Source organism: Salvelinus alpinus, chromosome 19, assembly GCF_045679555.1.
Source record: "Salvelinus alpinus chromosome 19, SLU_Salpinus.1, whole genome shotgun sequence".
Lineage (NCBI taxonomy): Eukaryota > Metazoa > Chordata > Actinopteri > Salmoniformes > Salmonidae > Salvelinus > Salvelinus alpinus.
The window spans coordinates 14,001,433-14,145,611 of NC_092104.1; the positions used below are offsets into that span (position 1 = coordinate 14,001,433).

The following is a 144,179-nucleotide window of genomic DNA, read 5'->3' on the forward strand; positions in this document are numbered from 1 at the left end:
CTGTTTCCATTGATCATCCTTGAGATGTTTCTACAACTTAATTGGAGTCCAATTCAATTGATTGGACATGACTTGGAAAGGCACACACCTGTCTACATGAGGTCCCACAGTTGACAGTGCATGTCAGAGCAAAAACCAAGTTGTGAGGTCGAAGGAATTGTCCATAGGGCTCAGAGACAGGATTGTGTTGTGGAAAAGATCTGGTGAAGGGCACCAAAACATTTCTTCAGCATTGATGGTCCCCAAGAACACAGTGACCTCCATCATTCTTAAATGGAAGAAGTTTGGAACAACCAAGACTCTTCCTAGAGCTGGCCGCCTGGCCAAACTGAGCAATCGGGGGAGAAGGGCCTTGGTCAGGCAGGTGACCAAGAACCCGATGGCCACTGACAGAGCTCCAGAGTTCCTCTGTGGAGATGGGAGAACCATCTCTGCAGCACCACCAATCAGGCCATTATGGTAGAGTGGCCAGACAGAAGCCACTCCTCAGTAAAAGGTACATGACAGCCCGCTTGAAGTTTGCCAAAAAGGCGCCTAAAGGACTCAGACCCTGAGAAACAAGATTCTCTGGTCTGATGAAATCAAGATTGAACTATTTGGCCTGAATGCCAAGTGTCACATCTGGAGGAAACTTTGCATCATCCCTTCGGTGAAGCATGGTGGTGGCAGAATCAAGCTGTGGGGATGTTTTTCAGTGGCAGGGACTGGGAGACTAGTCAGAACTGTGAAAAGAACTGTGCAGCGACGCTCCCCATCCAACCGGACAGAGCTTGAGATGATCTGCAGAGACGAATGGGAGGATTGTGTGTAGATTGATGATCAGAAATAATAATTTGATCAATTTTACAATAAGGCTGTAACCTAGTAAAATTAGTAAAAAGTCAAATGTGTGAATACAGGTTTTTAGAAATGTATTATGAATAAAAACATATCACATTTACATAAGTATTCAGACCCTTTACTTTTTTGTTTTGGTACCCTTACCCAGATCTGTGCCTCGACACAATCTTGTCTCTGAGCTCTGCCGACAATTCCTTTGACCTCATGGCTTGGTTTTTGCTCTGACATGCACAGTCAACTCTAAGAACTTATATAGACAGGTGTGTGCCTTTCCAAATCATGTCCAATCAATTGTATTTACCACAGGTGAACTCCAATCAAGTTGGAGAAACATCTCAAGGATGATCAATGGAAACAGGATGCACCTGAGCTAAATTTCAAGTCTCATCGCAAAGGGTCTGAATACTTCTGTAAATAGAAATAGGTAGAATACTCACTATTCACGATGATCTACCTCAGAATGTAGCCTTGCATGACAGACTCCTATGTCCTTCTAGAACATGTAGTATTTACACAGAACTGAGGAGTAATTCTACCACAGATGTGGACAGAAAGCTGAGCGTTTGACAATATGTGCTGTTCTGTGAATATATGACACTCAGAGAGCCACTTCAAGAGAATGAACTGCCCGTTGCCATGGTATGTGTATGCATGACTGCAACAGTTTACCATGGTTATGAGTGCTGCATGCCATTGAGGCATGGCTGGGAGATCACCATTGTTCCAGTTGAATGGTGGAGGGAGAGACAGTTCACACTAGGGAGGCCTGGAGGATAGCAGCACATCCACCAACTCCCTAATAGTGACGCGATCTGGGTTGAAATTCATTATATTTAGTCTTTTTGGCCCAGCCCCGGTGGAACAAGTTTGGAACACCTAAATGATTTAAGTGAAACATGCCTTCAATAATCCCTAGGTAACTGGTGTGGGGTGAAAACAAGGCATGCAAAACTATACTTTGAATATGCTAGTGTCTCTGAATAGACGAGAACATACACATGTACAGTACCAGTCAAAAGTTTGGACACATCTACTCATTCAAGGGGTTTTCTTTAGAATATTAGTGAAGACATCAAAACTATGAAATAACAAATATGGAAACATGTAGTAACCAAAGACATGTTAAACAAATCAAAATATATTTTATATTCTTCAAGTAGCCACCCTTTGCACACTCTTGGCATTCTCTCAACCAGCTTCATGAGGAATTATTTTCCAACAGTCTTGAAGAATTTCCCACATATGGTGAGCACTTGCTGGCTGCTTTTCCTTCACTCTGCAGTCCAACTCATCCCAAACCATCTCAATTGGGTTTAGGTCAGGTGATTGTGGAGGCCATGTCATCTAATGCAGCACTCAATCACTCTCCTTCTTGGTCAAATAGCCCTTACACAGCCTGGAGGTGTGTTTTGGGTTATTGTCCTGTTGAAAAACAAATGATAGTCCCACTAAGCGTAAACCAGATGGGATGGTGTATCGCTGCAGAATGCTGTGGTAGCCATGCTGGTTAAGTGTGCCTTGAATTCTAAAGAAATCAATGAGTGTTACCAGCAAAGCACCCCCACGCTTCACTGTGGGAACCACAAATGCAGAGATCATCCACTTACCTACTCTGCGTCTCAGAAAGACATGGCGGTTGGAACCAAAAATCTCAAATTTGGACTCAGACCAAAGGACAGATTTTCACCGGTCTAATGTCCATTGCCTGTGTTTTTTGGCCAAAGCAAGTCTCTTCTTATTGGTGTCCTTCTTGGTTTCTTTGCAGCAAATCAAGCATGAAGGCCTGATTCACCCAGTCTCCTCTGAACAGTTGATGTTGAGAGGTGTCTGTTTTTTTTACCTTTATTTAACTAGGCAAGTGTTAAGAACAAATTCTTGTTACTTGAACTCTGTAAAGCATTTATTTGGGCTGCAATCTAAGGTGCAGTTAACTCTAATGAACTTGTCCTCTGCAGCAAAGGTAAAACTGGGTCTTCCTTTCCTGTGGCAGTCCTCATGAGACAGTTTCATCATAGCGCTTTTTAATTTTTTTAAATTGACTGCACTTGAAGAAACTTTCAAAGTTCTTGAAATTTTCCGCATTGACTGACCTTCATGCCTTGGTCTTTTACCAAATAGGGTCATCTTCTGTATACCACCCCTACCTTGTCACAACTCAACTGATTGTCTCAAACGCATTAAGGAAAGAAATTCCACAAATTAACAAGGCACACCTGTTAACTGAAATGCATTCCAGGTGACTACCTCATGAAGCTGGTTGAGAGAATGCAAAGTGTGTGCAAAGTTGTCAAGACAAAAGGGTGGCTACTTTGAACATTCTCAAATATATTTTGATTTGTTTAACACTTTTTGATTACATGCTTCCATGTGTTATTTCATAGTTTTGATAACTTCACTATTATTCTACAATGTAGAAAATAGTAAAAATAAAGAAAAACCCTGGAATGAGTAGGGGCATCCAAACTTTTCACTGGTGCGGAACTAACAAACTGTTGGTGATGTAGGCTGAAACGTGTACAGAAAGTAAAATGTGAAAAGACAAATGAGAACAAAAGATTGAAATGTGTTTTAATAACTTTAAAAATTTATTCAGTTTCAGTGCTTCCATTTAAAAATAAATAGATGGTATGATCTCAAAGAAATAGTCAAATGAACAGGGATGGGAAGTACACACACAAATAGTGATTAATGACAATATAATATATTAGTAGACAAAAACACTAACATACAAAAGATCTATAAAAAATAAATCAAATGCAGAAAATTTTAATCAAGTACTCTATATATTTTTGGAGACGGCAGTATTAGTGAAAGGAGGTTATTTTAGTTGACTGTCACCCATTCTTAAATGTTAGTGTTTGGTTTCAGTTCAGGAAAGGTTTCTCAGTTTGGAGTGCACAGGAGTTCAGTTATGAAAAATATATCATCTTCCTTCTGCAATACATTTTGAATGCCCTTTTAAAGTTGAATTCCACTTTCTGTAATCAGTGAGTAAAGTGCACATGCAACACTTAGTTGTTCTTGAGGCCAACATACGGTATCTAATAATAAGCACTTGGACAGAGAGAAAAAAATAAAATGGTGGCAGTGTTTGTTGACACCTTTCAGGAATGTTCTTTAATGTCGGTAGGTAAATAACTAGACCACAGTCCCACAGAGTGACCCATTATGAATATATTAAATACTGTCATTCAAACCGGTTACAGCAGAACACACACACACTCTTCAGAACAAGAGCATGCAGCTCTCTGGGGGAGGGGAGAAAAGCTGGCTTAGCAGGGTTAGGGTCAATTTCGTCAATTCAGGAAGTAAACAAAAATACACATTTAAATTTTACTTCCTGAACTGATTGAATTGAAATGGAATGAATTTACCCCACCCATGGTGGGTAGCCGATCACTCATGTGGTAGAAGGGAGGGGGTACATTGCATGATAAAAGCCTTTGAAACATGATGAGTGGAGTGCACCTTTATACAGGAAGTAGTGCCTAGTGGAGAGAAATGACTAGCTCTAGCTATACGCCATACCAATTCATGTAATGTTAAGATGAAAAACACATCAGCGCCGATTACTGTATAACCAACCAGTTTTCCATTAAAAAAATAACAAAAACGTACAAAATAAGCATCATGACATCTTCGAAGAGTACCAAAGCCTATTGTTCCCTGCACGTCTTTACCCCCTCGTTTTAAAGGCCTAAAGGAGACTAGATGAGTAGTTTAAAAACAATCGTCACCATTCTACATCCCAGATAGACAGTGCTACGACGGGCTGCACTGCACAAGTTTAGAAGAGTTTGAATAAATAGACAGTTGATAGTAGCAGTATGATGCTTGTAGAAGGCCAGCGGATGGTCTGGGAGCCCAGTAACAAACAGGAGACAGTTCAGAGCAGCACATTGGACAGAGTGAACGGGAGAGGCAAAGTTGGCGATGCTTGTCTGGTAGCTAGTTATACTGGAGATTGATTTGTTGCAGAATACTGGTCCTAGAAGTCCTAAAAGAACGTAAACTGGTCATCTCAGGTCAGATTTTGAAGTGGAGAGATTGAGAACCACCTACCCCCTCCAACAAGAGAGGAGGATGGGGGGTTGAATGGGTCATAGTGTGAGAGAACCCCCCCACCCACTCAAATGGACTCAAACAAGAGAGGGAAGCCGTAGCGTATTTTGCTGTAGCGGAGCTCAACCATTTCAGTGCCAAACCAATAAATACTTCAAGTAAAAAGACATCCACCACATGAAAAAATGACACATGCTTCTCTTAGTCTTTAGAAAAACAGAACCGAATGAATCCATCAACGAACAACCTGAACAGAACACATGGAGATCCCGACAGATGACAATGTCACTGGCAGGCCACCAGTACATGTATCCATTGATACATGCCCCCACAGTGTCAACTGAAGGATCCACGTGTCTGGCCATCCTTGATAGAGGGGGAGTTTAATTGACTGTGGACGTCAATGCAGTCTATCCAGCAGAGCATGGTGGAATGGACCCTAGGAGGGGTTCCCCAGGGTGAGTTCCAGGGGCCTCCCCAGATTATTTGCCGCACTTCTTTGGCACAGTGGTTCTTTTGGCCTGCCACAGGTGGTTGTGGATGGTGATGGCGTCTATGCTAACCGACACTGTCTTGGCGGGGATGACAGTGAACTGCTTGCGGTCCGAGCTGTACTTGTAAAGCTTGTCGATCATCTTCTTGCTAATGCTCTTGGGGCCCGTGCCGGTCAGCTTGAGGATCTCCTCCGTGTCTGGGAAGTAGGAGTAGACCCCCCGGAACTGGCAGCCCCCATCCCTGAACAGGATCATCAGGTGGTGTGCATCTACTCTCTCCAGCTCCTGGGATCAGACAGAGGAAGGAGGAGGAGGAGGAGGAGGAGGAGGAGGAGGAGGAGGAGGAGGAGGAGGAGGAGGGGTGTTAGCACTGGTTCTGGAGTGCTTGGTAATAGCATTTAACAGCACAACTTGTGGAATAGACACCAGCTGGAATGAGATTTTAACCAATCAGCATTCAGGATTAGAACCGCCTGTTTTATAATAGTAAGATGATAATTCACCTCTAGAAGGGTGTTCTTCTGGGGTTCGTTGACTTTGCCAGCGAGGCAGCAATGGGAGATGGCATTGAAGATGATTGGCTTGTTGGACTTGGAACTGGGCTCCCTGAACAGCTTGGGACCTGAGGACAGTGGAAAGACAGGTCTTAACATTAGATGTTAACATACACGGAGACACGAGGAGAAAGTGAGCAGCACAATGGCTTAATGGGAACATTATAGGGGCGTGTAATAGCTTGATATGCTAAAGGTGGTGACTTGTACTGACCAGTGTATTCTGCCATGGAGGTGATGGAAGACGCAGTGGAGCCGTTGTCCCAGTCTCTCTCAGTGTTCCGACTGGCGTTCCGACTCAGGCCTGGGAACGACTCCACAGACTCACCCCTGGCAACGGACAGCAGAGAAAACAAGAGGTTTTAAAATGTCAAACAGAACACACAAAAACTCACAACCACCCACACATTTGGGTTACTTACCGTTGGGAGCCTGGCCCTCCAGAGTTGACGCTGTCTGCCTCGGTGGTGGCAGCGGAGGCCAGGGACAGACTAGAGCCTGACTGGACACTGCTCAGGTTGTCAGCTACAGAGAACCAAAACAGAGACGCTATCTTAGTGTAGCTAACTCTTCCCATTACGCTACTATCGACACACACAGAAATGCATGACCGCAATATCGGCAATATTGTCTCAATGATAATTGAGATGAATAAAATGTGGCCTAGATGAAGGAGAACCAGTGTCAGCAGGGTTTTTCCTCCAGCCCAGCTGGATCAGATATGTTAGTACAGCAGTGGTGTAAAAGTCCCTCTGGGACACCAGTTAGAGACCCCTGGACTAGAAAGTTGTTTCTTACGTGTGGAAGAAGAGCCCTTGGAGGAGAAGGTGTCGCTAGAGATCTCCTCTCTGCTGAACGCAGACTTGGGTCTGTGAGTCTGGTGACTGGGTTTCTTGGGCTTGGTCTTGGCAGTCTTGGGCTTGGCGGGGCTGCCCAGGCCCTGTTCCTCCATCAGCTCCTGCTGCTTCCTCCTCAGATATTGCTCCTTGATGAGCTCCCTACGGGCCTTCTCCTCCTCCTTCCTCATCCTGTCCTCCTCCGCCTTCCGCCTAGGGGGAGACAAACCACAGGCTCAACAACTGCTGCATTTGAATAGACGGAGTCACAATGTATTTAAAATGCATCTCAAGTGTCAACACACTTTAGAAGGTCCTGTGTTAGAATTTTCTCTAACGCAGGGCAGAAGAGGAATGCCGTTGCTCTTGTCTGCGTTTTCAATGAGTCAATATTCAAGGTAAATAAAACAGATAGACTAATGTTCCAAACATGTGACTATTGTGGGAGGGTTGTGGTGTTGCTGTTACGGTAGTGCTTGGACATGGTCTTATCCTACCTGAACAGTAGGTCTTGTCTAACAGACAGTTTTGATTTGGTTGTAGAGGCAATGTTCGTTACCTGGCCTCCTCCCGTTTTTGTTCCGTCTCAGCCTCCAGCTGCATTTTTCGTAGCCGGGCCTCCTCAGTCTTCTTCTGCTGCCTTATTAGAAAAGCTGCTCTCTTCTTAGCCAGTTCATCCTCTGCCTTCTGTTCATCCTGCAGCACAAAAAGTAACGCTTGATCAATACTGGTATCAATTTCCTCAATTCAATACAACTTAATTTATGCCAAACGATTGCCTGCTGTGTATCCTCCCCTCGTCTCCTGCCCTTTTTCTACATTAGTGGCTAGTAAGAGGTACTTTCCATTTTTTCAGTAATGGAGAATTTCATACTATTCCTTTCAAGACAATTTTGTACAACTATAAAAACAATGTAATTTCTTGCCCTGTCCTGTTTGCGGTCATTGAATTTGGTGCTTTTCATGTTATAATCAATAGACCTTCACCCAGACATAAAATGACTGTGAAGCAGAACACATCTTGTCTATATATACACACACAGAATGTAAAAAGACTACATTTCAAATGTACCTTGAAGAAGAATCCCAGGCCAGACTTCTGTTCCCCTTCCTCCCCATCCATGGTGCTGTCCTGCCCCCCGTCGCCCTCCATCTCTTCTGGGTCCTTCAGGTCTGACAGGTCCACCTCGATCAGGGGGGCTTTGCTCCTCGACACCTCCTCCGAGGGGATGTTCTCCTTCCCCGAGCCGTCGGAGGAGTTCAGCTCCCCCTCCCTCAGGGTACTGGACAGGCACGGCTCAAAGGACACTTCTGGGGTGACGACCACTGGGTCGATACGGGCCGCTGTGCGCAGGTTAGCCTCATCGTGGAGCCTGAAGGTGGCACTACGTCCAGGCTTGTCCTGCCCACTGATTGTCTCTCCACCTGCGGAGGGGGTTCTGGAGCTGATGTCGGGGTGGTCTGCCCTGGGAGACCTGCCCCCAGGAAACTGCCTCAGGTGAGGCAGGGTCTCCAGGCTGTGGGAGGGGGTGATAGCCCTGCTTGATGCCAGGCCCGGCCTGCCGTGCTCTTTGGCCAGCTTCAGCTCTGAGGGCTTGGTCCTGGGGCCACGGGCCGAACTCAGCTTGGGGGGTTTCCTGGATGGAGCGGTGCCGGTGGTTGGTGCGCCGCTGCCCAAATCCACAAAGTGGACGGCAGGTCGGGTCTTGGGTTCAGATCCGCTGGTCTTCTCGTTGACTGAGCAGGGAGACGGGACCCTGGGAGGGGACTGGACGTTCTGTTTCATCAGCAGCTCCTGCTGGAGGGAAAGCTGCATCATCTGCTGCTGGATGCTGCCGATGGCGTCATTCAGCATCTCAATGGAGTGGTTACACTCATCCAGGTCCAGCTCTTCATCCAGCAGCAGACCCGGACTACAGCTGCCCTTCTTGTCCACTGTCTCTAAGGCATCTGGGACCGGCGAGGTGGCAGACTCAGTCTCTTTGGCCCCTCTCAGAACGTCCACGCAAGAGTCGTCTTTTGAGCCTCCCCCTTTGTCCCCATTGAGTTCTTCTTTGCAGTAGTCTGTTTTGAGCGGGTGGGGCAGGGTGTCGCTCTTACCCTTCTTGACGATGTGCAGAAAGGCAGCCTTACCAAGCTTCTGTCTCTGCCTGGCTGACAGCATCTCCATCTTCTTCTTCTGGTGCTCGATGGCCTTCCTCTTCTCCTCTAGCTGCATGTGGAGCTGAACCAGCTCAGAAGCCAGCATGTTGGTCCCCCCGTCTCCCCGCCCCCCCTGGGGCATGGAGGGGCTCTGGTCCATCTTCAGCCTCCGGGAGGTGGGCAGGGGCCCGCTGCACTCAGAGCCATCCGGGGTGGTCCTTTGGGAGCTGGAGGCACTGGTTCGCAGGTCCTGGTTGCTGCCAAAGCGCTGCTGGGCCTTGCGCTCAGCGAAGCTGGTCATGCGTACGCTGCCGCTAGCTAGGCTGCTGGCCTGGGAGTGGGTGCTGAGACAGGGGCTCGAGCGACCGCTACTACAATCATCCCCTTTGTCCTTGTCCCTCTTTTCTTTCACCTTCAGATCCTCCATAAGCTTGGCTGACTCCTCCTCCTCATCAAATGTCTTCCTGGGCCTGGTTGGGTCCTTGGTGGTGAGGGCTTCATCAAGGTCTTCATCATGAGCCTCATCCAGGTCTGGCTCCTGCCAAGGCTTCTGGTCTTCGCTGTCAGAGTGGAGGTAGAAGCCACCTGCTGGAACTCTGGAGTCGGGGTCCACACTGCTTGTGACCATGGGATTGAAGGCCCCCTGTCCCTGGAGTGGCCCAGCCAGTGAGGTCTCAGTAGACAAGTCAAACTCCCCACTAGATGCAGGAGTGTAGGTCCGGTTTAGGCTGGTGGGAGTTTTCCTCCTGGCCGACGCCACAAGTTCAGGTCCCCCTTCTACTCTCCGGATAGAACCCCCTCCCCGCGATCGACCCACCTCCCCGCTCTCCTCCTCCTTGTTCAGGTATACAGACTTCTCTTTCGCCGATTTCAACACAGCAGGCATCAGAGGTTCTAAATAAGAACAATCCTTGGGCTCGGCCCCAGCAGTTTGCTGCGTCTCCTCTCCCTGACTGGGAAGAGATGCTGACGCGTCTGTCCTCATCACGGCCACAAGCGCCTCCTCCATATTGACGTTTCCCAGAAGGCCGTGACCGTTGACTCGGCGGGGGGTGGGGCTGACTGGGGCACGGCCTACCTGGGCGTGGCCCTGGGGGGTGAGAACCTGGTGTTTGGGGGTGAGGTTGGCTACGTTAGAGGCCAGACTGTCTTTACTGATGGAGCGGGCCAGACTCACACTGTCACCAGAGACAATGTCAGCATCGCTGTCAGTGGCTGAGATGCCAAATGTGTACGGGTTGAGCGTAGACGTCGGCCTAGAGAAAGAGGGGAAGAAGTGAGATGCACAACATTGGACATCAAGAAGAAAAGGGTTTGTTTTAATTACAAAATGTCCAAATCTCTGAAACATGCATTGATTGTAAAACATTTCAGAGCAAGAAGGGAAGTCAGTGTTATTGTCATAGTACACCTCTGTCTCCTGTCAGACCAAGCCTGCACTGAGCCTCGTGGATGTTTGTTCTCCAAGGAGTTGGAGCGGTTTCTGAGGCCTAGATACACAGACAACATAGATCACACAGCTACCTACAATGCAGAACAGAAAAGCCAGCTCTTGAAATATGAGCTGTAATAATATTCCACTATAATAAAAACTACACAGCCATCAGAAAGGGCTAAATGTAACTTGTATAAAACTATGGATAGTTTTTAGTAGTCTTCTATAGTAACTGATAACTGTGGTGTTGTGTGGTGCCCTCACCTGATCCGTCCTCTGCCTGCTGCTGTCTCTGCCTTAGGGGGAGGAGTGGGTGGGAGAGGCTGAAGGCTTCCCCAGGACCTCCCTTGTTACTGAAAATAATTAAAACGGCACAAGCCACTTAGATTACCTACCAAGTCCACAATAATCTTTTAGCAGTACCGTAGCAGTCAACATTCACGATCCATCTTTGCAGGATATCTCTAAGCAGCAGATCAAATTCCAATTCCATCTTTGCAGGATATATTTTATCCAGGCTGTGTGAATGCATTCAATAGGTCTTAATATATTATTTCTTGGCAAATGTTAATTCATTCAGAAGGTCTTAAGTACCAACACAGTTTTAGGGATTAGCCCCTCTTACACCTTTAGTAAAGCAGATTGACCCCACATTCTCTACAACATTATCGGTCTCGTATTCTCACAGGGAATCAATGGAGATTTTATTGCTTGCATTTTTAAGAATCATAAGAAGTGCGAACTAAGCAACAAACATCTAGTCTTTTCTCCATAACCACAGACCTTACAGGCAAACAACCAGTCAGTTGACATTATGACCTTTGCCCATCTGACCTACTGTCCCTTTAATCCAATCAGCTACTCTTTGACCATCCCTCTGAACAACCAGCACATGATAAGCAATGGTCTCTGAAATGGTGGTGGTATTACAAAGCTATCAATGTATTTGTTTTCAACAAGGCTGGATGTACTGTGAAACATCAATTCATTAACATTGATAAACACAGTGTAGGACAAAGCAAAGGTAGAAAGTGGTGGGCTGGAAGCCAAGAGGTGAGAGAACTGAGTATCAACACTAGCATATAAAAAAAGATCTCTTCATCCCTGTCTAGCTAACTAGGAGAGAAATAAACAGGTTGATGAAATGAGAAGGGTGGGTGGACAGAGAGGAAGGAGAAACTTACAGAGGGTCAGAGCCTTCAGCAGCGTACAGGGAGTACCTGCCATCAGGGCTGCTCTGGGCAGAAACAGACAGCGAGGCCTCTGGGATGCCAGGGGTAACCTGAAAGCTGCGCTTGGTGGCGTTGGAGATGGGCACTGAGGGGCGGGCACTCTTCGGCTGAGCCATGGCTCGGGCTGTTGTGAGATAAGTGGATAGGTGTCAATCAAAACAGAGGTGGGTAACAGGTGGAGAATTTGATAATGTAATGTACTTAATGTATAATGTACTTAAACTGATCATCCTACCGATCCTCGACTTCGGCGATGTCGTTTACAAAATAGCTTCCAACACTTTACTCAACAAATTGAATGCAGTCTATCACAGTGCCATCTGTTTTGTCACCAAAGCCCCATATACTACCCACCACTGCGACCTGTACACACTCGTTGGCTGGCCCTCGCTTCATACTCGTCGCCAAACCCACTGGCTCCAGGTCATCTACAAGTCTTTGATAGGTAAAGCCCCACCTTATCTCAGCTCACTGGTCACCATAGCAGCACCCACCCGTAGCACGCGCTCCAGCAGGTATATCTGGTCACCCCCAAAGCCAATTCCTCCTTTGGCCGCCTTTCCTTCCAGTTCTCTGCTGCCAATGACTGGAACGAACTGCAAAAATCACTGAAGCTGGAGACACATATCTCCCTCACTAGCTTTAAGCACCAGCTGTCAGAGCAGCTCACCGATCACTGCACCTGTACATAGCCCATCTGTAAATAGCCCATCCAACTACCTCATCCCCATACTGTATTAATTTATCTTGCCCCTTTGCACCCCAGTATCTCTACTTGCACATTCATCTTCTGCACATCTATCACTCCAGAGTTGAATTGGTATATTGTAATTACTTTGCCACCATGGCCTATTTATTGCCTTACCGCCCTTATCTTACCTCATTTGCAGACACTGTATATATACTTTTTCTACTGCATGTTTGTTTATTTCATGTGTAACTCTGTGTTGTTGTATGTGTCGAACTGCTTTGCTTTATCTTGGCCAGGTCGCAGTTGCAAATGAGAACTGCGTATTTTAACTTCTGGTCAAGTTCATCCAAAATCAATTATATTATGATCAGCTAAATCTAAACACTATATATTAGACTATTGACATTGCATGGGGCTCATTTACACATTTGCATTGAAATGTCATTGGAAGAAATGAAAATAAAGACACTCCAGTTGAACCACATGTTCTATAAGGAAGAAGTCCTAAAGTACTCCTTTTCCCTGTCCTGCAGGTTCAACAGATGTGTTGATCCATCCCATTCAGACCACAACACACCCATAGAGATGATCCTCACCATCTCTCAACTCCTCCGTCCTGGGTTGGACAAACTCTGGCTTGACGGTCTCAAACCACCAGAAGAGCTCAGCGATGAACACCATCACATTGTGCTGAGTAGTGAAAACAAGAACCACGTTGGAGAAACTCAACTACAATGACATACAACATGTTACCAAAACCATCAATGAATCAAGTGCTGCCTTAGAAACACAGAAAAACTAAATCCTCAAAGTTAGTGACAGGGGAAAAAAACACAGCTACAGTGACAGGGAAAAACACAGCTACAGTGACAGGGAAAAACACAGCTAGTGACAACACAGCTACAGTGACAGGGGGAAACACAGCTACAGTGACAGGGGGAAACACAGCTACAGTGACAGGGAAAAACACAGCTACAGTGACAGGGAAAAACACAGCTACAGTGACAGGGAAAAACACAGCTAGTGACAGGGAAAAACACAGCTAGTGACAACACAGCTACAGTGACAACACAGCTACAGTGACAGGGGGAAACACAGCTACAGTGACAGGGGGAAACACAGCTACAGTGACAGGGGGAAACACAGCTACAGTGACAGGGAAAAACACAGCTACAGTGACAGGGAAAAACACAGCTAGTGACAACACAGCTACAGTGACAGGGGGAAACACAGCTACAGTGACAGGGGGAAACACAGCTACAGTGACAGGGAAAAACACAGCTACAGTGACAGGGAAAAACACAGCTAGTGACAGGGAAAAACACAGCTAGTGACAGGGAAAAACACAGCTAGTGACAACACAGCTACAGTGACAGGGGGAAACACAGCTACAGTGACAGGGGGAAACACAGCTACAGTGACAGGGAAAAACACAGCTACAGTGACAGGGAAAAACACAGCTAGTGACAACACAGCTACAGTGACAGGGGGAAACACAGCTACAGTGACAGGGGGAAACACAGCTACAGTGACAGGGGGAAACACAGCTACAGTGACAGGGGGAAACACAGCTACAGTGACAGGGAAAAACACAGCTACAGTGACAGGGAAAAACACAGCTAGTGACAGGGAAAAACACAGCTAGTGACAGGGAAAAACACAGCTAGTGACAACACAGCTACAGTGACAGGGGGAAACACAGCTACAGTGACAGGGGGAAACACAGCTACAGTGACAGGGAAAAACACAGCTACAGTGACAGGGAAAAACACAGCTAGTGACAGGGAAAAACACAGCTAGTGACAGGGAAAAACAGTGAAAACCAGCTACAGTGACAAATACCAAAGGACTTATTTACCTTGAGAACCAGTGGAGAGTAAAGCATGTCTTCCATGGTTAGGTAGAAGCTCTTGTTGAGATATTCATTTGAGAACTGCTTGAGCAGCTGGATGTTGTATAGACTGTCAGCTATGGAGGTCACCTCCTTCAGACAGATATCTGATAGACAGAGGTCAAAAAGGTCAGGATGGAGCTCATTGACCTGATGTTTAGAAATGTCACATGCAACCCTCCTTGGCAGTCAGAGCACAACACAGATGTAATGTCTAATGTCCACAACATAGATCTGGAGTAGAGCTAAATAGGCCATTTCAATTACACAACAGATTAAAGACATGATTTTACTGATTGTTTGAGGTCAGACAAATTTGGGATTCCTGACCAATCAGGGAGATAATAGGATGGATTTAACATCTAATGAACCCCAGTTTGTTGAGGACAGATGTCGTCCCATGATGTACCGTGGAGCTTCATGTGGTCGGGGCAGTAATAGTGGACCACGGTGAGGAGGGCGGCGCCGTCACACACGTCCCTCATCAGATCCTCCAGCAGGGGGAAGAAGGGCAGCTGGCGGCCCAAGGCATGCTCCCTGCGGTACCTCACCTGACCACCAGGGGGAGGGAGAGAGTCAGAGGGGAATACAAAGAGATAAGGCTGGTTTATTAGGCTCCAATCCAGAGGAGAATGACTGCCCCCTCTCACTTAAGCTACTAAATTCAAGGCCGACCACAGTACTGCAGACATTGTTTGCAGAAAATGATCCCCTATTACAATGATGGAGAAAATGGCAATCTGTGGACAATCTTCATGTAAATAAATACACATTTTCGAAGACAATCATGGTACCAATAACTGCTTCTATTACACCAGATGTCCTTGAACAGATTATAAAAATCGCACACACAAGAAGTTAAGGATAATTGAGATGCTAATGGCAGCCTGCAGTACCCCGGTCAGACTTCAACTTGAAATATTCAATGAGGGGGCAGCACTGAGCTAGCCAGCAACGTCACTTCCTGGAGTAGCTCAAACCGCGAACACATGTTATGTCTACAAAAATCTCCAATATGATACGCCATCTTAACAGACTTCCTTGGCTTCAAATGCGCTATCGAGTCTTCACATATGTATGAATGGTGTCACGTGATCCATGGCTTTATTCAGTCATATACACAGTCATGGCCTACATCATATAGCCTAGTGCTTATTCAGTGGAAGGCCATGTTTAGAAGGATGAAAATGTCATGACTAGAGCAGACATGATGCCCTGGTGAAAAACACAGAATCATTTCTGTTCTAGATAATGAACTTCTATCTGAATTAATTCAGTGGCATTCCCTGAATAAGCCCATGTCTGTGTTTAGGTGGGTGGAGATGAGTGGGGTGGTCCTTTATAGCAGGGATTCACAAACGTTTTGGGGCCAGAGACCCCTTTTGTGATGGCAAGTTCATTAGGGACCCCCTCATAATCAGAACACAACTCGAGTGAGATAAAGATTGCATACAAGAGTTGTACTATGTCTCGGGCCCTGGGAAGGAACATTTTTAATCCCTTGGCATCAGAGAGAAACCTTTGCAGTTTTCAAGCTACATTAATATCCTGTAATTCTACCACGAGGAAGAGAGAACTTAGCCATTTTAAAACTTAAATTACAGTGCATTTATGAAAAAAAAGGGCTGGGGGGGGGGGGATACAAGTATTGAGTTGAAAAATGTACAATTGGTGAAGTTCTGTTGATACCAATATCCCTGTGAGCCTCCCAGGACCATGTTGTAAGGTTAAGAAAATTAATATTGTTCGTATACAATTTCATGTTTAACACCTGCTAAACTTATTCCACGGATTACTTGAACAAAAATGTGTTTCATCTGTTAGATTTTTTTGGGGATCTGGCCACGGACCCCCTGCAGACCCCACTTTGAGAACCCCTGCTTTATAGAGCGGTGATATGGAGCCATGGTTGGCCTGACACCCACCGACCCCTCTCTGGGAATGCTGTGTCACTGTCAGCATAGTCAAACCAGGCCACTGGCACAGAGGGAGGAACACATGGGAATCACTGGCCCACTTCTGCTGGCTAACGGTGTTGTGGAACACTCCCCGAGTTAGCCTATTGAGTTCATCACTGCTGTACTCTACTAGCCAGGCCAGTACGGTACTTATGGCTCCAACTGAACCATACTAAACATTTACTGCAACAATTAACCATGTTACTACACGCACTGTCTGCAATCTGACTACACATTTTTAGGGCAACTACGATAATATAACACACCTCGAATACTATTCTGACAACATTATGCTAATTCTACATGGGTAACTAACTACCATAATACAAAACACTTACAGTTGAAGTCAGAAGTTTACATACACTTAGGTTATAGTCATTAAAACTAATTTGTCAACCACTCCACAAATTTCTTGTTAACAAACTATAGTTTTGGCAAGTCGGTTAGGACATCTACTTTGTGCATGACACAATACATTTTTCCAACAATTGTTTACAGGCAGATTATTTCACTGTATCACAATTCCAGTGGGTCAGAAGTTTACATACACTAAGTTGACTGTGCCTTTAAACAGCTTGGAAAATTCCAGAAAATTATGTCATGGCTTTAGAAGCTTCTGATAGGCTAATTGACATAATTTGAGTCAATTGGAGGTGTACATGTGGATGTATTTCAAGGCCTACCTTCAAACTCAGTGCCTCTTTGCTTGACATCATGAGAAAATCAAAAGAAATCAGCCAAGGCCTTTAGAAAAAAACATTGTAGACCTCCACAAGTCTGGTTCATCCTTGGGAGCAATTTCCAAACACCTGAAGGTACCATGTTCATCTGTACATACAATAGTACGCATGTATAAACACCATGGGACCACGCAGCAATCATACCGCTCAGGAAGGAGACGCGTTCTGTCTCCTAGAGATGAACGTACTTTGGTGCGAGAAGTGCAAATCCATCCCAGAACAATAGCAAAGGACCTTGTGAAGATGCTGGAGGAAACGGGTACAAAAGTATCTATATCCACAGTAAAACGAGACCTATAAATCGACATTATCTGAAAGGCCGCTCAGCAAGGAAGATGCCACTGCTCCAAAACCGCCATAAAAAAGCCAGACTACAGTTTGCAACTGCATATGGGGACAAAGATCGTCATTTTTGGAGAAATGTCCTCTGGTCTGATGAAACAAAAATAGAACTGTATGGCCATAATGACCATCGTTATGTTTGGAGGAAAAAGGGGGAGGCTTGCAAGCCGAAGAATACCATCCCAACCGTGAAGCACGGGGGTGGCAGCATCATGTTGTGGGGGTGCTTTGCTGCAGGAGGGACTGGTGCACGTCACAAAATAGATGGCATCACGAGGAAGGACAATTATGTGGATATATTGAAGCAACATCTCAAGACATCAGTCAGGAAGTTAAAACTTGGTCACAAATGGGTCTTCCAAATGGACAATGACCCCAAACATACTTCCAAAGTTGTGGCAAAATGGTTTAAGGACAACAAAGTCAAGGTATTGGAGTGGCCATCACAAAGCCCTGACCTCAGTCCCAGATTGGTAGGCAGAACTGAAAAAGCATGTGCAAGGATCCTACAAACCTGACTCAGTTACACCAGCTCTGTCAGGAGGAATAGGCCAAAATTCACCCAATTAATTGTGGGAAGGTTGTGGAAGGCTACCCAAAACGTTTGACCCAAGTTAAACAATTTAAAGGCAATGCTACCAAATACTAATTGAGTTTATATAAACTTCTAACCCACTGGGAATGTGATGAAAGAAATAAAAGCTGAAAGAAATAAAAAGTGGTGATCCTAACTGACCTAAGACAGGGACTTTTTACTAGGATTAAATGTCAGGAATTGTGAAAAACTGAGTTTAAATGTATTTGGCTCAGGTGTATGTAAACTTCTGACTTCAACTGTATCTCAAATACTATTCTGACACCATTATGCTAATTATGTAAGGGTAACTGGAGAACAACTAGACAACCAGGACTAAAGGTTTCCCATCCACCCTACAGAAGGGAGAGAAGAAGTGAGAGGTCTACAGAGGATAAGGACTACTGGAACTGTACCACTATGGAGGGCTCCAGCTCCTCTGGCTCCAGCATGCATTGGGCCAAGGCGTGCATGAAATCAGACTGAGACACACACAGACAGCAGAGAGTAAGAATGAGACCTTGGGCAAGTAGAAAGACACCATGAGAGGCCAGGGAGAGACCACATGGGCATAGCAGACAGACAGCATAGGAGGGGTGGGCATGACAGAGTTTGCGGGCACAGGTGGCAATGGCGCCAACATCTCAGCACAAGGAAAGCAGGGGCTGAGAGATGTATTCACGGCTCTCTCGCTCTCACCCAGACATCTCTTCACACACTGTCACTCTCTCAGACAAACACACCATCTATCATGATTGCACATAGTCTGCAGGGGCTTGAAATGAAAGGTCCAAAATGTATTTCAGCAAATTACCAAAACCACTGGACAACAACATTGTGACATTCTTAACAAAGATACCAGCCTTCTCCCACTGGCTGGCTGACTCACTGGCTACAAGCAGCACAGAATGGGCTTGGATGAGCCACGATGGTGTGGTGTGCACATCGACACAGAACTATGCGTGCAAGAGGGAGGAGGGGGGATTACTAGCAGCCAACTTACAGGTACTAGTTTCCAATACCATTTGGAGGGAGACTATCCAAGTAGCAGGGAAGGGGGGCAGACAGGAAGAATAGGAGCAAAAAGGTAAATAGGTCAGAGGTCACAGACAGGATTGGATCTGCTTCCGGGTTAAGGGTTAGGAGAAAAAGTTCAATCAGGATTCAACCCCAACTGGCAGGAAATAAAGAGCTCTGTAGACTTGGACCACGTCTCTGTTGAAAAGGATGTCATCTCCATGAGACTAATCTGAATAAATACAAATAAATAGGCTTTTAAACTTCAATTATTCTTGCAATGTGTCCTGGAGGCATGGACTGCAGTCCAGAGACTTGATGCATCGAGAGAAGCAATCACCCGTAAGGATGCATCAAAATATCTCCATGGGGGCCATTTTGGCTCTAGCGCTTCAGTTTCCTTGTTCTCTCTCTATGGGAGTGCCATGAGATCTGTGGGGCTCCAGCCTTACCTTCTGGTGACTGGGAGACTCCAGCGGGTGCTGCTTGACCTTCAGCTCTCTCTCTGTGATCTCCCTCATCTTCAGGTTCACCTGGAACAAAAGCAACATTCACTCAGTTCTTTAGAGCTCTATTTTCTGAATGTCTCAGGCTCATGATCGATGTAGGCTGCTGACAGACAACTGTATGTTACGGAGTCCGCAAGAAAGAGTTTGTGTTCCCACCATACCTTGTTGATCCAGAAGACCATGGCGTCCTCCAGGTCAAAGGGCAGCTCCTTGGAGGCGCTAAAGGTGGAGAAGCGTTTGACGCAGGCCACCACCTTCTCTATGCTGATCATCTCCACAGTGTAGGCCATCATTAGGGCATCGATCATGGGCATGTGGGCACTCTGGAGGAAGGATGAGAGGGCACAGATTAGGTCAGAAAAACAAACGCTGTAAAGGTAGGTCATCGTGGGGGCATACAGTAGGTCTAGTTCAGTATAAAATACACCAGGGTATTGCTCAAGCATGGCTATGTTGTTACTGTGTGGTGGCAGGCCGAGCCAGAACAACAATCACGTTATGCCAAAAATCAGGGCATCGACTATGGGCACAGGACACTGTGAGAGGAGAGATGGGAAAGAACAGGTCACAAGACAAACACGATTTACAATTGAACATCAGGGCATCGATCATGGGCATGTGGGCATTGTGGATGGGTGGGTAGAGACAGAATTTAAAATAAAAAAATAAAATAGGGAACATGAGGACATGATGCCCACAGAACAGTATAATTAAGGGATGACTGGACAATCCTCAGGGTATAAAACAAGGACGCAGCTAGAAATAAACTGCCATGTCAGCTTTGTATCCTCGTCTCCTGACCGTCTGACCTCACTGATGTACTACAGATGATCCTTATCCAATAGAAAGACTCAGGGAGGAACACCCCCTCACCATGACATTAGAGATCACTTCAGTCTCTGTCTGTCTAATCAATCAGCCTTAATACCTCACACAGGGGGACAGAGGTGACCTAACACACATAATGATCTCAACCACGGTTTGGAAAAAAGACTGTTGCATCATTATCTGTGTAGTAGGTCACCTCTGTCCCCCTGTGTGAGGTATTAAGGCTGAATACAGGCGGTTGACATCAACAATCCTTATAGAACATTAAAAAAAGTAATGAAATAAAGAGATTCCGCAATCCAAAGAAAGGATAGGCGGGAGGCTAGACAGCCTGCCATGCCGCTTTGTGGACAATTACTCCCACTGTTAGGGCGGGGAGACAAGTATCTCGTCAGTATATCCATAGTTTTAGGCAGGAGTATAATTCCCTGAAATGTGACCTATGAATCTAGGTGTGCAGTTAACACACAGTACACCTTAGCCTAGCCAGTTAGAGCATGCCTGACCCGAAACACACTGCTGAGAACAACACACACACACACACACACACAGCTTCCAGCACTAATCCTACTGAGGGAAATGGAGGACAGATCCTGATTAGCTCACAATAGGAAAGGAGAACAGCTATTCAGAGCCCTCAGTGATAGGCCCCAACGATGTTACACAAGCATTACTTAACACACTCAGCCTCAGATCCCTACTAATGAGGCATAAGCAACACACACACCACTGCCTGAGATTATATATATATATTTTTTTAAACACGCACCCTTCCACCTAGCAACTAGCTAGATGTAGACTATTTCAAAAACAGGACGCTGTGTCTCTTAAGTCAAAGAAGAGGGACATAAAAAGATGAAGAAAACAGCCTGACTGATGTGCTTGAGTTACGACACAATGGATATGCCAGAAACACACACACCCTTTGTCTTCCCTTCACCAAACCTGAAAAGAGACAAACCCAGGAGAGTATGGGTGGACTGTTATATTACCCCAAGCCATCTCAAGTGTCCCAAGTCAAGTGCTGAGCAATTAACATACGATTAACATTCTTTTTCAGTTATTAAACAACTAATTGACTAAATTGATTCAGATTTTTCTGAGCACAGCACACGCAGTTTCACTAGAGAGAAATCACATCATTCACGAAAGTGGGACGCTGGGCTGAAGGGAGTTGTAGTTTTCATTAAGAAAATATTCAGCATAGTTCAGCGCAGAAACATGGTAATTAACTATAAAGACCATAATGCTTAGCGCCTTTCCCCCATCTCGGACAGAGATGGATACACTTTTATGCCTGCCATTTTAGGTTAGATTCAAACAGACTGCATGAAAGAGAAATGTACAGTCGCGGCCAAAAGTTTTGAGAATGAAAACGTATATTTGTGTCAGTCTGCTGCCACAGTTTGTATGATGGCAATTTGCATATACTCCAGAATGTTATGAAGAGTGATCAGATGAATTGCAATTAATTGCAAAGTGCCTCTTTGCCATGCAAATGAACTGAATCACTCCCAAATAAACATTTCCACTGCATTTCAGCCCTGCCACAAAAGGACCAGCTGACATCATGTCAGTGATTCTCTCGTTAACACAGGTGTGAGTGTTGACGAGGACAAGGCTGGAGATCACTCTGTCATGCTGATTGAGTTCGAAAAACAGACTGGAAGCTTCAAAAGGAGGGTGGTGCTTGGAATCATTGTTCTTCCTCCGTCAACCATAGTTACCTGCAAGGAAACACGTGCCATCATCATTGCTTTGCACAAAAATGGGCTTCACAGGCAAGGATATTGCTGCCAGTAAGATTGCACCTAAATCTACCATTTATCGGATCATCAAGAACTTCAAGGTGAGCAGTTCAATTGTTGTGAAGAAGGCTTCAGGGTGCTCAAGAAAGTCCAGCAAGCGCCAGGACCGTCTCCTAAAGTTGATTCAGCTGCGGGATCGGGGCACCACCAGTACAGAGTTTGCTCAGGAATGGCAGCAGGCAGGTGTGAGTATCTGCACGCACAGTGAGGCGAAGACTTTTGGAGGATGGCCTGGTGTCAAGAAGGGCAGCAAAGAAGCCACTTCTCTCCAGGAAAAACATCAGGGACAGACTGATAATTCTGCAAAAGGTACAGGGATTGGACTGCTGAGGACTGGGGTAAAGTCATTTTCTCTGATGAATCCCTTTTCCGATTGTTTGGGGCTTCCGGGAAAAAAGCTTGTCCGAAGAAGACAAGGTGAGCGCTACCATCAGTCCTGTGTCATGCCAACAGTAAAGCATCCTGAGACCATTCATGTGTGGGATTGCTTCTCAGCCAAGGGAATGGGCTCACTCACAATTTTGCCTAAGAACACAGCCATGAATAAAGAATGGTACCAACACATCCTCCGAGAGCAACTTCTCCCAACCATCCAGGAACAGTTTGGTGACGAACAATGCCCTTTCCAGCATGATGGAGCACCTTGCCATAAGGCAAAAGTGATAACTAAGTGGCTCGGGGAACAAAATTGATATTTTGGGTCCATGGCCAGGAAACTCCCCAGACCTTAATCCCATTGAGAACTTGTGGTCAATCCTCAAGAAGCAGGTGGACAAACAAAACCCCACAAATTCTGACCAACTCCAAGCATTGATTATGCAAGAATGGGCTGCCATCAGTCAGGATGTGGCCCAGAAGTTAATTGACAGCATACCAGGGCGGATTGCAGAGGTCTTGAAAAAGGGTCAACACTGCAAATATTGACTCTTTGCATCAACTTCATGTAATTGTCAATAAAAGCCTTTGACACTTATGACATGCTTGTAATTATACTTCAGTATTCCATAGTAACATCTGACAAAAATATCTAGACACTGAAGTAGCAAACTGTGGAAATGAATGTCATTCTCAAAACTTTTGGCCACGACTGTACACAAAAACAACGAGAGGGACAGACAGAGTTTGTGGAAGTATACCTTATCTACTTCGAAGAACTAATAAAATGATAGTCTGACAGCTCTGCTGCATGCTTAGGCAGGTCAGCCTAGCGAAATAGGATGATTATTTTTATTTAAAAGCTACAATATGTAACTCTATGAGCTAACCTGACCAAATTCAAAGAAATGCGAGTTCTAGATATTTCATCCCCTTTGAAGACAAGTCTAAGAGCTAGATCTGTTCTGTGTGCTATTTCTATGCTTCCCGTTCTGATATTTCATTTTCGCGTCTTTTACTTTCAAATTTGTACACCAGCTTCAAAACAGCTAAATATACAATATTTTTGGTTATGGAAAATATATTTCAGAGTGGTTTAGATGGTACAATAATTCTCTCCACAAATAACTGATAGTTTTTTCACAAACAAATCTGCCAAACATTAAAAAAAATTGCAACCAGTAAATGGCGGAGCAATTTCTGCATAGTGCATCTTTAACTAAGTAAATTAAGAACAAATTCGTATTTACAATGACGGCCTACCAAGAGACAAAAAGCCTCCTGCGGGGACGGGGGATATATCACGACAAGAGAGACCACTACATAAAAAAGAGACCTAAGCATGGCGGCAAAGCCCGTATAGAATGGGAAGAAGAGAGAACTTTGGTCTGGCTGTTTGGTTGCTACTGCCTGAGCAGAGATGAGATGGTGACTTAAGGAATTAAAAATAAGAAAGTAATCAAATAAGAACTAAGTAATATACACAACTGAAATACTGTATTATTTCATAGTGATTTCCTATTTTTCTTATATTGATGTCTACCCAATGTGGACCTGACAGATGCAATGGAATATTTTCTGTGTTTTGGACATTTGAATTTTCACTATTTTTGGCATTGTATTCCCATTAAAAAGCTCTAAAATCATTTTAATGTCATTTTTTAATAATGGATTTAATGTAAAAAAAGAAACCAAAATAAAGAACAAACCATTTTTTAAATAATCCAATTGAAACCACACCGACAAATTACTAATCACTCAGCACTAATCCGGTCTCTATAGTCTCTGTCCATCCCTCTAGTGTTCCCCTAGTCTAGAAATGCATTTCTTCCAACCTGTGTGAGTCGACTCAGGAGATGGTAGACTGCTGTTTTCTTACTCCCAGCTGATCCCTCCCCATCTGTGCCCTCTAAGCAGTACAAGTCAAACAGGAGGCAGAGAAGGTATCTCTTACACACACATGACGGGAGTGAGCCCAGGGGCTGCACATGGGGGGGGGGGGAGAACACAGGCATTGCCATGGAAACACCTCCTTGCAGACTCAGCAACACGGGGGGGGGGGGGGGGGGGTTCTCAACCCTCACACAGACCTAGTCTAGTCTGTCAAAGACAACCACTTCTCTCTACTCAGGATTTTAGACTAAGTATGTGTTTGTCTGGCTTCTTCCATAGAGCCTTGCCCGGATTATAAACAAGCCCGTCTGTCTGTCACTGGGCTAGATGTAGGCTAGTCACTGACTCGCTCTTGGCTGGTGACTCGACGGAAGCACGCCACCTTGGCGACAACGTGAGTCTCCATGGCATTGGCAGCGTATAATGTATTCTAGCCAACAAGCACCATGCAGTTATGCTACTGTAAGTGCTAACAGTGAAATTGTGAGAGGTTATTGGATCTCTTATGAAAGGAAACGCTTGTGCAATATATACAACTGAATGTGACATATAGGGAGGGAGTGGTTTTCATTCCCTGAGTGGAGATGTTGCTGTACTATTTTATTTCTTGATTACATTTTTTTATTTAACCTTTATTTAACTAGGCAAGTCAGTTGGGAACAAATTCTTATTTACAATGACGGCCTACCGTGGCCAAACCCTCCCCTAACCCGGACGACGCAGGGCCAATTGTGCACCGCTCTGTGGTACTCCCGATCACGGCCGGTTGTGATACAGCCTGGGATCAAACCAGGGTCTGTAGTGACGCCTCTAGCACTGAGATGCAGTGCCTTCGATCGCTGTGCCACTAGCATGTGACCAAGCAGTGCAAACTACCCTGAGAGTCTGGCTCAGTAGTCCAGCTATATCACCAGGGTGACACGGGTCAAAACGGCTCAGGAATTCATATAGACTGTGAGACCAATCACAAATACCAGACACATTTAAAGTCAATAGTCCTAAAAACTAGGCTGGTTGGTTGGATGAGAACTGGGTTACATGAGAGATGGTGAATCAATCATTACGCAACTGCTTCACTAGACTTTGCATATTGACCAGACAACATGGAAAATGTCACTGTTAGGGACAAGGGTACACTACAGGAGAGTGGAAAAAAGTAGTGGAGGAGGAACCCCACTGGGTCATTCAGCACATTTTAGGTCTAATTTCAGACTGTTCTCTCTCTCTGTGCACCCTTCCCTATCCCGCTGGTAGAAAATGATGGTCAAAGAAGTAACTGAATCAGTTTTCACATGATCCACAGAAACCAGACTGTGCCAAAAGCCGTGTTGTAAAGCCTACAGACGACACGCTCTCTGGACCAGTTCTATGCCTTTATATGGACATAAATCAGAGTCAAATTTGAATCTCCAAGGTAGCCAACGATAAGGAAATAGCTCAACGGTCTGGAGCCAAATTTAATAGGTCGGGAAAAACCACCCAAATGTAAATTGATTTGGAACACTGATGAGTAGCCATGGTTTCAACAAAGACTAGAACGTTTAAGTTACCTAGGGTTTAAAGGCTGTTTGACAAGGTCCAATAGACGACAGGTAGGTATTCTAGTGTTCGACAGGTAGGTATTCTAGCTCTCTATCACACTGACTACTTTCACTAGTTAAAGTAATAAGACTAGAGCAGGAACAGAGCTGCTGCTGCAGGCAGAGACAGCTCTCGCTCTCTATGTAGGCCTACACACAGAATAGCCAACCAGAAGGCTGAGCTTCTTGACTCTCTCTCATCAATGGCCAGCTAAAGGGCAACACAGCTTTTCAGACTTGATTTATGTCTGTTTTGCACTGGGACTAACTCATTTTCAAGACAGCTCTCGTCCACAAATCATGAGCAGCCTCTGCAATGACTCCCATAAAACACCACGTGCTTATCAAACTAGTTCCACCAGCACAAATAATGTCCCTCCCTACTTCCTAGTCCATGAAGAGGACATTGGGTGCATCTCATCTGTTTCATTTACATTTACATTTAAGTCATTTAGCAGACTCTCTTATCCAGAGCGACTTACAAATTGGTGCATTCACCTTATGACATCCAGTGGAACAGCCACTTTACAATAGTGCATCTAAATCTTTTAAGGGGGGGGGGGGGGGGGGGGGTGAGAAGGATTACTGTTTCATTTCCGTCATCTGTCCTCATGCGAGAGACCTAGCCGCCTGGCTCGTAGGCATCAGCCCTATTGCTTTGGTCTCTCCAGTGTTTTCACTGTAGATTAAGGAGACAAGGAGAGCCACTTGAGACAATTGAGATGCAGCTGAATTTCCTTCACTCTGCATAGCTTTTCATCACCCCATACACACACAGTCACACACACAGTCTTTCCCACTCACCATTTTGATGGGCACACAGGAGAGGTCAGCATCTCTGACAGGGGCGTCATCACTCTCCATGACGTAGATCCCTTTACGGCTGAGGGCCTGGATGACTGACATGTGTGACTGCAACGAGGCGGCCTGGTCTGTCTTCAGGATGAGGGCACACACTCGGCAGTACAGCTCACAGGACAGCAGCAGCTGGAGGACGGGAGGCTTGATGTGCTCCTGGTCATACTGGTCTGTGTAGAACGGATCCCTCAGGTCCTCTGGGATGTGGTCTGGAAGGAAGGGGGGGGGGGGGGGTGGTTAGTGATTGATATGATGCATGGTGTTGGTCCTAACTTATATTTAGACAGGACGGGTTCCACTCCCTACATCTAGCTGTGTTGCTACCCGCATGAAAATATTTGGTTGCTATTGGTTTCAATGGAATATTTTGGTGCTTGCAGCCCTGTGCCTACTTCAGGAAGAATCTAGGGGAAACGCTGCTGTGATGACTAATATTCATACACAGGGCTACAATAAGAGTTTGTCGTTTCGTGGATAGCCAAATGTGAAATACGTGCTTTACTTTAAAAAGGGAAGATCTAGCCTAATCTTTCAACAATGAAAGGGAATGTGGCAACAGCATCTGCTCGCAGGGTAAAAATATGTGTACTGCAAGGTTTCAGTTTACTCTGTAAATACAGGCTAGTCATGGCTTGGAACTGACAGTAACACTGGTGAGAGAAGAGCTAGGTTCTCAGGTTACTAGTCTGAAACAATGCCTTTCCAGTTTCCACCACAAAGGAGGAAAACAAACAATGACCTATGAAGGGTCTGTTTTGCATTTTTCACTGACTCATATCAAACCAGAAGTCACCATATTAGGCTAAATGGTGCTGGGAATCCGATCATGATAATTGATGTCTGTTGCTGTCATACTCCTAACAGGAAACACACCATCTGGAAACATTAAAGCAGAGGAATAGAATGGAGGATCCCCTAGCAGCCCATTGCATGTGACAAGCCCAGCCCACACACAGGTGCACGCTACCAGAAAGGTGTGATGATCTTCGGGACAGAAAAAGCCCAGCTAACCTCCATTATTCAGACATTGTTATTTCAGCTGTGGCTGTGAAGCTGAGCTAACAGAAATAGGGCTGTCCCAGACAAAAAACAAAACAAAAAAAACGGTCGACCAAGAGTCGGCTGTTCTTTCGACCAAACTATTGGCCGGCATTTTTTTTTTTACGTGTATTTTTCCACAGACACATCGTATGTGTTTTAATCAAATCAACTATATGCACTGAGCTTGTCTGATGCTTTAAGCACACAGTTTGATTAAATATTTAAATGACTCGAGGGAGTTCAGAAATTGATTTGAATGTGCCGGGCCGGGCTCAGCCGTACTGTGACTAGCACCCGTTGTCCCCCTCTCCTCCCTGCTGCAGCGACCACCAAAGAACATTAAAGTGTTTATCGCGCGGTCCGTGTTGCTGAAGCTGCAACAGTCATTTCTGACTGAAAAGTTCTGCTACCAAAATACCCTCATTTGTTTGTTTTGGAAAAACATTCCCTATTCGTTAAACCCTTGCTCTCTTTACGTGACACATTGATGCATTGCAAGCACGTGACCAAAGACCTAGTCACTTGGGACTAGTACTAGAGAACGTTGGTTATGTAATTATTACTCCAGATGTCAGTTATACCAGAGGATGATTCAGACGGGATTCGTTTTTTCCAAACTACCCACTGTAAAAAATAAATAAAATAAAAAAATTGACAGTTATGACAGAAGCCTGGAGGTTTTTATTCTAGGCGTGAAGATACAGAATTTAAACAGGTCCAGGTGATGGGGCCACTGATAATTCCAGCTTGGTTCTCAAGTTTCAAAACCATATTTCCTATAGTGTTCCCATTATTTTTGAATTGAGGAAGTGTGATCATAATCATTATATTTTAGCGATCCGCAGCACATCCTAAATGCACTTCCTAAAATAAGTAATTCATAGACCAAAACATTTTAACATCAAACAATGATTGGTTCAGATTTGGTCCGGACTAGACCAAAAACCAATGTCTGTGGATGTGGAAATCAAGGCCGGTCCGGAATTGCACCAAAAATTAAAAATTAAAAAGACGTTATTACTGAGGTGTAGCCTACAGTGTTGCCTGAAATTTTATTTTATAAATGCCCATCTATGTGGTAAGCTGACCGTTTGTAAAAACACCAAAAAACTACATCCGGACCAATAAAAGATAACCAAAAGCTTACAAGGGTTTAGCCTACCATGTCGGCCCGTAATGGAATTTTATGAAGGCCCATCCATGGCTTGTCGCTCACGGAATCAGTAGGCTATTAAAACAAACACTCAAACTGGAAACAAAAGCAGGATCTGTCTTATTTCTGTAGATGTATTGATGATTTATAAAGTCATTTAACAGTTAGACTATTGATTATAGACCTAATTAAGTTGGGGTTTCCTCTCTCCTGACTTTTCTTAGACAATAGGACAAGGGCTGTTTTCTCATCTCATTCTGCTGCTGCCTTCACAGCATTGTTTTCAATACCATATTATGGTTAACTTTGCTATTATGCACATATCAACATGGTCTAGGAAACGGCGCCAATTCAACAGAGCACTGATAAGTTCAGAACCGTGGACAGCGACCGCTATCCAACGCGCGAGGAAGCACATTTGTTATACATTTTTTATTAGTGTTGCACCATTGTTCTTATGTAATATAACCATATACAATTGAGCACGTCTTAGACTGATGGACTATGCCATCCCCACAACCTCCACAATGGATCAGTCCACTCAGTGTGAATCAGACCGGTGTCTTGTACACAATATATTTTTTGGTTCGTTTTTTTCCCCTTCTACTGCTCGACTAAAGAAGTCTCAGTCGACTAACAGCCTATCGACCAAACAGTCGACTAAATGGGGTCAGTCCTAAACAGAACAGACATCTCCATACCTCCACATCTGTGTGTTATGGAGCCCTCCTTCCCTGCCTCGCAGTCCTGACTATGGCATAAAGGGAACGGCTAGTCAGTCTTCTCCAATCCGACCACACTAACAGGAAAACACACAGGCTGACAGAGGCAGATCTCTCCATCAACCAATCAGCAACACAGCAGTTACACCAGGCAGATTTGGATTCTACGGTCATCCTTAGCACAGTCTGAATGTGACTCAATGTTCATAATAACAGTGTTATTAGCTGTAGGCCTAGGGAGGGATAATAAGGCTAGGATCGTATAACAATGGGTTATACCTGTGGCAGAACCTCTGTCTGTGCATTACAACAGAATAGACTGATTAGAGATAAAAAGCATCCACATATGCAATAAGCCTGATATACATTAACAGTATAAGAGTCAGTCCTTCTGAGCGAGAGAGACAGAGACACAGAGGTGTGCGTGTGGTACTGTGTATAATGCATTAAAACAGATGAGGTGGTTGTGTGAAAACAAAAGGCATGTGGCCTGGCTGGGACCAGGGTGGCTGGGACCAGGGTGGCTGGGACCAGGGTGGCTGGGACCAGGGTGGCTGGGACCAGGGTGGCTGGGACCAGGGTGGCTGGGACCAGGGTGGCTGGGACCAGGGTGGCTGGGACCAGGGTGGGTCTTCACGTATGAATTCCCCCTGGAGACCGCGATACTGTGTGGCAGCAGCTGCCCCCCTCCTGCCACAGTGGGTTGAAGTATCTAACTACTGGGACAGGGAGTGAGCCCAGCATGGTAAACACACTCTTTCTCTCCATTGCTAGGACCGGCTATAATGCATCCTCCAATTACCATCAGACTAGACAGGAGAGCACCAGCTTGCCCCAGCGGGTACCATGGTAGGCACTGTGATGTGAGGAGCGGGGCCAGCCAGATGTGTGTCTGCACTGGGGGGCAAATACTAACACACGGCGCAAGCATGCAGCGTGCACTCACACAGAAGACACAAAAACACGCTCAGAAACAGACACACAGGCATGCTCACACGTGACGCAGCCACCTGCATGCAGGTTCCCACTCGCATACACACACCTGCCCCACAATCTCTGAGGGGCGAGGATGTATCGTCTCAGCCTGCCCGCCCATCCCTAGTTCCTGCCATGTTATAGAGCCAGACCAGCATCTGTGAAGCCGCATTAGCAATACACTCCACTACTGCCGTAGGTAAAAAACACCACAATTCCCAAATGGAGGATGCCAATTAGTGTTGCACCTGAGCACAGGCAGTCCCCAAAATCCCCAAGGCTACTGTACAATCCACTCCCTCTATTATCAAACTGTGTTTCACCCCCAGTTAATCTTTGGGCAATGAGTTCTGTTCCCATGTCTTAAGCTAATATAGATTAGATGTTGCTGAGTGCTAGTGTACTCTGTCTGCCTGCATGGCTGTTAGCTACAACCCTTTGAGCTGCAGATGACAGACAGTGGGGAGATTCCTCCGGAGGGAGAGACAGGAGGGGCAGTGTTCGTTCGTCATCAGGACAAAAGCCTATTACTGTTTCTGAGCTCTCTGGGACCACAGCTCTCTGTTAGAGGAACACAGGGACTAGGCATGAGGAAAAAACAAGGAGAACAGAATGAAAACAGGAGCATGGCATTCCATCCATATGAATACCATTCAAATCTGGGATCATTTGTTTGCTGTGTGCAGGCGTGTGTCTGAGTGACATTATGAAATCACTGTAATGACAGCAGAAACCAAAATGCTAGGATGACAAAATGAAACCTAGGCTTAGAAAACACTGTAGATCAGCATTTCCCATACTCGGTCCTCGGGACCCCAAGGGGTGCTCAGCTGATTCAAACGATCAAATTAGTTTATTATTTGAAATCAGCGGTGTATTGCTAGGGCAAAAAATAAAATGTGCACCCATTGGGGTCACGAGGGCCAAGTTTGGGAAACCCTGATGTAGACAGACTGAAATGGTGCAGGTGCTTGTGTAACCAGTGTGAAATGCCTAAGCATTTGTTTCCCTTGCTCTGCAAGGCCCGAGGCTTTTGTGGGGCAAAAAGGTAACGATCCTTCGAGGGTGACTGTTGATGTGTGCAAAGGTTCTATGGTTCAAGCCCAGGTTGGGAAGAGAGGGACGGAAGCAACACGGTTACACTTTCAGTATAATGAATATCATACGGGGAGGTGATAGGCCAGTACAAAACTAAAAATGCCCTTCTTGAATCCAGAAATAACAATAGGAAAGGCAATCCAAAGAAGTCATGTTAGGAAAACAATGGATGGCACGTATGGTTAAAAATTGCAAGATGATGTTATAATAGTTGTATTGCATCAAATGAATGTTTTATGCAACAGAATAGAGGATTCTTATAACTATTGTGTGTTTTCTACTGAGGATGGGGCTCTGGGAGATAACACTGACAGGAGATTTACCATGTCTTTTGGGTGATAAAACTTAGAGCATTCCAGAGCATGAGTTAATGTTTCTGTTCTATATGGTACCAGGGAGACATGGCTCTAGTATGGAGTTGGGGGGCCAGACACTGGTCTCTACACAATGAAAACTGTTGACACAGCAGATTTTATTTATTTATTTATTTATTTATTTAACCTTTATTTAACCAGGTAGGCAAATTGAGAACACGTTCTCATTTACAATTGCGACCTGGCCAAGATAAAGCAAAGCAGTTCGACACATACAACAACACATAGTTACACATGGAGTAAAACAAACATATAGTCAATAATACAGTGAAAAAAAAATAAGTCTATATACAATGTGAGCAAGTGAGGTGAGATAAGGGAGGTGAAGGCAAACAAATATATGTATAAATAAATAAAATAAATAAAAATATAAAAGGCCATGGAGGTGAAGTGAATACAACACAGCAAGTAAAATAAAACTAAAAAAAAACCCTGGAATGGTTGGTTTGCAGCGGAAGAAAGTGCAAAGTAGAGACAGAAAATAATGGGGTGCAAAGGAGCAAAATAAATTAATAAAATAAATACAGTAGGTAAAGAGGTAGTTGTTTGGGCTAAATTGTAGATGGGTTATGTACAGGTGCAGTAATCTATGAGCTGCTCTGACAGCTGGTGCTTAAAGCTAGTGAGGGAGATAGGTGTTTCCAATTTCAGAGATTTTTGTAGTTCGTTCCAGTCATTGGCAGCAGAGAACTGGAAGGAGAGGCGTCCAAAGGAAGAATTGGTTTTGGGGGTGACTAGAGAGATATACCTGCTGGAGCGCGTGCTACAGATAGGTGCTGCTATGGTGACCAGCGAGCAGAGATAAGGGGGGACTTTACCTAGCAGGGTCTTGTAGATGACCTGGAACCAGTGGGTTTGGCGACGAGTATGAAGCGAGGGCCAGCCAACGAGAGTGTACAGGTCGCAGTGGTGGGTAGTATATGGGGCTTTGGTGACAAAACGGATGGCACTGTGATAGACTGCATCCAATTTATTGAGTAGGGTTTTGGAGGCTATTTTGTAAATGACATCACCGAAGTCGAGGATTGGTAGGATGGTCAGTTTTACAAGGGTATGTTTGGCAGCATGAGTAAAGGATGCTTTGTTGCGGAATAGGAAGCCAATTCTAGATTTGACTTTGGATTGGAGATGTTTGATGTGAGTCTGGAAGGAGAGTTTACAGTCTAACCAGACACCTAGGTATTTGTAGTTGTCCACATATTCTAAGTCAGAACCGTCCAAAGTAGTGATGTTGGACAGGCGGGCAGGGGCAGGCAGCGATCGGTTGAAGAGCATGCATTTGGTTTTACTTGTATTTAAGAGCAGTTGGAGGCCACGGAAGGAGAGTTGTATGGCATTGAAGCTCGCCTGGAGAGTTGTTAACACAGTGTCAAAAGAAGGGCCAGAGGTATACAGAATAGTGTCGTCTGCGTAGAGGTGGATCAGAGAATCACCAGCAGCAAGAGCGACATCATTGATGTATACAGAGAAGAGAGTCGGTCCAAGAATTGAACCCTGTGGCACCCCCATAGAGACTGCCAGAGGCCCGGACAACAGACCCTCCGATTTGACACACTGAACTCGATCAGAGAAGTAGTTGGTGAACCAGGCGAGGCAATCATTAGAGAAACCAAGGCTGTCGAGTCTGCCAATGAGGATGTGGTGATTGACAGAGTCAAAAGCCTTGGCCAGGTCAATGAATACGGCTGCACAGTATTGTTTCCTATCGATGGCGGTTACGATGTCGTTTATGACCTTGAGCGTGGCTGAGGTGCACCCATGACCAGCTCTGAAACCAGATTGCATAGCGGAGAAGGTGTGGTGGGATTCGAAATGGTCGGTAATCTGTTTGTTGACTTGGCTTTCGAAGACCTTAGAAAGGCAGGGTAGGATAGATATAGGTCTGTAGCAGTTAGGGTCAAGGGTGTCCCCCCCTTTGAAGAGGGGGATAACCGCAGCTGCTTTCCAATCTTTGGGGATCTCGGACGACACGAAAGAGAGGTTGAAGAGGCTAGTAATAGGGGTGGCAACAATTTCAGCAGATAGTTTTAGAAAGAAAGGGTCCAGATTATCTAGCCCGGCTGATTTGTAAGGGTCCAGATTTTGCAGCTCATTTAGGACATCAGCTGACTGTATTTGGGAGAAAGAGAAATGGGGGAAGCTTGGGCGAGTAGCAGAGGGGAGGGCAGTGCTGTTGTCCGGGGTAGGGGCAGCCAGATGGAAAGCATGGCCAGCCGTGGAAAAATGCTTATTGAAATTCTCAATTATAGTGGATTTGTCGGTGGTGACAGTGTTTCCTATCTTCAGAGCGGTTGGAAGCTGGGAGGAGGTGTTCTTATTCTCCATGGACTTTACGGTGTCCCAGAACTTTTTTGAATTTGTGTTGCAGGAAGCAAATTTCTGCTTGAAAAAGCTAGCCTTGGCTGTTCTAACTGCCTGTGTATATTGGTTTCTGGCTTCCCTGAAAAGTTGCATATCACGGGGGCTGTTCGATGCTAATGCAGAACGCCATAGGATGTTTTTCTGTTGGTTAAGGGCAGTCAGGTCAGGAGAGAACCAAGGGCTATATCTGTTCCTGGTTCTAAATTTCTTGAATGGGGCATGCTTATTCAAGATGGTGAGGAAGGCATTTTTAAAAAATGACCAGGCATCCTCTACTGACGGGATGAGATCGATATCCTTCCAGGATACCCCGGCCAGGTCGATTAGAAAGGCCTGCTCGCTGAAGTGTTTCAGGGAGCGTTTGACAGTGATGAGTGGAGGTCGTTTGACCGCTGACCCATTACGGATACAGGCAATGAGGCAGTGATCGCTGAGATCTTGGTTGAAAACAGCAGAGGTGTATTTGGAGGGCAAGTTTGTTAGGATGATATCTATGAGGGTACCCGAGTTTACGGAATTGGGGTGGTACCTGGTAGGTTCATTGATAATTTGTGTGAGATTGAGGGCATCAAGCTTAGATTGTAGGGTGGCTGGGGTTTTGAGCATGTTCAAATTTAGGTCGCCTAGCAGCACGAACTCTGAAGATAGATGGGGGGCAATCAGTTCACATATAGTGTCCAGAGCACAGCTGGGGGCAGAGGGTGGTCTATAGCAGGCGGCAACGGTGAGAGACTTGTTTTTAGAGAGGTGGATTTTTAAAAGTAGAAGTTCAAATTGTTTGGGAACAGACCTGGATAGTAAGACAGAACTCTGCAGGCAGTCTTTGCAGTAGATTGCAACACCGCCCCCTTTGGCCGTTCTATCTTGTCTGAAAATCTTGTAATTGGGGATGGAAATATCTGAGTTTTTGGTGGTCTTTCTAAGCCAGGATTCAGACACGGCTAAAACATCCGGGTTGGCAGAGTGTGCTAAAGCAGTGAACAAAACAAACTTAGGGAGGAGGCTTCTAATGTTAACATGCATGAAGCCAAGGCTATTACGGTTACAGAAGTCATCAAAAGAGAGCGCCTGGGGAATAGGAGTGGAGCCAGGTACTGCAGGGCCTGGATTCACCTCTACATCACCAGAGGAACAGAGGAGGAGTAGGATAAGGGTACGGCTAAAAGCTATGAGAATTGGTCGCCTAGAGCTACTGGAGCAGAGAGTAAGAGGAGGTTTCTGGGGGCGATAAAATAGTTTAAAGGAATAATGTACAGACAAAGGTATGGTAGGATGTGAATACAGTGGAGGTAGACCTAGGTATTGAGTGATGATGAGAGAGATATTGTCTCTAGAAACATCATTGAAACCAGGTGATGTCATCGCATATGTGGGTGGTGGAACTGAGAGGTTGGATATGGTATAGTGAACAGGGCTAGAATCTCTACAGTGAAATAAGCCAATAAACATTAACCAGAACAGCAATGGACAAGGCATATTTACATTAAGGAGAGGCATGCTTAATCGGGTGATCAATAAGGGTCCAGTGAGTAGAGGTTGGTTGGGGTCGTGGCGATCCAGACAGCTGGCCGGGTATGTGGCTCTCGGTAGCAGCATGGGATGGAGGTCTGTTTGTAGATACCTCGTGCGTTTCCGTCGGTAAGTTAGTGGGGTTCCGTGTAGTGGGGTTCCGTGTGGAAGAGGGGATCAATCCAAATTGGCAGAATAGATATAGTGACCCAAGGAGAAAAAATAAAAAATAAATAAAATAAATAAAAAATAAAAATAAAAATAAATAATAGTTGTCCGGTATGCTTATTCAGGTAGCAGCCGATAAGACAGCTAACGATTAGCGGGCCTCAGGTGAGCGTTCAGGTAACGTCGGGACGGAGGTGCCAGTTGGATAAATCCCTCGGGCAGATAACGTCGGCAGTCAGACGTGAAGGCCCGGTGGGGTTCCGTATCTGCAGCAGCAACAAAAGAAACGTGTCCGGATGGTGATGGAACTCCTCAGCTGGCTAGCTCCAGGATGATTTGAGTATGCTCCGGGGTCGACGTAAGCCAATCGTCACACGGTTTGCAGCTAGCTAGCTGCGAAGTCAAGGTGCAAGTGACCAGAGCCTGCGGCTGGAATCCGGGGAAACTGAGAGAGAAGAAAAGTCCCGGAACGCTCCGGTCCGAGTCGCGTTGCACAAAAGTGCCGGTAGATTATCGAGCTAGAGGAATAGCTGATGACCACAACACGAGGGCAGCTGAAAACCAACGCTAGCCAGCAAACCGGCTAATTTCGGGGCAGCTACAGATTAGCTTCTGGCTAGCTATCGGAGTAGCTACTGGTTAGCTTTCAGGCTAGCTTCTGAATTAGCCCCTGGCTGGCTTCCACGATGGATTTTCAGTTTGAGGTAAATATTACTTTTTAGTAATTGGTGAAGCGGGTTGCAGGAAAGCTTTTGCAGGAAAGCTTTTGTAGTTGAGTTCTTGGATAATAAAATAAATAAAAGATAAGTGAAGAGAGGTGTAAATATATATACAGGACACAAACAATACGGAACAGAAAAAGACGTCTGAACTGCTAAGCAACCTTGGGGGAAGATACTGTCTGCTGTGAATTATAGGTATCTTTCATACAAATCTTAACCTTGTGACCCATTCTATACATTGGTCGTTCAGCATGTAGGTTGAAAGGAGTGTATCTTGGCTATAAAATACCTTTGTACTTTTGTCTCGGGGCTTTCAACGAATCATCTGAGCGTGATTTGTCGACCAGCCATCATTATCGTAGAGCACTCAATCGATTCACTTCATAGGTGTTGTATTGACCTGCTCCCTTATTAATAAGTGATTCAAGATTTAGTTTAAGTATAACTGATTTGTGTGATAAGTTTGTCTCTCCTCATTTGAGAGTGAAGAAATTAACCACCGCACGCGGCACCATTATGTTCTTCCAGTGATAACACAGACAACACTCCATTGACATGACTGTTTAGAAATTAAAAATCCATAGCCAGAGCAAGTGCTCTGAGTGAAATTAGGTCACGCATCGCTCACATGACAGGTTTCCTCCACTAGTGACAGGCAACCCTAGCTGTAGGATATGTGGAATGAATTACACATCACACCACAGTGCCACAAGTATAGTCAGCTGGCTCCTCCACAACATCTTAACATGTCTTCTGCATGGAACCAAAGCCACAGGCCTTCAATAGCAAAGCTAGGCCCAATTGCTATTTTAAGGGTCGCTACCTGGCCTAACTTTGCTATTGAAGGCCTGTGGCTTTGGTTCCATGCAGAAGACATGCTAAGATGCTGTGGAGGAGCCAGCTGGCTATACTTGTGGCACTGTGGTGTGAGGTGTAATTCATTCCACATATCCTCCAGTTAATTATGCAGGTGGAGATAAGTGATTCGTTACAGTGTGACAGACATGGGAATCTTGCAATACAAAAATCAATAAACATCAAAATACCTTGACTGTTTTGCTCTGAAGAACCTTTACAAAGGTCCAGGTAATTGTTTGGTCGAATGATGTTGTTGACATCATTACAGATAAATAAAGGTGAAATAAAATAAAAAATAAAACAGCAAGTCAGCAACATTGTCACTCTTGATAAGAGTGACAAGGACTGATATCTTGCTCTGCATTTGCCATGACATGATGAGTCTGACAGAGTCAGTGGATTTATTCAGCAGTTTTCCTGTGAGTCCAGTCTCACTGTACTGCGAAAGGCCACTCCACAAAAACAATCAGATAATTTGCCAAGTCATACAGGGATACAGTCAGCTCTGCATACAAAGAATTTTGATGCATAATAACTGAAAAAATATAGACAATACATTCCATTCGGCTTGGTTCAGCCATCAAGGCCTGTTCCAAGAAGGGCTCATTAGGCCAAGCCCAACTGCAGACTGTTAGTCTGAGGTGTGGACGAACACAAAGACACATTTCCCGTCTAACAACATTTGGGCCCAACCCTGCCACTAGATGGGGCAACTGTGTCTTCCTTGAGAAGTGTTGTGTTTCTTTGTCATTAAAAACCTACATACATCTCCATAATGCTTTGGATCACAGCAGAGGGTAAAATCCTGAAGTGTCTGTGTGAGAACAGTATAGGGTTAATACTTGCACCAAGGCATTGGAGTTGTGTAGCTATGTGACAGGCGATTATTTTGGACCTTTTTAATACCTATGTCATTATCCCTGTGTGTGTGTGTGTGTGTGTGTGTGTGTGTGTGTGTGTGTGTGTGTGTGTGTGTGTGTGTGTGTGTGTGTGTGTGTGTGTGTGTGTGTGTGTGTGTGTGTGTGTGTGTGTGTGTGTGTGAGAGTGAGAGTGAACTTACCAATGCTGTATGCCTTGGCGAACAGCCATCGCAGGTTGGCGTCTATTTTTGCTCTGGCTGAGTCGTACATTTCCAAAGGAACAATCTCTATTGTCCCTTCACCAGCTGAATCCATGTTTCTTCGGGTGCCATCCCCACCACCACACAGATCCACATCCATCCTTACAAAGGGTACAGAGTCAATGTGCGGGGGCACCGGTTAGTCGAGAAAATAGGTACATGTAACTAGTTAAAGTGACTATACTAAATGACTATAGTCATTTCATTCGAGTATTACGTTAGTTACTAGCGAGCCACTGAGGAATTGTTAACTAACCAGCTAACTAACCCACAAGTGAAAATGGAAACACAACTTAGCTAGCTAGCTAGTCCGGTAGATGCTGGCATGTTAGCTAACTTAGCATTGGGCGCCCATTCATTAGACAGGTGGCTAACTTTAGCTAGCTAACTGACAATAAACTGGATTGTTTCGTTGAATCTGGGTTGTACAACATCTACAAAATAGCCTTACTGGCCAAGTTAGAAAGCACCTTGGCCAACAGACTTAAGTTAGCTGTTTTTATCCAGTTAGCTGGCTAGTCAGATAGCTAGTCAAGTGCAGCTTTATGCTAGGTTACAATAACTGGATGAATCGAACTGACATTCACTAACTTAATCAAACAGTATTTTTTTTAAATACATGAAAAAAAACACAATGTAACGTCAATCAACCCTTTAGATCGGTCAGTATAAAATATGTAACAAAAGGACTTTCTTATGCAATTGCCCGAGCAAAGCCCAAGCACCACATCGTAGCAGCAGCGAGATGAACGAACGGTCTCCTCCCCAGCAACAAAACCCAATTTGCGGCCTGTGTCTGACAACCGCGCCACGGGAAACCCAGGATAAACGTTTACTACCAATGCCAGACAGAAATGTACAGAGTTTACGAAAGACAGTAACGTACCTGATTATTCCCGGTTTATCTTTCAATATGATGACTCATTTTAGGTCGAAGATTTAACGTCTTAGTGAGAAGCACCTTTATGTACCTCCGTATCCGCGCTTTCCCATAAATCGAATTATCTGTCTGACCGTTAGCATAAGTAGCTAACCACTGCGCCTGCGCGGATGCTAATACTATCATGCAACCACATCATTGACCCCAACATACACACAACCCAGAGCAAGATTCAAAGTAACAATTCATTATAAAAGAAGGGCGTAAGAAGGTATATGAAACAATGTTAGATGTTTGTTTGCAAAAATTCATCAGAAATGAACCAGCCCATGTGCCCATACCATAACAACTTGCTCTCTTTTGAGAGGAGTCTCTAGAAATTAAATGAAACAGTTTAATTAAAAACTATGCATTTGTTAATAAGTACTTCATATGAGTCAATCAATCGTAGTGTATACTGAATTAGGTGGCCTGTTGAAAAAAAGAAAAGAAGCTAAAGTATAAGGGGATTGCCTCAGTGTGGAAAAATCTCCCTCTTGTGGTGGTGCTTTTAGTTTTGGGATTTCACAGCTGATTGAGTTTGAAACTACAAGGTGAAAGCTAGAATCCTTAATTGAAGCAATAACTAAGCGGTCTCCCAGCCTCTGTTTTGGTATAAAGCTACCGGATGGGCCTGGTTAAATGTAACCGCTCTCAAATTCATAGATAGAGCTATGGATGCAGGTATGGGGCTGGGCTGGAGCGGGTCGAGAGCTTCATGTTCCTAGGTGTCCACATCACAAAGGAATTAACATGGTCCACAGACACCCACACAGTTGTGAAAAGGGCACGACATCACCTCTCCCTCTCACGAGTCTGAAAATATTTGGCATGTGCACTCAGATCCTGAAAGTTCTACAGCTCCACAATTGAGAGCATCTTGACTGGCTGCATCACCACTTGGTACGGCAACTGCAATGCAACTGCAATGCATCCGACCGCAAGGTGTTACAGAGGGTAGTGAGTACAACCCAGTACATCACTGGGGCCAAGCTGCTTGCCATCCAGGACCTCTATACCAGGCGATGTCAGAGGAAGGGCCCAAAAATTGTCAAAGCCATAGACTGTTCTCTCTGCAACCGCACGGCAAGCAATACCGATGCACCAAGTCTGGAACCAACAGGACCTTGAACAGCTTCTACCCCCAAGCCATAAGACTGCTAAACAAGGCTGCTAAAGAGCTAACCAAGTGGCTACCCGGACTACCAGCATTGACCCTTTTTTTAACTAACTCTCTTGCACTGACACAATGCACACATACAGGACTCTACCCACACACTCACACTTACAGTGCTTAAACTGACATCTCCACACACACATCTCCACACACACACACACACACATACACACACACACACACACACACACACAAACAGTGGTGGAAAACGACCTAATTGTCATACTTGAGTAAATGTAAAGATACCTTAATAGAAAATACCTTAAAAGTCACCCAGTAAAATCCTACTTGAGTAAAAGTCTAAAAGTATTTGGTTTTAAATATACTTAAGTATTAAAAGTAAATGTAATTGCTTAAATATACTTAAGTACATAACAATTAAAATTCCTTATATTAAGCAAACCAGACTGCACCATTTTCTTGTTTTTTTAAATTCACGAATAACCAGTGGCACGCTCCAACACTCAGACATAATTTACAAACGAAGCATGTGTTTAGTGAGTCCGCCAGGTCAAAGGCAGTAGGGATGACCAGGAGTATTCTCTTGATAAATGTGTGAATTAGACCATTTTCCTGTCCTGCTAAGCATTCAAAATGTAATTTGTACTTTTGGGTTTCAGGGAAAAAGTATGGAGTAAAAAGTACATAATTTTCTTTTGGAATGTAGTGAAGTAAAAGTAAAAATTGTCAAAAATATAAATAGTAAAGTAAAGTACAGATACCTCAAAAAATGACTTAAGCAGTACTTTCAAGTATTGTTACTTAAGTACTTTACACCACTGAACACACACACACACACACACACACACACACACACACACACACACACACACACACACACACACACACACACACACACACACACACACACACACACACACACACTTTCACAACATAAGATGCTGCTTGTGCTACAGCTCAGTCTAATATCTATCCTGTTGCCTAGTCACTTTACCCCTACCTATATGTACATAGCTACCTCAATTGCCTTGTACCCCTCCACATTGACTCGGTCCTGGTACTTCCTGTATGAAGACGTTATTTTTTACTTGTTATTGTTATTCAATTTGTATTTATTCATTGAATCACTATTTCTATTTTATCTTTAACTCTGCATTGTTGGAAAAGGACCCGTCAGTAAGCATTTCACTGTTAGTCTACACCTGTTGTTTACAAAGCATTTGACAAATAACATTTGATTTGATTTGAAGGACTGACCATCCATGATATCCAAATGATAGTTTTAACCATGTTTTGAGGCAATAAAGTGTTTGTTTACATTTACATTGTTTAGAAAAACAAGAAAAACAAGCGTATATTTTAAAATTCAAACCCTCAAAGCAAATTGTATTTGTCAAATGCGCCGAATACAACAGGTGTAGACTTCACCGTGAAATGCTTACTTAAGAGCCCTTAAGAACATTGCAGAGTTAAAAAGTAATTGAGGTAATAAACTCAGCAAAAAAGAAACGTCCCTTTTTCAGGACCCTATCTTTCAAAGATAATTCGTAAAAATCCAAATAACTTCACAGATCATCATTGTAAAGGGTTTAATAAACATTGTTTCCCATGCTTGAACCATAAACAATTAATGAACATGCACCTGTGGAACGGTCGTTAAGACACTAACAGCTTACAGACGGTAGGCAATTAAGGTCACAGTTATGAAAACTTAGGACACTAAAGAGGCCTATCTACTGACTCTGAAAAAAACTAAAAGAAAGATGCCCATGGTCCCTGCTCATCTGCGTGAACGTGCCTTAGGCATGCTACAAGGAGGCATGAGGACTGCAGATGTGGCCAATAAATTGTAATGTCCGTACTGTGAGACGCCTAAGACAGCGCTACAGGGAGACAGAACGGACAGATGATCATCCTCGCAGTGGCAGACCACGTGTAACAACACCTGCACAGGATCGGTACATCCGAACATCACACCTGCGGGACAGGGACAGGATGGCAACAACAACTGCCCGAGTTACACCAGGAATGCACAATCACTCCATCAGTTCTCAGACTGTCCGCAATAGGCTGAGAGAGGCTGGACTGAGGGCTTGTAGGCCTGTTGTAAGGCAGGTCCTCACCAGACATAACCGGCAACAACGTCACATATGGGCACAAACCCACAGTCGCTGGACCAGACAGGACTGGCAAAAAAGTGCTCTTCACTGACGAGTCGCGGTTTTGTCTCACCAGGGGGGATGGTCGGATTTGCATTTATCGTCGAAGGAATGAGCGTTATACCGAGGCCTGTACTCTGGAGCGGGATCGATTTGGAGGTGGAGGGTCCGTCATGGTCTGGGGTGATGTGTCACAGCATCATCGGACTGAGCTTGTTGTCATTGCAGGCAATCTGAACGCTGTGCATTACAGGGAAGACATCCTCCTCCCTCATGTGGTACCCTTCCTGCAGGCTCATCCTGACATGACCCTCCAGCATGACAATGCCACCAGCCATACTGCTCGTTCTGTGTGTGATTTCCTGCAAGACAGGAATGTCAGTGTTCTGCCATGGCCAGCGAAGAGCCCGGATCTCAATCCCATAAGGCACGTTTGGGAACTGTTCGATTGGAGGGTTGGGGCTAGGGCCATTCCCCCCAGAAATGTCAGGGAACATGCAGGTGCCTTGGTGGAAGAGTGGGGTAACATCTCACAGCAAGAACTGGCAAATCTGGTGCAGTCCATGAAGAGGAGATGCACTGCAGTACTTAATGCAGCTGGTGGCCACACCAGATAATGACTGTTACTTTTGATTTTGACCCCCCGCCCCTTTGTTCAGGGACACATTACTCCATGTCTCTTAGTCACATGTCTGTGGAACAGTTTATGTCTCAGTTGTTGAATCTTGTTATGTTCATACAAATATTTACACATGTTAAGTTTGCTGAAAATAAATGCAGTTGACAGTGAGAGGACTTTCCTTTTTTTGCTGAGTTTATGTACATATGCCCAAGGAAGCGAAGGTAACCTCACGTCGGTAGCCATGAAGTGCTTTTAAAGTCTGGTCGTGGCTCACATCAACACCATCATCCCGGAAACCCTAGACCCACTCCAATTTGCATACTGCCCCAACAGATCCACAGATGACGCAATCTCAATCTCACTCCACACTGCCCTTTCCCACCTGGACAAAAGGAACACCTATGTGAGAATACTGTTCATTGACTACAGCTCAGCGTTCAACACCATAGTGCCCACAAAGCTCATCACTAAGCTAAGGACCATGGGACTCAACACCTACCTTTGCAACTGGATCCTGGACTTCCTGACAGGCCGACCCCAGGTGGTAAGAGTAGGCAACAACACATCTGCACGCTGAACCTCAAGACTGGGGCCCCTCAGGGGTGCATGCTTAGTCCCCCACTGTATTCCATCTTCACCCACGACTGCATGGCCAAACACGACTCCGACACCATCATTAAGTTTGCTGACGACACAACACTGGTAGGCCTGATCACCGACAACGATGAGACAGCCTATAGGGAGGAGGTCAGAGACCTGACAGTGTGGTGTCAGGACAACAACCTCTCCCTCAATGTGAGCCTGACAAAGGAGCTGATCGTGGACTACAGGAAAAGGCAGGGCGAACAGGCCCCCATTAAAATCGATGTGGCTGTAGTGGAGCGGGTTGAGAGTTTCAAGTTCCTTGGTGTCCACATCACCAACGAACTATCATGGTCCAAACATACCAAGACAGTCGTGAAGAGGGCACGACAACACATTTTCCCCTTAGGAGATTGAAAACATTTGGCATGGGTCCCCAGATCCTCAAAATGTTCTAAAGCTGCACCATCGAGAGCATCCAGACCGGTTGCATCACCGCCTGGTATGGCAACTGCTCGGCATCTGACCGTAAGGCGCTACAGAGGGTAGTGCGTATGGCCCAGTACATCACTGGGGCCAAGCTTCCTACCATCCAGGACCTATTTACTAGGTGGTGTCAGAGGAAGGCCCAAAAAATTGTCAAAGGCCCCAGTCACCCAAGTCATAGACTGTTCTCTCTGCTAACACACGGCAAGAGGTACCGGAGTGCCAAGTCTAGGACCAAAAGGCTCCTTAACAGCTTCTACCCCCAAGACTGCTGAACAATTAATAAAATGGCTACCCGGACTATTTAAATTGACCCCCACCTCCCTTTGTTTTTACACTGTTGCTACTCACTGTATATTATCTATGCATTGTCATTTTACCCCTACCTTCATGTACAAAATAACTTGACTAACCTGTACCCCCGCACATTGACTTATACCAGAACCCCCTGTATATAGCCTCGTTATTGTATATATTTACTAGTTTATTTAGTAAATGTTTTCTTAACTCTTTCTTGAACTGTATTGTTGGTTAAGGGCTTGTAAGTAAGCATGTCACGGTAAGGTCTACACATTTTCAGAGCAGGTGACAAATAAAATTTTATTTGATGCAGGTAGAGGTAAAAGTGACTAGGCAATCAGGATAGATAATAAACAGATGAGCAGAAGCCTATGTGAAGACTGTGAAAGTGTGTATTTGTGTGAGTGTGTATGTTTATGTGCATAGAGCCAGTGCAAGAGAGTCAGTGCAAATAAAAGGGGGTCAATGCAAATTGTCAGGGTAGCCATTGGATTTTTGGGATTTTCATTGCCGGGTTCAACAGTTGAACTAAGCTCATAAGGCATTTATAAGTTATATTCTTAAATAATCAATGGTTAGAAATGTATAAGTCCAAAAAAGGATATTGCAAAGAAGGATTTAAGATGTAACGTAACTACAACTCCCACTATGCACAGGGCCAACACTACGTTGCCTGGGTTCAGAGGTCAATCATTACCAACAAAATATGGTCTTCGGCGGAGTGCTCGACTCTTCAAGGAAAGTAAACAAATATTTTTAGCGAAATAACGTCAGTAGACTGCTATTTCGTTAAATTACGACCAGACTGTCTGAAAATGGTCTGAAAATCAAAAGTGCAGGCGTTTGCACTGTTGTCGCTGGTTTTCGAAGACGCCAGTTAGCGCGCTAACGTTAGCAAGCTAGCCGTAACAGCAAGCCAACATCACTGGACTGGTAGCTATCTAGCTACACACCAAGGCTACAGCTATGTTTGTGCAAGAAGAGAAGATATTCGCTGGAAAAATATTAAAAATCCATATTTGTACAATGGAGGGTACGGAGTGGTTGGAAGAAGTTACAGAGGATACCACTATTGAAAAACTCAAAGAGAAGTGCTTGAAACATGTATGTTTGTGTGTTTATTTTCCTGCTTGCTCATTGGTGTTTGCCCGTGGTGAAATTGTAGCTGTTTGCAGGCCCAGTTGAAATTGTCAGTGGTTCCGTATTTATAGTAACTGGGTAGACACTGCTATTTATAATTTAGCAAGTTGGCTCGCAAGCTGTCTAGCCTCTAAACCTGCAAACTAGGCACAATGCTCCTAGTGTAACGCAGAAATAATTGGTACCTTTCGAAATGAGTCTGGCTATTGATGTAGGTCTAGCTAGCCTATCTATACATGACCAATTACAAACTGCTTATGACACTGTAGCTAGTATTTTACCAGGGTAAAAGTACTGCTAATTGTTTCTGCCTGTGGGATAATGTTGGGGTTTGATTGTTTTTCAGTATGTACATGGAAGTCTTGAAGACCCCAAAACACTCACACACCACAAACTTGTCCATGCTGCCACAGAGAGGATCCTCATGGAAACAAAAACCGTTTCAGATGAAAATTTAAAAGATAAAGGTAATCGTATGGATGTCACAAAGTTGTCTCAATGTTTACATTTTCACCACAAACATTTAGTGATTGTTATTTGTTTATTTGGCTCCCTATTAGCTTTTGCAGAAGCAGCAGCTACTGTTCCAGGGGTCCACACAAAACATGACAAGCAACAAAACACTGATACACTGTTAGACAAGGACAGTCACACAAAGTTCAAATGCAACGGTATACAATCAATACAACAATAGCCATTATGCTCGGAAGTTACAGTGATTCCTTCGGTTTTAGATGTTCTTCTACTGATAAAGAAGAGACCACCGCCACCCCCTCCGAAAATGGCGGATATATCTGCAGAGGAGAAGGTAAAACTGATTTATTTACTCTTGTTTAATTGTATTGTTTTGTGGGTTATCTAATTCAGCGCTGAAACTAAATAGGCACTGATCATCAGACAAATGTTTAATGGATTGCTAATACGGATAGAACCATGGACAAGTAATTCAACAAACTTCTTACATCTAACTATTTGTACTGTCTGCGATTATTGTCTGTGTGGGATTCCTCCCTGTCTGTCAGAAGAAGCAAGATAACAAGGCTCCAGATAAGGAAGCTATCCTGAAGGCCACCGCTGGCCTGTCCACCCGCCACACTGACCGCACTGTCACCCAGCACAACATCAGAGACGTATGTACAGTAGGATTGTACACTATTGTAAATAACCTGGCCGAATGCATGGTTCAAAAGCACTGGAGGAGTGTTCCACTGACTATTGTACTGAAATTCAACTAGTCCTGAATTTCATGGGTCTGCACAATAATCAGAGGCAGGTTAAAATGAGTGAAGGTTATCATATTCTACATTTCTACATTTCTGATGCTAAGATTTTATGTTTATGTAACCCTTTATTTAATTAGGAAATCCCATTGAGGTCAGAAGACCTCATTCCCACGGGAGACCTGGCAAGTTGATAATGCTCTAAATGTTATGCCATGAACCTCAGTCCAAAAAATAGAGTATTAATTATTGTTTATATGTGCATGTGTGTACATTTTCCTTCAGTTTCAGACGGAGCTTAGGAAAATCCTTGTCTCTCTCATTGAAGTGGCCCAGAAGCTTCTCGCCTTGAATCCTGATGCTGTGGAGCTCTTCAAAAAGGCCAATGGTACAACATGCAGACGCTGTTACACTCCAAAAACATTTGCCTTTACAACTGCCTTGGCTGACTGGTTAGGGAATATATATATATATATATACAGTTGAAGTCAGAAGTTTACAAATACTTAGGTTTGAGTCATTAAAACTCGTTTTTCAACCAATCCAGAAATTTCTTGTTAACAAACTATAGTTTTGGCAAGTTGGTTAGGACATCTACTTTGTGCATGACTCAATACATTTTTCCAACAATTGTTTACAGACACCTTATTTCACTTATAATTTACTGTATCACAATTCCAGTGGGTCAGAAGTTTATATACACTAAGTTGACTGTGCCTTTAAACAGCTTGGAAAATTCCAGAAAATAATGTCATGCTTTAGAAGCTTCTGATAGGCTAATTGACATAATTTGAGTCAATTGGAGGTGTACATGTGGATGTATTTCAAGGCCTACCTTCAAACTCAGTGCCTCTTTGCTTGACATCATGGGAAAATCAAAAGAAATCAGCCAAGGCCTTTAGAAAAAACATTGTAGACCTCCACAAGTCTGGTTCATCCTTGGGAGCAATTTCCAAACACCTGAAGGTACCGCGTTCATCTGTACAAACAATAGTACGCCAGTATAAACACCATGGGACCACGCAGCCATCTTATCGCTCAGGAAGTTCTGTCTCCTAGAGATGAACGTACTTTGGTGCGAAAAGTGCAAATCAATCCCAGAACAACAGCATAGGACCTTGTGAAGATGCTGGAGGAAACGGGTACAAAAGTATCTATATCCACAGTAAAACGAGTCCTATATCGACATTACCTGAAAGGCCGCTCAGCAAGGAAGATGCCACTGCTCCAAAACCGCCATAAAAAAGCCAGACTATGGTTTGCAACAGCACATGGGGAAAGAGATCATGCTTTTTGGAGAAATGTCCTCTGGTCTGATGAAACAAAAATAGAACAGTTTGACCATAATGACAATTGTTATGTTTGGAGGAAAAAGGGGGAGGCTTGCAAGCCGAAGAACACCATCCCAACCGTGAAGCACGGGGTTGGCAGCATCATGTTGTGGGGTGCTTTGCTGCAGGAGGGACTGATGTACTTCACAAAATAGATGGCATCATGAGGAAGGACAATTATGTGGATATATTGAAGCAACATCTCAAGACATCAGTCAGGAAGTTAAAGTTTGGTTGCAAATGGGTCTTCCAAATGGACAATGACCCCAAGCATACTTCCAAAGTTGTGGCAAAATGGCTTAAGGACAACAAAGTCAAGGTATTGGAGTGGCCATCACAAAGCCCTGACCTCAATCCTATAGAAAATTGGTGGGCAGAACTGACAGTGTGTGCGAGCAAGGATGCCTACAAACCTGACTCAGTTACACCAGCTCTGTCAGGAGGAATGAGCCAAAATTTACCCAATTAATTGTGGGAAGCTTGTGGAAGCCTACCTAAAACGTTTGACCCAGTTAAACAATTTAAAGGCAATGCTACCAAATACTAATTGAGTGTTTGTAAACTTCTGACCCACTGGGAATGTGATGAAAGAAATAAAAGCTGAAATAAATAATTCTCTCTACTATTATTCTGACATTTCACATTCTTAAAATAAAGTGGTGATCCTAACTGACCTAAGACAGGGCATTTTTACTCTGATTAAATGTCAGGAATTGTGAAGAACTGAGTTTAAATGCATTTGGCTAAGGTGTATGTAAACTTCTGACTTCAACTGTGTGTGTGTATATATATGTATATATATACACACACACACACACACATACGCATGTATTACATAACCACAAGTATGTGGACACCTGCTCGTCGAACATCTCATTCCAAAATCATGGGCATTAATATGGAGTTGGTCCGCCCTTTGCTGCTATAACAATCTCCATGCTTCTGGCAAGGTTTTCCACTAGATGTTGCAACATTGCTGCTGGGACTTGCTTCCATTCAGCCACGAGCGTTCGTGAGGTTAGGCACTGATGTTGGGCGACTAGGCCTGGCTCGCATTCAGCGTTCCAATTCATCCCAAAGGTGTTCGATGGAGTTAAGGTCAGGGCTCTGTGCAGGACAGTGAAGTTCTTCCACACTGATCTCAACAAACCATTTCTGTATGGACCTCGCTTTGTGCACGGGGGCATTGTCATGCTTAAACAGGAAAGGGCCTTCCCCAAACTGTTGCCACAAAGTTGGAAGCACAGGATAGTCTAGGATGTCATTGTATGCTGTCGCGTTAAGATTTCCCTTCACTGTAACTAAGGGGCCTAGCCCAAACCACGAAAAACAGCTCCAGACCATTATTCCTCCTCCGCCAAACTTTACAGTTGGCACAATGCATCGGGGCAAGTAGCATTCTCCTGGCATTCGCCAAACCCAGATTTGTCCGTCGAACTGCCAGATGGTGAAACGTGATTCATCACTCCAGAGAACGTGTTTCCGCTGCTCCAGAGTACAATGGCGTACACCACTCCAGCCGGCGGTTGGCATTGTGCATTGTGATCTTAGGCTTGTGTGCGGCTGCTCGGCCATGGAAACACATTTCATGAAGCTTCCTATGAACAGTTATTGTGCTGACGTTGCTTCCAGAGGCAATTTGGAACTCTGTAGTGAGTGTTGCAACCGAGAACATGATTTTTACTCACTATGCGCTTCAGCACTCTGCGGTCCTGTTCTGTGAGCTAGTGTGGCCTACCGCTTCGCGGCTGAGCCGTTGCTGCTCATAGATGTTTCCACTTCACAATAACAGCGCTTACAGTTGACCGGGGCAGCTTTAGCAGGGCAGATATTTGAGGAACTGACTTGTTGGAAAGGTGGCATCCTATGACGGTGCCACGTTGAAAGTCACTGAGCTCTTCATTAAAGCCATTCTACTGCCAATGTTTGTCAATGGAGATTGCATGGCTGTGTGCCCGATGTTATACACCTGTCAGCAATGGGTATGGCTGAAATAGCCGAATCCACACATTTTGAAGGGGTGTTCACATACTTTTGTATATAAAGAGTATATATTGTTACTTTTGAATGACACTAACTAAGGCTGAAACATTTGTCTATCTACCTACCCCTAAATTAAATAATTACTAAAAAGAAACCTTGAATCTCCTTTTTGAGTGCGGACCAGCTACACAATTTTGGAATACTGACCGAGGCTATTCGTGACAACTGTATTATACTATTATTCAAGTTCACTAACAATGTGTGTCTGTGTGTGATTGTCAGCCATGCTGGATGAGGATGATGAGGACCGGGTGGATGAGACGGCCCTTCAGCAGCTGACTGAGATGGGTTTCCCTGAGAGCAGAGCCATCAAAGCTCTCAGACTCAATCAGTGAGTTACAATCAATTATACTTAGCAGCAGCAGGAGTCAGACTCTACATCGGAATCACTGACACAACGAGTGTAGTCTTACATCCATGCTACTGGTCAGTGGTCACATCAGTGAAGTGTATACAGAATCGCCAGTTGTTTGAATCACAACAAGAGAGCCATATCTGAACTGAAGAGTGTGAAATGACAGAAACAGAAAGGACAGTTTTAACCATGCCCCTCTTTCACTGCCTCCATCCTGCAGCATGTCGGTGACCCAGGCCATGGAGTGGCTGATTGAGCATGTAGATGACCCCACGGTGGACACCCCCCTGCCTGGCCAGGACACCCCAGGAACAGTAGGGGCCACAGCACCCCCCCTGGTCCATTCTATCTCGGCCTCCGCTTTCCGTCCCAGCCTCCTCCGCACCCTCTCACAGACCAGCACAGACGACGCTGCCACCGGAGCCAGGCAGGACGAGCTCACTGAGATCTTCAAGAGAATCCGAAGGAAAAGAGAGTTCAGGCCCGACTCACGGGTGAGTGTTACTGTGGGTACCAATGGCCTGGCCTGGGATGTACCAAGCTAACACTGATACATGTAGCTAGCTTACACAAAGTGTTTGTAATGTGATGCCGTTCAGTTATGGACTCGGTTGCTGAATGCCACCTGTGTTGTGATTATTGGACTCGTGGTGTGATAAAACTCTATTGATCATATTGTTACAAAAGCTTGATAGAATAATGACAAATGTCTTGTGGAATGAAAGTATTGACTATATAAACTGTTAACTCACACAGATGAATGAGTAGACTCTTTGCTGTCTAACTCTGCAGGCAGTCATTGCTTTAATGGAGATGGGTTTCGATGAGAAGGAGGTGGTCGATGCTCTGAGAGTCAACAACAACCAACAGGACGCTGCGGTAAGTTTAAAGGGATACTTTCCCATAGTCAGATGAACTCGTGGATACCATTTTTATGTCTGTCCAGTATTTTATTTATTTATTTCACCTTTATTTAACCAGGTAGGCAAGTTGAGAACAAGTTCTCATTTACAATTGCGACCTGGCCAAGATAAAGCAAAGCAGTTCGACGCATACAACAACACAGAGTGACACATGGAGTAAAAAAAACATAGTCAATAATACAGTAGAAAAATAAGTCTATATACAATGTGAGCAAATGAGGTGAGATAAGGGAGGTAAAGGCAAAAAAAGGCCATGGTGGCGAAGTAAATCCAATATAGCAAGTAAAACACTGGAATGGTAGATTTGCAGTGGAAGAATGTGCAAAGTCGAGATAGAAATAATGGGGTGCAAAGGAGCTAAATATATAAATAAATACAGTAGGGGGAGAGGTAGTTATTTGGGCTAAATTATAGATGGGCTATGTACAGGTGCACTAATCTGTGAGCTGCTCTGTGAGCTGCTCTGACAGCTGGTGCTTAAAGCTAGTGAGGGAGATAAGTGTTTCCAGTTTCAGAGATTTTTGTAGTTCGTTCCAGTCATTGGCAGCAGAGAACTGGAATGAAGGGAGTTTCGAGAGCCAATGCTAACTACCGTTAGCGCAATGACTGGAAGTCTATAGGTATCTGCTAGCATGAAGTATATGACACTTAGGTCTTTCAGGAGCACTCTATCTTCTATCTATATGATGCGCTCGTCTTGTATTCAATGAGACATTCTAGATGCAGAATAAATGAATTTATACAAGAGAGGAAGGAATGATTTAACTGTTTTTCACGCCCTTTGGCCATGTTGTCATTGGGATGGAGACCTGATTCTCTATTGACCATCCTAGTTTCAGAGAAGTTGACTAACTGATCTAAACATCTTGTTGTCCTTCTGTGTGAGTAAATGGTTGCTGATTGGTTAACGTGTTTGCAGAGTGAGTGGCTGCTGATTGCTTATCGTGTTGTCATCCTGCAGTGTGAGTGGCTGCTGGGGGACAGGAAGCCGTCTCCAGAGGACCTGGATAAGGGCATCGACACCAACAGTCCTCTGTTCCAGGCCATCCTGGAGAACCCCGTGGTCCAGCTGGGCCTCACCAACCCCAAAACACTGCTGGGTAGGAGCGACAGCTGTTACACACAAACACAAGGAGCTTTTTAATGTGTGTTAGCATTTGATTAGGTTTTCTGTTGTGTGTACTGTAGGGTCACACAGCAGGTTAGCCTCTAAAACCCTTGTCTTTATGCAGCGTTTGAGGACATGTTGGAGAACCCTCTGAACAGCACCCAGTGGATGAACGACCCTGAGACTGGGCCTGTCATGCTGCAGATCTCCAGAATCTTCCAGACACTCAACCGCACGTAGACACTGCACAAACGGTGTGTGTGTGTAGGCGTGTGCATTTGTATGTAGGCGCGCGTGTGTGTGTGTGTGTGCGCACGGCTGTGACAAGTATTGTTTTCGCCTTGAAAAGTCAAAGCCGGAGAAGATGTGTAAATGTAAGAGTTCAGAAGACGGAGATGTGACAGATATATCTATTTATACCACAGAAAAAAGAACAATGTTAACATGAACATGATTATAAAAATTGTTGTTTTTTACATTTTAATAAGAACAATTTATAGTTAAGACCTACATGATTTATTTAAAATAATTTATCCATGTACCTAAAAAAATGACCATCAGGCATCAAAACAATGTTTACACTTTAAAATCAGTTTTTGTATGTTTTGCGATATTTAAATATCAATTACAGTTTCATTTGTTTCCTTAAATTGCTACATTTCATCAAAGGCGAATGACTTCAGGGCAAGCAGTCAAGTCCGTATCATTTGGTTGAAGACGGGTCTGCATGTGAACATGCACCCTAACTGTTGTGTGTCGAGGGAACCAGGATTCAGTACTAGCCAGGGGTGTGTTCAAAAGGTTGAAACGTTCAGAATGTTGCAGATGGTCCCGTGTGGCACCATCTGCAACATTCCCACAGGGTAACAGTATGAAAATGTATGCCCTCACTACTGTAAGTCCATCTGGATAAGAGCATCTAATAAATTACTTAAATGTAGATAGAAATGTAACATATAGAACTGACATGATGGATTCTCTCTCTGACAAAGAAGAATGTATGTTCTAAATGATGTATTTCTATCTGAACGTTTTGTTACTGTTCATCTTTCTGAATGATTAAGCCCCAGGTGATGTTAGAGGGCAACGGTTGTGCTTATCACCGTCAGTAGAGTGTAGAGGTACAGGGGTGTGTTCAGTAGGAAGCAAACAGAAGCAAATGGATTGAAACGGGAAAGGGCCTATCTGAATTTGTCCAATAGAAATTCTCGTTTTCATTGTAAAATGTTTTACTACACTGGCACTAATGAATGCACCCCAGGTGGATGTGGGTGGTCAGACACTTTACCTCTCACTCTGTTCAACCTTGGGAACCTACTGCCTGCTGTGAGTCACTACTCAAAGATGTGGAAAAGTAAAGGAGGACATTTTCTTTGTGCTTCTCCCAAATATTTATTTAACTGCTACATTTTTTGTTGTTGCCTATTTTTAGAAAAGTGTAGTATTATAAGCTGTCTTTTTAGTGTCTGTGAAGTCAAGTCTGTGTAATAATGGTCTTTGGTCCTGCTTTATCTCGAGACCTATGTATAAATTCTCAATGTGCTCTGATTCTGCGCCTGTTCTCAATACTCTTACCACAGCTCACTGCAGCAGGCAAAATATTACTCCCGGAACTCCTGAGAAATACATTTTCTGCCAATGGTTGGCCTGAGTGCCAGTCTGTTTGTGCTATCATGCCAACTCATTGTCACTGGTTGTGTCAACCCATATTTGGCTTGACAATGAGCAATGGAGCTGACAAGAGCAACAACAGATCTGGGACCAGAATACAGTATGATAGGTTTCAGGGGAAATTGAGGCTTGATCCATGAACATAACAAATGATTCAAAGGTAGTCGTTTAAGTGATGTGAAGGTGTATCATTCCTTCCTGCAATGAAGCAAACTAGGTATCAACATGTAACCCAATGCATTGAAGAATTTTACATGCAGTGGTATACTGAGCTAAGTAAAACCCCTAGTCTAGTGGTGGGCCGTTGTACTTTCGAGAGCAAAGTAGATGTGAGCTGTTTAACCAAAACATGAACTTATTATTATTGACTGTGAGATGACTTGCCTTGTCATCAGACAGACCAGTTCAAACTACAAAAATACAGTAACTTGTTGTGCAATAGCTAGAATCTATAGATGGACTTGAGTTTTGTAGACTTGTTAGAATACATATTTGATTGGAGTGTTAGGAATGTGTGAAATGCAATGGGTTAGTGAGGCTGTATGTTTATTCTATATCCTTTGACAGTAATTTATAATAACAATAAGTGACTTCCCAGAAACACTAGTACTGCTTTTGTTACATATGATTCAATATGACTGATTTATGGGGCTCTTAGTGTGCTTCCCAAATGCACCATGTTCCCTAAATAGTGCACTAGTATTGACCAGAGCCCTATGGGTCCTGGTCAAAAGTAGTGCACTATTAGGGATTAAGGTGCCATTTGGGACAAAGACTTTGTTTTCATTGTGAATTTCATCTAAAAGAAGAACATGAAGGATGCATGGTGTGTTTTGCCAAGCTTTGAGTGTTTTATTCAATATTTGAATTGTAGTGTTGATGTGACTTTGCTCAGGGAGGCTGTTTTTTTCTAGCTATGCCACCATGAGGCAAATCTCTACTCCTGTTGTGCAAACATTTGCCTGAAGACTTTCACTGATCCATGATAACCTGGCTTATTGAACAGAGTGTCACTAAGTATGGTTTGGTAAAATGCAATATTTCACAATTATTTAAATGTTTTTTAATGGAGAAGTATTTGCTTGAATTGTGTGTTTATTTATATTTTAGCCAAAATAGTTACTTGCTCTTATTAATATTACATTTTAGAGAATCTGAAATTTGCACTTCAAGTTATTGAATTACAATTTCTTTACAAAATAGATCTATACACATTTTCAGAAAATACGTTTTTCACTAGCAGGTCACGGATCTGTCGAGCAAAGTAGCATTTTTGAATGTTCAAAGCATTTGTATAGATGGAAGAGGAGACTACATTGGCAGCCTTTCTGTATACAGGTCTAGGATGCTGTGGCAGAGTTTTATATCATGGCTAGTGTTATTTGTTATAACAACATGGACCGTTTTTTGTTTTTCATAGTAATCCAATATCAAATCATGTATTTCCCAACTGCAGAGACTGAAAGGTAGAAGACTCTAGGTACAAACTTCAGCCGTCAGGAGCTGATAGGCTAGATTGGTATTTGATCAGTGCTTAAGGGGTATTTTTAGTGTGTGAGAGTCATCTTGGCAGTTGGATTGTTTTTACTGGGTTCCATACTATACTGTCCGGTATTAACAACCTATGCAATATACTCTCTCATTCTGTTAAACCGACTAGCCTCGCCCTCGGGGCTACTGTCATTCAAATCACAGTTACATTAAAAGCATTTCTGTTGCTGTTTTCTTTTGGATCCTGTGCTTTGTTTACCTGAAATGGGGGGAATGTTTAATCTCCCTTAGATAGTGTGGACCTGTTAACGAGAGAGAGAGAGAATCATAGTTGCTCAATGCATTTCATACCGACGAGACTGTGGTTTTTTTATAGATGTGAATTAATCTATAGCCTGGATGCCAATCTGTTCTAGCATTAGCCAGCCTAGACTATGCTGCAGGTTATCTAATGTTGAAACATATTGACATTTTTACTATGGCACCACTAATAGCATTTATTAATCAAAGTATCTGACATCACTGGCCTGTGCTGCTTCATGTGTCTTCACTAAAGCAGTGTTCTCAGGTTGCATGTTGTGTGCAGTACTGACACCTGACAGTTCTGTTGATTAGGGAACAACACTGACACCTGACAGTTCTGTTGATTAAGTCAAAGCACTCAAACACCACTGTTCTGTTGTCTATTGATTAGGTAACAGCACTGGCATCTGACCGTTCTGTTGTCTGTTGATTGGATAACAGCACTGACACCTGACAAGTAGCACAGGTACTTGGTATATGGTATTTGTCTGGTCATTAACTTACTCCTCTCAGTTTGCCCAACTCTTGTCTTGCAGTTGGTCCCAATATACTCCCTACGCCCTTGGTCCTAACCAGTACGTGGATCTGACCTTAGCATGTTTGCAGATACGTAAGGAGTAGAGGAATATGGTGTAAGCTCCACCACTACTACACTGGTTATGCCTATCCAGACCGTTTCAGATCTGCAAGCATCAAAGTTTAGGGCAATCAGCAGTTGCTGCATCCCATTTTTGGACATAGAAGTTGATATGTACCCATTGATTCTTGAATGATATAATTCATAAATGCTTCATGAGCGTAGATTAACTGTTATACCCCATCAGAACCAAAATATAAGCTTGTTTTACACCAGTGTTTGTAAACAATGAACATCTAAACAAACACTATATTGCCTCAAAATGTTGTTAAAACTATAATTTTGATATCATGTATGATCAGTCCTTACATTCTCCAGACCTATCCCTCAGCTTTTTACCTGAACCAGCGGTGGGGAGGCCACTTTGTTATTGTGTCTACTGCTGATTGCAGCTTTAAGGCTAAGTTCAATGAACGTGGCCTTAAGATGCTTTTGGGAAACCGCGACCTGATCTAGTTTCTCACTCCGGGTCATATTCATGTGAATTTGTTCACTTCTCACCTGTGGAAAATGTGAAATGCTTTGTAACATCACTACTCAAATGTAGTACCAATTAAAGGCTTTTGAATTTAACTGATGCGAGAGAGGTCAAATTTTGTGTTTCATTGTCTTCTGAAATACAACAGCATCTTTACAGTTCCTTTCCATCCTGTCAAGGAAGTAGGCTACTTGATCAATTTCGGATAGATGCTACTGTTCCATAAGGTGTTGTGACCTTGCTTTGTTGGACTGGGTGGCTTGAGGCCTGAACAGCCTAGCAGTTAGTGTCTGAGTGAATCGGAGACTACTTACTTTACAATCCTGCCCACCAGTTCACGTGTGACTCACTCTCAGAAAGCACCACTAGAGGACACTATTGGTCAATGGTTCAGCATTATACAACACAGGGCTCATGTTGACAGAGAAAAAGTTAGAACAACATATTTTCCCCACCACTTTTCATGTGTTTTGGTTTGAAGGCACCAGCAAGACCAATGCAGTGTGTTTATTGTCTCTGTCTGTGTTGCTGGAGAAACGGTGCTGCTGAGGGTTCAGCTACATCACTAAGGAGGGGGTGCTGTGCTGCTGGAGAGATGGTGTTGATGAGGGTTCAGCTACATCACTAAGGAGGGGGTGCTGTGCTGCTGGAGAGATGGTGTTGATGAGGGTTCAGCTACATCACTAAGGAGGGGGTGCTGTGCTGCTGGAGAGATGGTGTTGATGAGGGTTCAGCTACATCACTAAGGAGGGGGTGCTGTGCTGCTGGAGAGACGGTGTTGATGAGGGTTCAGCTACATCACTAAGGAGGGGGTGCTGTGCTGCTGGAGAGACGGTGTTGATGAGGGTTCAGCTACATCACTAAGGAGGGGGTGCTGTGCTGCTGGAGAGATGGTGTTGATGAGGGTTCAGCTACATCACTAAGGAGGGGGCGCTGTGCTGCTGGAGAGATGGTGTTGATGAGGGTTGAGCTACATCACTAAGGAGGGGGTGCTGTGCTGCTGGAGAGACGGTGTTGATGAGGGTTCAGCTACATCACTAAGGAGGGGGTGCTGTGCTGCTGGAGAGATGGTGTTGATGAGGGTTCAGCTACATCACTAAGGAGGGGGTGCTGTGCTGCTGGAGAGATGGTGTTGATGAGGGTTCAGCTACATCACTGCTGTGCTGCTGTGCTCCACCGCCCAGCCAATCAGCTGGGCGGTGGAGATTGAGAGATGTTGCCTGTGATTCTTGGAGAAGATAAACTCACCTGCAACATACAGGTACGCCTGGCCTGATACAGATAGAAATGCATTCATGACATAACCTGTGTGTGAGAGAGAAGCAGTCATTTGGTGTCATCGTCCGGCCCCTGAAAGCCTTCTTGTTATTCCACAGCGTCCCTCCCAATACCACGGTCCCTACCATCCCTCCGGTCCCTGCCACCGTCCCTCCCATACTTCCTGTCCCTTCCACTGTCCTTCCTGTCACTCCTGTCCCGGCCACCACCCCTCCCGTCCCTACCACTGTCCCTTCTGTCCCTCCCATCCCTCCTGTCCCTGCCACTGTCCTTCCTGCACCTGGTGTTTCCTCCAGGCAGGGTCATGTTTTCAAACTGTTTGCCAAACACTTTACTATCATCAGCCAATCAGCATTGCTGCAGTGATGATAATGTAACTACTGTAGCTGCATTTCTCCAGTGCCATGACCAGCTAATCTGTTTTTATCAGTCTGGTTTCAATTTTTTCAAAAAAATTCTCTAATCTGATTATTGTTGCTGGTGTCATGGTGATTGAACATGTGGTATCCAGCCCCACCATTCTGAACCAGCCTCTGCAGATGGTTATCCTCCATAAACTGATCTACAGAGTTCGAAGAACATTTCAGACAGATTTGCATTTTCATGTTTGAACCACGAAAAGATTTAAGAGCTTGTTTATTGGGCTTATCCTGTTTGCGTGAACAGAAGGATCTGGGTCTAACTACATTTAAACCAGTTGCAACTAGTTTTGAGATATGGATATTGTGAAAATAAGGAAATATGTGTCTTTAATACTTTTATTTGTGGCAAACATTTCAAAATGTTTGGCCACAGAACAGCATCAGTAACTAAATTTGTATACATTTTAAGTAGATAAAATAAAAATGTTTTCACTAATGACCGTAAATGTCCTAGACTGTGGCTATAACTTCGATTAGCTAACACAACGTGCAATTGGAACATAGGAGTGATGGTTGCTGATAATAGGCCTCTGTACGCCTATGTAGATATTCCATAAAAAATCTGCCGTTTCCGGCTACAATAGTCATTAACAACATTAACAATGTCTACACTTTATTTCTGATCAATTTGATGTTATTTAAATGGACAAAAAATGTGCTTTTCTTTAAAAAAACAAGGACATCTCTAAGTGACCCCAAACTTTTGAACAGTAGTGAATATATATATATATGAATGTCCAAACAGCAAGTTACAAGTGACCAAATTGTATTTGTCTGTGTTCAGACAGCAGTCATTTGGTGACATGGCTACGCTAGTTGTCAAAGTAACGACGGGTGTTGGCGGGGTGGCGTAGGCTGATTGGTAGTGGTGCTCATTGTTCCTATCACTCAGAAGTTATGTAGCAATCTAAGGTGACAACAATAGTTTCCATGGACGTTTCCCAGTTGCTTTGAATGATCAAAATAATAGTGTAAGAACACTTTTTAAAGCCTGAAAGGATAAGATTGTCCAACTTTCAAAACAAGTCATTTTTGGCAAGCCACAGCAGTCAACTAGCTAGTTAGTCACAGCAGTCAACTAGCTAGCCACAGCAGTCAACTAGCTAGCCACAGCAGTCAACTAGGTAGTTAGTCACAGCAGTCAACTAGCTATTCACAGCAGTCAACTAGCTAGCCACAGCAGTCAACTAGCTAGTTAGCCACAGCAGTCAACTAGCTAGCCACAGCAGTCAACTAGCTAGTCACAGCAGTCAACTAGCTAGCCACAGCAGTCAACAAGCTAGCCACAGCAGTCAACTAGCTAGGTAGCTGTTTAACTTTCTAGCACATTCACTAATTTGTTTGTAAAAAATTAACAAGTTCGTTAGCTATCACATGTTATTGTCAAACTGTCAACAGTGTAGCCAGCAAGCAACAATATATGCCAAATAACAGTCTAAAAATTACTTGAGGGCAAATCAGATTTTATTGTTCAGACACAAATGGCCAGGAATCATTTTTGTATCTGTATGTGGTTCGAAATATCCAGTTCCATGTGTTTCTTGGCTGTTGACTGCAGGAAAAAGAACATATTCGAATCGGATATACAAAAACGTTTTGAATCACTTCAAACTGCCAGTGTGAACAAGGCTCAAGACACACCCATCTGTCAGAACATTTCCCGCAGTTGTTACTCCCCTCTCAATCACAACAAACCAACCTCCTGCAGGTTGAGGTCAGTCACTACAGGCAGATGTATGGTGAGATGCCGGAGGAATCTTTGAATATGTCAGTGGCCTACAGAGTAATATGAGAAGAATGCAATTGCTGAATTTATAGATATTATATGCGTTTTGATCATTTTCAAGTATAGTAACAGGTCCAAGTAGAATAAACAATCCTTTACATAATACCATATAAGCTAATATAATGTGTTATCGGCATTTTGTCTGGTGGTAATGGGGCTACGTTGGCAAACATGTCAGAGTGGTCATACCTTCCTGTGTGGTGTCCCGTATAAAACAGGTACCTGATTCTGCACCTGATCCTGGTGCAGATAACACAGGGTTTCTCCCTCCCCATATTAACTGATACCATTGAATTAAATAATTGAATAGGACAATACAAGTAAAAGTTTTGTCTAGTATATTATGCTGAGTGCCAGGTCTCTCTCAATTCAGAGACATCAGTATCAAGTGCCTCTGTCCATCTGGTCTTCATCACATCATCTTGCAAGTCTCTATGTGCTGGCTCCATACATGTTTCTGTGAACACATACACACACAGTCGTTGTTATATTACCAATGGCAGTTAGGATAGGTAATATCTGACACACAAACAGCTACTATGTTGAATTTTGAACAGGTCAGGTAAAACTTACCCAATTATGGTCTCCCCATCAAACGACAGAGGCTGGTGTCTGGCGAAAACCTCTACAGTCCTCTCTCAATCTGTAGAAATAGACAGAGTTGAGGCAGAGGTCAACAATGACGCATGGATAAAGTCTATGGTCATGTTGAATGGAGGGGGTCGCTACACCAGTGGAGGCTGGTGGGAGGAGCTATAAGAGGACAGGCTCATTGTAATGGCTGGAATGGCATAAATGGAACGGAGTCAAACGTGGTTTCCATATGTTTGATGTGTTTGATACCGTTCCAATTATTCCATTCCAACCATTACAATGAGCTTGTCCTCCTATATCTCCTCCCACCAGCCTCCTCACTACACCAATGAGATGTTCCAGGAGGCAGAGAGAGCGATTGAAGAAGAGATGCTGAGAAGGAGGAGCTGCAGAAGGAGCTCTGAATGTGTCACGCATGAGCGAAGCTGTGAAAATACATGCTTGATGATACAATGAATCTGCTGTGCTATCTATCAGCCTGTCTGTTCCAGTTAAACATCACCCAGGTATAAGAAATTGCATTAAGATTCTATTATGACATATTTCATGTATCTTCAATATGGGGATGATGGCTATTGAATTTATTCAAGGGATGTGGGCTAATACAGTTTGTTGTTGTTGTTGTTTTGGTGCAATAGGCAGTGGGTTAACTTCAGTGCTCAGGGGCATCACGACAGATTTTTTACCTTGTCAGCTCTGGGATTCGATCCAGCAACGCTCTAATTCCATTCCAGCCATTATAATGAGCCCGTACTCCTATAGCTACTCCCACCAGCCTCCTCTAGTATCATCGTAGCACCTCAGGGTTAGAGGGGAGAGACTAGGGGGACTTGTCTGACCAACATCCCATTGACAGCCCGACTAGCCAAAATCTATAACTGACCCTTACCTTAACCCTAATCTAATTTTAACCAATTTGAAAAATGAAATATCGGTTTGCACGTCAGCCACGTCATCTTAGTTTTCCCCAGGTTAGAGAGCTGTCACCATACCTCTATCCGGAATGATGATTTCACACAGGATCTAAATAGAAATCTTACAAACTTGAAGCAATGTACAATGAAAACTGAAATGTGATGTCATATACTTCTTGTATGTGCCACGAGGTGTAAGCCAACTATCATTCAATTGGAAAGTTGAGTGCTCAAGGAAAACAGAAATTGGAGACAACCAGGTCCAACTTTATGGAAACTATGTCAGATCATATTTCTTCCTTCTTCCTCCTCACAAACTTCCATTTCAAGTCAAAGGGTCAAATGTCACTTTGAAATACCAGAATGTAAATGAATGCTTTCTATTCATGAAATGTTTCATAGTGAGTTTGTTTTATTATAAGTGTGTGACTCAGCCATGATGTTACTTAATCAACCTCATTGTGTACCTTCAGTGATCTCACCCTGTGGGAATCAGCACATCTTTGTAATTTCATGTGAAAAGCAATTGTGTACGTGCTATTATCACTGTCCTGGGCAATGTCCCAAATGGCACCATTCCATTCCACACCCTATTTAGTTCACTCTACGGCTCTGGTCAAATGTAATGTGCTATATAGGCAGGGATGGGTAGTATGGGTAGTAACAGATTACAAGTAACAGGGATTATGTTTTTTTATTTGTATTATGTGTAATTGGATTACAGTTACATTCTTAAAAACAGCTGATTACATTATGGATTACTTCATCTAATATCAATATTACAATTTGATACGCTTCAGTGATGCTGCTGTTTAGTGCATAGACCTTCTGACATGGTCCCACCTCAGCAGGACTATTGTCTCTAGCTGATGGGCCATCACAGGCGTGGATGGGTTTCTGATTATATTCAGACTGGTTGAATAGGATACGCTTTCAGAACATTCACACCAGGGGTGTAATCATTAGTCCAAAAAGAGTTTCTATTGGACAAATAACAATAAAACTACATAGAGCTCTCATAAACCTACCTGTGCAGGTCCAGCCTGGTCTCATAGATTAGACATAACACAGTAAATGTTAATCTGGGACACTCAAATGAGTATGATATCTTGTGGTTACAGAAGACAGATGGTTACTTAAGGCAAAAACGGAAGTAGGGTTGGTGGGTGGGCGGGTGGGGCGGATAGGTGGACATGTAACGCGAACATCTAGCAACCCAAAGGTTGTGTGTTTGAATCTCATCACGGACAACTTTAGCATTTTATCTCATCAGCAACTTTGCAACTACTTACTACTCTATAGCTATTTTGCAACTACTTAGCATGTTAGCTAATCCTCCCCACAACAAATTGCAATTGGTAACATATCATACAAATTGTAATTCGTACCATGCAGTATAATGCAAAATGGATGATGGACATCCACATACATAACATATGAAATGTAACATATCATACTAATTGGCTTGTCCCAGATTTACATTTACTATGTTACGTCTACCCCTGAGTCCAGGCTGGCAGATCGATTCGTCTCGGTCTCCTTTAATCAGTGGCAAAATAAGCGCACAAGCTCCTAAACCCCTACCCTGCACACTGTACATTTACGTCTCCTCCTTTCGTATAGAAAAAATGCAACTGGTATGGATAGTCTACAGAATTTCCATGTTGGTGCCCATCACTACTGATACTCATCAAATCGATGGAAAGCTTTAGGGTGCTGCTGACAAACAGCATGTTCCAAGGGATGGGCCTGAGCATGCTGCTGTACAGAACATAGAATAGTCTTACATCATATCACTCCTTATAATGTGCTGAAAATGAACAAATCTGTGCAGCTACTTTACAATCTGTAACATGGTGTTCAAGTCTACTTTTAAAGAAGACAATGCCGAGTTTCATTATATTGAGAAATACATTCTAGGACAAAAGAAAACGAAATATTAAAATAGGTTTAAAGAACTTATAAAATATTCAGTTCCATCCAAAGTAATTGAATTAAGTTACTAATTTAGAGTAATCCTGAGGATTACGTTACTGATTACTTTGTGTCATGTAACTGTAATCAGCACGGATAAAAAATGTCAAGCAATCCGCCCAACCCTGTATACAGTGCATTTGGAAAGTTTTCAGACCCCTTCCCTTTTTCCACATTTTTTTACATTACAGCCTTATTCTAAAATGGATTAAATACAACATGTTCTTCATCGATCTACACACAATACCCCATAATAACAAAGCGAAATCAGTTGTAATTATTTTTTTTGTGCAAATGTTTTAAAATAAAAAACATAAAATACCTTATTTACATAAGTATTTTGACCGTTTGCTATGAGACTCGAAATTGAGCTCAGGTGCATCTTGTTTCCATTGATCATCCTTGAGATGTTTCTACAACTTGATTGGAGTCCACCTGTGGTAAATTCAATTGATTGGACATGATTTGGAAGGGCACACACCTGCCTATATAAGGTCCCAACCTTGACAGTGCGTGTCAGAGCAAAAACCAAGCCATGAGGTCAAAGGAATTGTCTGTAGAGCTCAGAGACAGGATTGTGTCGAGGCACAGATCTGGGTAAGGGTACCAAAACATTTCTGCAGCATTGAAGGTCCCCAAGAACACAGTAGCCTCCATCATTCTTAAATGGAAGAAGTTTGGAACCACCAAGACTCTTCCTAGAGCTGGCTGCCAGGCCAAACTGAGCAATCGGGGAGAAGGGCCTTGATAAGGGTGTCACGTTCCTGACCTATTTCTGTTAGTTTTTGTGTGTTAGTTGGTCAGGACGTGAGGTTGGGTGGGCATTCTATGTTTTCTGTTTCTGTGTTGGTTTTGGGTTACCTGGTATGGCTCTTAATTAGAGGCAGGTGTTTGGCGTTCCTCTAATTAAGAGTCATATTTAGGTAGGCGTTGTCACAGTGTTCGTTGTGGGTGATTGTCTCCTGTGATGTCTTTCGTCGTTGTGTTCGATGTATTCACTTTCGGAGCTGTTTGGCTGTTCGTATGTTTCGATGTACGTTCCTGTTCGTGAGTTTACGTTTGTCTATGTAAGTTTATGTTCAGGTTGCGTCAACGTCGTTTTGTTATTTTGTAAGTTTTGAAAGTGTTTTGTTTTGTTTAGTCTACGTCGTATTTGTAATAAAGATGGCTTATTTCCCTGACTCCGCATTTTGGTCTGAAGATCCTTCTCTCCTCACCTCATCTGAGGATGAGGAAAGCGACAGCCGTTACAGAATCACCCACCACCACGCTAAGACCAAGCGGCAAAGGGAAACTAAACAGAGTAAGGGACAGGAGAGAAAGGATTTCTGGACATGGGAGCAAATAATGAATGGAGAAGGTCCCTGGGCTAAGGCAGGAGAAAATCGCCGTCCCAAAGCTGAGCTGGAGGCACGGAGGAGAGCAGAGGCTACCGGGGAGAGGAACCGGAGCTATGAGGGAACGCGTCTGGCACGGAAGCCAAAAAAGCCCGTGAGTAATTCCCAAAAATTTCTTGGGGGGGGGCTAGGAGATAGTGGGCCAAGGGCAGGTAGGAGACCTGCGCCCACTTCCCAGGCTTACCGTGGAGAGCGGGAGTACGGGCAGGCGCCGTGTTACGCAGTAGAGCGCACGGTGTCTCCTGTACGAGTGCATAGCCCAGTGCGGGTTATTCCACCTCCCCGCACTGGTAGGGCTAGATTGAGTATTGAGCCAGGTGTCATGAGGCCGGCTCAACGCGTCTGGTCTCCAGTGCGTCTCCTCGGGCCGGCATACATGGCACCTGCCTTACGCATGGTTTCCCCGGTTCGCCTACATAGCCCGGTGCGGGTTATTCCACCTCCCCGCACTGGTCGGGCAACCGGGAGTATTCAACCAGGTAAGGTTGGGCAAGCTCAATGCTCAAGAGTGCCAGTACGCCTCCACGGTCCGGTATTTCCGGCACCACCTCCCCGCCCCAGCCTAGTACCTACAGTGTCTACACTACGCACTAGGCTACCAGTGCGTATCCTGAGCCCTGTTCCTCCTCCACGCACTCTCCCTGTAGTGCGTGTATCTAGCCCGGTGCCTCCAGTTCCGGCCCCACGCACTAAGCTACCTGTGCGTCTCCAGAGCCCTGAACCCACTGTATCTTCTCCCCCTACTAATCCTGATGTGCTTGTCCTCAGCCCGGTGTCACCAGTGCCGGTACCACGCATCAGGGATAGAGTAGGCTTTGAGAATACAGTGTGCCCTGTCCCTGCTCCCCGCACTAGTAGGAAGGTGCTTATCATTAGCACGGTGCCTCCAGTTCCGGCACCACGCACCAGGTCTACAGTGCGCCGTATCCGGCCAGAGCCATCCGTCTCACCAGCGCCATCTGAGCCATCCGTCTCCCCAGCGCCATCTGAGCCATCCGTCTCCCCAGCGCCATCTGAGCCATCCGTCTCCCCAGCGCCATCTGAGCCATCCGTCTCCCCAGCGCCATCTGAGCCATCCGTCTCCCCAGCGCCATCTGAGCCATCCGTCTGCCAGGAGCCTGCAAAGCCGCCCGTCTGCCATGAGCCTGCAAAGCCGCCCGTCTGCCATGAGCCTACAGAGCCATCCGCCAGACAGGAGCCGCTAGAGCCGTCAGCCAGACAGGAGCCGCTAGAGCCGCCCGCCAGACAGGATCTGCCAGAGCCGCCAACTAGACAGGATCTGCCAGAGCCGCCAACCAGACAGGATCTGCCAGAGCCGCCAACCAGACAGGATCTGCCAGAGCCGCCAACCAGACAGGATCTGCCAGAGCCGCCAACCAGACAGGATCTGCCAGAGCCGCCAACCAGACAGGATCTGCCAGAGCCGCCAACCAGACAGGATCTGCCAGAGCCGCCAACCAGACAGGATCTGCCAGAGCCGCCAATCAGACAGGATCTGCCAGAGCCGTCAGAGAGCCATGAGCAGCCAGAGCCGTCAGAGAGCCATGAGCAGCCAGAGCCGTCAGAGAGCCATGAGCAGCCAGAGCCGTCAGAGAGCCATGAGCAGCTAGAGCCGTTAGAGAGCCATGAGCAGCCAGAGCCGTCAGAGAGCCATGAGCGTCGAGAGCCGTCAGCCTGCCATGAGCGTCGAGAGCCGTCAGCCTGCCATGAGCGTCGAGAGCCGTCAGCCTGCCATGAGCGTCGAGAGCCGTCAGCCTGCCATGAGCGTCGAGAGCCGTCAGCCTGCCATGAGCGTCGAGAGCCGTCAGCCTGCCATGAGCGTCGAGAGCCGTCAGCCTGCCATGAGCGTCGAGAGCCGTCAGCCTGCCATGAGCGTCGAGAGCCGTCAGCCAGCCATGAGCATCGAGAGTCGTCAGTCAGCCATGAGCTGCCCTTCAGCCTGAAAAGGCTAGATACCCAGAACTGCCCATCAGTCCAGAGCTGTCTCTCTGTCCGGAGCTGCCTTTCAGTCCGGAGTTGCCCCTCTATCCTGATCTCCCTCTCTATCTTTATCTACCTCTATAGTCTTATCTATCCCTCTGTCTTGGTTTATCTCTCTGTCCCGGTATTGTCATTATTAGATTTGTTATTAGGAGGATTTTGTGGGGGAAGTAAGAGGGTGGACATTCTTGAAGGGAGGGGGCTAGGATGGATTATGGTGGGGTGGGAACCGCGCCCGGAGCCTGAGCCACCACCGTGGTTAGATGCCCACCCAGACCCTCCCCTAGACTTTGTGCTGGTGCGTCCGGAGTTCGCACCTTGTGGGGGGGGTACTGTCACGTTCCTGACCTATTTCTGTTAGTTTTTGTGTGTTAGTTGGTCAGGACGTGAGGTTGGGTGGGCATTCTATGTTTTCTGTTTCTGTGTTGGTTTTGGGTTACCTGGTATGGCTCTTAATTAGAGGCAGGTGTTTGGCGTTCCTCTAATTAAGAGTCATATTTAGGTAGGCGTTGTCACAGTGTTCGTTGTGGGTGATTGTCTCCTGTGATGTCTTTCGTCGTTGTGTTCGATGTATTCACTTTCGGAGCTGTTTGGCTGTTCGTATGTTTCGATGTACGTTCCTGTTCGTGAGTTTACGTTTGTCTATGTAAGTTTATGTTCAGGTTGCGTCAACGTCGTTTTGTTATTTTGTAAGTTTTGAAAGTGTTTTGTTTTGTTTAGTCTACGTCGTATTTGTAATAAAGATGGCTTATTTCCCTGACTCCGCATTTTGGTCTGAAGATCCTTCTCTCCTCACCTCATCTGAGGATGAGGAAAGCGACAGCCGTTACAAAGGGAGGTGACCAAGAACCCAATGGTCACTCTGACAGAGCACCAGAGTTCCTCTGTGGAGATGGGAGAACCTTCCAGAAGGACATCTATCTCTGCAGCATTCCATCAATCAGGCCTTTATGGTTGAGTGGCCAGACGGAATCCACTCCTAAGTAAAAGGCACATGACAGCCTGCTTGGAGTTTGCCAAAAGGCACCTAAAGGACTCTCAGACTGTGAGAAACAAGATTCTCTGGTCTGATGAAACCAAGATTGATCTCTTTGGCCTGAATGTCAAGCGTCACGTCTGAAGGAAACCTGGCACCATCTCTACAGTGAAGTATGGTGGTGGCAGCGTCATGCTGTGGGGATGTTTTTCAGCGGCAGGTACTGGGAGACTAGTCAGGATCGAGGGAAAGATGAACGAAGCGAAGTACAGAGAGATCCTTGATGAAAACCTGCTCCAGAGCGCTCAGGACCTCAGACTGGGGCAAAGGTTCACCTTCCAACAGGACGACAACCCTAAGCACACATACTAGAAAACGCAGGAGTGGCTTCGGGACAAGTCTCTGAATGTCCTTGAGTGGCCCAGCCAGAGCCTGGACTTGAACCCGATCAAACATCTCTGGAGAGACCTGAAAATAGCTGTGCAGCGGCACTCCTCCAACCAATCTGACAGAGCTTGAGGATCTGCAGAGAAGAATAGGAGAAACTCCCCAAACACAGGTGTCCCAAGCTTTTAGCGTCATACCCAAGAAGACTCGAGGCTCTAATTGCTGCAAAAGGTGATTCAACAATGTACTGAGTAAAGGGTCTGAATACTTATGTAAATGTAATATTTGTTTTTTTTTATGAATTTGTCAAATTTTTCTAAAAGCCTGTTTTTGCTTTGTCATTATGGGATATTGTGTGTAGATTGAGGGGGAAAATAAATTGAAAACATTTTTGAATAATTCTGTAACATATCAAAATGTGGAAAAAGTCAAGGGGTCTGAATACTTTCCGATTGCACTGTATAGGGTACCCATAGGACTCTGGTCAAAAGTAATGCACTATATAGGGTGTAGGGTGACATTTGAGACCTATCACTGGTGCATTCCCTGCCTTGTTTATAGGAAATGCAAGGGGGGAGGACGTCCTTGTAGTGCAGGGTGGTGACTCCCTCACTGCACCCACAGCTTGCAGCCTTCCCTTATCTTCACTTCCCTGTTGCCATACTGAGCGGGACTGAAGGTGCTAAGCTGGCATACCTTTCCAGGAACCTTTGACAATAGGTTTGAATCTCCCTGACTCTCTAACATCAAACTTCTTTCCTTTTGTTTATGTTTTAAGTGTGGGAGCACCTGTAAGTAGAGATGTTTATTTTTCATATCATTAATATTTGTTTGAGTAGATTTTTAATTATTTGTGAAAGGCTTGGATAAAATTTATAATATATGAAAATAATATGATTAAAGACTTGGATCCTCTTTAAGAGTCCCTCTGTCTAAATCTCCATGCTGTGTTTGCTGAGGATGATGAAGAGCAACTACACGTTTATCTTTGTTGTGGTTTCATTCATAAAGGACACCACCCCAGTTATTACACTGTAGGCTTACATTTTCTCATAGTAATCTAGTTCCTTTCTTCATTGCACTCAGACATGACAAGGTAATTGGTTAAAGGGACTATCTGGGATTCGAAAAGCAACAAAGGAACTATATAAACTACAATGGCTATATATCATGTATTTAAAAGTCTTATTTAGTGTATTTACAAATTCCAGATTGCCTCTTAAAAAGTGCCATGTGTATACAGTTATTTCGATCCCCACTTGTCCTAACTTTTTTGAGGTACAACTTTAAAATAAATATATATAAAGAAATGTTCCTATCACAGGACGATGTTGTACACAGAGCTGCTGCGGTTGTGGGATGAAGCAGTGAAGGCAGTGGATGCCAGAGACTGGCAGGGAGCCCTGTCTAAACTGAACCAGATCACTGAACCTACCTCCCGTACTCTGTTTCTGACTGCCTCTGCTCACCTTGCCCTGGGGCAGCTGGAGCCTGCCATCCAGGTAAGTCTGGAGGACTGCTGTCAAGAGTGACTGATCAATCTCTGAAAGGATTTCTTTGTGTGTGTATGTGAGTGCGTCTAATATTTATCTGTCGCCCTGTGAAGGCTTTAGACCAGACCATAGCCAAGGATGAGCGACTTGCAGTTGGCTTTTTCCAAAGAGCTGGAACACTCATAATGGCTAGCAGGTAAAGAGATCACTGTACAACATTATGGTTCCTCTTCTGTCAACTGATGTTGTTCTCTCCTTTATTAAAATTAACAACAGGATGTACAGGTCAATGTGTATGTACAGCGTTTAGACATCGATTAACATATGAAGGCAAATGGCTGTCTATTCATGTTTTAGATTACAAAAGAGAGCCATTAAATCTGACATCCCTCTCCCTCCCACTCTCTTTGTTCCTGTGTGTGTGTGTGTGTGTGTGTGTGTGTGTGTGTGTGTGTGTGTGTGTGTGTGTGTGTGTGTGTGTGTGTGTGTGTGTGTGTGTGTGTGTGTGTGTGTGTGTGTGTGTGTGTGTGTGTGTGTGTGTGTGTGTGTGTGTGTGTGTGTGTGTGTGTTCTGCAGGCTGGAGGAGGCTCTGAATGACTGTATCTCGGCTCAGAAACACATGAGAGGGAACGTGGTCATTGACTACAGACAGCTGGGGCTACGCTACAAGCTCTACAGCTGGCAGGTACAACAGACTTACACCACAGTGTTATAGCTGTAGACTTACACCACAGTGTTATAGCTGTAGACTTACACCACAGTGTTATAGATGTAGACTTACACCATGCTGTTATAGATGTAGACTTACACCATGCTGTTATAGATGTAGACTTACACCATGCTGTTATAGATGTAGACTTACACCACAGTGTTATAGATGTAGACTTACACCACAGTGTTATAGATGTAGACTTACACCACAGTGTTATAGATGTAGACTTACACCATGCTGTTATAGATGTAGACTTACACCACAGTGTTATAGATGTAGACTTACACCATGCTGTTATAGATGTAGACGTACACCACAGTGTTATAGATGTAGACTTACACCATGCTGTTATAGCTGTAGACTTACACCATGCTGTTATAGATGTAGACTTACACCACAGTGTTATAGATGTATTTGTACCTTGCAGGTGTTATAGATGTAGACTTACACCACAGTGTTATAGATGTAGACTTACACCATGCTGTTATAGCTGTAGACTTACACCACAGTGTTATAGATGTAGACCTACACCACAGTGTTATAGATGTAGACTTACACCATGCTGTTATAGATGTAGACTTACACCACAGTGTTATATATGTAGACTTACACCACAGTGTTATATATGTAGACTTACACCACAGTGTTATAGATGTAGACTTACACCACAGTGTTATAGATGTAGACTTACACCATGCTGTTATAGATGTAGACTTACACCACAGTGTTATAGATGTAGACTTACACCATGCTGTTATAGATGTAGACTTACACCACAGTGTTATAGCTGTACGTGTACCTTGCAGGTGTTATAGATGTACTTGTACCTTGCAGGTGTTATAGATGTACTTGTACCTTGCAGGTGTTATATATTTGCTTCAATGCCATACAACTCTCCTTCCGTGGCCTCCAATTGCTCTTAAATACAAGTAAAACTAAATGCATGCTCTTCAACCGATCGCTGCCTGCACCTGCCCGCCCATCCAGCATCACTACTCTGGACGGTTCTGACTTAGAATATGTGGGCAACTACAAGTACCTAGGTGTCTGGTTAGACTGTAAACTCTCCTTCCAGACTCACATCAAACATCTCCAATCCAAAGTTAAATCTAGAATTGGCTTCCTATTTCGCAACAAAGCATCCTTCACTCATGCTGCCAAACATACCCTTGTAAAACTGACCATCCTACCGATCCTTGACTTTGGCGATGTCATCTACAAAATAGCCTCCAATACCCTACTCAATAAATTGGATGCAGTCTATCACAGTGCCATCCGTTTTGTCACCAAAGCCCCATATACTACCCACCACTGCGACCTGTACGCTCTCGTTGGCTGGCCCTCGCTTCATACTCGTCGCCAAACCCACTGGCTTCATGTCATCTACAAGACCCTGCTAGGTAAAGTCCCCCCTTATCTCAGCTCGCTGGTCACCATAGCAGCACCCACCTGTAGCACGCGCTCCAGCAGGTATATCTCTCTGGTCCCCCCTAAAACCAATTCTTCCTTTGGCCGCCTCTCCTTACAGTTCTCCGCTGCCAATGACTGGAACGAACTACAAAAATCTCTGAAACTGGAAACACTTATCTCCCTCACTAGCTTTAAGCACCAGCTGTCAGAGCAGCTCACAGATTACTGCACATGTACATAGCCCATCTATAATTTAGCCCAAACAACTACCTCTCCCCCTACTGTATTTATTTATATATTTAGCTCCTTTGCACCCCATTATTTCTATCTCGACTTTGCACATTCTTCCACTGCAAATCTACCATTCCAGTGTTTTACTTGCTATATTGTATTTACTTCGCCACCATGGCCTTTTTTTTGCCTTTACCTCCCTTATCTCACCTTATTTGCTCACATTGTATATAGACTTATTTTTCTACTGTATTATTGACTGTATGTTTGTTTTACTCCATGTGTCACTCTGTGTTGTTGTATGTGTCGAACTGCTTTGCTTTATCTTGGCCAGGTTGTAAATGAGAACTTGTTCTCAACTTGCCTACCTGGTTAAATACAGGTGTGAAATATACTTGTACCTTGCAGGTGTTATAGATGTACTTGTACCTTACAGGTGTACACCATGTACCAGAAGTGGAGTACAGTACGATGAAACAAGATTCAAAATGTATGTGACAATCCAAATGTATATAGCCCGTTGCTCCAAATGGTGAAAGATATCTGAGTTAAAGATGCAGTCCAGCTATTTAAAAAAAAACTTTTCCTAAAAAATATCCCAAGTATAAATACAGTAATGTTCAGACACTTAAGGGTAAAACAAGTAATTTTGAGCAAAATAGTGTTTTTAGACACAACTGCAATCTTCAAGGAGTTGGTATGATGTCATCGGCCTCCCGCCATGCTTGCGGGAAACATAGAGGAGCATGATATGTCATGAAATAACTGGACCACCTACTGAGATGAGCCTTTTGTTAGGTAAATCAGGTGATTCATGAGTTGAAAAGGAGACTGGAGTGCATCTTTAAGGATGAATCCCAAATGGCACCCTATTCTCTTTAATGGGCACTAATTTTGGCTATGGGAACTGGTATAATAGGGCTCTGGTCAAAATAAGTGCACTATATAGGGAATAGGGGGCCATTTGGGATGCATTTGACAAATTAACAACTGAGAATATCCCCAGTTCCATTATGTCAACACTTCCAATGTGCGGTCCAAAAGCCAGATAACCCACCTGGTAGGGACCTACAGTATGACAAAGCCTCATTGAATGAAGGGAAACAAGTTTAGGAGATTTACTTCATAGTGAAGATGAGACATATTTCATATTTTTATCCCAGGGCATGTACAGCTGTGTGTTTGTCTCAAACTGGGCTAACCAATATGTGTCTGTCTCTCTGGACATGACTATAGGGATTAGATTCAGGAAGAAATATATCAGCTAGAACAAATATGGTTGTTGCATTTGTTTTATTAATCACATTTGTGAGACTGTTTATAAATTCAAGTTCAGTGACTTATTTTATTGTCTGTTCAGAGATGAAAACAACAATGTGTTCAATGCAGCATCATTAAGTGATGCTCTGTCATGGGCAGTTGTTGATTATTACTTTTCTGTGTGATCATATCTGGACTTAATGACCATGTACTCTTACAATCTCCACCCGGCACAGCCAGAAGAGAACTCAGAGCCTGGTTCCTCTCTAGGTTTCTTCCTAGGTTCCAGCCTTTCTAGGGAGTTCTTTCTAGCCTCCAACCTTCTACATCTGTATTGCTTGCTGTTTGGGGTTTTAGGCAGTTTCTTTTTGTGTATAAGCACTTTGCTGCACCTGCTGATGTAAAAAGGGTTTTTATAAATACATTTGATATGGAGAGGGTTATTAGTAGACTGTCCTCTAGCGCTCTGGTCCAAAGCAATGCACTACATAGGGAATAGAGTACCATTTGAGACAGACGCTATGTTTCTCTGTGGTTGTCCAGGTCTTGTATAACGCAGCAGCTGTCCACTCCAGGTTGAACCAGTTGGACAAAGCCAGAGACATCCTGCTCTCAGCCTCCCAGGAGAAAGGAGGAGGGGGGCGAGGACTGGAAGTGGCTTTACACAGTATCTCTGTAAGTACACTACCGGAAAAACAATATTTTCTAGAATAACAAACATTGAATTCTCCCTACATAGGGCATGAGTTTTTTTTTTCTCACTGATCAAGGCACATGGTATGGAAAAACTCCTGTCTCTAACGTCACATAATACTTTGACATTGGCAGGGTGTGGTGTGTTCTGTCCAGTGTGGCTGCATTTCTCTCGGTCCTGAATTACCCTCTCTTTCTCTCTCTTTCTTTCTCTCTTTCTCTCTTTTTCTCTCTTTTTCTCTCTCTTTCTCTGTGTGTGTCTCCACCCCCAGAAGGGAGAGGTGCTGCCCATCCTCCTGGTGCCAGAGGGAGAGGTATTCCGGCCCAGGAAACAGGACGTAGAACAACTGGGACAGAGAGACTTCCTGGGCAAACCAATGGTAAAGTAAAACCACACCACACTGAAGTACACAGGCACAGTAACAGAGTACATCCCAAATGGCACCTTATTCCTTATATAGTGTACTACTTTTGATCAGGGCCCTATGGGATCTGGTCAAAAGTAATGCACTATGTAGGGAATAGGGACATATGTATAGTGACATATCTGTCTGTGTGCTTGCCTGTGTGTCCGTGTGTGTGTGTCAATCGAATCAGGCCTCTTCCTGTGCTTTCAGGTAATTTCCTCAATGATTCCCAATGATGACTTTGGTGGATTTGAACCTCTCAGGACCAATGTAAGACCACTGTTAACATAGCATCGGAAGTACACGTTGAATGTGTCTCAAATAACCCCCTATTCCCTGTATAGTGCACTGGTTTTGACCAGTCCTTATGCCATTTTGCCATTTTGGGACACATCCTATGCCCTCTGCCTCTCACTCTGACTGTGACTCTGTCTTCCGAACAGAAACCGGGATACTACGAGCCCAAGGTGGATAGAGTGAAGTAAGTAACATTATTCACATTGACTTTCAATTATGTTCCAAAACATGAATGTTGTTGGAGCAGAAAAAATCCTGTAATTATTCTCTCATGGTCACGGACACCAGAAGAAAATAAGCTCAGAACTGATATTTGAATCTAAAAAAAGATATCCATGGTTAATATGGTGGTATGAGTAACATATTTTTAAGACAAAGGTCTCTGACCGAAACGTTGATAATAAATGTATATGAGTCAAATGATGTGTTTATTTTTCTACAATGTTGATTGGGGTTCTTAATAACTCGCTGCAACACAAGTGAGATAATCATGGTAGTGTGCATCTTAACCCTTCACTTCGAATGCTGTCTTTGCCTCCCCATAGGGAATCTCGCTACATGCGTCTACGTAACCCCTACATGTCCCAAGCCCCTGGGCAGCTGACGGTGCCTGGGGGAGCCATAGTGTTTATTTTCAGTGATACAGACAGAGATGGACTGGCCATGGTCATACATGATGGACAGGTGAGAGACACCTGTAAAGAGTGGGTTAACTCCCTACACCTGTAAAGAGTGGGTTAACTCCCTACACCTGTAAAGACTGGGTTAACTCCCTACACCTGTAAAGAGTGGGTTAACTCCCTACACCTGTAAAGAGTGGGTTAACTCCCTACACCTGTAAAGAGTGGGTTAACTCCCTACACCTGTAAAGAGTGGGTTAACTCCCTACACCTGTAAAGAGTGGGTTAACTCCCTACACCTGTAAAGACTGGGTTAACTCCCTACACCTGTAAAGAGTGGGTTAACTCCCTACACCTGTAAAGAGTGGGTTAACTCCCTACACCTGTAAAGACTGGGTTAACTCCCTACACCTGTAAAGAGTGGGTTAACTCCCTACACCTGTAAAGAGTGGGTTAACTCCCTACACCTGTAAAGAGTGGGTTAACTCCCTACACCTGTAAAGAGTGGGTTAACTCCCTACACCTGTAAAGACTGGGTTAACTCCCTACACCTGTAAAGAGTGGGTTAACTCCCTACACCTGTAAAGACTGGGTTAACTCCCTACACCTGTAAAGAGTGGGTTAACTCCCTACACCGGTAAAGAGTGGGTTAACTCCCTACACCTGTAAAGAGTGGGTTAACTCCCTACACCTGTAAAGAGTGGGTTAACTCCCTACACCTGTAAAGACTGGGTTAACTCCCTACACCTGTAAAGAGTGGGTTAACTCCCTACACCTGTAAAGAGTGGGTTAACTCCCTACACCTGTAAAGAGTGGGTTAACTCCCTACACCAGTAAAGAGTGGGTTAACTCCCTACACCTGTAAAGACTGGGTTAACTCCCTACACCTGTAAAGAGTGGGTTAACTCCCTACACCTGTAAAGAGTGGGTTAACTCCCTACACCTGTAAAGAGTGGGTTAACTCCCTACACCTGTAAAGAGTGGGTTAACTCCCTACACCTGTAAAGACTGGGTTAACTCCCTACACCTGTAAAGAGTGGGTTAACTCCCTACACCTGTAAAGACTGGGTTAACTCCCTACACCTGTAAAGACTGGGTTAACTCCCTACACCTGTAAAGAGTGGGTTAACTCCCTACACCGGTAAAGAGTGGGTTAACTCCCTACACCTGTAAAGAGTGGGTTAACTCCCTACACCTGTAAAGACTGGGTTAACTCCCTACACCTGTAAAGACTGGGTTAACTCCCTACACCTGTAAAGAGTGGGTTAACTCCCTACACCGGTAAAGAGTGGGTTAACTCCCTACATCGGTAAAGAGTGGGTTAACTCCCTACACCGGTAAAGACTGGGTTAACTCCCTACACCTGTAAAGAGTGGGTTAACTCCCTACACCTGTAAAGAGTGGGTTAACTCCCTACACCTGTAAAGAGTGGGTTAACTCCCTACACCTGTAAAGAGTGGGTTAACTCCCTACACCTGTAAAGAGTGGGTTAACCCCCTACACCGGTAAAGAGTGGGTTAACTCCCTACACCTGTAAAGAGTGGGTTAACTCCCTACACCTGTAAAGAGTGGGTTAACTCCCTACACCTGTAAAGAGTGGGTTAACTCCCTACACCTGTAAAGAGTGGGTTAACTCCCTACACCTGTAAAGAGTGGGTTAACTCCCTACACCTGTAAAGAGTGGGTTAACTCCCTACACATGTAAAGAGTGGGTTAACTCCCTACACCGGTAAAGAGTGGGTTAACTCCCTACACCGGTAAAGAGTGGGTTAACTCCCTACACCGGTAAAGAGTGGGTTAACTCCCTACATCGGTAAAGAGTGGGTTAACTCCCTACACCGGTAAAGACTGGGTTAACTCCCTACACCTGTAAAGAGTGGGTTAACTCCCTACACCTGTAAAGAGTGGGTTAACTCCCTACACCTGTAAAGAGTGGGTTAACTCCCTACACCTGTAAAGAGTGGGTTAACTCCCTACACCGGTAAAGAGTGGGTTAACCCCCTACACCGGTAAAGAGTGGGTTAACTCCCTACACCTGTAAAGAGTGGGTTAACTCCCTACACCTGTAAAGAGTGGGTTAACTCCCTACACCTGTAAAGAGTGGGTTAACTCCCTACAGCTGTAAAGAGTGGGTTAACTCCCTACAGCTGTAAAGAGTGGGTTAACTCCCTACACCTGTAAAGACTGGGTTAACTCCCTACACCTGTAAAGAGTGGGTTAACTCCCTACACCTGTAAAGAGTGGGTTAACTCCCTACACCTGTAAAGACTGGGTTAACTCCCTACACCTGTAAAGAGTGGGTTAACTCCCTACACCTGTAAAGAGTGGGTTAACTCCCTACACCGGTAAAGAGTGGGTTAACTCCCTACACCTGTAAAGACTGGGTTAACTCCCTACACCTGTAAAGAGTGGGTTAATTCCCTACACCTGTAAAGAGTGGGTTAACTCCCTACACCTGTAAAGAGTGGGTTAACTCCCTACACCTGTAAAGAGTGGGTTAACTCCCTACACCTGTAAAGAGTGGGTTAACTCCCTACACCTGTAAAGACTGGGTTAACTCCCTACACCTGTAAAGACTGGGTTAACTCCCTACACCTGTAAAGACTGGGTTAACTCCCTACACCTGTAAAGAGTGGGTTAACTCCCTACACCTGTAAAGACTGGGTTAACTCCCTACACCTGTAAAGAGTGGGTTAACTCCCTACACCTGTAAAGACTGGGTTAACTCCCTACACCTGTAAAGACTGGGTTAACTCCCTACACCTGTAAAGAGTGGGTTAACTCCCTACACCGGTAAAGAGTGGGTTAACTCCCTACACCGGTAAAGAGTGGGTTAACTCCCTACACCGGTAAAGAGTGGGTTAACTCCCTACACCGGTAAAGAGTGGGTTAACTCCCTACACCTGTAAAGAGTGGGTTAACTCCCTACACCGGTAAAGAGTGGGTTAACTCCCTACACCTGTAAAGAGTGGGTTAACTCCCTACACCTGTAAAGAGTGGGTTAACTCCCTACACCTGTAAAGAGTGGGTTAACTCCCTACACCTGTAAAGAGTGGGTTAACTCCCTACACCTGTAAAGAGTGGGTTAACTCCCTACACCTGTAAAGAGTGGGTTAACTCCCTACACCTGTAAAGAGTGGGTTAACTCCCTACACCTGTAAAGAGTGGGTTAACCCCCTACACCTGTAAAGAGTGGGTTAACTCCCTACACCTGTAAAGAGTGGGTTAACTCCCTACACCTGTAAAGAGTGGGTTAACTCCCTACACCTGTAAAGAGTGGGTTAACCCCCTACACCTGTAAAGAGTGGGTTAACTCCCTACACCTGTAAAGAGTGGGTTAACTCCCTACACCTGTAAAGAGTGGGTTAACTCCCTACACCTGTAAAGAGTGGGTTAACTCCCTACACCGGTAAAGAGTGGGTTAACTCCCTACACCTGTAAAGACTGGGTTAACTCCCTACACCTGTAAAGAGTGGGTTAACTTCCTACACCTGTAAAGAGTGGGTTAACTCCCTACACCTGTAAAGACTGGGTTAACTCCCAACACCTGTAAAGAGTGGGTTAACTCCCTACACCTGTAAATTGTGGGTTAACTCCCTACACCTGTAAAGAGTGGGTTAACTCCCTACACCTGTAAAGACTGGGTTAACTCCCAACACCTGTAAAGAGTGGGTTAACTCCCTACACCTGTAAATTGTGGGTTAACTCCCTACACCTGTAAAGAGTGTGTGCTGTCTGTGAGGGTTGAGAATTGAGCAGTAGACACATTTCTGTTGTTTGCTGTAATGTATGGAAAATAAAGTTGTATTGTATAGTAGCAACTAGCTAGGATATTCTATAATGAATTAGAAAGCACATAAGAATAATGCAATACTTCTACATACCACAAGAGGCTCTGCTGTCCCCTAGCTGTCTGGCCCTTGCCCCCACCCCTCCATTGGCTGTATCAGTAATAGCCATGTCATTACATCTCCCCTTTCCTAACACAGCAACACCAACTCCTTTTATTTTGGTCCTGCCTTCTTTCTGTACGATTGTATATCTATGCCGTAACATTTTTTTGATTATCGCTCAACTTCCATTTTTCCCCCTCTTTTGTGGTTTAGAAAGGACTTGTCCCCATGACCCTTCTGGACCCAGTGGATGTCAACAAGTCCAAAGGCAGAAACAAAAATAAAGTAAGGCTTTCTATCTTCATCTTAGAGTTTCTTATTTCATCACATTTGTATGTTTTACTAAGACAATGTAGCTATTTACATAGTTGTGAACAGAATGTGACAATCCAGCAGCTTCAGGTGTTTAATCTCATCTGGGTTGTTCTCTCAACGTTCAGTTTTAGAGTAATGCTGAACAGAGCTGTATTTTAACTCTCCTCCTCTACCCACAGACAGTGAAAACATTTGTAGGCCTATTCATGTGTATCAAAGCTGCACCTGCTTAACACTGTGAAGCACAGACAGGGTTGTTGAATACCCTTGGATTTTAACAATGAGGGGATGAGGTGTCATAAGAGGAATAGCAATTATAAGCCCAGCCTGTCTGGATGTTTCACTGCTTTAATGGAAGGCACAGAGAGCGGTGTTACCTTGACTACTCTGGCTGTGTCGTCCACAGAGTATTCCCAGTGGGATCCCCCTCCCACCGGGTCTCAAGCCGCCCACTCGCCCACAGAGCCAGCTTAGCCACGAAGAACCTCCACAGGGTAGGCTCACCTCATTTAACCCCACTGGCAGAACGCAAGACCAAGGGGTTGGAGCTAGGCCATGCCAGCATCCATCTTAACCTTTAAAGCACCTTTATGTTAATTAAATAACAATAATTATTGTTATTATTTAACTATTAGAGTATTTTTCATTACACAAAGAATCTCAAAGTGCTTTAAATCATATTGTAACAGTCGTCATTCTGCCAGCCCCATGAACTATAAATGTGTTCATTTTACAGTCACTGATTATTGTACAAGTGTTCAGCCTTTTAAATCTTGTGCTATATATAATCTGCAGAGAGGCCTGATAGAGAGGCATCTCCACCCTCCTACCTACCAACCACCTCCACCCCGCCACCCAGGTACCCATCCACGGTGGACAGTCCTACTGAGCTGGTGAGTAAAGGCTCTGACTTAATCTGTGTTTTTATCTGAGTGTGTAACTCTTCATCTCTGTCGGAAATAACACATGTAAAGGTAAAATGAAGATGAAGATAATACAATTTATTTCTCTGAAGTTATCAGGTCCAAACAATTAGTACATCTGTCCTCCAGTTGGTTGAAGAAGAATGTTTGTCAGCCACAGGAGGTTGGTGGCACCTTAGTTGGGGAGGACGGGCTTGTGGTAATGGCTGGAGTGGAATAAGTGGAATGGCATCAAATACATCAAACAGCCTCCACTGGTGTCAGCCTGACTGGAAGGACCATTTGACATAATCCAGTAAACACATGATGTTGTGCTGTACATCTAGTTGCATGGGTTTACATACTGTACACTAGGCAGATGGAATTGTGGATAACTTCTAATTCATTTTATGACTCATCATTTTCAAGTGTCAGATGTAATACAATGCTGATGATTTGGCCTGATTAAGTCAATGCAAAGCCCAGGGGAGGGAGAGGTTGTCAGGTAAAAATATATTCTGGACAATTTAAGACTAGCTTTTGTGCCTCAGCATGTCAGAGTGACCTGAATGATTTTCGTAAGAAGAAATTACCTCTTAAAAAACTCTGATGGCCCTGCCAAACGTATGGGACTTGTGTAAGTCCTGTTCTACTTTTACATAAAATTCCCGACAGACTGGCTGGCTGGGGAAAAGCAAGAGGTTTCAGTGAGTGTTCTGCAGAGTTTTCTCCATTTCCATTCAGTCAATACTGCCAATACCAGTTATACAACTTATGTTAAGAGACCTGAGTGGGCCCATTGTTCAGAACAAAAAAATCTAGATTTCCTTGAGATCATTTACTGTGATAAGGGAATCATTAGCTACCATTCCAGTGTTTATCATGTAACCATTTAGTATGTGCTGTTTGAAATACTTTCCATCACCCCTAGGTTCAAATACTATTTGAAATCATTTTTAAATACTTACTGGGCTTGATTTAGTTTGACAGGCACAATAGAATAGTCGCTAAAGTGCAAGTCCTGCTCATCTAGCACTCCAGGCAGACTAAAGCAAGAGCTTAAAGTATTTGAAAGATTCCTCCATCGTTAACAAAATGGAAAGGTCAGATGCTTTATTATCTATTCCCTATTAAGTGCACTACTTTATGGGCTCTGGGCTACCCTGTGCACTCTGGTCAAAAGTAGGGCACTACAGACGGAATAGTGGGACATGTGGGACAATGACCTATGATACAATGTGTTGTGTGTTGATATTCTAGTTTGTCCCTTTAGGGCACCTGTAACACCCCCCTTTTTACGTACATTGGAATGCTTGGAACGTTTTGTCCTGTGAAAGGCATTAAACAATGCCCATGTTAGTTTCTACTCCCGTCTCATGTCCAGTCCTTATATTAGTTGTAGAAGTAATACAGTGTGTTATACAACAAAACTGGCGACGAGGAAGAAACGTTCTCACGTTTGTGTGTATCTTCGGTGAGATTGTTCCAGTGAGAGGAAGTGTGATTGTTCCAGTGAGAGGAAGTGTGATTGTTCCAGTGAGAGGAAGTGTGATTGTTCCAGTGAGAGGAAGTGTGATTGTTCCAGTGAGAGGAAGTGTGATTGTTCCAGTGAGAGGAAGTGTGATTGTTACAGTGGAGCTCATCAAACAGAAGGTAAAGCTACGTCTCTACAACGTGAAAGGCAACCATCCAGCATCGCTAGGTGCACATGGCAGGGAAAAGATCACACTAAACCGTCAGGTGGTTGCAAAAGAGGACACAAACCTACAAGGGATATTGAGGAAACACACAGATGTGTTCAAAGGAGAACTTGGCAGTATGAAGGACATAACAGTCAAACTGACCGTGAAACCAGTTGGTAAGCCAAAATGCTTCAAAGCTAGACCTGTCCCATACGCCATAAAACCAAACGTTGAAACTGAGCTAAACAGACAAGTCGAGAGTGGAATATTGGATCCAGTGAATATTAGTGAATGGGCTACACCTGTTGTTCCAGTCATAAAAAAAGATGGATCACTCAGACTGTGGTGATTTCAAAGTCACCATTAACCCAGTCTTAACTGCTGAAAAATATCCACTATCCCTCATTGATGACCTCTTTTCTGGTTTAGCTGGAGGACAAAATCAGTAAGATAGACTTATGTCAGGCCTATCTACAGATGCATGTGGACCAAGAGTCACAAGAACTGTTGACCATAGTGACTCCCAAAGGACTGTACGCCTTATGGCGTTGGTGCTGTTGTCTCACACATCATGCCATCAGGGGAAGAAAGGCCAATTGCTTTCAAGTAAAGCCTTACCTTAAGTAAAGATCAAGGGTGAATCGCTCGCCATCGTGTTTGGAGTTATGAAATGTCATCAGTTTCTGTTTGGCCGACGATTCACACTGCTGACAGACCATAGACCCCTCACCTCCATCTTTGGTCCCCACACCGGAATTCCATCACTTGCAGCCAGCCACATGCAGCGATGGGCATTACTTTTATCTGCTCACCAGTACGATATCAAGTACAGAAGGTCTGAGCAGCACTGCAATGCAGACGGCCTCTCAAGGCTTCCCTTACCTGTCACACACACTGAGCTGTCCCAGGCTGAAATCTTCTACTTCAAGGAAGTGACGAACGTCCCAGTTACATCTGTCCAAGTGAAAGAGTTCACCCACACTGATCCAGTGATGTCTGAGCTCGTGGACATTGTCACTCGTGGGAAAGGAGGAGAGCTGTTGGACTGCCTAAATCCTTACCTAGTGAGGAGGAACAAGCTTACAGTTCAGTCTGGATGCTTGCTATGGGGTTTTCGAGTCACCATACCGCCGCCACTGAGAAGGCAGGTGCTTGAAGAACTCCATTTAGGGCACTGTGGCATGGTGCGAATGAAGGAGCCACTTTACACAGCTACTTTTAGTGGCCAGGTTTGGACGCAGCTATCGAAGACAAGGCCAAGTCATGTTCTGCATGTCAAAAGATGAGGAACATGCCTCAGCTAGCACCAATACACCCATGGGACTTCCCAGAGGAGCCTTGGCAGCGAGTCCACATAGACTATGCAGACCCACTGGAGGATCGTATGTTCTAAGTCGTCGTTGACACACACAGCAAATGGCCTGAGGTCACAGTGATGAAGAGCACCTCAGCGGAGAGGACCATCGAAATGGTACGGTCAATCTTCAGTCGCTTCAGATTGCCAACGCAACTCGTTAGTGATAATGGCCCACAACTGGTATCTGAAGAGTTCCGGTCATTCATGGAAGCAAATGGAATTCAGCACATCAAGTCAGTGCAGTGTCACCCTGCAACAAACGGCCTCGCTGACAGATTTGTCCAGACGATGAATCAAGCTTTAAAATAATCACAAGGGAACGGGTCCCTCAATAGGCGCCTAACCACCTACCTGTTGACCTACAGAAACACCCCCCATGCTACAAGCAAAGAGGCACCCGTGTCAGCCATGATGAAAAGACACCTTTGCACGTGACTCGTCCTCCTGAGACCTCCAAAGACTAAACAGCTACTGGATACCTACCATGACTACGAGCCATCACCTGAACATCCACTGCAGCAACCTATAAATGTGGAAAGTGCTCCAGACTCACTTGAACCAGCCAGATTGCCTACTCAGGGTAATGTTGGGCACCAGTCTGGGCATACACCATCACCACTCAGACTCAGAGACAATGTGACTGTAGACTCACCTGTACGTTGTCATTACCCTGCAAGAGAAAGACGACCCCCTGACAGGTTGACTATTTAGTTCAGACTAACCTCCGACATTGGGGCAGAATACACCCCAGGGTTAAGTCTGGGGACTGAGGCATTCTACCCTCTTTCCCTAGTTCAGAAAAGGTTATTCTGAAAAATTATTTTATTTACTTTAAGAGAGCAGTTATGTTAAAAAATAAAATAATATGCAAAACAGTGAATATTTACTTTTTCCTTCTGAGGCATCAAAAGCAAAGGGGAGGAATATGTTGTTTATTGATATTCTAGTTTGTCCCTTTAGGGCACCTGTAACACCCCCCTTTTTCCGTACATTGGAATGCTATGTGCCCACATTAGTTTCTCCTCCTGTCCTTATATTAGTTGTAGAAGTAATACAGTGTGTTATACAACACAGTGTATGTAGCACAGTCCCATTTTGAACTGAAATGCCTCAATGGAATGTGTGGCTAATTGCTGAGTGAAAGCTAACCTGGTATGTTCCTCTGCTCTCTCTGTCAGACTGAGGACCCTCTGGCCAACCGTACCTTTCTCTACCAGATGGTGGCACTGTATGACTATGCAGCTGAGGGACCAGAGGATTTGGAGTTCAGTGAGGGAGACACTATTGACATTCTCGGTGAAGGTAACGGAATGGGAGAAATGATGAAGTGTTGTGTGTTTTAAGTGAACAGTAAGTACGTCACCTACTCTGAATAATGAGCCTCCTCTCTCTCCCCCCTGTCTGCCAGTCAATGAAGAGTGGCTGGAGGGTCACTGTGCTGGTAACATTGGCATCTTCCCCAGCCTTTTTGCCTACCGGGAAGGAGAGGCCCCCTCAACCATCGATCGGATGACCATGTTGCTATCAAACAAGGAATAGGCTCAACTCTTGCTCACAGTTAACAACTTGATACTTTATTTATCTAATTCCAGTTAAAATGATGACGGCTGTCAACGGCCTTCATCAGAATCAGTACGGAGACTATGCAGCATGTCATCTCTTGGTGTGCTTCTGTGGTTGTCTGATGGAGGACTACATAATTGGGTTTGCTGCATGCCTGACCAAGCCACTGACATTTTCCATCCACTCAGATGGAATAGAGTGGTCATACTGGGTAGCATTTGACCAACAGGTCAAACTTAAAGTGTTTCACCTTTTCTACTTACTGTCAACTGCTGTGAACGAATGTGGACCACTGTTATACTGTTATATGGTTGTTACTTCCTCCATGATCATGTAAACCTGTTAAACTAAAGAAGATCTAGTGGTAAGAATGGTGTTGTTCACTTCTGTTGAAGAAAACCTAATAGGTCTGCTGTGGAAATTCTACACATGGACACTCCAAGTCAATCTTAAAGGAATCATTGTTCGTTAACTGGGGAGGTTCTGACAAACTTGATGCACCATAGTACATGTGTGCCATCGGGGCAGTCCCGTTAGATCTCTTATATACAGCTTACAGACACATTACATAGGCATGATTTAGCTTGTTCCTCATTCATAATTAATTCTTCATTAATATTTGGTTCATGCATGTGACAGACCAATACCTCACGATGCTTCTTCTCTCCAAGCTGTGACCTTGAAACTGAGATAACCTTTCGTTCTCAAAACAAGGTTCTGGGCGTACTGCCGAACTGCAGATACAGATAGTGAGGATCCGTTCAGACACTTACATGAACGCAGAAATTGGTTATTAGAAAAGCACAAACACAACTCAATTCATGAAATAGGACATGCAATGCAATAATCCCATTCCCTAATTCCATTAAAGATAATTTACTTGATTGCCCAAATTGAACAAACTTCATAACATTTATGGACTTCCAGTCTTTCTTAACAGGGCTCTGGACTGACTGGTAGAAAAATAGAAGCCTGAGTCTGTGTGAATGAAGTGTAAGGGTAGAGGACCTTCTTTATCCCAAATAGCACCCTTTTCCCTATGTAGTGCACTGCATTTAACCAGGCCTTACAGGGCTCTGGTCAAAGTAGTGCGTTATGTAGGGAATAGGGGGCCATTTGGCACTCACATCTTAGTTGGCTGTGCAGTAGAAGTGCAGTGGTCTAGGCTTTAGTTAGTCACCACACAGGAAAATGTCAGGTACTTTTAGCTGTCGTCACAAATGATAGTTATGAAAAAAGAAGGGGCGCAATGAAGCATCAAAGAGCTCCATTCAGATGGCTTATTAAACCAGAGTCCTTTAGTAATTAGGCTCAGTCTGTTCCCATGTGAAGCATTTACGTCCACCCACCCATCCTCTGGTAGAACTCAGGGACTATTGTTGTACACCTACCAGGGATAATGGATGCATTATGTGGTGCATACATTATCTATTTGAGAGTGTGAATAATGTAGTCAACAACAGTGAATCTGTATTACAGGGTAACTCCTACATATTTACATCATTGATGAGATGACGCTTGCAAAATTAATACTAAATTGTATGTTCAAAACTATCCCAAACCAAACACACCTGGTCTGATTCTATACTGAACAAACGCAACATGTAAAGTGTTGGTCCCATGTTTCATGAACTGAAATAAAAGAGCACAGAAATGTTTTATATGCACAAAAAATATTATTTATCTAAAATTTTGTGCTCAAATTTGTTTACATCCCTGTTAGTGAGCATTTCTACGACAATCCATCCACCTGACAGGTGTGGCATATCAAGAAGCTGATTAAACAGCATGATCATTACACAGGTGCACCTTGTCCTGGGGACAATAAAAGGTCACTCTAAAATTTGCATTTTTTTCACACAACACAATGCCACAGATGTCTCAAGTTTTGAGGGAGTGTTCAATTGGCATGCTGACTGCAGGAATGTCCACCAGAGCTGTTGCCAGAGAACTGAATGTTCTTTTTTCTACCATAAGCCGCCTCCAATGTTATTTTAGAGAATTTGGAAGTACGTCCAACCGGCCTCACAACCGCAGACCACGTTTAACCACGCCAGCCCAGAACCTCTACACCCGTCTTCTTCACCTGCAGGATCGTCTGAAACTAGCCACCCGGAGAGCTGATGAAACTATGGGTTTGCACAACTGAAGAACTGTCATAAACCGTCTCAGGGAAGCTGCATGCTCATCGTCCTCACCAGGGTCTTGACCTGACTGCAATTCGGCGTTATAACCGATTTCATTGGGAAAATGTTAATCTTCGATGGCCACTGGCACGCTGGAGAAGTGTGCTCTTCACGGATGAATCCTGATTTTAACTGTACCGGGCAAATGACAGACAACATGTATGGCGTAGTGTGGGCGAGCGATTTACTGATGTCAACATTGTGAACAGAGTCCCCCATGGTGGCGGTGGGGTTATGGTATGGGCAGGCATAAGCTACGGACAACGAACACCATTGCATTTTATTGATGTCAATTTGAATGCATAGAGATACCGTGACGAGATCCTGAGGCCCATTGTCGTGCCGTTCATCCCCCGCAATCACCTCATGTTTCAGCATGATTATTCATGGCCTCATGTCGCAAGGATCTGTACACAATTCCTGGAACCTGAAAATGTCCTAGTTCTTCCATGGCCTGCATACTCACCAGACATGTCACCCATTGAGCATGTTTGGGATGCTCTGGATTGACATGTACGACAACGTGTTGCAGTTCCCACCTATATCAAGCAACTTCACACAGCCATTGAAGAGGAGTGGGACAACATTCCATGGCCACAATCAACAGCCTGATCAACTCTATGTGAAGGAGATGTGTCGCGCTGCATGAGGCTAATGGTGGTCACACCAGATACTGACTGGTTTTCTGATCCACCCCCGTACCTTTTATTTAAGGTGTCTGTGACCAAAAGACGCATATCTGTACTCCCAGTCATGTGAAATCCATAGATTAGGGCCAAATGAATTAATTTCAGTTGACTGATTACCTTATATGAACTGGAACTCAGTAAAATCTTTAAAATTGTAGTGTTTATATTTTTGTTCAGTGTATATAAATCTGTAATCTTATCTCATCTCACTCTTTCAACATATCCTAACATTTTCTGAATCTGTAGATACATAGCAATGCTTCCACATTAAGCCGTAAAACCATTGTACTATGTTGACATCATAGTTTTCATTTCCAACTACCAAGATGGCATGGAGTGTATCTCTAATGGCACCCTATACACTACTGTTGACCACAGCCAGAACCCATGCTCTGTTTTTTAAGTACACGTTTTAATAGCGTTAGCCGGGTGGATGTTAAGAAGGTACATTGATCCGGTTATATTACTGTAATTACTCTTTGGCAGGGTGAAGAAGCATGAGTCACTTTCCTTGTATTACATGTTAAGTCATTCATCAAAAGAACCAGCCTCCTCCACACTCTTTTGAATGAGTTCTTCCCTTTTACAGGCCTTTGTCTACATCCCAAATGGCACCCTATTCCCTATATAGTGCACTACTTTTGACCAGGGCACTATAGTGAATATGGTGCCTTTTGGGGCGCATGCTTTGTCTCTCATTAGAATTAAGTGAGAGACCATGTAGAAAAGAGAAGAATGGATTATGTCATGTACTGCATGTAGCCTGTGTAGAACAGTAATGCAATGTGTTTCACATACACATGTTCTTAGCCTGAGTGCCAGTCTGTTTGTGCTAGCATGCCAACTCTTTGTCATTCACTTTCATGCCAAATGTTTGGCTTGACAATGACAACAATGGAGTTACTGTGACAGCATAAACAGATCTGGGACCAGGCTAACACATTCCTTCTCAATGTATTTTTTACATTTCACCAAATGTCTCCCTTCCATACAGTTTGTACTGAGCAGTATAACAAAGCCTTTAGGTGGTCTTAAATGCATTGCTGAGGAGGGGAGAGGGGGACTGTCTGTATCTCTATGCTGCTTGGCTTTGAAGATAGCTAGCGGAGTGAGAATTAATCTTGTCACAAGAGACAGGGCCTACCTCACCCACTTCCCCCTAATTCAGACACAAACTAACTACGCCCATATTCTAAGACAGATGTGCTGTGTCTCGTTGTAAATGATGTACTGTCTTTTAACAGCCTGTTAATATGATTGAGAGTTGGACAGGGTTGAACAAGATGAGGTGATGGGAGGGTGGCCTGCTTGTCTGTTCCCTCCCTGGTAGGGAGCCAGCGTGGTTTAAACCCAAATGTATTCCTTATATAGTGCACTACTTATGAGCCCTGGTCAAAAATAGGGAATAGGGTGCCATTTGAGATGCATGCACACTGTTTTTCATCTCTCAAGGAGATGGATAAACGTTTCCGGTTCTGCTCTCACTATTGACCAGTTTATTGGACATGTTTAGTTAAACAACAGAGAGCTGATTGATTCTGTTGTTGTTTTACAGCTTAGTAAATGATTAACATTGTCTCATGAGATATTTAATTACACATTGCTTGATATATACAATGAGTGTACAAACAATTAAGAACACCTTCCTAATATTGAGTTGCACCCCCTTTTTGCCCTCAGAACAGCCTTAATTCGTCAGGCCATGGACTCTACAAGGTGTCGAAAGTGTTCCACAGGGTTGCTGGCCCATGTTGACTCCAATGCTTCTCGCAGTTGTAGCAAGTTGGCTGGTAGTGGATCTCTACTCTGAATAGCTTGTTCCATCTCATCCCATAGATGCTCAATTGGATTGAGATCTGGTGACTAGACAGGCCACTGCAGTAAGCTGAATTCACTGTCATGTTCGTTGAACCATTTCTGGACAATCCTAGTCTTGTGGCATGGGGCATTATCCTGCTGAAATAAATCAATTAGCAGATGGACACACTGATGCCATGGAGGGATGCACCTGATTGGCGATGATGTTCAGACATCATGTGGCATTCAAATGTTGCTCCACTTTTATCAAGGGGCCCAATGTGTGCCATGAAAACACACCCTACACTATCACCATCACCCTGCAATGTTGACACACGGCGTGATGGATGCATGTACTCGTGCTTTTCTCCATACCCTAGTCCTCCCATCAGCGTGAAACCGCAGGAACCGGGATTCATCAGACAAGGCAAAGTTTTTCCAATTGTCCAATATCCAGTGTTTTTGTTCCTTTAGCCCACTGAAACCAGAGTTTGTTGTTTTTGCTGAAAGAAGTGGAACTCTGTAAGGTCGTCGCTGCCATACCCCATTCGTGTCAAGGTACGATGAGTTGGGCATTCTGTTATTGGTCGTTGGGCACCAATGTTGTCCTGGACTGTCAGTTGACTAACTGTTGCCCGTCTGTTGCTCTGCACAATTCGTGTCAGTCTCCTTTGTCCTCTTTCATCAATGACACATTTTCGACCACTGGCATGCCGTTGGCTGGATGTCCTTTGGGTGGTGGACCATTCTTTATACACACGGAAAACTGTTGAGCATGAAAAACCCAGCAACGTTTCAGTTCTTGACACACTCAAACCGGTGCGCCTGGCACCTCCTACCATACGCAATTCAAAGGCACTTACATTTTTTGTCTTGCCCATTACGTCTCTGAATGGCACACATACACAATCCATGTCTCAATTGTCTCGAGGCTTAGAAATTATTATTTGACCTGTCTCCTCCCCTTCATCTACACTGATTGAAGTGGATTTAACAAGTGACGTCTATTTCATGGAAAGGGCAGGTGTTCCTAAAGTCAGTGTATAATGTAGTAGTGACATAATCAGTCTATTTGGAGCATGTTTTGAGTTTGTGGGGGTGTTTTACATCATGTGTGCGCGTGCGTGCGTGCATGCGTGTGTGTGTGAGAGAGAGAGAGAAAGAGGGTGTACATTTGCTCAACGGGTATTACACAAGAATGAAGAACAATATGATGCCATTTTTTCATGAACATTCTCTGTTGTCTAATTTAGTTTCAATATGGCTGGTTGCCCGCTGTTATTATTACAAATGAACTGTGTATGCCTGCTCACTTATCTAATAATCCTATCTTTAGCAAATAGCCTGGAGTCCATCTGGAAGAGGAAATATGCAGATAGGATAGAGAAGGCTTATTGCCTAAAAATAGCAATGTTTATAATTAGCCTATGGTAAGGTGTGCAGATATGAGTAGATGAGGTCTTTGTAGAGACATGGCTAATGCAGCTTTATGAGCTTAACATCTGTTGGATGCCTACTGTAAACTAGCTCCCTACAAATAGAGAACCACCGGCTACAGTAACTCAAATACAGAAGAGCTCCAAATACTGACCTAAATAATGAATCTACTTGTCAGAGATGTAAGACAGTAGACTGAATGGGGACTTGTAGCCCTGTACTGGTCCATACACGTGATTGAAAGGAAGTAGTGCACGCTCTTTGCCCCTCTCCCTAGCCTGGGTAGATCTCATGGACATCATGGAACTATCTTATGTAAGCTAAATGAACTGGAGCATGATGATACTGTAGCTGGGAACTTCCATCATATCTGTGCGTTTCTTCAATGAGACCAAATCATGTATTGCCCAGCGTCTGTGTGTAACGCCTCGCGATCCGCTGTCAGTTTCTAAGCAACACACTCACATAGGCCTACTCCACACAATGCGTAATTTCCTATTCAGAAAAAGTCTGAGCGAGCAAAGCAAGTCAGCGGAGCTTACAAGTGAACAACATGATCTTATCCGACAGAGGAACGGGGGACACTGAGATGAACGATAAACAACCAGCTGTTCCACTTCGGTTTCTATAATTATCGAAGACATAGGTACAGAGAGGACAATTTGCGAACAGTTTTCATCCAGAAAACCCTGAGGAATATATTAATGTGACACTTTTTGATTGCTTGTGATTGTCGCGTAAAATGCGCGCGCTTGTGATGCATCTTCTTGGATATCCAGGATCATATTCCGTTGAATAAAACTTGTGACCCGACAATAAATATTCCTAATCTGCACGAGTATTTATAGCAACTTTTTGAATCAATTATTTTCTCACCATCATGTACCACGCACCTTCACACAAAACCGGACTCTACATAAATAGATGAAGATAGAAGATGCGACGACAATGGTAAGCAGATAGATAGTATTTGACCCTACCTACAAACATCGGAACAATGACAATTTTTAAAGGTGACTTCCTCCAAGAATCGCGGTGCGGTCACCTATGTTTTCGGAGCGGAGTGACTTCTACAGCAGTATTATAAATGCCTGATTATCTGACCATCTCTGTCTGCGGTGCGGTGTTTACGTTAAAGTTGTAGGATGATGAGCAGTGATTTGGAGCACGTTTCACTCAATTCAACGACGGCCAGCAACTCTGGGACTGGGTCGGGCGGCCGAGGGCTGTCAGCCAACGTTCGGAAGCTGCACAACGCGCTCAACTTGGTGCTCACTGACTTCGAGAGAGAACAGTTCATCCACTGTCTCAATGTTTACCACGCTAAACGCAACGTCTTCGACTTGGTTCAAACTCTCAAAATAATCCTCAACACGCCGAACAAACGACAACTCCTCCCCATGTTGCGTTTGGTCATTCCCCGCTCAGATCAGCTGTTGTTCGACCAGTATACTTCCGAGGGCCTGTACCTTAAAACGGATCATCTACCACTAAACAGTGTCAACAACCCTGAAAGCTTTGGAGGAGAAGTAGTCAATACTGCAAACAACTATGTCCCAATTCCCACTACACACTTTATGAACCCGCATGAGCCTCAGCTGCCTCATGATCTTTCTTGTTTCACATCACCAGAAGCTTGCCCCTGCCCGGATAGTTTCAGCACCACCGTTGATGGGACAGCTCCCCTGGCTTTCATGCAGGGGGAGGCTGTTGGAGAGATCCGCATAGTGACACTGAGACGCAGCAAGAGCAATGAGGGCTTAGGGTTCAGTATCCGGGGAGGTTCTGAGCACGGTGTGGGAATCTATGTGTCGCTAGTAGAACCCGGATCTTTTGCCGAGAATGAAGGACTGAGGGTCGGGGATCAGATAGTGACTGTTAACGGCATGCTGTTTGACAGAGTCTCACACATGGAGGCAGTCAAGGTACGTAGGCTGTGTGTGTGTGTGTGTGTGTGTGTGTGTGTGTGTGTGTGTGTGTGTGTGTGTGTGTGTGTGTGTGTGTGTGTGTGTGTGTGTGTGTGTGTGTGTTCAGTAAAAGGCCTATTAGTGCATAGACCTATTCTGAGAAGAAACCAACACGCAGGGTATTGCTAGCTATGACGCCAATTATAATACGATAAAATATGACAAACATAAACAGCTCTGTTTATGTCCCAAATCATACCCTTATCCCTTTATAGTGTATTACTTTTGACCAGGTTCCCAAAGGTTCTAGCAGTGCACTACATAGGGAATATAATCATGCCAACTCTGTTGTGAAAAAAGGTCAGCCACAGTGCCAGAATACTAGCTACTGAAACAGAGAGACAGAGTGTCATGTGGAGTACGTCATAGTGCCAGAATACTAACTACTGAAACAGAAAGACAGAGAGTGTCATGTGGAGTACGTCATAGTGCCAGAATACTAACTACTGAAACAGAGAGACAGAGTGTCATGTGGAGTACATCATAGTGCCAGAATACTAACTACTGAAACAGAGAGACAGTGTCATGTGGAGTACGTCATAGTGCCAGAATCATAGCTACTGAAACAGAGAGACAGAGTGTCATGTGGAGTACGTCATAGTGCCAGAATACTAGCTACTGAAACAGAAAGACAGAGAGTGTCATGTGGAGTACGTCATAGTGCCAGAATACTAGCTACTGAAACAGAGAGACAGAGTGTCATGTGGAGTACGTCATAGTGCCAGAATACTAACTACTGAAACAGAGAGACAGAGTGTCATGTGGAGTACGTCATAGTGCCAGAATACTAGCTACTGAAACAGAGAGACAGAGTGTCATGTGGAGTACGTCATAGTGCCAGAATACTAACTACTGAAACAGAGAGACAGAGTGTCATGTGGAGTACGTCATAGTGCCAGAATACTAACTACTGAAACAAAGAGACAGAGTGTCATGTGGAGTACGTCATAGTGCCAGAATACTAACTACTGAAACAGAGAGACAGAGTGTCATGTGGAGTACGTCATAGTGCCAGAATACTAGCTACTGAAACAGAAAGACAGAGAGTGTCATGTGGAGTACGTCATAGTGCCAGAATACTAGCTACTGAAACAGAGAGACAGAGTGTCATGTGGAGTACGTCATAGTGACAGAATACTAGCTACTGAAACAGAGAGACAGAGTGTCATGTGGAGTACGTCATAGTGCCAGAATACTAACTACTGAAACAGAGAGACAGAGTGTCATGTGGAGTACGTCATAGTGCCAGAATACTAACTACTGAAACAGAGCGACAGAGTGTCATGTGGAGTACGTCATAGTGCCAGAATACTAACTACTGAAACAGAGAGACAGAGTGTCATGTGGAGTACGTCATAGTGCCAGAATTCTAGCTACTGAAACAGAGAGACAGAGTGTCATGTGGAGTACATCATAGTGCCAGAATACTAACTACTGAAACAGAGAGACAGAGTGTCATGTGGAGTACGTCAAGGTGCCAGAATACTAGCTACTGAAACAGAGAGACAGAGTGTGTCATGTGGAGTACATCATAGTGCCAGAATACTAACTACTGAAACAGAGAGACAGAGAGTGTCATGTGGAGTACGTCATAGTGCCAGAATACTAACTACTGAAACAGAGAGACAGAGTGTCATGTGGAGTACGTCATAGTGCCAGAATACTAGCTACTGAAACAGAGAGACAGTGTCATGTGGAGTACATCATAGTGCCAGAATACTAACTACTGAAACAGAGAGACAGAGTGTCATGTGGAGTACGTCAAGGTGCCAGAATACTAACTACTGAAACAGAGAGACAGAGTGTGTCATGTGGAGTACATCATAGTGCCAGAATACTAACTACTGAAACAGAGAGACAGAGAGTGTCATGTGGAGTACATCATAGTGCCAGAATACTAACTACTGAAACAGAGAGACAGAGACTGTCATGTGGAGTACGTCATAGTGCCAGAATACTAACTACTGAAACAGAGCGACAGAGTGTGTCATGTGGAGTACGTCATAGTACCAGAATACTAACTACTGAAACAGAGAGACAGAGTGTCATGTGGAGTACATCATAGTGCCAGAATACTAACTACTGAAACAGAGAGACAGAGTGTGTCATGTGGAGTACGTCATAGTACCAGAATACTAACTACTGAAACAGAGAGACAGAGTGTCATGTGGAGTACATCATAGTGACAGAATACTAACTACTGAAACAGAGAGACAGAGTGTCATGTGGAGTACATCATAGTGCCAGAATACTAACTACTGAAACAGAGAGACAGAGTGTCATGTGGAGTACATCATAGTGACAGAATACTAGCTACTGAAACAGAGAGACAGTGTGTCATGTGGAGTACATCACAGTGCCAGAATACTAACTACTGAAACAGAGAGACAGAGAGTGTCATGTGGAGTACATCATAGTGCCAGAATACTAACTACTGAAACAGAGAGCCAGAGAGTGTCATGTGGAGTACATCATAGTGCCAGAATACTAACTACTGAAACAGAGAGACAGAGAGTGTCATGTGGAGTACGTCATAGTGCCAGAATACTAGCTACTGAAACAGAGAGACAGAGTGTCATGTGGAGTACGTCATAGTGCCAGAATACTAACTACTGAAACAGAGAGACAGAGTGTCATGTGGAGTACGTCATAGTGCCAGAATACTAACTACTGAAACAGAGAGACAGAGTGTCATGTGGAGTACGTCATAGTGCCAGAATACTAACTACTGAAACAGAGAGACAGAGTGTCATGTGGAGTACGTCATAGTGCCAGAATACTAACTACTGAAACAGAGAGACAGAGTGTCATGTGGAGTACGTCATAGTGCCAGAATACTAGCTACTGAAACAGAGAGACAGAGTGTCATGTGGAGTACGTCATAGTGCCAGAATACTAGCTACTGAAACAGAGAGACAGAGTGTCATGTGGAGTACGTCATAGTGCCAGAATACTAACTACTGAAACAGAGAGACAGAGTGTCATGTGGAGTACATCATAGTGCCAGAATACTAACTACTGAAACAGAGAGACAGAGTGTGTCATGTGGAGTACGTCATAGTACCAGAATACTAACTACTGAAACAGAGAGACAGAGTGTCATGTGGAGTACATCATAGTGCCAGAATACTAACTACTGAAACAGAGAGACAGAGTGTGTCATGTGGAGTACGTCATAGTGCCAGAATACTAACTACTGAAACAGAGAGACAGAGAGTGTCATGTGGAGTACATCATAGTGCCAGAATACTAGCTACTGAAACAGAGAGACAGAGTGTCATGTGGAGTACGTCATACTGCCAGAATACTAACTACTGAAACAGAGAGACAGTGTGTCATGTGGAGTACGTCATAGTGTCGGAATACTAACTACTGAAACAGAGAGACAGAGAGTGTCATGTGGAGTACGTCATAGTGCCAGAATACTAACTACTGAAACAGAGAGACAGAGTGTCATGTGGAGTACATCATAGTGCCAGAATACTAGCTACTGAAACAGAGAGACAGAGTGTCATGTGGAGTACGTCATAGTGCCAGTATACTAACTACTGAAACAGAGAGACAGTGTGTCATGTGGAGTACGTCATAGTGCCAGAATACTAACTACTGAAACAGAGAGACAGAGTGTCATGTGGAGTACGTCATAGTGCCAGAATACTAACTACTGAAACAGAGAGACAGAGTGTCATGTGGAGTACATCATAGTGCCAGAATACTAGCTACTGAAACAGAGAGACAGAGAGTGTCATGTGGAGTACGTCATAGTGCCAGAATACTAGCTACTGAAACAGAGAGTGTCATGTGGAGTACGTCATAGTGCCAGAATACTAGCTACTGAAACAGAGAGACAGAGTGTCATGTGGAGTACGTCATAGTGCCAGAATACTAACTACTGAAACAGAGAGACAGAGTGTCATGTGGAGTACGTCATAGTGCCAGAATACTAACTACTGAAACAGAGAGACAGAGTGTCATGTGGAGTACGTCATAGTGCCAGAATACTAACTACTGAAACAGAGAGACAGAGTGTCATGTGGAGTACGTCATAGTGCCAGAATACTAACTACTGAAACAGAGAGACAGAGTGTCATGTGGAGTACGTCATAGTGCCAGAATACTAGCTACTGAAACAGAGAGACAGAGAGTGTCATGTGGAGTACGTCATAGTGCCAGAATACTAACTACTGAAACAGAGAGACAGAGAGTGTCATGTGGAGTACGTCATAGTGCCAGAATACTAACTACTGAAACAGAGAGACAGAGTGTCATGTGGAGGACATCATAGTGCCAGAATACTAACTACTGAAACAGAGAGACAGTGTCATGTGGGGTACGTCATAGTGACAGAATACTATCTACTGAAACAGAGAGACAGAGTGTCATGTGGAGTACGTCATAGTGCCAGAATACTAACTACTGAAACAGAGAGACAGAGTGTCATGTGGAGTACGTCATAGTGCCAGAATACTAACTACTGAAACAGAGAGACAGAGAGTGTCATGTGGAGTACGTCATAGTGCCAGAATACTAGCTACTGAAACAGAGAGACAGAGTGTCATGTGGAGGACATCATAGTGCTAGAATACTAACTACTGAAACAGAGAGACAGAGTGTCATGTGGAGTACGTCATAGTGCCAGAATACTAACTACTGAAACAGAGAGACAGAGAGTGTCATGTGGAGGACATCATAGTGACAGAATACTAACTACCGAAACAGAGAGACAGAGTGTCATGTGGAGTACGTCATAGTGCCAGAATACTAACTACTGAAACAGAGAGACAGAGAGTGTCATGTGGAGGACATCATAGTGACAGAATACTAACTACCGAAACAGAGAGACAGAGTGTCATGTGGAGTACGTCATAGTGCCAGAATACTAACTACTGAAACAGAGAGACAGAGAGTGTCTAGTGCAGATGCTCCTTGCTACCCAAATGGCACTCTATTCCAATGTTAGGGTGCTATTTTATTCCATGGGCCCTGGTCTAAAGTAGTGCACTATAAAGGGAATAGGGTGCTATTTTGGATGCATTCACTGTCTAACTGAGATTAGAGTGCATTTTATCTATTTAAAATCCATGTTGCCAAGGTGTGCACTTTTATGTATATGTGTGAAGCTAGCTGTTCCAGTAATTCTGCTACTTTAATTTCAAGGTTTATTTTGGAGTTTGATATGTTATATAATAGTAATGGAATTGAAAGTGGAGGGGGCAGTGTGAGTGGAGAGAGATGATGAATACAGACTACAGTAGAGAGAGTATGTGCATCTCAAATGGCACCCTATTCCCTATGTAGTGCACTACTTTTGACCAGTGCCCATAGTAGGGCACTATAAAGAATAGGCTGCCACCTGGGACTCAGGAAGACAGTGTAAGGCCTGATTCTTAGCTGTAGTCAGGAAAATGAATGTGTTTCACATACTGACGCATTATTTGAAGGTTTGCTAGCAGTGGTGTGTTTTTCGGTTGTGTTTTGTTATCAGTGCTGCTGTCTCATCGTCAGTCTGTCTGCCACAAGACATTGTTTGGCTAATGTTATCTGCTTTCGCCCAGTCAGACTTGAAAACATAACCTGCAGCTATTAAAAAACAAAACAAGGTTTATTCAGAGCATCCCAGAATAGCTCAGACCTTCATTAAAGTCTAATATAAGACTTTCTCAGCACTGTCGAAGACAAGGCTATTTTGAATCAGATTAAAATTAAAACATCTGTTATTACTTCTTACTTCTCTGGCACTGTTCCAAGGTTAACATGTCCAGTTTTTTATTTAGACAAATATTGAGCTAATATAGGAATTTATTTTGTATTTAATAAATATGTCCTTTATTTATTAATATGCTTATATCTTTGAAGTGTATTCTTCTGTTTGCCTGCCTCAAAATAAGGGATTGAAAACAGTTTGGCCATGGCAGAGCCATACATTTAGACAGAAATAGAAATAAGGTCGAAATATAAGGCTCTGGGTCTTGGGGGTGATTGTTCAGCAGACAGACAGGATTGTGGTGTCTTGTTCAGCAGACTGCTAATTGTACCTGAATAGAGAAGTGTCTGAAGGGCAGACAGACAGGATTGTGGTGTCTTGTTCAGCAGACTGCTAATTGTACCTGAATAGAGAAGTGTCTGAAGGGCAGACAGACAGGATTGTGGTGTCTTGTTCAGCAGACTGCTAATTGTACCTGAATAGAGAAGTGTCTGAAGGGCAGACAGACAGGATTGTGGTGTCTTGTTCAGCAGACTGCTAATTGTACCTGAATAGAGAAGTGTCTGAAGGGCAGACAGACAGGATTGTGGTGTCTTGTTCAGCAGACTGCTAATTGTACCTGAATAGAGAAGTGTCTGAAGGGCAGACAGACAGGATTGTGGTGTCTTGTTCAGCAGACTGCTAATTGTACCTGAATAGAGAAGTGTCTGAAGGGCAGACAGACAGGATTGTGGTGTCTTGTTCAGCAGACTGCTAATTGTACCTGAATAGAGAAGTGTCTGAAGGGCAGACAGACAGGATTGTGGTGTCTTGTTCAGCAGACTGCTAATTGTACCTGAATAGAGAAGGTTCTGAAGGGCAGACAGACAGGATTGTGGTGTCTTGTTCAGCAGACTGCTAATTGTACCTGAATAGAGAAGGTTCTGAAGGGCAGACAGACAGGATTGTGGTGTCTTGTTCAGCAGACTGCTAATTGTACCTGAATAGAGAAGTGTCTGAAGGGCAGACAGACAGGATTGTGGTGTCTTGCTCAGCAGACTGCTAATTGTACCTGAATAGAGAAGGTTCTGAAGGGCAGACAGACAGGATTGTGGTGTCTTGCTTGTCTGTCTCATGAAGTTTTGAATGGGATCATCTTGTTAGACGAGGGACCTGTTCATTATGAGGCAACTTATTTTTGTTGTTGGTCACAGCACAGACTTTACACAGTTGAACCGTTACAAAGAGCTCTATATATTGCCTTGTGTGAAGAGCCTAGAAAGAATTCAAATGTGGTAATATTTACTCCTTTTTTGCAGTAGTTACTAATATTAGCATGATGACCATCTCAGAAGACATGAAATCAAATGAAATCAAATGTATTTATATAGCCCTTCTTTCATCAGCTGATATCTCAAAGTGCTGTACAGAAACCCAGCCTAAAACCCCAAACAGCAAGCAATGCAGGTGTAGAAGCACATTGGCTAGGAAAAACTCCCTAGAAAGGCCAAAACCTAGGAAGAAACCTAGAGAGGAACCAGGCTATGAGGGGTGGCCAGCCCTCTTCTGGCTGTGCCGGGTGGAGATTATAACAGAATATGGCGAAGATGTTCAAATGTACATAAATGACCAGCATGGTCAAATAGTAATAATCACAGTAGTTGTCGAGGGTGCAACAGGTCAGCACCTCAGGAGTAAATGTCAGTTGGCTTTTCATAGCCGATCATTAAGAGTATCTCTACCGCTCCTGCTGTCTCTAGAGAGTTGAAAACAGCAGGTCTGGGACAGGTAGCACGTCCGGTGAACAGGTCAGGGTTCCATAGCCGCAGGCAGAACAGTTGAAACTGGAGCAGCAGCACGGCCAGGTGGACTGGGGACAGCAAGGAGTCATCATGCCAGGTAGTCCTGAGGCATGGTCCTAGGGCTCAGGTCCTCCAAGAGAAAGAAAGAGAGAAAGAGAGAATTAGATAGCCATGTATCCTCAGGTTGTGGTCATGATAGATTTAATTTCTTTCTGTAGTCTCCTGACATCCTCAGGCTAGGAGACCTTGGCTAGTTGATTTAATTTGTTTCTATAGGCACCTGACATCCTCAGGCTAGGAGACCTTGGCTGCATGTTGTATGACTCCCATCTGACCTGGTGGCCTGGCTGTCTCGGCATGCTCTATACATAACAGGAGATGAGTGATGCTTGTTGTCATCCCTTCTCAAACCACTCAATAGTATATCCCCATGAGATGGCCATTGCAAAATGTGGATCAAGTAATAATTTCTTTGTGGATTTTGATGTGTGCTTGGGGTTATTGTCTTGCTGGAAAATCAAATTGTGACCAAGTTTCAGCCTCCTGGCAGAGGAAACCAGGTTTGTTATTTTCATGTCATCCAACAAATGTTTAATGGCTGGAGATTGCTAAGCAGCATTGGCACTTGGATTGGAACTTGTCAGGGTCGGATCTAGCCTTTTGGGTGCCGGCCCTAAGTGAGATTTGGTTGCCCCCCCCCCCCCCCCCTTGAGGAAGAGAGAAAGATGTACGTTTTACAGTTAATTCCCTGCAATTCTACACATTTTGCCATGACTTATGCCATATTGAAGATATCTGAGTGAGAGGGACTAACAAAATCAACAGGGCACCTGTCCTGGGAGGCCAGTCGGTATTCAGCCATAATTACTACAAGTATAGATAGCTGGCTTGACTAATTTACCAATCTAAGCATTGTTAGCTGACATAACTGCCGGTCTCACAGCAACTGACCATTAATGAACATAAACACATTTAACATCTCCTGGCTTCGACACGTAGCCTACAAGCCGCTGATGCAGACCTTTGGAACATCTACATTTTAAAAAGTCTAATAAATCCATGCAATATAGCCTACACCTTCACAATAAATCCATGATTTATTTCAGAAGAACATAATAGCATACTCTGAGTTGTCCTTATGTTAAACCCTGATCTGGTTATGCCATATGTCTGTGGGCTACACTAGTTAATTTAAAGAAATAAGCCTGACGTAACAAATGAGAACATTTAGCTTAAAATGTTGATAAACTATTAGGCTATTTCTTATAATTATAAGCACAGCAATGTGCACATGGCAGTAGGCTATACGCGGGAATGTTCCATTTGCAGGAAAACACAATTTTCAAAAGTGACCACAAATGTGATTATGCATGATTTGCTTTTATTATAAAGAAGCATTTTTTTGGTGAAAATGATCTTCCCCAAACTCTATACCCCTTGTACAGCGGATGAATGTGCTTCATTTTATTTGGCCACTTTAGTTGTGACACAGGCCTTATCACAACATATAGGCCTATGTGCTAGGCTACATGAGGTGTGCTGCTATGATTTGACAATGTTGCAAAAAAAAGCATGGGCTGTTTCTTGCCTTAATCTTATGGCTGGGATCCTGTTAACGGGATCGATATGACAACAGCCAGTGAAAGTGCAGGGCGCCAAATTCAAAACAACAGAAATCTCATAATTAAAATGCCTCAGACATACAGGTATTTTACACCATTTTAAATATAAACTTCTTAATCCCACCACAGTGTCCGATTTCAAAAAGGCTTTACGACGAAAGCACAACATATCATTATGTTAGGTCAGCACCTATTCACAGAAAAACACAGCCATTTTTCCAGCCAAAGAGAGGAGTCACAAAAAGCAGAAATAGAGATAAAATGAATCACTAACCTTTGATGATCTTCATCAGATGACACTCATAGGACTTCATGTTACACAATACATGAATGTTTTGTTCGATAAAGTTCAAATTTATATCCAAAAATCTCAGTTTACATTGGCGCGTTATGTTCAGTAATTGTTTGCCTCCAAAACATCCGGTGATTTTGCAGAGAGCCACATCAATTTACAGAAATACTCATAATAAACATTTAGATAAACCTCTCCTTAATGCAACCGCTGTGTCAGATTTCAAAAAAACTTTACGGAAAAAGCACACCATGCTATAATCTGACTACAGTGCTCAGAGCCCAAACAAGCCATGAAGATATCCGCCATGTTGTGGAGTCAACAGATGTCAGAATAGCATTATAAATATTCACTTACCTTTGACGATCTTCATCAGAATGCACTCCCAGGAATCCCAGTTCCACAATAAATGTTTGATTTGTTCCATAAAGTCCATAATTTATGTCCAAATACCTCCTTTTTGTTCGCGCGTTCAGTACACAATCCAAACTCACGACACGCAGGCAAGTCCATACGAAAGTTCAGACGAAAAGTCATATTACAGTTCATAGAAACATGTCAAACGAAGTATAGAATCAATCTTTAGGATGTTTTTAACATAAATCTTCAAGAATGTTCCAACCGGAGAATTCCTTTGTCTTCAGAAATGCAATGGAACGCAAGCTAACTCTCTCACGTGAACGCGCATGGTCAGCTCATGGCACTCTGCCAAAGCCCTAACTCAAAGAGCCCTCATTCCCCCCTCCTTCACAGTAGAAGCATCAAACATGGTTCTAAAGACTGTTGACATCTAGTGGAAGCCTTAGGAAGTGCAATATGACCAATATCACACTGTATATTCGATAGGCGAGGAGTTGAAAACCTACAAACCTCAGATTTCCCACTTCCTGGTTGGATTTCTTGCCTGCCATATGAGCTCTGTTATACTCAAAGACATCATTCAAACAGTTTTAGAAACTTCAGAGCGTTTCCTATCCAAATATACTAATAATATGCATATATTAGCAACTGGGCCTGAGTAGCAGGCAGTTTACTCTGGGCACCTTATTCATCCAAGCTACTCAATACTGCCCCCAGCCATAAGAAGTTAAGCTGGGCATCATTCACAAGTGATAGGCTAATATTGTCACCCATCACACTATTTTTGATTTAATCTTGTCTTTACATATACTACATAATATTGTGTGACATTTATTTTGATTTAGAATGGACCATTATCATGCACCTGTCTCGAAACAGGGGCAGCGGGAAAAAATACATTTAATCTATGCACTTAAATAGCGAATGAAGGACACTTTTCCCGTGGTTAAATTTTCATGCCAGCCAGGTAGACTATACTCCTCTTTTAAAGATAAACAATGTGCTTCATATTATGAAAGTTGAGAAATAAATATAGTCGGCCTAGCCTATAGAAAGCTAATGGGATCCTCCTCTTTTTAATAGAGCCCATCACTCTGTTTTCTCACGCAATTGCATAGCCTATAGAAATGTTGCACAACATGAGCTCATGGGCTCTCATGAAGTGTTTGATTATATTTTTGAATACATTTGCTTTGATGTCAGTGATTAGAGGGCCAATATAGTGCTGAGTACCAGGCAATTAGCACGTTTGGTAAGCTACTAATGACCATCAGCAGCATCAGAGCTTGGAGAAGCCTAATTACCATGACTAAAATGTCACATGGAATTTGACTTCCATAATGACTCGTGACCACCATTGTGGCAATAATACGGTCACCGTTACAGCCCTATGCACAACCAAATTTCGAACTTGCACCTTGTGTATTCTACTATTCTAACTCTCAACATAGTAGAGGTTGGGGGCCCTCTAGCAGCCGAGGGCCCTATGCGAACCTTTATGTTGCTTATGCCTGGAGCTGGCACTGGTCATGGTCAGATGACATGAAAATAAAAAAGAAAGATGCATATGAAGAAAATAACTACATATCTACTATAAAATATGGTTGTGGATCTTTGATGTTATGTGGCTGTTTTGCTTCCTCTAGTCCTGGGGCCTTTGTTACGGTAAACAGCATCATAAACTTTACCCACACTCTTCGAAAAAAAGTGCTATCTAGAACCTTAAAGGGTTCTTCAACTGTCCCCATAGGAGAACCCTTTTTGGCTCCATGTAGAACCCTTTTGGGTTCAATGTAGAACCCTTTCCACAAAGAGTTCTACATGTAACACAAAAGTGTTCTACCTGGAACCAAAAAGGGTTCTCCTATGGGGACAGCCGAAGAACCCCTTTGGAACCCTTTTTTTCTAAGAGTGCAGTACCAGCACATTTTAGTCAAAAACCTGGTCGCCTCTACCAGGAGCCTGAAACATAACCCCAGACACACATCAAAATCCACAATGAAATTGTTAATTGATCCCACTTGAACCACATTGAAAACCTTTGGTTTGTATTGAAGAGGACAGTCCATAAGCACAGATAAAGGATATCAAGGATCTGGAAAGATTCTGTATGGAGGAATGGTCTAAGATTTCTCCCAATGTGTTACTTGTTAATTAAACAACATCTCTTTCTCTGAGCAATTGTATTAAAATAATATAATTTCCCCATTTTCTTTAGCATACAATATAATATAGGTCAGTAAAAAAAAAAAATGTATTTTTTGCTCATCTTTATCAAGGGTATCAATACTTTTGGACCTGATTCTACATCCACACAAGGCTCAGTCTTTTAACTGAGCTGTAACAGCATTTGTGAATTTAATTGAAACAGATATACAGTATGTAGCTGTAATTGATCTAGATTTCTGAAACGATTCAGCCAAGACATGAAAGTGTTTTGTAATTGTTACATCACTATTCAGTTGTTAGGATGAGATAGAACAGTCTCTATTTGTCTCCTGTGGGTTGCTAAGGCCTGTACCGGCCTGCTGTGTTGCTATGATTTCCCTGCAGAGAGACAGTGGCTCCCTCTCAGTCATTCATTGGTCCCGATCCCCATTTCATCAAGAACTAAATAATTAATTCAAGCATTTAATTAAGCAGGAAAAATGTAATGCAGGGAGCAAGGAGGCTAATTCTTCCTCTCTCGTGCTACTTCAAAAAATGTGTCCTAAATGGCATCCTATTCCCTAAATAGTGTACTACTTTTGACCACAGCCTTGTGGGCCCTCATCAAAAGTAGTGCACTATATTGGAAATAGGTGCCATTAGAGAGGCAGCCAAAGTGCCACTGTATGTTTACCAGACAGGAAGCAACTAGCTGAGAGTGGAGGAAGTGAGGAGAAATATACTCTTTATTGTTTGTCCAGTGCTAATATAATGGATGAAATACAGTGTCATATATTCAAATCTTATATTACTTTAAGGCTGTAAGTTTCTCTGTCAAAGAGCCGGGGGAGTGTAGCTGTGTAGCTGAAGTGAAATGGTAAAAGGTTGAAAGTAAACAAAACTTTGGTCTATGGGGTTTTATTAACATGGTTCTCCCCTGCAGTGTAATGAGTCATTCTTCAGTAAACCAGACAGCCTAGAGATGAGCTTAGATTGGTCACTATGTTATCTCTATTCTCTCTCTCTCTCTCTCTCTCTCTCTCTCTCTCTCTCTCTCTCTCTCTCTCTCTCTCTCTCTCTCTCTCTCTCTCTCTCTCTCTCTCCTTCTCCCCCCCTCCCCCCCCACACACGCACGCAGGCACACAAGACAGACCTCCCAGCATTGTGAATAGCTAATACTTCTACTCATTCTCCTTTCCATTCATTCAGGAGGCGGTAGATGAGTTAGAAACATACTGTGCTGAATTCCCACCACTCTGGAACGAGCAGACCTCTAACCACTGAGGCTACCGCTGCTATTTTTATAACGTGATACACAGGGGCGATTTAGTTTTTCATGTAACCTAACAAAAAATGCCATGACAAAAGCCTCTCAGAGAAAGGGTACTGTTATATAACGTCTGGAGTGTGAATAATGAGCTGTGTGTAATAAATAGATAGGAAGGAAGGGAGCAGCATTTGTGCTCAGCTGCCATGGCGTGGTCAGTATTATATTATCAAAGTGGATCCCGTCCAGGCTTGGTGTGCGTCACAAATGACACCCTATTCCCCATAGGGCTCTGGTCAAAAGTAGTGCACTATGTATGGAATAGGGTGCCGTTTTGGAACGAGTTCAAAGAGCTGTTTTGCTTTGAGGGGGTAGCAGCGGTTTGTTGAAATGTGGCATCATTTATCTGCTCTTTTTAAAAAAAAATTTTTTTTTTAAATGTAACCTTTATTTAACTAGACAAGTCAGTTAAGAACACATTCTTATTTACAATGACAGCCTACCCCAGATGACGCTGGGCCAATAGGGCGCCGCCCTATGGGACACAAAATCACAAACCAGGGTGTCTGTAGTGATGCCTCAAGCGTTGAGATGCAGTGCCTCAGACAGCTGCGCCACTCGGGAGCCTCTTTCATGGAAGGAGAATTCAGGCCATGCTGATATGAAGTGCAGAGGAAGGACAAACTAGCTACAGCTTAATCAATGGGTGAGTTGTCATCCCACGCACAAAATCTATATCCTCTTCCTTGCTGAAGCGCCGTGGAGGGCCCTGCAGGGCCTACCGTTCTACAGCACAGCTATTTCCTGGAGACGGCACCCTATTCCTTCTGAACTGCATTACTTTTGACCAGAGCCATATGGGGACGAGGTGGTCATTTTGGACAGTGTCTTTCACGCTGCACCCTAATCTCTGAGAGGAAATATGGAGGAGCTATCCGGGGTTAGGTCGGTGTAAGATGCTAGTTAATGCACTTTACATGACTTTCAGTTATTAGTCGTGTGAGAGCTCATTCTCTCCCCCATTAGTTTAGTGTATGGCTCAGCTCTGTCCTGGCTCGTACATTTCTCTCCCCCATTAGTTTAGTGTATGGCTCAGCTCTGCCCTGGCTCGTACATTTCGCTCCCCCATTAGTTTAGTGTATGGCTCAGCTCTGCCCTGGCTCGTACATTTCTCTCCCCCATTAGTTTAGTGTATGGCTCAGCTCTGCCCTGGCTCGTACATTTCTCTCCCCCATTAGTTTAGTGTATGGCTCAGCTCTGCCCTGGCTCGTACATTTCGCTCCCCCATTAGTTTAGTGTATGGCTCAGCTCTGCCCTGGCTCGTACATTTCTCTCCCCCATTAGTTTAGTGTATGGCTCAGCTCTGCCCTGGCTCGGTCATTTCTCTCCCCCATTAGTTTAGTGTATGGCTCAGCTCTGTCCTGGCTCGTACATTTCTCTCCCCCATTAGTTTAGTGTATGGCTCAGCTCTGCCCTGGCTCGTACATTTCGCTCCCCCATTAGTTTAGTGTATGGCTCAGCTCTGCCCTGGCTCGTACATTTCTCTCCCCCATTAGTTTAGTGTATGGCTCAGCTCTGCCCTGGCTCGGTCATTTCTCTCCCCCATTAGTTTAGTGTATGGCTCAGCTCTGTCCTGGCTCGTACATTTCTCTCCCCAATTAGTTTAGTGTATGGCTCAGCTCTGCCCTGGCTCGTACATTTCGCTCCCCCATTAGTTTAGTGTATGGCTCAGCTCTGCCCTGGCTCGTACATTTCTCTCCCCCATTAGTTTAGTGTATGGCTCAGCTCTGCCCTGGCTCGTACATTTCTCTCCCCCATTAGTTTAGTGTATGGCTCAGCTCTGCCCTGGCTCGTACATTTCTCTCCCCCATTAGTTTAGTGTATGGCTCAGCTCTGCCCTGGCTCGTACATTTCTCTCCCCCATTACTTTAGTGTATGGCTCAGCTCTGTCCTGGCTCGTACATTTCTCTCCCCCATTAGTTTAGTGTATGGCTCAGCTCTGCCCTGGCTCGTACATTTTTCATCTCCCCTGCTTGTGTCTGACTGGTCTGTCTTCATTACTGAACTGTCAGTCCCATTGTTTGACCTGCTTCCCTTCATTAAAGCCTCCTCTTGCCTGCCATCTTCTGCCCCATCTTTATTTCTTTCTTCTTTATTTTTCTTCCTTCACCCGTGATCCATTTCCTGTCACCCATATTTCACCTCTATTTTTCAACTCTGTCTGTCTGTCTGTCTGCCTCTCTCTGTCTCTCTGTCTCTCTCTCTCTCTTTCTCTCTCTCTCTCTCTCTCTCTCTCTCTCGCAGTGCATGCTGGGTGTTTTTGGAGTTTGAGTGTTTGGTGTGGAAAGCTCTATCCTAACTAACTTTCTTGATTCTTTTCTTTACATGTTATTTTCTATGGTGGAGGGTTAATGCAATATTTGTTTTAGCGGTATCCAAAGTTTTTTTTCAAAGTTAGGGTGGAAGAGGACAGAGTAACTTTCCTGGGGTTTGGAAGTTGTGGTGTGCGCGATGGCTTCTCAGCCTAGCGCGGAGGAGACGCTGTCTATACAGCATGGATTCAGGTGTGTTCCTGAGAACGGAGTTAAGGTGGAGGAGGTTCTGCTCGCGGTCGGTGAACAGGTAGGAGCTGAGTTTATACATTCTGCTTCTAGAATGAACAAAGCTGTGGTTGTGTTCATGAAAAGGGCTAATTTGGTTGGTAGGCTAATTGCTAGCGGAATATTTGTAAGGGATGTGTTGGTGTCAATTTCACCTCTCTCTACCCCTTCAACAAGAGTTGTAGTGGCAAATTTGCCTCCGTTTATTACGGATGATCAAATTAGGAAAGAGCTGAGTCGTTTTGGTAAGTTTGCTAGCGGTTTCCGTGTACTGTCAGCAGGGTTTCAGGCAGATGTCGTTAAGCACGTTGTTTCGTTCCGGATGCAAGTGTTTATGTTTCTGAACAACAACGAGCAACAGCTAAATGTGCACTTTAAAGTGAGACATGGGGAGGGGCTCTATGCAGGTTTTGCCAGCACAGATAGTCTACGGTGTTTTGAATGTGGGGATTTGGGGCACAAGAGTTTTGCGTGCCCACACAAAGGCCGTAGACAAGGTGAGGGTACAAGCGCCAGTGGGGGAAATCGAGGTCAAAGTACAGGGGGTAAGGAGATGCAGACAGCAGAGGCTGGGCCTAGTCAGGTTAGAGATGGTGGTGTAGATGAGGCTGGGCCTAGTCAGGCTAGAGATGGTGGGGTAGCTGTAGCTGAGTTTAGTCAGGCTAGAGATGGTGGGGTAGTGGAGGCTGGGTCTAGTCAGGCTAGAGATGGTGGGGAAGCAGAGGCCGGGTCTAGTCAGGCTAGAGATGGTGGGGTAGCTGAGGCTGGGCCTAGTTATGCTATGGAGGGTGGTGTAAAGGGTGCTGGGTCTAGGCAGGATATGGATGGTGGTATAGCAGAGGCTGAGTCTAGTCAGGCTATGGATGGTGGGGTAGCTGAGGCTGGCCCTAGTCATGCTATGGAGGGTGGGGTAGCTGAGGCTGGCCCTAGTCATGCTATGGAGGGTGGTGTAGATGATACTGGGTCTAGTCAGGTTATTCTAGTGGATGAGGAGAGTATAGTGGGGAAGTGTAAGAGATTAGGGGGGGAGGAGGAGGGTGTCAAGCAGAAAAGGAAAAAGGGTGTGGACAAAGGCACCATGGAAATGTTGCCTGTTGCTGTGGGTGAGGCCCTAACCAGAGAGAAAGAGCAGGTGGTCAGGGTGGGAGATAGAGAAGAGGAGGAAAGTGAGTCTGAGGAAGAGGATGAGGAGTTATTTTTTTCAGACTCCTCTTCAATTGGCCCGGAGCTGACAGCCAGTCAACCAGAGGGGTCTAAGTACACGTTGAGAGAACTGACAAGGTTCCTGAATGAGACTAAGGGGAAAAAAGTTAATCTTGAGGCTTTTTTTCCTGATCCTAGAAAGTTTGTAAGATCAGTACAACATGCTATGAGAAATGAGGGGCATGGTGTCCTCTCACCCAAGAAACGGTTTAGGTTGAGGAAGTGGGTCACAACAGTGCGTAAAGGTTTACCTTCAGACACTGTTTAAATGTTTAATTTCTTTCTGACACTGGGGCTTTTTGAGCTTTGCTATTGGTCTATTTCTCTGCTGGCTTTTCTCCCACTTCTTATGGAGACTCTTCGGGTAGGCTCGCTTAATATAAATGGCGCCAGAGATGCGGGAAAGAGGAGTGTGTTGGGTGAATATGTAAAACAAAAAAAAGTACATGTGTTATTTCTGCAGGAGACGCATAGTGATGTGGTGAATGAAGTTGATTGGGGGCTCTGGTGGAAAGGGGCAAGTGTGTTGAGCCATGGGACAAATCTTAGTGCAGGGGTGGCAGTCCTTTTTGCACCGGGTCTGTCTGTAAAAATTTGCTCCTCAAAGGAAGTGTGTAAGGGTAGGTTGCTTGTTGTTAAAGCAGAAATTAACAGCATGGGTTTTGTTTTTATAAATGTGTATGCGCCTAACACAGGGAGAGAAAGAGGGGTTCTATTTGGGAGTCTTAGACAGGAACTCTCACAAGTAGCGCCTGAGGAGACGCTGGTGATCGGAGGTGACTGGAACTGTACAATGGATTTTACAAAAGACAGAAATGGGGAAGAGCCTCATTCAGTGTCAGTGGGAGTGTTAGGGGACATCATTAATCAGTTTGACCTAGTGGATGTTTGGAGAACTAAACATCCAAACACAAGACAGTATACATGGGTGAAGGTTTTTGGGGCTAGGGTGAGTGCAGCCCGACTTGATCGTTTTTACATATCTAGGAATCAGAGCAATAGGCTGCTGGGCGCTACCATTCTCCCAGTGGGGTTTTCGGACCATCACATAACCATGGCTCGGCTGTCTATTTCACCAGGGCCCCGGCAGGCATCTTATTGGAAGTTCAATGTAAAGCTCTTACAAGATGCCACTTTTTGCTCAGTTTTCCAGACCTTTTGGGAAAGGTGGGGGCAGCGAAGAGAGGAGTATGAGTCTCTGAGTCAATGGTGGGATGTGGGGAAAGTGCAGATTCGGCTTTTCTGTCAACAGTACACAGCTCTCTCATCATCAGAGGCTAGGAGAGTATTGGGGGAACTAGAGCGGTGTATTAGTGAGATGGAGGTAGAGATGGTGGGGCAAGGCAATGTAGGCCTCCAGGCTAATTTAGCCGAATTACGTAGGGACCTGAGCAGTTTTTTCCAGGTTAAAGCAAAGGGAGCACTTGTAAGAGCTAGGTTCTCCATGCTCAAGGAGATGGATGCTCCCAGCTCCTTCTTCTTTGGTTTGGAAAGACAGAGCAGTGAAGCCAAGGGTATGCATTGTCTACGGCTGTCTGATGGGCGGGTGACCTCTGTGGTGGGGGAGATGCGGGAGCGGACTGTGGAGTTTTATACTGAATTGTATAGGGCAGAAATGTGTGATCCTATGTGTGCTCAGGTCTTGTTCGCAGGACTCCCTAAGCTCTCTCGGGCACAGAGGGATGAAATGGACATTCCTCTGTTGTCACATGAACTGGCAGAGGCCGTAACCCAGATGTCCCCCGGTCGTGCACCGGGGGTCGATGGACTCCCAGTGGAGTTTTACAAGAAATTCTGGGGAATAATTGGACAGGACTTCTTTTGCATCTTGCGTGAATGCATCGGGGTAGGAGAGTTGCCGATGAGCTGCCGTCGGGCGGCTCTGACTCTCCTGCCCAAAAAAGGGGACTTGTGTGAACTTAAGAACTGGAGGCCTGTGGCATTACTCTGTGCGGACTACAAGATTTTTGCCAAGGTCCTCTCTAACAGACTGAAGTCCCATCTGGACTCTATAATACACAAGGACCAGACATATTGTGTACCGGGACGCTCAATCACGGACAACTTGTTCTTGATTAGGGACATGTTGGACTTGTCGAGAGGTTCTAATGTGAACTTTGGACTGGTCTCTTTAGATCAAGAGAAGGCCTTTGATAGAGTGGATCATGAGTATCTGTTTAATGTGATGTCTGTGTCTGGGTTTGGGAAGAGTTTTGTGACCTGTGTGAAGCTGTTGTATGCTGGGGCGTCATGTATGGTTAAGGTGGGAGGGGGGCTCAGTAGGCCAGTCTGCGTGAGACGGGGCATTAGACAAGGATGCCCTCTATCTGGGCAGCTATACACACTAGCCATTGATCCTTTTTTAGGACTGCTACGCAGGAGACTGCAGGGAGTGTGCTGGACAGGCATGGGTGTGGTGACAGGAATAGCAGTCTCAGCATATGCAGATGATGTTTCTGTGATGGTCAGGGATGGGCAAGATATGCAGGAACTAGAGACCAGTCTGAAGGTGTACGAGGGAGCTTCATCAGCTAAGGTAAACTGGGGAAAGAGCAAAGCTCTGTTATGTGGGGCATGGGGGGATAGGGCTCCTCCTCTGCTTCCAGGGGGTTTGCAGTGGGGTTGTGAAGGGCTTAAAGTGTTGGGGGTGTACCTGGGCTCGGAGAGGTGGGTCAGGAAGAACTGGGAGGGGCTGTCACAGGCAGTGGTGTCAAGACTGGCCAGGTGGAGGTGGCTCCTATCCCAAGTGTCATATAGAGGGAGGGTGCTGATAATTAACAACCTGGTGGCATCTTCCTTGTGGCATAAACTGGCTGTCCTCAACCCCCCCACCGGTCTGCTTGCAGACCTGCAACGCAAGCTGGTGGACTTCTTTTGGTCGGGACATCACTGGCTGAAGGCAGCAGTGTTGTACATGCCCGCCCACGAAGGAGGACAGGGCCTGGTGGAACTGGAGAGCAGGATGGCTGCCTTCCGGCTAAAGGCGGTGCAGAGACTGTTGTACCATACTGATGTTGGCTGGAGGGAACCAGCATGCGCGCTGCTGAGGAGAGCTGGCGGTTTAGGGTTGGACCGGCAGCTGTTCCTCATGAAGCTGGAGAGGCTGAGTACAGCAGGTCTCTCAGAGTTTTACTCTGCGGTGCTGAGGACCTGGCAGCTATTAAGGCCCACACGAGAAGGGGGTGTGGAGCCTGGGCAGTGGGTGTGGGAGGAGCCTATTTTCCACAACCCAGCCATCCCTTTGAGATCGGTTCAGTCTGCCGCCCTGCAGAGGCAACTGATGGCAGGGGGTGTACAAAGGCTAGGTGACCTGAGAATGCTGGGAGAGGAGGGGTGGAAAACCCCGGAGGTCTTGGCTCAACAAACAGGAATAACGTCGCTTAGGCTGCTGGAGAGATTCCTGGAGGAGGTCCAGGAGGCACTGTCTGAGCAGGTAAGGGGGGTGTTTGAGAGGCCAAAGGGAGAGGGGCCACCAATGTTTCCGCCACTGCAGGTGACGGCAGAGACTGGAGACTGGCAAGGGGGTCTGGAGGACTTGTTAGATTTTAACACTCCGAGCCTGGGGGAGTTTGAGGGGGTGGGAGGTAAAGCCCTCTACAACCTCTGCGTTAAGGTTAGGAACATTAGAAGCCTAACAGGAGTGAAGGCACATCAGTGGCAGGGGGTATGTGGGGAGGAGAGTATGGTGGGTTTTAGATGGAGGGCGCTCTACAAACCCCCAGTACCAAAGAGGTCAGGGGACCTCCAGTGGAGGGTTCTTCATGGAGCCCTGGCCACTAACAGCTGGTTGGCACGGGTTGATCCGGGAATTGGGCAGGGGTGTCCTTTCTGTCAAATGAAAGAAACTGTGATTCATGTGTTTTCTGTGTGCACCAGGTTAATGCCATTAATGTCTCTGTTGGAATGTCTGTGTGAGAGGTTGGGGGTGGTTTTTGCTGTTGGGATGTTTATAATGGGATACAGGTATTCGAGTAAGGAGAAAGAAAAATGTGTGTTGTTGAATTTTCTGTTTGCTCAGGCAAAGTTAGCTATTTGGCTAACAAGGAGAAACAGGGTCAAAGGTGGGGGGATAACAGACCCTTTACTACTGTTTAATGGGATGGTCTCTGCGCGCCTTAGGGTTGAGTTTGAGTTCTATAAAATGATAAAATGTGTGGAGATGTTTGAGGAGATATGGTGTGTTGGGGGGGCTGTCTGTATTGCTGGGGAAGATGTTTTGGATATACGGTTGTAGGAGAGGGTATTGTTTTTGTGTATGGTGATTTGTATCATGTGGTAGATGGAAAGGTGAGTATGGTACATGTATGCAGTACAGGCTATATTTTGTTTTTTTATTTTAGTGGGGGGGTGGCGAGTTTAAAATGAAATGAGAATGTTTCAGTAAAGAAAGACCAAAAGTCAAAGTCTCTCTCTCTCTCTCTCTCTCTCTCTCTCTCTCTCTCTCTCTCTCTCTCTCTCTCTCTCTCTCTCTCTCTCTCTCTCTCTCTCTCTCTCTCTCTCTCTCTCTCTCTCTCTCTCTCTCTCTCTCTCTCTCTTTTCTTTCCTCTATGTCCCTTTCACTGCTCTCTCTCTTTCTCTCTCTCGCTCTTTCTCTCTCTCGCTCTCTTTCTCCCTCTCTCTCGTCCCTGTCTTCCCTGGACAATAGTTTGTATCTCACTCTGCACTCAATCAGAACACCAACCTAGCAGCCCTCTACAGAGAGAAACTAATCAACAGATCTTCTCCAGCAGCACATCAAACCAGTCTGTCCGTCCAACACCAGTGGAGTGGATAGATGGTTGAACAGTAGTACATTGTGTTTTCTAGAGCTGTTAGAGCATTTAGCTGTTTGGTTTAACTACTGTCTGGAATGAAGATGCTGGCTGTCTAGACTCAATCTCAGCCTCTCAGGAGAGCAGTTACAGGTATGCCATGCTAAACTAGATCTTGAGAGGAGTCTATACCACAATTAGTTGTATATCTTGGCTTGGGCCGTTGGATGATTATAGGTATTGCTTTTCTATAACTAATAATGTCATTTGGTGTGCCTAGAGAGCTTATAACCTAAACATTCATGTTTATGCTTAGATGAGTAATATGTTACTGGGCCATCATTTGGAAAATGGGGATTCTTCACTCTTTCGCCTCTTCTTACCTGACAGAAATAACTTAACTCTGGATAATGATATCATCGTACAGAGGGCTCTCTCTTCAAGGCCTTGATGTTTTAGCAGTCAGTGACAAGAGGGATGGTCTTGTAAAGCAGTTACTTAACACTTGTATTGCTGTCATGCTATTGTATCGGGTTGTTTCTTTGGCAGACACAGTGTGAATATTGATACAGCATTGTGGGAGTGTGACATTCTCATTCCATTTCACTGTGCTTGGCATACCACATCCTCCCTAACCAGCACTTACTGAGACTAGAACTCGCAAACATATGTTGTCAGCTTCCATGACAACATCCTAGCCATTCACACAGTAACTCCAGTTACTGAAAAGCTAGCAATACGGCAATACCGGTGGAGACATTTTAGGCTGAGGAGTAACTTATTGATTCCAACAGTATCTATTACACTATTCAGTTTTTCAACTAGTGAGGTGAACTACAGTAGTGTAACTCCCCAGAAACTTTGATTTCACAATTTCTGGGCACAAAGGGCTTGTTTACTGGCTTTCTAGTTTCTCACACCTTTCAGTATTCCTCCACAGAGGTCAAAGGTAAATGTAAATGTTCATAGGCGGTGTTTTTCTGACAGTTAGGTAAAGGTCAGGTTAGTGAGTCATTATAACAGTTTATGACTCAGCTGTTATTAGATCTGATGATGTTGTCATTCTTCTGGGGGTTGTGAGCATCTCCTAGAGTTCCTTGGAGCTTCTCTAGTCAATGCACAGCACAACCCTTTCAAACAATGACAGATGTTCCAATAAGACTACATTTCTAAGTGTCTTGTTGTGGAGTGTCCTTGAACAGCTCTTTCTTCTCCCACATAACATATTCTAAGTAACAGACCAACGTCACTGTGTAGGAGGACCGGGAGTGATTCAGATCCTCTGGTGTCTAAATACACCCTAACTGGCCATGTACAGTGCCTTCAGAAAGTATTCACACACCTTGACTTTCCCCCCAAAATTGTGTTACAGCCTGAATTTAAAATGTTTTCAATTGACATTTGTTGTCACTGGCCTACACACAATACCCCATAGTGTCAAAGTGGAATCATGTTTTATTTTATTTTACAAATTAATAAAAAATTAAAAAATTAAATTTCTTGGGTCAATAAGTATTCAAACCCTTTGTTATGGCAAGCCTAAATAAGTCCAGAATGTGCTTAACAAGTCACATAATAAGTTGCATGGACTCACTCTGTGTACAATAATAGTGTTTAACATTATTTTTGAATGACTACCTAATCTCTGTACCCCACACATATAATTATCTGTCAGTTCCCTCAGTCGAGCAATGAATTTCAACCACAGATTGAACCACAAAGACAAGGGGGGTTTTCCAATGCCTCGCAAAGAAGAGCACCTATTGGTAGATGGGTGGGGGAAAAAAGCAGACATTGAATATCCCTTTGAGCATGATGAAGTTATTAATTACACTTTGGATGGTCTATCAATACACCCAGTCACTGCAAAGATACAGGCGTCCTTCCTATCTCAGTTGCTGAAGAAACCGCTCAGGGATTTCAACATAGGGCCAATGGTGACTTTAAACAGTTACAGAGGTAATGGATGTGATAGGAGAAAACTGAGGATGGATCAACAACATTGTAGTTACTCCACAATACTAACCTAAATGACAGAGTGAAAAGAAGGAAGCCTGTACAGAATAAAGAACATCCTGTTTGCAACAAGGCACTAAAGTAATACTGCAAAAAATGTGGCGAAGTAATTTACTTTTTGTCCTGAATACGAAGTGTTATGTTTGGTGCAAATCCAATACAACACATCACTGAGTACCACTCTCCATATTTTTAAGCATGGTGGTGGCTGCACCATGTTATATGAATGCTTGTAATCGTTAAGGACTGGGGAGTGTTTAGGATTTTTTTAAATGGAATGGAGCTAAGCACAAGCAAAGTCCTAGAGGAAAACCTGGTTCAGTCTGCTTTCCACCAGACATTGGGAGAGGAATTCACCTTTCAGCAGGACAATAACCTAAAACACAAGGCCAAATCTACTGGATTTGTTTACCAAGAAGACAGTGAATGTTCCTGAGAGGCCGAGTTAGTTTTGACTTAAATCTGCTTGAAAGCCTATGGCAAGACCTGAAAATGGTTGTCTAGCAATGATCAACAACCCATTTGGCAGAGCATGAAGAATATTGGAAAGAATAATGGGCAAATGTTGCACAATCCAGGTGTGAAAAGCTCTTAGAGACTTACCTAGAAAGACTCACAGCTGTAATCGCTGCCAAATGTGATTCTAACACGTATTGACTCAGGGGGTTGAATACCTATCTAATCAATATATATGTGTTTTTATATATATTAGTGTCTTTGACATTATTTTGTGTTGATCATTGACAAAAAATAAACAAACCAAAAAGTCAAGGGGTGTGAATAATTTCTGAAGGCATTGTAAATCAGAGGAGAGAGACAGAGGGATAACTAGTCAGTTGTCCAACTGAAATGTGGTCTTCCGCATTTAACCCAACCTCTCTGAATCAGAGAGATGCAGGGGGCTGCATTAATCAACATGTCACCCGGGGAACAGGGGGTTAACTGCCTTGCTCAGCAGCAGTTTGACTGATTCTTACCTTGTCAGCTTGGGGATTCGATCCAGCAACCTTCCAGTTACTGACCCAACGCTTTAAACACCTGCCACCCCCAATAGAGACAGCTGTGGCGATTGTAATCAGGTTGTTTGGATGTGTCTCGGCTTAGGGTAGCAGAGTGTGGTGGATGAGAGGGTCTGTTTAGGAAGGGATGAAATGTCTTAACAGTGATAGATGGAGGAATGGGGGAAGGATCTGGCAAAGGAGATTTTAGGTGACAGACAATTTACCACAATTTACCCCTGCTACATGGAGGCTGTCAAACACACACACACACACACACACACACACACACACACACACACACACACACACACACACACACACACACACACACACACACACACACACACACACACACACACACACACACACACACACACACACACACACACACACACACACACACACACACACACACACACACACACACACACACACACACACACACACACACACACACACACTCCATCACTGCTATTGGGCCTGATATCGCATCTTATGCAATCCTTGTTTACTTATTTGTTTGGAACTCAATCTTGTCTGACTCCAATGTACAGATATAGCAGGGAAGGGTTTGTGAAAGATAACATCTATTGTGGGGCTTTGAAAACGACAAACCTCATCAAATGGAAAAGTGTTTCTTTGCAGTTTGCAATGGAATATGTGTGCTTTTATGTCCAAGGCTCCATTGAAAAGCAATAGACTACAAAGGATGAGTCATGTACCATTATCTGAGATAAAGGACATCTTTCCATGGTACCAACTAATATCTGAGAACACTAATCTCACGACCCAGAACCAACATACAGTGGGGCAAAAAAGTATTTAGTCAGCCACCAATTGTGCAAGTTCTCCCACTTAAAAAGATGAGAGAGGCCTGTAATTTTCATCATAGGTACACTTCAACTATGACAGACAAAATGAGGAAAAAAAATCCAGAAAATCACATTGTAGGATTTTTAATGAATTTATTTGCAAATTATGGTGGAAAATAAGTATTTGGTCAATAACAAAAGTTTAGAGAACTTGCACAATTGGTGGCTGACTAAATACTTTTTTGCCCCACTGTAACATCTATGGGCTGTGAGGAGAGACTAGTTACATACCATAGCAGAGATGAGGTGATGAGCTTTGACGGAAGTTGGGTGCTGACTATAAAGCAAATTTATTTTCAATCAAATTTATTTTATAAAGCCCTTTTTACATCAGTGGTTGTCACATAAGTGCTATACAGATACCCTGCTTAAAACCCCAAATAGCAAGCAATGCGGATGTAGAAGCGCAGTGGCTAGGAAAAACTCCCCAGAAAGGCTGGAACCTAGGAAGAAACCTAGAGAGGAACCATGCTCTGAGGGGTGGTCCTCTTCTGGCTGTGCTGGGAGGAGTTTATACGAGTACATGGCCATTAAGGCTAGATCATTCTTCAAGATATTCAAATGTTCATAGATCACCAGCAGGGTCAAATAATAATCACAGTGGTTAGAGGACGCACCAGGTCAGCACCTCAGGAGTAATGTCAGTTGGCTTTTCATAGCCGAGCATTGAGAGGTCGAGACAGCAGGTGTGGTAGAGAGTGAAGGAGAGGAGAGAGAGAGAGAGGGTGTAACGGTTGTCGTCTGGAGGAGAAGAAGAGGACCAAGGTGCAGCGTGGTAATTGTTCATCTTGTTTAATGAAGGTGAACACTCAAAATACAAAAACAACAAATGTGAAAAAACCGAAACAGTACTGTCTGGTGCAGACACACAAAGACAGAAAACAACCACCCACAAAACCCAACACAAAACAGGCTACCTAAATATGGTTTGCAATCAGAGACAATGACTAACACCTGCCTCTGATTGAGAACCATATCAGGCCAAACACAGAAATAGAAAAACATAGATAAAAAAACATAGATTGCCCACCCCAACTCACGCCCTGACCATACTACATAAAGACAAAAACAAAGGAAATAAAGGTCAGAACGTGACAGTACCCCCCCCCCCCCAAGGTGCGGACTCCGGCCGCAAAACCTGAACCTATAGGGGAGGGTCTGGGTGGGCATCTGTCCGCGGTGGCGGCTCTGGCGCAGGACGTGGACCCCACTCCACCATAGTCTTTGTCCACTTTAGTGTCCTCCTAGGAACGTCGACCCCCGACCTAGGATTGGCAACCCACTGGTCTGAGGGGCGCCTCTGGACTGAGGGGCTCCTCCGGACTGAGGGGCTCCTCCGGACTGAGGGGTACCTCCGGACTGAGGGGCAGCTCCGGACTGAGGGGCAGCTCAGCACTGAGGGGCAGCTCCGGACTGAAGGGCAGCTCCGGACTGAAGGGCAGCTCCGGACTGAAGGGCAGCTCCGGACTGACGGGCGGCTCCTGACTGACGGACGGCTCTGGCGGCTCCTGACTGGCGGACGGCTCTGGCGGCTCCTGACTGGCGGACGGCTCTGGCGGCTCCTGACTGGCGGACGGCTCTGGCGGTTCCTGACGGACGGACGGCTCTAGCGGCTCCTGACTGACGGACGGCTCTAGCGGCTCAGAACAGACGGGCGGCTCTGACGGCTCAGGACAGACGGGCGGCTCTGACGGCTCAGGACAGACGGGCGGCTCTGACGGCTCAGGACAGACGGGCGGCTCAGGCAGCGCTGGACAGACGGGCGGCTCAGGCGGCGCTGGACAGACGGGCGGCTCAGGCGGCGCTGGACAGACGGGCGGCTCAGGCGGCGCTGGACAGACGGGCGGCTCAGGCGGCGCTGGACAGACGGGCGGCTCAGGCGGCGCTGGACAGACGGGCTGCTCAGGCGGCACTGGACAGACGGGCAGCTCAGGCGGCGCTGGACAGACAGACAGCTCAGGCGGCGCTGGACAGACGGGAGACCCTGGCGGCGCTGGACAGATGGAAGACTCAGGTGGCGCTGGACAGACGGGAGCAACTGTAGTGAGGAGACAGAGAGACAGCCTGGTGCGGGGGGCTGCCACCGGAGGGCTGGTGCGTGGAGGTGGCACCGGATAGACCGGACCATGGAGGCGCACTGCAGGTCTTGAGCACCGAACCTGCCCAACCCTACCTGGCTGAATGCTCCCCATAGCCAAGCCAGTGCGGCGAGGTGGAATAGGCCGCACTGGGCTGTGCTGGCGAACCGGGGACACCATGCGTAGGGCCGGTACCATGTAACCCGGCCCGAGGAGACGCACTGGAGACCAGATGCGTTGAGCCGGCTTCATGGCACCTGGCTCGATGCCCACTCTAGTCCGGCCGATACTATTTTTTTTTTTATTTTTTTTTAATTTTACCGTTATTTTACCAGGTAAGTTGACTGAGAACACGTTCTCATTTGCAGCAACGACCTGGGGAATAGTTACAGGGGAGAGGAGGGGGATGAATGAGCCAATTGTAAACTAGGTGCTGCTACGTACCGCACCGGGCTATGCTGCTCTCCGGGGACACCGTGCGCCTCATGGCATAACATGGTGCCTGCCCGGTCCCTCTCTCTCCAAGGTAAGCACGAGGAGTTGGCTCAGGTCTCCTACCTGGCTTAGCCACACTCTCCATGTGCCCCCCCCCCCAATACATTTTTGGGGCTGCCTCTCTGGCTTCCAGCCGCGCTTACGTGCAGCCTCCTCATAACACCGCCTCTCCGCTTTCACTGCCTCCAGCTCAGCTTTGGGGCGGCGATATTCACCAACCTGAGTCCAAGGTCCCTTGCCGTCCAGAATCTCCTCCCAGGTCCAGGAGTCCTCCGATCGCTGCTGCTGCTGCTGCTGTCCGTTACCACGCTGCTTGGTCCCTTTTTGGTGGGTGGTTCTGTAACGGTTGTCGTCTGGAGGAGAAGAAGAGGACCAAGGTGCAGCGTGGTAATTGTTCATCTTGTTTAATGAAGGTGAACACTCAAAATACAAAAACAACAAATGTGAAAAAACCGAAACAGTACTGTCTGGTGCAGACACACAAAGACAGAAAACAACCACCCACAAAACCCAACACAAAACAGGCTACCTAAATATGGTTCCCAATCAGAGACAATGACTAACACCTGCCTCTGATTGAGAACCATATCAGGCCAAACACAGAAATAGAAAAACATAGATAAACAAACATAGACTGCCCACCCCAACTCACGCCCTGACCATACTAAATAAAGACAAAAACAAAGGAAATAAAGGTCAGAACGTGACAGAGGGTCCAAACAGCAGGTTCAGGACAATGTAGCAGGTGCGGTGAACAGGCCAGGGTTCCATAGCTGCAACAGAAACTGGAGCAGCAGCACGACCAGGGGGACTGGGGACGGGGACAGCCAGGAGTCATCAGGCCAGGTAGACCTGAGGCATGGTGCTGAGGCTCAGGTCCTCTGGGAGGGGAGACGGAGAGAGAGGAGCATTAAAGGGAGCATACCTAAGATCACACAGGACACAAGATAAGTCAGGGAAATTACACCAGATATGACCCTAGCACCCTGGCACATAGACTATTGCAGCATAGATACTGGAGGCTGAGATGGGTGGGAGACACTGTGGACCTATCTGACGATAACCCCGGACAGACCTAACCAGGCAGGATAATAACCCCACCTACTTTGCCAAAATATAGCCCCTACACCACTAGCGGGATATCAACAGACTAACTTAGTACCCTGAGACGAGGCCAAATTTATCCCACAAGCCCGATGGTGCGCGAAACCGGACAGGAAGATCACGTCTGTGACTCAACCCACTCAAGTCGAGTATAGCGAAAAAGCCTGGCATGATGTGATGTATACTCCTAGGGATGGTATGGGAGAGTGCAAGCAAGCCAGTGACTCAGGGTCAGAAGCAGAGAATCCAGAGGCAGAGAGGGGAGCCAGCCAGGCAGAGACAGCAAGGGTGGTTCTTCGCTCCAGTGCCTTTCCGTTCACCTTCATACCCCTGGTCCAGACTACACTCAATCATAGAAGAGATTAGTCTTCAATAAAGACGTAATGGTTGAGACCGAATCTGCATCTCTCACATAGTTCGACAGACCATTCCATAAAAATGTAACTACCTATCAGTACTGTTAGTTAGGTACAGACCATGACAATATAAATGTAACTAACTATCAGTACTGTTAGTTAGATACAGACCATGACAATATAAATGTAACTAACTATCGGTACTGTTAGTTAGGTACAGACCATGACAATATAAATGTCTCCCCTCAACACATTTCTGTCAACCAGTGTACCAGGACTGAGTGAAGAGACTCTGAGAGCCATGTGAGAGCCCTGTTAGCCAAAGCCACTGTAGCCTGCTGCCTGCCCAGTGTTGATTTCTGCAGTGGTCCCTCACGGTGCCTCTCGGCCCCTTCTCTTCCTACTTATAAATAAAGCCCTCCATCCTCCTCCTTCTCCTCTTCCTACTCCACCTCCTCCTCCATCCAGCTAGCTTCATCCAATTCCAATGCCACTGAGAGGCCTGTTTACACCCACTCCAACTGTGACTGCATCCAGTGAAAACCTGGGGGAGATATTTCTAGCCTGATAGCAGCGGAGTGTCACTCCTCTGTGCTCGTTACAGCACTGACCTTTGGCTCTTGTCCTCCTAAATGAGCTTGGTGCCTGCAGCACATCTATCCAACAACCAGCCTAGAATAGAAAAGGGCTTACTCTATTGTCATTCTATCTAAATGTATACTTCAAAAGGTGATATAATCATGTTGTACAAAAAGGTGAATGGTTCAGTGCATTGTTCCAGTCAGGATCATCCATAGTGATCCTGTAATTCACTGGTATATCCTTCTGTTATTCAATGCTAGCATCCTTTTTCTGATCATCTCTTCCATCTCTCTCTGTTTGTTGTGTTGGTTAGTGAAGCCCTGTTATAAACTGGTTGGTTTAAGCCCTGAATGCTGATTGGCTGAAAGTCGTGGTATATCAGACTGTATACCACGGGTATGACAAAACATTTATTGTTACTGCTCTAATTATGTTGGTAACCAGTTTATAATAGCAATAAGGCACCTCCGGGATTTGTGGTATTTGACTAATATACCACGGCTAAGGGCTGTAACCAGGCACTCTGCGTTGCGTCGTGCTTAAGAACAGCCCTTAGCCGTGGTATATTGGCCATATACCACACCCCCTCGTGCCTTATGGCTTAATTAAATTGCAGAGGAGCGCTGTTCTATTTAGTTCTAAGTTTTATCTGTGTCAAGCGCTTAATACATTGATTCTATGTATCAACCTAATTTATTAGGACCTTAATGACTAGGAGACATTTTAATGTGCTTGGTTTAATGCCATCTTTTTTACTGTGTGCGGTCAGACGTAATGAAGTAGGGAAAGGATTTAATTGTGGACATGGGGAGATTGGAGGTCTTTTGAGTTGGAGGACAGATGGTTTTATGGAGTCAGCACCAAGGAAAACATTATCTGTCTGTGTCTGCTCCCCTGAGCATCCATCGTTTAGAATGACTGAACACAGGCTTGAGCCCCGAATTGCACCCTTTTGCCTATATAGTGCACTACTTTGGACCAGAACCCTATGGGCCCTGGTCAAAAATAGTGCACTACATAGGGAATAGGGTACCATTTGGGATGGACTGTCTGCTCCCATGTGCATCTATAATGACCCAACACAATCGATGATTTTAGTCATTCCACCCCACTACGATGTTTGTCATCATTAAATTAAAAAACATTTAGAAAACTGAAAGAATGCAGCGGTGAACTTGGAGATAGCTTATTACAGTAAAGTAGGATGTTTTGCCCTACCCAAAGCATTCTGTTGTTCACCATAGCTTAAAATCAGACTTGTCGACATTCCCTTCTCTACAATCTACTGTATCATGCTTTAAGAATACAGTAATACAACTTCAGCAACTGTTGCTATCTCCCATTCTCCGTTTATAGAACCAACAGTTTACCTACCGTATCTATATTTATCCCCTCAAAGGAAATGATGCTATCTATAGTACGGTCACAATAGCCTCCTGTCATCTCTACTTGAAACACTTCCAAACTTCCAAAATAGAACGGCACAAGTATCCCATTTAACCCTCCTGTTGTGTTCATTTCATGTTAATTAATTCTGTGTTCCCGGTCCAAAATGACCGCCCCATTATAGCTGATTATAAATCCATAATAATACATATATTATCACCTAATGTTGTTTAGATCTTATCAACTTAAGTTCTTGGGAACATTACACATTTTGAATTTCTATTTGCTATTTATGGCCTGTAGGCCTCATTGACCTGAGCTCATACAACTCGTTTTTGAGTAAAAAAAGCATAATGTATGGATTATTTTGACTATAACAAATACTTAGATGAAACATAGTGTGCTATTTATCACAGACTACTTTGTGTCAAAGTTTGACAAGGACTCGCTCCTCCTCACCAGTGTCATGATCAATGATATGATCAAGAGCCTCACATAAACTATATTGTTTGGTCACTGTGCTGCCACAAAATGAATTGTGAGCAGGGCTTCAAAAAAGCTTTATATACCAGAGCTGCGAGAAAAGTTCTATATATTATTGAAACAATTTTGCGATTGTTTGCGAGAATGCCAACAGGTGTGGTTCCCGTGGGGGTTGCCATGGAAGCCAAGAAGGGTAGTGAGGTGTGTGTCAAACACACACACACATGCATGTGGGGGTCTGGGAGAGGAAGTGTGTCCATCTGATGAATGGGCATGTGCCTGAACTCAATTTTATATACTAATTGTAGTCTCACCCATTCATTTCTAATGACCGATCATTTTTGACCGGGAACAAAAGTTAAATAAAACACCCAAAATGTAATGAAAATCAGCAAAATGTGTTTTGTGTGTTCAGATGCCCTGTGTGGACAAAGTCATGGAACCTTATGACAATCAGATTAAATGAACTAGGTTTTTCAGAGAGAAAACTTGTAAATCGGTCCAATTGGACCGGAACACAGCAGGAGAGTTAATGTGACAAATGCTTTAGAGTAGGATGAGGGACGTTCATCACATTAATTATCAGAGACTGAGGTGGACCATGAAGACCTATGGTGCATCTCATATGGCACTGTATTCCCTATATTTAGTCCACTACTTTTGACCAGAGCCCAGGGAATAGGGTGCAATTTTAGAATTGGGACGCAGCCCTACTTTTCTTTCTCTCTTCTCCGTGTCTTAGGCGTGTTTCTGGGTCTGCAATCTACTGGGGGTAGAGCTCAGCGCGCCAACACTGGGACCGCTACAGTAGTTAGTTTCTGCCTGGGTACAGCTGAGAAGAGGGGACGAGGGAGAAGTATTAGTGTTACCTGTGAGTCAGGGCCAGGAGGGCTCTATACTGAGGCAGCAGCACAACAAGAGTTCAGCCACTCACATCTGGCTGCTAGCATTACGGTTTACATCGTTATGGACTGTTGTGGATGGTTCGTTTATTCTCAACCGTCTTGATGTAAACATGTAGTGGATGGATGGCTCCATTTAACTTCTTATGGCTGCATCCCGCTACCGGGATCGATATGACAGCAGCCAGATAAAGTGCAGGGCGCCAAATTCAAAAAACAGAAATCTCATAATTAAAATTCCTCAAACATATATGTGTCTTATATCATTTTAAAGGTGATCTTGTTGTTAATCCCACCAATGTTAGGTCACCATCAAACCACAAACAGGCAACGTCATTTTTCCAGCAAAAGATAGCAGTCAGAAAAGCAGAAATAGAGATAAAATTAATCACTAACCTTTGATTATCTTAATCAGATGACACTCATAGGACTTCATGTTACACAATACATGCATGTTTTGTGCGTGATCAGCCCGTGGAAGTGATTACTCATTCCTGTCTCCTTCGGCCCCCCTTCACATTAGAGTCATCAGACAAAGTTCTGTTGACTATTGACATCTAGTGGAAGCCGTAGGAAGTGACAACTCATCTATATCTCGCTGTCATTTCAATTGAGAGCATGGTTGAAAATCTGACACCTCAGAAACAATTCAAACAGGAAGTGGAACTTCTCCGGTTTTTGCCTGCCATATGAGTTCTGTTATACTCACAGACATAATTCAAACAGTTTTACAAACTTCAGAGTGTTTTCTATCCAATATGAATAACACTATGCATATATTAGCAACTGGGACTAAGGAGCAGGCCGTTTAATATGGGCACCTCTGTGCACCTTTCATCCAAGCTACTCAATACTGCCCCTGCAGCCATAAGAAGTTAAAGTCCTGAGGTTGAGGTTGACTAGATAGATCACAAGTGTGTGTGGATGTTTGAGTAGGGGACCACCAGCCCAACCTGGCACAGCCCAGCCCAGGATCACCCGCCCAGCACAGAGGCTTCATCCCAAATGGAATCCTGTTCTCTATAGAGTGCACTACTTTTGACCAGGACCCGTCAAAAGTAGTGCACTATATAGGGAATAGGGTGGCATTTGGGATGTAACAAACCTAGCCAGAGACAGACCTTGGGTGTGTGTCAGCTGGTTCGTCTGGCCGATGAAGGACCCACCACAGTGTGATGGATGGGCCCTGTGCTAGAGGGATGACACATCAGGCCCCTCAGTGCTGAGGCAGACACAGAACGTCCATCAACAACACTGAGGATGGAGTCATAAACGTTGCCTCACCAAATCACTGGGCAGAGGACGCATGCAGACAGCAATGAAGAGATTTTGTGTAAATGTTAAGCTGTGCGTGTGTGTGCGTGCGTTGGTGTGTTTACGTTTAAAAGAGAGAGTCACAGTATGGTCAGGTCTATTTGTTTTTGAGAGAGAGAGAGAAAGAGAGAGAGAGCGAGAAGGGGGGGGGGGGGGCTGTCCTGCTGCTGTTGTTGTGCAGCCAGACAGGGCCCTGGCGTCCCGTGAAGACTTGTCTTAGGACTAGGGATCAATGATCAGGACATTACACAAACCTGGTGTCCTCCCATGTTTTTAACAAACCTAATTTGGCAGAGAGAGAGAGGAAGAGAGGAGCTGCTGTTTTCTGTCAAGTAATGCTGTTTATATTTTACCCATCGATGGCAATGTCCTGAAAGTCAAGTTGAATGGAAAACCACTAGAAAATGGGCCGTGCTGCAAAATAACAGTCTGTCAGGTTACAGTTGGTCGTTAGTAGGAGCATAGCCTTTGTTACAGGCTTTCACCTCAAGCCTGGGTGTCCAAGTCTAGTAGGAGCATTGTCTTGATTCAACACTGGTGTCAGGATGAAGCAACCTAGCTTTCTTTACAGTAGTCCGCCAGCTGTTATTGCAACATAAATTGACAGATGATGAGCAATTCCAATTTACCGATGACACTTCCGGATTACTCTATTCATCCACAATAAAAGAGGAATGCAGTATAACTATAAATAAACGGTATAGCAGAACATTATTTAACATTTTCTCCAGAACTCTATTCGTACACAAAGTTAAACACACTCAGACAGATAAGAGCAGCCAGTCTGCCACTGTCAAGTACATCTCTCTATACTCTCTGTTTAGGGCCAGCTAGCATTCACATTGGCTCTGTTTTTTGCTTGATTCTTTCCAGTGTGTCCATTGATTATCTTTTGCTTCCTCATAATTTGGTTGGGTCTAATTGTGTTCCTCTCCTGGGGGTCTGTTTTGTGAACACAGCCCCAGAACCAGCTAACTGAGGGGACTCTGCTCCTCCTTCTCCTCTCTCTTTCATTTCAAATATTATCTGCAAATATTTAAAGTACAAAAGGGAAAATAAATTAACATAAATATGGGCTGTATTTACAATGGTGTTTGTTCTTCATTGGTTGCCCTTTTCTTGTGGAAACAGGTCACAAATCTTGCTGCTGTGATGGTACACTGTGGTATTTCTATCTCAATTCAATTTAAGGGCTCTATTGGCATGGGAAACCTATGTTTACATTGCCAAAGTAAGTCTCTCTCTCTCTCTCTCTCTCTCTTTCTCTGATCAGACAGCCATCCTGTAGATAAGGACAGCTTGGTTCCTTCAGTGAGATCCTTCTCACCACATGATGCCCCTGCCCCCTCAGACTGTGTTGTTTAGAGATACATTACAGTGTGTGTCTGTGTGTGTGTGAGCATGCATTTGACTGTGTGTGTGTGTGTATGTCTGTGTTTGGCCCTGTGTGTGTTTGGCCCTGTGTGTGTGTTTGGCCCTGTGTGTGTGTGGCCCTGTGTGTGTGTTTGGCCCTGTGTGTGTGTAGCCCTGTGTGTGTATTTGGCCTTGTGTGTGTCTATGTCTGTGCAGATGAGTCAGAGGACAGCCACTGAGAGAGCTGTGGCCTCATCCACAGAGAGCAGAGAGCTGCGGCCTCATCCACAGAGAGCAGAGAGCTGTGGCCTCAACCACAGAGAGCAGAGAGCCGTGGCCTCAACCACAGAGAGCAGAGAGCCGTGGTCTCAACCACAGAGAGCAGAGAGCCGTGGCCTCAACCACAGGGAGCAGAGAGCCGTGGCCTCATCCACAGAGAGCAGAGAGCTGTGGCCTCAACCACAGAGAGCAGAGAGCTGTGGCCTCAACCACAGAGAACAGAGAGCTGTGGCCTCATCCACAGAGAGCAGAGAGCTGTGGCCTCATCCACAGAGAGCAGAGAGCTGTGGCCTCATCCACAGAGAGCAGAGAGCTGTGGCCTCATCCACAGAGAGCAGAGAGCTGTGGCCTCATCCACAGAGAGCAGAGAGCTGTGGCCTCATCCACAGAGAGCAGAGAGCTGTGGCCTCATCCACAGAGAGCAGAGAGCTGCGGCCTCATCCACAGAGAGCAGAGAGCCGTGGCCTCAACCACAGAGAGCAGAGAGCCGTGGTCTCAACCACAGAGAGCAGAGAGCCGTGGCCTCAACCACAGGGAGCAGAGAGCCGTGGCCTCATCCACAGAGAGCAGAGAGCTGTGGCCTCAACCACAGAGAGCAGAGAGCTGTGGCCTCAACCACAGAGAGCAGAGAGCTGTGGCCTCAACCACAGAGAGCAGAGAGCTGTGGCCTCATCCACAGAGAGCAGAGAGCTGTGGCCTCATCCACAGAGAGCAGAGAGCTGTGGCCTCAACCACAGAGAGCAGAGAGCTGTGGCCTCAACCACAGAGAGCAGAGAGCTGTGGCCTCAACCACAGAGAGCAGAGAGCTGTGGCCTCAACCACAGAGAGCAGAGAGCTGTGGCCTCATCCACAGAGAGCAGAGAGCTGTGGCCTCAACCACAGAGAGCAGAGAGCTGTGGCCTCAACCACAGAGAGCAGAGAGCTGTGGCCTCAACCACAGAGAACAGAGAGCTGTGGCCTCAACCACAGAGAGCAGAGAGCTGTGGCCTCAACCACAGAGAGCAGAGAGCTGTGGCCTCAACCACAGAGAGCAGAGAGCTGTGGCCTCAACCACAGAGAACAGAGAGCTGTGGCCTCATCCACAGAGAGCAGAGAGCTGTGGCCTCAACCTCAGAGAGCAGAGAGCTGTGGCCTCAACCACAGAGAGCAGAGAGCTGTGGCCTCAACCACAGAGAACAGAGAGCTGTGGCCTCAACCACAGAGAACAGAGAGCTGTGGCCTCAACCACAGAGAGCAGAGAGCTGTGGCCTCAACCACAGAGAGCAGAGAGCTGTGGCCTCAACCACAGAGAGCAGAGAGCTGTGGCCTCAACCACAGAGAACAGAGAGCTGTGGCCTCAACCACAGAGAGCAGAGAGCTGTGGCCTCATCCACAGAGAGCTGTGGCCTCAACCACAGAGAGCAGAGAGCTGTGGCCTCAACCACAGAGAGCAGAGAGCTGTGGCCTCATCCACAGAGAGCAGAGAGCTGTGGCCTCAACCACTCTAATTCTCCAGCTCATAAAGTAGCAGCATGATGTTAGACGCTGCTGCTGGACGTCCGTTATGAGCCTCACTGTTTCCTGAACACAATGAAGACTGTATGACGGTGGTTCATTCTGAGAGGATGTGTCTATATCATCACGTATGGTGGAGCCTCTACGTACAAAATCAGCTAGACATAACAAGGTCGATGTGAGGGTTATATCCGGAGTGGAATGTGTGTGTGTGTGTGTGTGTGTGTGTGTGTGTGTGTGTGTGTGTGTGTGTGTGTGTGTGTGTGTGTGTGTGTGTGTGTGTGTGTGTGTGTGTGTGTGTGTGTGTGTGTGTGTGTGTGTGTGTGTGTGTGTGTGTGTGTGTGTGTGTGTGTGTGTGTGTGTGTGTGTGTGTGTGTGTGTGTGTGTGTGTGTGAATTTTTCATCAGCGGTAGCAGTGGGCGTGGCTAATGGTGTGGTCTCTGACCAAAACCTTTTAGAGGCCCTCTTGGTTGCAGAGACAAAATGTGTCTGTTTTCAAGCAAATTTGCTCCAATTCTACACATTCTGCCATGTCTCATGCTATGTTCTCATGCTATCTGAGTGACTCTAACATTACAACAAAATCAATGGGGCCCCCTATGACATGACATTTTTGGAATGTTAGATCCACCCTGACTCTAGTTTTTATTTATGTGGTTGTTAGTTCTCAAAGATGATCTTATTTAAAAATATACAGCTCCATTATCTTTTCTACATACTTTATATCTGGTTTTAGTCGTTTAAGTTTACATTGAAAACGTTTTACCAGCCCGCCGCTGCTAAATGAATATGGAGAAAACACTGGTGTGTGCTAGCTTCAGTGTTAGCTGTTATATAGAGCCTCGTCATGACTGAAGTTAGCAAACAACACCCCTGTCATCTTCCTCCCACGCTGCTGTATTACAAACACCCTGTCATCTTCCTCCCACGCTGCTGTATTACAAACAACACCCCTGTCATCTTCCTCCCACGCTGCTGTATTACAAACACCGCTGTCATCTTCCTCCCACACTGCTGTATTACAAACAACACCCCTGTCATCTTCCTCCCACGCTGCTGTATTACAAACACCCCTGTCATCTTCCTCCCACACTGCTGTATTACAAACAACACCCCTGTCATCTTCCTCCCACGCTGCTGTATTACAAACACCCCTGTCATCTTCCTCCCACACTGCTGTATTACAAACACCCCTGTCATCTTCCTCCCACACTGCTGTATTACAAACACCCCTGTCATCTTCCTCCCACACTGCTGTATTACAAACAACACCCCTGTCATCTTCCTCCCACGCTGCTGTATTACAAACAACACCCCTGTCATCTTCCTCCCACGCTGCTGTATTACAAACACCCCTGTCATCTTCCTCCCACGCTGCTGTATTACAAACAACACCCCTGTCATCTTCCTCCCACGCTGCTGTATTACAAACAACACCCCTGTCATCTTCCTCCCACGCTGCTGTATTACAAACACCCCTGTCATCTTCCTCCCACACTGCTGTATTACAAACACCCCTGTCATCTTCCTCCCACACTGCTGTATTACAAACAACACCCCTGTCATCTTCCTCCCACACTGCTGTATTACAAACACCCCTGTCATCTTCCTCCCACTCTGCTGTATTACAAACACCCCTGTCATCTTCCTCCCACGCTGCTGTATTACAAACACCCCTGTCATCTTCCTCCCACACTGCTGTATTACAAACACCCTGTCATCTTCCTCCCACACTGCTGTATTACAAACAACACCCCTGTCATCTTCCTCCCACACTGCTGTATTACAAACAACACCCCTGTCATCTTCCTCCCACACTGCTGTATTACAAACACCCCTGTCATCTTCCTCCCACGCTGCTGTATTACAAACACCCTGTCATCTTCCTCCCACGCTGCTGTATTACAAACACCCTGTCATCTTCCTCCCACGCTGCTGTATTACAAACAACACCCCTGTCATCTTCCTCCCACGCTGCTGTATTACAAACACCGCTGTCACCTTCCTCCCACACTGCTGTATTACAAACAACACCCCTGTCATCTTCCTCCCACGCTGCTGTATTACAAACACCCCTGTCATCTTCCTCCCACACTGCTGTATTACAAACAACACCCCTGTCATCTTCCTCCCACACTGCTGTATTACAAACAACACCCCTGTCATCTTCCTCCCACACTGCTGTATTACAAACACCCTGTCATCTTCCTCCCACACTGCTGTATTACAAACACCACCCCTGTCATCTTCCTCCCACGCTGCTGTATTACAAACAACACCCCTGTCATCTTCCTCCCACACTGCTGTATTACAAACACCCCTGTCATCTTCCTCCCACACTGCTGTATTACAAACACCCCTGTCATCTTCCTCCCACACTGCTGTATTACAAACAACACCCCTGTCATCTTCCTCCCACGCTGCTGTATTACAAACAACACCCCTGTCATCTTCCTCCCACGCTGCTGTATTACAAACACCCCTGTCATCTTCCTCCCACACTGCTGTATTACAAACACCCCTGTCATCTTCCTCCCACTCTGCTGTATTACAAACAACACCCCTGTCATCTTCCTCCCACACTGCTGTATTACAAACAACACCCCTGTCATCTTCCTCCCACGCTGCTGTATTACAAACACCCTGTCATCTTCCTCCCACGCTGCTGTATTACAAACAACACCCCTGTCATCTTCCTCCCACTCTGCTGTATTACAAACAACACCCCTGTCATCTTCCTCCCACACTGCTGTATTACAAACAACACCCCTGTCATCTTCCTCCCACACTGCTGTATTACAAACAACACCCCTGTCATCTTCCTCCCACGCTGCTGTATTACAAACACCACCCCTGTCATCTTCCTCCCACTCTGCTGTATTACAAACAACACCCCTGTCATCTTCCTCCCACACTGCTGTATTACAAACAACACCCCTGTCATCTTCCTCCCACACTGCTGTATTACAAACAACACCCCTGTCATCTTCCTCCCACGCTGCTGTATTACAAACACCCCTGTCATCTTCCTCCCACTCTGCTGTATTACAAACAACACCCCTGTCATCTTCCTCCCACGCTGCTGTATTACAAACACCCCTGTCATCTTCCTCCCACACTGCTGTATTACAAACACCCTGTCATCTTCCTCCCACACTGCTGTACTACATGTCATGTGTGATACCGTGTGTCTGAGGTCTACTATCGTGTTGTTGTTGCTGACTCTCACATGCCCAAATTCAATTGCCCTTTGTGATGAATAAAGTGTTTCTAACTGAACTGAACTGAATTAAATCCCTTCCCCTGTCCTCCATACAGGTCCTGAAAGGCTGTAAGAAGCTGGCCATGTCAGTGTGTTCAGTGGGCCGGATCCCCGGGGGGTATGTCACCAACAACATTTATGCCTGGGTGGATCCTCATGGCCGCAGCGTGTCCCCTCCCTCCGACCTGGAGCAGCAAAGCACCCTGGGACCACAACACAGCCAGAGACGTACAGGACACACACAGGAGAAGACAGTGAGTAGATTGAATACCTCAGAGAATCTAAAATATATTTTCTTTCAGTTGTTTCAATATGGCTGACATATGGGTCAAATGGCCACTCATGTTTGACAACAAACAACTAATGGAGGGGGTGAACATGAGAAGGAGAATGGGGGCAGAAATCGATGTGGAGCCTCACTGAGCTCTCCATATACACAGGTTGCATTAAAATGGCACCCTATTCCCTATGTAGTGCACTACTTTTGAACAGAACCCCATGGGCCCTGGTAGTGATCTATGTAGTGAATAAGGTTCCATTTGGGATGTAGCCCATCCCTGCCCAGTGCACTCCTCTGCTCTGTCCAGTACCTCTCTCATCTATTGATGTGAGACTGCATCGTCAGCGCCACAGACCAGGCAGGCAGCCGGGGGTACGGGACACAGCTTTACACAGCACTGCAGATTTAAAAGTAAACTACGAGGACGGCCAAACACAGCCCAAGGATCTTAAAAACAGATTTACTTTCATAAATAAACTGTGGGAACAGTAGAGGGTTACAGGACTAACTTAATCACTAAATAAACTGTGGGAACAGTAGAGGGCTACAGGACTAACTTAATCACTAAATAAACTGTGGGAACAGTAGAGGGTTACAGGACTAACTTAATCACTAAATAAACTGTGGGAACAGTAGTGGGTTACAGGACTAACTTAATCACTAAATAAACTGTGGGAACAGTAGAGTGTTACAGGACTAACTTAATCACTAAATAAACTGTGGGAACAGTAGAGGGTTACAGGACTAACTTAATCACTAAATAAACTGTGGGAACAGTAGAGGGCTACAGGACTAACTTAATCACTAAATAAACTGTGGGAACAGTAGAGGGTTACAGGACTAACTTAATCACTAAATAAACTGTGGGAACAGTAGTGGGTTACAGGACTAACTTAATCACTAAATAAACTGTGGGAACAGTAGAGTGTTACAGGACTAACTTAATCACTAAATAAACTGTGGGAACAGTAGAGGGCTACAGGACTAACTTAATCACTAAATAAATTGTGGGAACAGTAGAGGGTTACAGGACTAACTTAATCACTAAATAAACTGTGGGAACAGTAGAGGGCTACAGGACTAACTTAATCACTAAATAAACTGTGGGAACAGTAGAGGGTTACAGGACTAACTTAATCACTAAATAAACTGTGGGAACAGTAGAGTGTTACAGGACTAACTTAATCACTAAATAAACTGTGGGAACAGTAGAGGGCTACAGGACTAACTTAATCACTAAATAAATTGTGGGAACAGTAGAGGGTTACAGGACTAACTTAATCACTAAATAAACTGTGGGAACAGTAGAGGGCTACAGGACTAACTTAATCACTAAATAAACTGTGGGAACAGTAGAGGGCTACAGGACTAACTTAATCACTAAATAAACTGTGGGAACAGTAGAGGGATACAGGACTAACTTAATCACTAAATAAACTGTGGGAACAGTAGAGGGTTACAGGACTAACTTAATCACTAAATAAACTGTGGGAACAGTAGAGGGTTACAGGACTAACTTAATCACTAAATAAACTGTGGGAACAGTAGAGGGTTACAGGACTAACTTAATCACTAAATAAACTGTGGGAACAGTAGAGGGCTACAGGACTAACTTAATCACTAAATAAATTGTGGGAACAGTAGAGGGTTACAGGACTAACTTAATCACTAAATAAACTGTGGGAACAGTAGAGGGCTACAGGACTAACTTAATCACTAAATAAACTGTGGGAACAGTAGAGGGTTACAGGACTAACTTAATCACTAAATAAACTGTGGGAACAGTAGAGTGTTACAGGACTAACTTAATCACTAAATAAACTGTGGGAACAGTAGAGGGCTACAGGACTAACTTAATCACTAAATAAATTGTGGGAACAGTAGAGGGTTACAGGACTAACTTAATCACTAAATAAACTGTGGGAACAGTAGAGGGTTACGGGGCTAACTTAATCACTAAATAAACTGTGGGAACAGTAGAGGGTTACAGGACTAACTTAATCACTAAATAAACTGTGGGAACAGTAGAGGGTTACAGGACTAACTTAATCACTAAATAAACTGTGGGAACAGTAGAGGGCTACAGGACTAACTTAATCACTAAATAAACTGTGGGAACAGTAGAGGGCTACAGGACTAACTTAATCACTAAATAAACTGTGGGAACAGTAGACGGCTACAGGCCTAAGTTAATCACTAAATAAACTGTGGGAACAGTAGAGGGTTACGGGGGCTAACTTCATCATGTAGAGAATTTCTAACTGGTTATTTTCCCCTGTATTTGGGTGAGATTCGGAGGGCCTGAGATGTTTATATGTCCATAAATTGACAGTGATATAGTCTCTCTCGATGTGGGCCTGAGACCCCGTCTGCGTCTTAAATGGCATCCTATTCTCTATATACTATAGTGCACTACTTTTGACCTGGGCCTTTATCCCTGGTCAAAAGTAGTACACTCTATAGGGAATGGGATGTTGTTTGGGACGAAGCCCCTGTTAGTACTATACCTCACCCTGTATGGAGGCCTGGGGTCTGGGCTATGATGATGTGTTGCTTATCTAGAGGCGGAGCCAGGGGGCATGAATCTCTGCCAATGGAGAGTCAGGTCTTTAATTTGGGACTCCTCCCTCTGGGCATCAAGCCTCATGTGTAGGAGGGATTGGTTGATGTTACCTCTGCACCTTTGATATAAACAGAAATTTGTAAAGAAAGGTGCTCTGACAATCTTTGTTGCGTTCTTCAAATAATTGGGTGCAATTTGGGACGCACCTCATCACTTACCACTGTCACTTCCTGTCTGGTGACTGCCCCCTCTGTCTGTCCCTGAAGGTAAACCTGAACCTGGACGACGGTCTCTCTCTGGGCCTGATGATCAGAGGAGGGGCGGAGTATGGCCTGGGTATCTACATCACTGGGGTAGACCCCGGCTCAGCTGCAGACCACGGGGCACTCAAGGTATTAACCGATTATTACCATGCACATCCTATTTAAATTGTTTCACCCCATCACAGTGAATAAAACACAACCACAAGGTTCAGACGCTGTGAAGCAGAGGGAGTAAGAGTCTTCTGTGGTTTATCTCGCTATGTAAAAACCTGGCAGACACTTTTTAACTGACAAAAATATAATATGTACAAAAGGGTCGGTCATTGCATTCTTTAGTCTGCTGGTTTTTTTTCAACTCAGATGACTGAGGCAGGACTAGTGTGCTTGTAAACAGCATGACTGAATCATGGCACCATAGTATCATGGCATGGCTGGGTTCGAAATAGATCTTGCAGGCATCAAGGATTTTTAAGCCTTGAGACAATTGAGACATGGCTTGTGAGGGTAAATGGGCGCACCAGTTTGTGTCAAGAACTGCAACGCTGCTGGGTTTTTCACACTCAACAGTTTACCGTGAGTATCAAGAATGGTCCACCACCCAAAGAACATCCAGCCAACTTGACACAACTGTGGGAAGCAGTGGAGTCAACATGGGCCGGTATCGCTTTGGAACGCTTTCGACACCTTGTACATCCATGCCCAGACAAATTGAGGCTGTTCTGAGGGCAAATGGGGGGTGGGGGAGCACAACACAGCCCTCAGCTCTTCATATCTCTGTCAAAGAAACACTGCCAAAATGTCAAGCGCATCTTATTCAATCTTTCCAGAGACCAGGCTTAGATTTAGAAAACGTATTGAAAGGATAGGGAGCGTATCTTTTTTCACTGAGACTGACAGAGTTTACACACCATTTATTTTACCACTACATCACTGCATGAGATGGAATGACATGGATCACTCCTAAAACCATCCGATTTGACACAGGTTAATGTTCTTTAACCTGTTGGTTATACATGGATGAAGTAATGTGTAGTGGCTTCCTTTCCTCTTTACCATAGCCACTGCCCAAGCGGGTTTGTTTCGTACGCATACAGTCCACACGCCAAGGTTTCCAAACGGCCAAACATTCAATGGCCAGGGATATGGTGCAACAAAAATGTTTATTAATCTTATATGTAACAACAAAAATGATTCTCCAATCAACTTAAAGCATATATTACTTGATATGGAAAATACATAATATGACCTGTATGTATGGTCAAAAAAACTATACCGTTCCCGCGTCTAGCAAGGACTCCCTCCCCCGAAGGCCCAACTTCCTGCCTTTATACTAACACAATTAACACAGTACAATGAATGGGCAAGAGGGGGGGCCAAAAACGGAGTTAATTTATGGCTGCATCCCGCTACCGGGATCGATATGACAACAGCCAGTGAAAGTGCAGGGCGCCAAATTCAAACAACAGAAATCTCATAATTAAAATTCCTCAAACATACATGTGTCTTATATCATTTAAAGGTGATCTTGTTGTTAATCCCACCAAAGTGTCCGATTTCAAATATGCTTTTCAGTGAAAGCACCACAAACGATTATGTTAGGTCACCACCAAACCACAATAAGCACAGCCATTTTTCCAGCGAAATATAGCAGTCACAAAAAGCAGAAATAGAGATAAAATGAATCACTAATCTTTGATTATCTTCATCAGATGACACTCATAGGACTTCATGTTACACAATACATGCATGTTTTGTTTGATAAAGTTCATATTTATATAAAAAAATCTGAGTTTACAGTCACTAGGTCCAAAAACATCAAGTGATTTTGCATAGCCACATCGTTTCAACAGAAATACTCATCATAAATGTAGATGATAATACAAGTTATACACATGGAATTATAGATATACCTCTCCTTAATGCAACCGCTGTCAGATTTTAAAAAAACTTTACGGAAAAAGCAACCCATGCAATAATCTGAGACGGCGCTCAGAAATATAATAAAATTAGCCGCCATTTTGGAGTTAACAGAAACCAGAAAATACATGATAAATGTTTCCTTACCTTTGATGAACTTCATCAGAATGCAGTCCTAGGAATCCCAGGTCCACAATAAATGCATGATTTGTTCAAAAAATGTCCGTTATTTATGTCCAATTAGCTACTTTGGTTAGCGCGTTTGGTAAACAATTCCAAAGTCACAAAGCGCCTCCACTATAACGTGACGAAATGTCCAAAAGTTCCGTAACAGTCAGTAGAAACATGTCAAACGATGTACTGAATCAATCTTTAGAATGTTGTTAACATACATCTTGAATAACGTTCCAACCGGAGAATTAGATTTACTTCAGATGAGCAGTGGAACGGAGGTCCTCCTCATGTGAACGCGCATGGTGAAAGCATGGTCAGCTCATGTCAGTGGTGACTAATTCCTGTCTCCTTCGGCCCCCCTTCACATTAGAGTCATCAGACAAAGTTCTATTGACTGTTGACATCTAGTGGAAGCCGTAGGAAGTGAAAACTCATCAATATCTCGCTGTAATTTTAATGAGAGCTTGATTGAAAATCTGCCACCAAAATTTGCCTGCCATATGAGTTCTGTTATACTCACAGACATAATTCAAACAGTTTTAGAAACTTCAGAGTGTTTTCTATCCAATACAAATAATAATATGCATATATTAGCAACTGGGACTGAGGAGCAGGCAGTTTACTATGGGCACCTCTGTGCACCTTTCATCCAAGCTACTCAATACTGCCCCTGCAGCCATAAGAAGTGTTAAACTAACAACAAATGAATATATCTCAATCAGGTAAATATAAATCATAAAGGTATGTACCTAATATTTCCTCATATACATTCATATTTAATATATTTACACAAATGTACATGGAGCTCAGTATGTTCAGTCTTTTATACAAATATGTCCAATTCGACTCTAACATAATGCATAGCCCTGTGAATGATGTGTTATACAAATACTTTTGAGAAGCAGGGACATACAACGTTACCTTGGTCAAGCAGACCGAATGCTGTGCTCATGTCTTGATATCGGCAGGGAACCAGCATGTGAGCTAGCGAGATCAGGCTGGTTTAATGAGGCTAATTCAATGTTGCTCTTTGGATTCATTACCTTTTCTGGAGTTATTTTGCAGATGCTAAGAGAAACATCTCCTCTCCTGTCCTTTCGTGTCCTGTCCACTCCTCTCCTGTCCTCTCCTGTCCACTCCTCTCCTGTCCTGTCCTCTCCTGTCCACTCCTCTCCTCTTCTCTCCTGTCCTCTCCTGTCCACTCCTTTCCTGTCCTGTCCTCTCCTGTCCACTCCTATCCTCTCCTGTCCTGTCCTGTCCACTCCTCTCCTGTCCACTCCTCTCCTGTCCTCTCCTGTCCTGTCCACTCATCTCCTGTCATGTCCTGTCCTCTCCTGTCCACTCCTCTCCTGTCCACTCCTCTCCTGTCCACTCCTGTCCTCGCCTCTCCACTACTCTCCTGTCCACTACTCTCCTGTCCACTCCTCTCCTGTCCACTCCTGTCCTGTCCTGTCCACTCCTGTCCTCGCCTGTCCACTACTCTCCTGTCCACTCCTCTCCTGTCCACTCCTCTCCACTCCTCTCCTGTCCACTCCTCTCCTGTCCACTCCTCTCCTATCCACTCCTCTCCACTCCTCTCCTGTCCACTCCTCTCCTGTCCTCTCCTGTCCCCTCCTCTCCTGTCCACTCTTCTCCTCTCCTCTACTCTCCTGTCCACTCCTCTCCTGTCCTCTCCTCTACACTACTCTCCTGTCCACTCCTCTCCTGTCCTCTCCTGTCCACTCCTCTCCTGTCCTGTCCTGTCCACTCCTCTCCTGTCCACTCCTCTCCTCTCCTCTCCACTACTCTCCTGTCCACTCCTCTCCTGTCCTCTCCTCTCCTGTCCTCTCCTCTCCTCTCCTCTCCTCTCCTCTCCTCTCCTCTCCTCTCCTCTCCTCTCCTCTCCTCTCCTGTCCACTCCTCTCCTGTTCTGTCCTGTCCTCTCCTATCATGTCCACTCCTCTCCTGTCCTCTCCTGTTCACTCCTCTCCTGTCCACTCCTGTTCACTCCCATCCTGTCCACTCCTGTCCACTCCTCTCCTGTCCTCTCCTGTCCTCTCCTGTCCTCTCCTGTCCTGTCCTTTCCTCTCCTGTCCACTCTTGTCCTGTCCTCTCCTGTCCACTCCTCTCCTGTCCTCTCCTGTCCTCTCCTGTCCACTCTCCTGTCCTCTCCACTCCTGTCCTGTCCACTCCTGTCCTCTCCACTCTTCTCCTGTCCACTCTTCTCCTGTCCTGTCTTCTCCTGTCCTGTCCACTCCTGTCCTCTCCTCTCCACTCCTCTCCTGTCCTCTCCTCTCCTCTCCTGTCCTCTCCTCTCCACTCCTCTTCTGTCCTCTCCTCTCCTGTCCTCTCCACTCTCCACTCTTCTCCTGTTACTCTTCTCCTGTCCACTCTTCTCCTGTCCTGTCTTCTCCTGGCCTCTCCTCTCCTGGCCTCTGACAGGGGGTAAACTAAACTCCACCAAATACATGATATTAGTCATCAAATCACTGAGGAACAATAAGACACCGTCAAACCGTCCAGGTTTCAGCACTGTAACGAGGACCTCTATCAGCCAATCTGGATCCAGCAGTTGTCTGTTGGACGGTGTGACAGATGATCGTGCGTCTGTCCCATCTGTGTGCCCTGACATGGGCTTTAATTAGTGTCGTTCCCCCATGGGGATCAGACCAGCCTCCAGCCCTTCCATTACGTTTTCTTTCAACAGGCCAGCCCACTGATGTGTCTGTCTGTCGCTTCTCATCCACAGATAAGCACTCTTTGGCTAGCAACGGGACAGGACCCTCCGAAAAATAACATTTATTGTCTTTGGGAGATTGTCCATTTGCTCTACTGGTCTCCTCCATGGCTACTCTCTCAGGCCAACTGGAAACACACCATCTAAAGTCAGCCAACTGTCTTGGCTGCCCAAAATAGCAGCTTGCCCTTTTAGTCTGCATTGATCTCTCTCTCTCTCTCTCTCTCTCTCTCTCTCTCTCTCTCTCTCTCTCTCTCTCTCTCTCTCTCTCTCTCTCTCTCTCTCTCTCTCTCTCTCTCTCTCTCTCTCTCTCTCTCTCTCTCTCTCTCTCTCTCTCTCTCTCTCTCTCTCTCTCTCTCTCTCTCTCTCTCTCTGAGAAAGGACAAGAACATTCTGTGTGGAAAATTGCTCCTCTCCTCTCAATCTCGTCTGACTCATAACCATTTTATTTCACACTTCGTCTCAGGTGATCAATGAAACGCCACTTGTAAATGATGGTTCAATCTATCTACTTTGAGCATTTGAGTTACAGTATGCTGGAGGGGTCCCGTATTGTCACAGAGTAAGCATTACAGAGGCAGGAGGGTTTGAGGGGACACAGACCGTGTGGTGCAGCGGTCTAAGGCAGTGCATCTCAGTGCTAGAGGCGTCACTACAGACACCCTGATTCAGCGGTCTAAGGCAGTGCATCTCAGTGCTAGAGGCGTCACTACAGACACCCTGATTCAGCGGTCTAAGGCAGTGCATCTCAGTGCTAGAGGCGTCACTACAGACACCCTGATTCAGCGGTCTAAGGCACTGCATCTCAGTGCTAGAGGCGTCACTACAGACACCCTGATTCAGCGGTCTAAGGCACTGCATCTCAGTGCTAGAGGCGTCACTACAGACACCCTGATTCAGCGGTCTAAGGCAGTGCATCTCAGTGCTAGAGGCGTCACTACAGACACCCTGATTCAGCGGTCTAAGGCACTGCATCTCAGTGCTAGAGGCGTCACTACAGACACCCTGATTCAGCGGTCTAAGGCAGTGCATCTCAGTGCTAGAGGCGTCACTACAGACACCCTGATTCAGCGGTCTAAGGCACTGCATCTCAGTGCTAGAGGCGTCACTACAGACACTCTGGTTCAGCGGTCTAAGGTACTGCATCTCAGTGCTAGAGGCGTCACTACAGACACCCTGATTCAGCGGTCTAAGGTACTGCATTTCAATACTAGTGGCGTCACTACAGACACCCTGGTTCAGGGGTAGGTCATCATTGTAAATAAGAATTTGTTCT

At 44.7% G+C, this 144,179-nt stretch overlaps 3 protein-coding genes across 7 annotated transcripts; 2 read left to right on the forward strand and 1 right to left on the reverse strand.

The window, feature by feature from the left end:
- Window positions 1-3,402: 3,402 nt before the first annotated feature.
- Window positions 3,403-39,785, reverse strand: LOC139545031 (calmodulin-regulated spectrin-associated protein 1-B-like). Of its 2 annotated transcripts, XM_071352377.1 has the most exons (19): window positions 39,647-39,785; window positions 38,701-38,861; window positions 26,606-26,868; window positions 19,479-19,640; window positions 19,261-19,341; window positions 18,795-18,827; window positions 14,587-14,728; window positions 14,145-14,284; window positions 12,883-12,976; window positions 11,548-11,719; window positions 10,628-10,716; window positions 10,340-10,418; window positions 7,859-10,184; window positions 7,346-7,482; window positions 6,749-6,999; window positions 6,373-6,475; window positions 6,165-6,280; window positions 5,900-6,018; window positions 3,403-5,681 (listed from the first exon to the last, which is right to left on the reverse strand). In XM_071352377.1, exons 2-19 carry the CDS (start codon window positions 38,858-38,860, stop codon window positions 5,385-5,387), a joined length of 4,764 nt encoding a protein of 1,587 aa, XP_071208478.1. In that variant the 5' UTR covers window position 38,861; window positions 39,647-39,785; the 3' UTR covers window positions 3,403-5,384. The 2 variants fall into 2 exon arrangements, with proteins under 2 accessions (XP_071208478.1, XP_071208479.1); XM_071352378.1 differs by lacking the exon at window positions 18,795-18,827.
- Window positions 39,786-45,611: 5,826 nt separating this feature from the next.
- ubac1 (UBA domain containing 1) lies at window positions 45,612-53,736 on the forward strand. Of its 4 annotated transcripts, none has more exons than XM_071352379.1 (11): window positions 45,612-46,070; window positions 46,453-46,573; window positions 46,841-46,914; window positions 47,129-47,236; window positions 47,467-47,511; window positions 47,612-47,714; window positions 50,923-51,031; window positions 51,276-51,549; window positions 51,848-51,934; window positions 52,940-53,078; window positions 53,211-53,736. In XM_071352379.1, the coding sequence occupies exons 1-11, from the start codon at window positions 45,933-45,935 to the stop codon at window positions 53,324-53,326; spliced, it is 1,314 nt and encodes a 437-aa protein (XP_071208480.1). In that variant the 5' UTR covers window positions 45,612-45,932; the 3' UTR covers window positions 53,327-53,736. The 4 variants fall into 4 exon arrangements, with proteins under 4 accessions (XP_071208480.1, XP_071208481.1, XP_071208482.1 ...); XM_071352380.1 differs by having other exon boundaries at window positions 47,132-47,236; XM_071352381.1 differs by lacking the exon at window positions 47,467-47,511.
- Window positions 53,737-70,702: 16,966 nt separating this feature from the next.
- Window positions 70,703-87,868, forward strand: LOC139545954 (neutrophil cytosol factor 2-like). Its single transcript, XM_071354226.1, has 13 exons — window positions 70,703-70,876; window positions 70,981-71,063; window positions 71,444-71,552; window positions 75,024-75,155; window positions 75,446-75,553; window positions 75,791-75,850; window positions 76,024-76,061; window positions 76,423-76,561; window positions 80,604-80,675; window positions 81,112-81,199; window positions 81,501-81,598; window positions 85,825-85,948; window positions 86,055-87,868. The coding sequence occupies exons 1-13, from the start codon at window positions 70,703-70,705 to the stop codon at window positions 86,183-86,185; spliced, it is 1,356 nt and encodes a 451-aa protein (XP_071210327.1). The 3' UTR covers window positions 86,186-87,868.
- The last annotated feature ends 56,311 nt before the right edge of the window (window positions 87,869-144,179 follow it).

Excerpts from the sequence above, each read along its gene's own strand:
- LOC139545031 (XM_071352377.1), bottom strand. The coding sequence starts at position 38,860 with ATGGATGTGGATCTGTGTGGTGGTGGGGATGGCACCCGAAGAAACATG. Across the intron at positions 18,828-19,260 it reads AGTCTCCCAGTCACCAGAAG|TCTCCCTCCAAATGGTATTG; the intron begins GTAAGGCTGGAG and ends CTACTTGGATAG. Across the intron at positions 7,000-7,345 it reads CAAAAACGGGAGGAGGCCAG|GCGGAAGGCGGAGGAGGACA; the intron begins GTAACGAACATT and ends GTCTCCCCCTAG.
- ubac1 (XM_071352379.1), top strand. The coding sequence starts at position 45,933 with ATGTTTGTGCAAGAAGAGAAGATATTCGCTGGAAAAATATTAAAAATC. Across the intron at positions 46,071-46,452 it reads AAGAGAAGTGCTTGAAACAT|TATGTACATGGAAGTCTTGA; the intron begins GTATGTTTGTGT and ends ATTGTTTTTCAG. Across the intron at positions 47,512-47,611 it reads TCATTCCCACGGGAGACCTG|TTTCAGACGGAGCTTAGGAA; the intron begins GCAAGTTGATAA and ends ATTTTCCTTCAG.
- LOC139545954 (XM_071354226.1), top strand. The coding sequence starts at position 70,703 with ATGTTGTACACAGAGCTGCTGCGGTTGTGGGATGAAGCAGTGAAGGCA. Across the intron at positions 71,064-71,443 it reads ACACTCATAATGGCTAGCAG|GCTGGAGGAGGCTCTGAATG; the intron begins GTAAAGAGATCA and ends TGTGTTCTGCAG. Across the intron at positions 76,062-76,422 it reads CCCAAGGTGGATAGAGTGAA|GGAATCTCGCTACATGCGTC; the intron begins GTAAGTAACATT and ends GCCTCCCCATAG.